Consider the following 133,082-nt stretch of genomic DNA (forward strand, 5'->3'; position numbering starts at 1 on the left):
AGGGTGCTGGACTAGATGGGCCATTCTTATGTTCTAATGAAAGACTGCCCACAAAGGGACCTGAGATACGTGTAAGATTAGCAAGCCAAACTTCCTTTGCATGAACAGATGGTTCATGGCAGAGCCATCCCAAGCCACTTTGGCAACTATGGTGAAAACAAATAATCACCACCTCACACGCTGTTTGTAATAAATAAATATCAGGCCATTTTGTGTTTTTTAATGGTGTCCAGATACTCTTCCTCATGGTCAAAGCAACCCTGGTTCAAGCCCGTAACAACCCTCAGTGCTAATAGCAGCTTGTTTTGTAAGCTGGATGCCTTCCTTAACTACAGCTTCCAGACTATAGCAGTTTTTGTCTGCTGTGCTGTTGACCTTTTGCTGTAAGAGGAAGGGATGTCTTGTGTTGGCAGGCAGGCATGAATAATTTCTAACATTAGCTGACACATTTTCTTGGATTCTCTCCTCCCCTAGAAATTAATAATTGCAGAAACATCAACATCATCTCCTCTCATGTTCCTAACAGCTTAAACAAGTAAGAGAATAATAAAAAGAATAGAGAAAATGAAAATAAGAGGTTTTTCAGCTTCAGTATTCATTATGCATTTTCCGTCCTACTTTCTGCTTAGATATCTTGGCTGGAAACCAAACTTTGAAACATTTCAATATCACATAGTAAAATTGTGATTCAGGGTCTTCTCATTAGCCTGCGCTGCTTTGTTTTGCATGTATCACTTAGCAATGGGATACATGCAAAACAATACTTTCTAATGTGTTAAGAGTCAATGCTTAATGAGAAATCGGGGGGGGGGGATAAAGAATATGCATGCCCCTAAATTGCAGTTTTAGTATTGTCTTCTAAGGCAGGGGTGAGGAACTCTCTGGCGCTCCTCCAGATGTTGCTGCACTACAACTATAATCCCTGAACAGGGCTGGCCCAATACATTTTGGCACGTGAGGCAAGCCACAAAATGCCAGGGAAGAAGGGCTGAGGGAAGATCTGCAGGAGGAACAAGGAGGGGGATAGAGATCTAGATCAGATTCTTTTGCCTTTGTGGATTCTGTCACCTGAGGCGGTCGCCTCACCTTGCCTCATGGGTGACCATTGGTCATTGGCCATCCTAGCTGTGGTTCAGTTGTAATTGCTGCTTCCATCTCTACTCCCTGGTGGATATTACTGTTTGGCAAAGGACCATGTCCATGGCTTTCACACATCATAATAGCTCTGTTTAGGTGTTCAGCCTGAAAGTGTGAAGGTTTGCATGGACCAAGGACACACATTAGGATCACCTGCTCCATTATTTCTGTATACTACACCTGTTCTACTTCTATATGCTATCTGGGACACGTGTGTGTGTGTATCTTGTATTTGTAACAGTAGGGTTTCCTACTTAATTCATGGTTTGTGTTATTCATTGTTTGCTTCATTCATTGTTTGCTCTCTGTATAGAGCTTTTTACTTGTAAATTTTACTGAGATATATTTTTTCTTTAACAGCATTTTTTAAAGAGGCTAAAATATTTCATTTGTCAAGTACATGCTAGACCTGGAGGAGAATCTATGGAAAACAATTTGGTGCTAGCCTAATTTGTTGTTGTTGTTTAGTCGTGTCCGACTCTTCGTGTCCAACCATCTCATCTTCTGTCGTCCCCTTCTCCTTGTGCCCTCAATATTTCCCAACATCAGGGTCTTTTCCAGGGAGTCTTCTCTTCTCATGAGGTGGCCAAAGTATTGGAGCCTCAGCTTCACAATTTGTCCTACCAGTGAGCACTCAGGGCTGATTTCCTTCAGAATGGATAGGTTTGATCTTCTTGCAGTCCATGGAACTCTCAAGAGTCTCCTCCAGCACCATAATTCAAATAGCCTAATAGTATGTGAAGATAGGAGCTGCTTGTGTTGGAACACATGTCAATTAAATTAGAAATAACTTGTTTGTACATTCAGCTGTTCTATGCTGTTTTAGCATACAATAATTGCAAACAACAGGAATTCACAATATTCTTTTTAAATCTTTGCCTTCTCATATCTTTGGCTAAGGAGAGACTCTTGGTAGCCCCTGTTTTTCTCTCTACAACTGTTCAAGGCTGCATTCAGGGTGTGTAATCATGAAGAATTAAGCTGAAGGACTCCTGCAGCTTCAGCTGGATGGGATTCTGTGCTTGCTAATCTCCATACGCTGCCAGGCATGTCACTCATCTGCCTTGTTCTTGGGTGAAAAGTGACCCCCTGCCTTGGTGCAAGCAGTGCCCTCCTGCCAAGTCTTTGTGTTTCCTGAAATAATATATAGTGATGATACCAAAAAAACCTTTAACAGAACCTCTCTTTAAAAAAATTCCAACCACCAGGGGATACAACACACTCGCATATTTGACTTTCACAGCCTTTGAAGTTAACATTTCACTTTGGTGAGATAATATTGAAGTCTAGGTGGGTTGAGGCATGACCTAAGACCAAGAATCAGCTCAAAAAGGATTTATTGGAGCATCAGGAACAAGAATGGCAAACAGGAGCACTTGGCCCTGTAGGCCTATATATCCCTTAAGCCAGCCCAGGCAAAACACACACACACACACCGCCTGTGATAGGTCACCTTAATACTGCAATTAGCGAATCACAATACTGTCTCAGCAGGGATTGGCTGCCTGCCAGCTACTAACAATGTCATTAGAGCGTTTTAGAACCCTCTCTGTCCTTTGTTATGCAGCTGTAGCTCCTGAGCTCCAGGAGGTCTGAAGGCCTAGGCCTGTATTGCATACATACAGCCTGGCTTCGGTCTAAAATGCCTGCATGCATAACAAATATGCCCTACGCACACATACACAGCTACTACTATAGAGGTATCCAACAGCGCTTCCTCTCCTCTCTGGGGACCAGCAGAATAGGGATGCATTCTGATAGAAGCTTTAAAGGAGACTAATATGCCTTCCCCAGCCTGGTGTGAAGCCATTCATACATAAGAAGACAAGGATATTGCATGTACTACATAGTTCAGTAAATCAGCATTGAAGTCAAGGATGGGGAACCTGAATCCTCCAAATTTTGTTGGACTCCTCCTAGCATCAGACCCAGTCTGCAGGGCAACAGGTTCCACATCCCTAATTTAAATTCTGGGGTTGGCCTGTAAGACTCCTAGCAGTGTAATCCTACCCTTGTTCTACTCAGAAATAATTCAGTGGGCCATACTTCCAGGCAGTGGCGTAGCGTGGGTTGTCAGCACCCGGGGCAAGGCAAGTAATTTGCGCCCCCTAACCTGTGGATTTTAGCAGGGGGCAGAGAGCTGCGAGCGCGAGCGCGCCCCCCAGATGTTGCGCCCGGTGCGGCCGGCCCCCCTGCACTCCCCACGCTACGCCACTGCTTCCAGGTGTATTGGATTACAGCCTAAATTTCTTTCAGTGATCGTTATACGTAGAAAACCAAGGTCACAACACATGTTTAATGCTTTCGTTTCATATGCTGACTGTGTTTTTCCCACCTCCTCCCACTTCAAGAGAATGGAGTTAATATTGATGGAGGGAAATGAGCTCATCTGGGTGGAGGGGAAAAGATACAACTGCATAATTTTACTGTACATATAATATACTGCATATGAAAAACAGCTGCTAAACATTTCAATAAACTCATAAAATGCAGTGTCCTGTTTGGGAACGGATGTATCGAATAGGGGATTAGGCATTTATATTCCTGAGTAAAACCAACAATAATCCAAACTTTTTCCCTAGCCATGTCAAACTTTCTGTCTGTCATTTGAAACTCTTTTTCCTGAAAGAGATTTTGTTTTTTTTCAGTTTTGGTTTTTTCATTTTGGGCAAAACTATTGCTGAGTTGGCATTACAAATCACTCAGAGTTCTCCCTTGCAAAATTCTCTGAAGAAATGAATGTTAAAATTTCCCATGAGGTGATGGAAAATAGGGTAAGGGCCAGAATCTTGTTTCTTTCTAAATGCCCATAAAGAAATGTGGAAACAGAAGTCAGACAACATAAGCCCTTGGAAGAATAAGAACTCAACAATGATCTGAAGTAGACAATTTCACTGTACATGATGCACAACAGACTAGTTCTTTAATTCAAATCCTCATGGGCCAATTTAACGTTAATATGACACAGGATTTTTATTTTCCCCCTGCAATGTAGTGTTGGCTGCTATGGTTACCAAAAACATAAAGCCACTGCAGCTGCCCTAAGCACTCAGATGTTTCTCAGTCTCTAAGGCTTCGAAAGAAATAAAAATGTGAAGTCCACTGTGCCTATCCAGCCCAAGCATTCCATTTGCCCCTAACAAGCTCTGGAGCTGAGCAGGCTGCAGAGCAGAAGATTATCACAGCAGGACAGGATATAAATCCACCCCCAGCTAATTTTGTGCTTGTCAACTGAGTAAAAAAGGAATGTAGAAAATAAGAGCATGCGGAAAGTATTTGGAGAATAATTCTTAATGATGAAGTGTGAAAAACTTCCTGGCAGCTAGAAGGCAATTTACTGGGCTAGTGGTGGCTACCAAGAAAATGAGTTTTCACATTTCTTCTTCCTTAAAAAAAAATGGCTGATATTTATGTAGAAATAAAAGGATTTCTTTTCTCTCTATTTTCAGTTATAACTTGGGGGCAAGTAAAGATGTGTTAGGTTTCTTAAGCCAATGTGCAAAGATCCACTAAACCAAGGCTGTCAAATAAAATCTTCCCCCCCCTCCCTATTGATCCTGGAATCAATGGGATTGCTAATGCGTGCCTATGGTTTTATGAAGTGTTCCCAGGATACATGCAATAGAAACTTCCAGGCAGCGCTTGCCATCATAGAGTAAGAGGGCTGTTCAGTCACTCACTGCTTTGCTATACTAGTTTAAGAACATGACTACAGAAAGATGTGTGCTGGCTCACTTTACATTGAGGAGATTGACAGTATAGACATGTTAGCCAGTAGCAGTTCCAGTATATATTGACTAAAAGGGATTGCTGAAATTAATTGATTATAAATTGTGAATGATCAGAACAAATAATTCTGAAATTCCAATATGAAACCTATTTCCACATCAGGGACAGCTCACTTGGTAAAGCATGTGAATCTAAATCTCAGGGTCATGGTTTGACCCTGAGATTGGACAAAAGATTCCTGCACTGCAGGGTTTGGACTAGATGATCTGCATGGTCCCTTCCAACTCTGCAGTTCTAGGATTCTATCACATGCCAGATGGATAATGATTCAAGCCATTGTGAACCTAAAGGCAAATATGCTGACGTCTTCACAATTTGCTTCAAGCAGAGAGGCCAACCTTTATCAGGTTGCTTCCTTTATTCCAGGCATCCCCAACCTCCATATGTTTTGGCCTACAACTCCCATGATCCCTAGCTAATAGGACCAGTGGTCAGGGATGATGGGAATTGTAGTCCCAAACATCTGGCGACCCGAAGGTTGGGGATGCCTGCTTTATAGAGTTGAAAGGGACCCTGAGCATCATCTAGTCCAACCCCCTGCGATGCAGGAATATACAGCTGTTGCATAAAGGGATCAAACCTATAATCTTGGTGTTAGGAGCACCATGCTCTAACCAGTTGAACTATTGGTTACTTCACTGAGAGTCAAGCTCAAAATATTGTCTGACACTGAAGTCAGCATCCTCAGAAAAGCAAGTTTCTGGCCCATATTGGCTACCTAGAGTAGACTGAAAACAGGCCAGTTCAGCCATGCCTCAAGAAAACTCAAAAGCTAGAAATGAGCCAAGTACATGGAACATCAGTGCACTAATCTCTTACGCACGACTCACAGAAGCAACATTATTTTCTGATGTAAGCAAGCGCGACACAAGTTTGTTATGTGCAAATGATCACATAATTCAGCTTTTCTTTGCACAGAATTTTGGTTAGTGGTGCTGATTTAATTTCTTTTCAGTGACAACACATATAGTTCATTATAATATGCCAGGACCGAAGGAGCAGAGAAAAGAAGCTACCAAGGTGCAGCATAATAACACCCAAAAGCAGCAACCACGGAATAAATGTGTGTAGAGTCACCAGCATGGCAAAAAGAAAACATTCCCATGCTATAGGGAAAGGCAAAAACAAATCCAGGCTCAGCAACCAGATGGGGAAAATTCCTTCCCAGCCTCAAAATGACTATCAGATAAGAAGTGTAGTAAAACTTTCCACAGTGCAAATATCTATATCCCTAGCGGCAGTCCCAGAGGGATTGTTCTTTTCTTCTAATTTCAAGCTGGGCTGGGTTGTGTTTACGCACTTCATTAGGCCGCAAGATGTACCGCAAAGCAGGTTAGCAGCTGAATTGTGTAGCTGTTGTTGTCAGCATTTCCCACCAATGGAATGGGAGCCAGCTGCCCAGCCAGCTTGGCTGCTAACAGAAAAGCAAATCAGCCTCAACCTTCTGTCACATTTCGTTGCTCAGTTTTCTGTTGGAGTTTAGGGATTATGAGCACAATGTTCAAGGAACTGATTTAAAAATAAATACATCCAGCACCTGCAAAAAGCAATGCTTGAGCAATCACAGTTGCTGTCCCTTCTGCTGTTCTCCAGTGGCTTTACAGAATGAACAACCAGTGCAGCTGTTTGAAGGGTGCTTCTTGCAGGCCCACTCCCTGCAATTGTAAAATCCAGTGGATTTAAATATCTGCTAGAGCCTGGAAGATATTTGCATGACCCCCTCAACACACACATACTTGGTTTTAGAGGGGTTTATCCCTCAGACATGCCTCCCCACCCTCATAAAACACTTGTTTTTTGGCTGTGGAAAACAGCGCTGACCAGGACTTATGAACTCTCAGGCAAATATATCTATGTCTGCTGCTGGTGCACTTCCATTTTTATTAGTGGAGGTGATATGGAAAGAACTGGAGGTTCCCATTCTGAAACACTGAGGATGCTGTGAATCCCACAGCCATGGAAAGACATGTCAAAGCCATTTATGTGGGAACAAACACTGCTCAGTGGCATGCAAAAGACCCTAAGTTCCATCCCTGGTGTTGTGAAAGAATAAAACCCTGGGGAACCACAGCCAAACAGCATTCACAAGACTGCATTCACACAGAGCAATGCATACCATGCAAGTGTCCTGGAAAAACTGGGACATCTCATATTTTATCGCCAGGTGTCATAGTCCTGTGCTGACAGCCACAGCAGAGCTCAGTGGGAACCATGCCCAAAAAACACAGCACTTCTTTGAATTTTGCAATGTTCTCCAGCCAAGTAATGTGTACAAAAATGCACCTACTGGGGCAGAAATATACATATATTAGTTCAAATTAGTGTTATTATTATTCATTTAATTTTTATTGCTGGCATCCATCTGTCTCAAGAAACAATGGAGTGCAGGGATGAACTGAAACCACAATACCACTTTATATTTTTATAGGGAAATAATTTCAAAGTGTTCCACAACACACTGAAACATCAAATAAAGCAATACAGAACAAAACATTAATGAAGAAATTCAATTGTATACATTCAAAGCAGCATAATAAACAGGAAACTAAAATACTATCTTAAAGATTTCAAAATAAAACATTACAAGCAAGGTCAGCAACAGAATGCTCATTTAACACAGCAAAGTTAACAAAATAAATAAACATTCCAAAAGAAAATATTACTAAAGGAAGTCAGATATAAAATGCACATTTAAAACAGCATAATTAACAAGAGAATAAAATATTATGAGCATAGAATGTATCTGCTGCTGTTGCTGCCAAACCTGCCAATGGTGGTTCATGGCGGACAGCGGCTGGGGAAGCTCAGGATTGATGACTTAGGTCTGCCCGGAGACGTAGCCAAATAGTATGCAAATAAGTATTATATTAGCAGAAACTGTGTATTATACCAGTGCTCCTCAAAGTAGTGGTCCACAGGCCGGTACCAGTCAGTGAGCCATCAGCTGCTGATTCCCAGGAACTCCACCACAGCCCACGTAGGGTGGGATGCTTCAGGGACCAAATGCAGTCCCAGTCCCTGGCACACTGGGAAGGGGGGCAGAACTGTCAGTCCACCACATCAGATAGCTTGAGAAGCACTGTATTTGACAAATTTCATATAAACATGCATTGATTTGGAGAAATTTGCTCTAAAATGCAGGTGAATTTGCATAAAGTAAGAATTTTCATTTTAAAAAATCAAACCAATTGGGAAATGTGGACTAATGAAGACTGAAAAAAATGAGAAACCATGAGAAACTAAAATTGGCAGTTTCTCCCAGCTCTCAGGGCAGCAGGTCCAAATGCTCTTGTCTTGGGGTGTGGGCCTTTGGCAGTCGCTCAGCCATGAAGGCATGCAACATTTCAACGGGGAAATTATTTTAGCCTCAGCCTGGCACAGTTAGCTGCACATGAGGATTAGGAAATTATGAATGCACTGTCAGAGGAGGATGTGGTCGAATGATCTCAGAGAGAGTGAAGATATTTGCAGTGGAACTATAGAGATGGAGAGCATAATTGTACAATGATTTTGTTCTATTTATGTCTCCCCAATTTCTCAAGGACAGTTTGCTGCATGGGGAGGGGGAACCACAGTGTATGTTCGAACATAAAATATGTGGCAGTATTTCTTTAACATTCACTTGACCTTCTAAACTCCTGGACGTCCTGTACTATACAAGCATAAACATTTATACAGGGTGTATATAAAACCTCTGCCTGTATGAATCTTTTTGGGCTTAGGGAGAATAAGACGTGCAAATAGTTAAAGTGAACAAATTTTCTTTTGTTGGAACCATAGTTATGATAGAGTGAACCCTCAAGAAGAACGAAATACAAAAATAATTTGTTTAAAACATAATGAAATATTCTCTCCAAGTCCAAGGAGAAAATTAGGCACTTCTTGCTTGCAAACTTTGTAGTCAGCTAGTCCAAAGATTTCTCTCATCCATCATTGTGTTGGGTGCTTCCAAGTTGCTTCGGGGTTTTGCCGCCACTTTGCGCATGCGCAGAAGCGCTCTGCACACTTTGCATGTGTGCAGAAGCGCTCTATTGTGCTGCACGTGTGCTCAGAAGTGGCAACTCTGGATACAGACTGTTCAGGGTAAGTACAAACCCCCAGGACGAATTACGTTCAGATCCAGAGGGTCCACTGTACTTCATGTGAGGGCAGGATAACTTGGGCCTCTAAATCTAGGGGGCCTCACCAGCCTGCCCGCCCCCCAGTGCCACAGTCTCCCCTCTCCCAAAATTGCAAACCCAAGACTTCATGCAAGGGCAGGGCAACTCAGGCTCAGCAACTATGAGACTGGGGCTAGCCAGTGGGGCCCAATTTGAAGCAGTGAGGCACAGCTTGGTTTTTGTTTTTATTTTGTAGGGCCCCAGTTCACAGTCAAAGTCTGCAAAATCTCATAGATATAAATAAAATCCATCTAGATTGCCCTGGTGTGGGGGCCCCCCTTAGGAGCAGCCCGCAGGGCCCAATGTGGCCCAGTTGTTCCAATTGCCTTAAGGTCAGCCCTGATGAGTCTGTGCAGAGGTTGGACTGACAAGCCCTGCACCTTCTAGGTCCCTGGTGTCACTATTCAGGGTACAGACTCAAGGACTTGTAATGGAAATAGGGGGGGGGCCACTTATTGGAAATCAGTTTTGTCACCTCCCCGCCAAACCCCGGGGACGATGAGCCCAGCCACCTTTTATTCACAGTCACATAAGCACTACACTACAGCATGGCCATAAAGCTGTACGTTCAACCGCTGAAATACACATCCAATATGTAGCAATGGAGATTTATGTGACTGCTTTATGAATGAACACTGTGTTTTATTAATGTACTCTGTATTTTTGGAATTACCTAAGAGCTACCAATAGGGAGCTCTAGAATCTGACAGCTAACCAATTGGGTACTACCAAACAGCGACCCCTATTGCTGAAAGCAGGTAACCAGCAGAAAACGCTTCAGCTCAGCCTTTGTACTGTTTATTGAACACCGCCTGCTGTGCGGATAATGGAGAAAGTTCCTAAAGTGTATCCCTTCTTTTGTCCTGGCCAACTCTATTACGCTGGTGTAAACCCTAGTGCACTAGGAACCCAGAATAATAGCAAATAAAATCTGCTCATACGTCAGCAACTGATAAGACTTGTCAACCTGTTATTCCAAAGTCTTCCTAGATTATAAAGCTCCAAAATACAGGCCAAAAGAGAGCAGGTCTGAAAAGAGCGAGCCATACAATGGGCACCACCAGTAAAAAGGCTCTGCTCCGTGTAGCTCCTGCCTTGTCATTTGATAGGGTGCCCACTTGCCCTCCTACTTGACATGAAATGTTCTCTTTTGGAGTCTCCAGGTCCAATATAAAGACCACAAGAAGGGAGAGCAAGGACCTTGAAGTTCCCAACAGCTGTTAATCAAGCAAGCACACAGGTCACCTTTGTCACAGGTGCGTCATGCCTATGTCCTGGCCAGGACTGCACCCAATCTTGTTTCTGTACACTCTTACTTGTTCTCAGTAACCAAAATCCTATTATCATCATATACAAGGAGAAAAGTTGTTTTCCTTCATTTGCAAGGAATCGTACAAAACAAAGTGGCACTAATAAAGAAAAGTTCCAGGGTGGCAACAGAAAGCAAACTAAAAATGTTTTTGCAGTTCATCAGAACTATCCAGCAATATCAAGTTATAGGAAAACTGGTGCTATTAACAGTAACCCTAGTTGGTTAATTGATTTGGTAACTTCCATGCACATGACATGTGATGCTAGTTATTTCCCCAAAGAGTTAAATGATAACTAATCAAAGGCAGCTACAGTTGCAAATGGCAACAAAATATCTGTAAAAGGAAGAGAAGCAGGTTTGCTCAAGTGTGTTGCAGGCAGAAATACTGTTTGTAATGAAGGGAGAACAGTAGTTTACTTGCTCAAATTAATAAGAAAGTTTTGAGAATTTAAAATCTAGATTAAAATTGATTACTTAATTGAGAAGGGGATTCAAGTTCTCTGAGTCTACCAATTTTTTAATTATTTATAGCATAATAGCCATTTTCAGTGATCTAAAGAAAACTCATCAGCATTGTGTTTTTGAATGCTAGGCTCAATGAGCTGTTTTTTGTATACTATAATAACAATAACAATAGTTTATATAACTATAATTATTATTTTTATTATTATTATTATTTCCCCAGCCACTCTGTTGCTTCCATTTTCCCCATGAGACATAACTATAGAGATCTGCATCTTATAAATGATTTCCCACCCATCTTTCAGTTTTTGTAACACGACAGATGCACTACATCACTGTCCACACTTCCTTTTCCCTTACCGTCTCACGATCATAACTTTGAGAACTCTTGCCAATGTGCAGATGTGTCTCTTCCCCCCCCCCTCAGTAAAAAATAACTCATAGAGTTGGAAGGGAGCCCTGAGGATCATCTGGTTCAGTCCCCTATGTAATGCAGGAATACGCAGCTGTCCCATATGGAGATCAAATTGTGGTCATCATCATCCTGGGGATGTTCATCAGACTCAAGATAAACAAAAACAAGATATGTTTTCAGGGCATTGCAGGGAGAGAATGAGCCTTAGGCGTGAAAGAAAGAGAAAAACTAGCTTGGTATTCATAGCATAGACCAGACTGGCCAAATGCCAAAAGTTCACAGTGCAAAGGATTAGAGATGTCAAGGCGAAAACACTGTCATATGGGAAAGGGCAATCAAACAAAGCATCCAAAAGAAGATCAGAAAGAAAGAAAAAAGTAGAGCTTGTGCTCATATTTGTTTATTTGATTGCTACTTGAGAACTCCAAATATTGCAGGGGGGTGGGCCGTATTTATTTCATCCAGCTGGATCATTCTACGTCATTAATCCTAGCATCTCCCACAGCCGGACCAAATGGTGAAATTAATACAATCTTGTACGAAAGAACAAGGATAGCAGAAGAAGGAAGTAAGAAGAGAAAATGTTATTTCCCAAGAGTGTTGGCCTAAGCTGTTGGACACATTCCACCCCTAGTTAACTCGAGGACATCCCAAGCGCTCCAAAAAGTTGCAGCATATTCCAAGTCCCTGAGCAAGAATGCTCTTGTCTGGAAAATGGACCTTTGCAGTAATGTTTGGGCCTTTTCCTTTCCCACCTTCCTGAAACATTTCCCCATGGTGCTATATAGTGCTAAAGGGTCCAAGCATTACTTTTCTCTAGCTCTTATCTAGTTATTTGGTAGCCATTTCATGGACAATCTAAGCTATGAGGAAACATCAGACACTCTAATATAGTTCTACTACGTATATGGAAGATGCCAAACTGCATGTTACAGGAATCGCACCCTAACAACAATAATTTCTTAGCCACAATATCTGGATAAGTCCTCCTGGTTCAGAAGCACTATATTTCTGAAAACCAGTTGCCTGGAATAAAGAGAGGGTGGCCATCACCTCTATGCCTGCTTGTGACCTTCCAGATGCATCTGGTTAGTAAAAAAAACCATAGTTGGGCTAGATAAACTATGATGTAACCAGGAAGCTGTTCGTAGTCTTGTCTTGTCTATCTGAAATGTATCCAAATTCAAATGCACTGGGGGCAGGCCATGTGGGGAACACCACTGGAGTGATCCCCACCCACTGGAGCTAAGCGGGGGCTGCGGTGTGCTGCTTACCCGGCCACACAGTGGGGAACCCTACCAGCCGACTCGGCCGACGCTGCCCTGCTTTAAGGGGTGCACTCGCGGCACCCTGTGAGCCCAGTGCTGCTTTGCGATACTTGCAAAAGTGGTGAAGAGCTGGCAGGGCACATGCCTGTTGCGTCCTTCTCACTCAGAGGGCAGCTTCAGAAGGATGCAACAGCTCACGACACCCTGCCAACCTCGAGGACTGGCAGGGCATTGTGAGGAATGTGCCTCCCAAAAAAACTGGGACCATGGTATACCTCCTGGAGTGGGAAGTCCCATTGCCTGAGCCGACCACATTCCCAGTGCACATACCCCACTTGGCACTATGTTAGATTCCAATCAAAGTTTCAATTTCTATGTTTTTATCTTGGTTATAAGTGAGCTAGAAACTGCCCTGTATGAGGTAACTAACAATGGAATCAGAATTTAGGATGTGCCACTTTTAAGCTGCCCTGAGTTCCTTTTGGAGGTAGGAGGAAGGTGGGAGTAAAAAATACAATAAACAAAAACAAAACAAAAACAAAAAAATTAAATAAACAGTAGCCACTGAATTTGCTAGGGCCTGATTTGACATACAATACAAGTAGATAAGTCCAAGGTAATAACTGGCAAAGTTCTTTGCTTTGGAATCTAAGAAGAGCTTGAACAGAGAACAGCATCATACACAAACTCGCCATTCTCTGTGTGACTTGACTCTGCAGTCTCCTTTTCCTCACAATGCTTCCCAGAGGTATTAATTACTGTGGATCATGTGAACTGGAAACCGACAAAAATCATCCACCCACCCAATCTAGCAATAGAAGTCTGAAAGATGCCTGATTGTTGCTTCGCTGCCAGTTCTCAGCAACCTCTTTCCTAGCACTCAGAAACAGCCCTTGTCTTGTCGAACTTCCTCTCTGTTCCTCATATAGGGCCAGCCTACTGATAGACATCTTACAGTGAACATTTTATTATTGTGTCCCCTTTCGTTCTTCTCACTTTGTAACATGACCTTCCATGTTTTAAGATCTTATAAGGCTGCAAATATATAGTTGGCCGGGCAAGGAACTATCAAATGCAATCTTTGCTCCACTTTCCCTAAGTTTTTTTCTTGTTCCAATATTTTTCTAAGCACTTTTCTTTTTCTAAAGATAGTGCTCTAATAGCTTTTATGTTTTGCGCTCTTGAAATAGATCTTGCTTCTTAAAAGCAGTATTAAATGAAGCTCTTAGTGTGCATGTGCTTGATGGTTGCAATATAGACTTGCCTTTCAACCCTTCCTATCTTTTTCCCCAGACACATGCTGTGATCAAGGAGACCAAGAAGAAAATGGGTATCTCATGCCACAGTTTGCAGGATCCACATGTAGAATGGCTCTGCAAATTGCTGGCAAACTGAAAGAGAATTCGAGGAACAGCGCATGTCCAGTTTCTTTCTTCTTCTTCTTCTTCTTATTGCATTTATATCCAACCTTTCCTCCAAGAGCTCAAGATGGCATACATGGTTCTCCCACTTTCCCTTTCATCCACACAACACCCCTGTGAGGTATGTTAGGCTGAGAGACAGTGAGTGGCCCAAGGTCAACCCACAAGATTTGACTCTTGGTGTCCCAGGTCCTGGAAGGGAAGAAGAGATGGGATGATATTGTGAGAGAGGTTTGGAGGAGACATGGAGAATGCAAAAGGGCATATGTGATATGCCCTGTCCTGCCTAGATATGCTAAGGCTTGAACCTGGGATCTTCTGCATGCAAATCAGGTGTTCTATCACTGGCTACACAAGTGCAACCAAACAAGGCTATAAGACCCTCCCGAATAGGCAGTTCCCAGGGACAGTGCTCTCCATTTCCACACAAGGCAAGAAGGGCTTCAGAACGTGTCACAAAACACAAGGGAGCTTATAATAGCTTTCAAAACATCAAAAGACATACCAACAATATGAAGACAACAATGTGTATGCATTGATTGAAAAACGAGTCTGTAGAAGGCAGTGAATGCACTTTATGGCATGTGTCGAGAACATGTTGCAGAAGGCACTCGCAATAAAACACCAATCTGGAGGGAAACACACACACACACTTCATGTCCAAGACATTCTACAGCCTGAAGCAGAGCTCATTGCCTTTCACATTCCACCTGTGGAAGCTAACTGGACTAGTGATTGAATTTTTGTTCAGCTATGGCAAAGAGGTAACGTATTATACTCAAGGGCAGCAGGTTAGTGTAAGGGGCACAGGGCAGGCTATGTGGTAGTCACAGCTCTAACCTCCAACTTGCTCACCAACAACCAGCATCTGCCACCTGAGGCAAGTACATCATTCTGAGGTAGAGTGGGCCAGGCCAGGACATTTTGCCTCCTGTGCCATGGGTGCAGTGCACCCTCTCCACCACACGGGGCACACCCGTGTTGATGGTGGAGTGCGCCCAAAGCAGCAAAGGCAGGGGCAGGGGCAGAGCAGCACACCTGCTCAGATATGCCACCTGAGGTGACGACCTCACCTCGCATCATGGGTGGCAGGTGGCCCTGAACTCATCAAAACCAGTTTCGTTTGAAACTGCATATCCACACAAACATTCAGAAACTGAAAATCAGAATGAAAACTCTTTTCCTTCTAATTCAGATCACAGTCTAGACTGTGTTAAGAGTAGCCACCTGACTAGTGTTTTGCCAGCCTGCCAGTTTTTCCATTGTCTGGGGTAGTTCTCAGCACAGGGTGGTGAAATGGCCAGAAAACCTGGTCAGTGTAAGCATTTCCCTTTCCCTCTTTGCCTTACAGATTAGTGGTGTGACAGCAGTGGAGAAAAAGACCACCCAGAGTCCAGGCATTCCCTCCCCCTTTTCAAGGAAATATGAATCTGCCTTATATGGAGTCAGGCCATTGGTCTATCTAGCTCACTATTGTCAGCACTGGCTGATAGCAGCTCTTCAAGGTTTCAGGTAGCCCTTCCTGGAGATCCTTACAACCCCACTCCAACCAGCCTTCAGCCTTGGAAGGGTTAGAATTGCTCTATAAACCAACATTAAAAAAAGTTCAAAGCATTAATGTCAAAATTCAAGGTAGCAGCTAACCATATGTTTATTTTATTTTTGTTGAAATTAAATATTAAGTTTTTAAAGAGCATGTAAAGCAGTAGTATCATGAACTGGCAGGACAAGGAAGAAGATGATTCCAGCAAGGGGTGTAGCTGGGACTGGGACACACTGGGGGTGGGGAAGGAGAGGTTGGTGGCGGGGGTGGTAGAAGATGCACAGGAACCAGAGCAGCAGGACCCATCACCAGAGCCAGATGAGCCCCTTTCCCCATGAACACAGTGGGCTCTGGGGCATAGGGAGCAGTCAGAGGGGTGCTCTAGGAGGCTGAGGCAGGCAGGGGCCCACAGTCCAAACCCTAGCTGGGGATGTGGGTTTTGGCCATCTCTGGGAGTAGCTTGTGATTCCTCAGCTGGAGGAGGCTTGGAACATGTGAGAGTCACATGACTCATCAAGCGCAGGTGCTGCAATCAGCATGCAGAGTATAAAAAGGTGGTGCTGTGGGTTAAACCACAGAGCCTAGGACTTGCCAGTCAGAAGGTCGGCGGTTCGAATCCCCGCGACGGGGTGAGCTCCCGTTGCTTGGTCCCTGCTCCTGCCAACCTAGCTGTTCGAAAGCACGTCAAAGTGCAAGTAGATAAATAGGTAGCGTGCCAGCAGGAAGGTAAACGGTGTTTCCGTGCGCTGCTCTGGTTCGCCAGAAGCGGCTTAGTCATGCTGGCCACATGACCCGGAATCTCCCTCGGCCAATAAAATGAGATGAGCGCCGCAACCCCAGAGTCGGCCACGACTGGACCCAATGGTCTGGGGTCCCTTTACCTTTACCTTAGAGCTAAGGAGCTGTGTCTGCTCAGCTGCTCATGTTGATGGACCTCAGCTTGGATGCTCCAGGGTCTGTGTGGGACTGTGCTTCAGTTTGGACATGTGGATTAACCCCAGACTGGGGACTTGACATATTGACTTGCCGCCAGGTAGGCCAGGAGTTCAGGACAAGTAGCCAGGTAAGACAACAATGTACTAGCCAAGATAAAAGGTGGATTAAATCATTTTCACCTGGAGATGGCATTTCACAACTGGCATAGAGAAGGTCCGATCCACATTCCCCTTTTGCCTACTCTCAGTAGATGTAAGTAAAGGACCTTGGGCAGCTTCCTATGGCAGTAGGTGATTCTCGAGTTACCCTTATTTCAAGCTGTTTTCTAGGTCAACATCAGCACTTGTCACTGAACCTGGAAATAGGGCGCCACTTAACCTGTTACAGAACTGACAAAACATATAGCTTCTGCATTTTGAATCGCCTGAAATTTTTGATAAATTTTCAAGGGCAGCCCTATGTGCAGCACACTGCAGTAGTCAAGCATGGCTGTTACTTGAGGCATGGTCACTTACAGGGTTGTTGGAAGGTTGTCTGGGCAAAATCCTATCTCTCCCCGAAACATCTTTGCATGATAGCATTATACCTATAAGCAGTATCTTTACAGTGCTGCTTGGTCAGAGAGTGGGAGAGGACACCTGATCTACAGCACTAAACTGATTAGGGGAGGGGAGAAAGGCTTTGGGGAGAATCAGAAGGGAGAAAAAGATCCAGGTAGGAACTGGAATGCTTAAAGGAAAAGGTGACAACCCTGCTTAAGAGCCTTGGAAACATTAGTCCACATGCTGATGTCAAGAGACTTTACAGGGTCCATTCCAACCAGTATAGTTGGCAGGCGTCTATACACTAAGAGCCTTGTTTCAGGGACCTCACAAAGCATCTCTTGAAGAGGAAAACAAGTTGGTCTTTGTAAATAAAAGTTCATGCATTTGCGTAATGAAGTCCCTTTCCAAAACAGTGCTGAATGATACTCTTTTTCTTTCTCTTTTTGCGAGCAGACATGATGAGGAGGAGTGGGGCTGAGGAGAATTAGGACGGCTAATTAACTGTGTTCAGCTGCACATTTCCCCGCAAAGTATGGTCTTGCGATTCTCGTGAACCTGATCCTTTGGTCAAAAGAAAAAGCGCTTCAACTCCTCCCAACATTTAGAATGCCTAGAATCTCTTCTGCCTGTTGAGAATGCAAACATGTTATTTTTTAATTCACGTTTTCTGTGACTGAAAGTGCTTTAAAACATTATGAGAGACCATCTGAATTGGGAAGCTTCTTATTAATTAAATCCTGATTGTGGGGCTTGGCAGTAGGAAAAGAGGAAGCAGTTTGACCCGTTGTGTGTGTGTGTGTGTGTGTGTGTGTGTGTGTGTATGGCAAAGTTTGAGTGGGTGGCGAGGAAGGTGGAAAAGGAGTGATGATAATAACAACTTGAAGGAAGCCAGAGCTTTGAATGCAGCCTCAGTCTGTATCCTGACAGAGTGAAGATAAGGTGGCAGCACAGCTCATGGTGCTTTCCTGGAATACAATCCGCATTTTGACACTCTCTGTTTAAGCACTGCCCATCTGTATGTTATTCAGCCGGAGCCTCTAGGGAGACAGAGGAGCTACAGGCACGGAAAGGCAGCGAGCGAAAGCAAAGGCACTCCTTTTAATAAGGATCTGCTGAAGAGCTGCCTTAGAAGTGCCACCGCTGGAAGTTAAAACAACTGAGGCGCCACTAAACCAAAGGGGGTGCGATTAAAGCAGGAGCAGAAATCAGTGCTTGGAAGCTGCAGAATCACTGCTGGATGTGAGGGGAGGAGATGGCTTTGATCTTGGCCTGGCCCCTGGTTTCTCCTCTATTCTTCTGCCTGGGATATCTCTCCCTCAGCTCTGCCTCAACGGAGGGCAACATTTTTCATGCTGACATTGAAGGCAGCTCAGCGGTCGGCAGCCAAGAAGACACCCTTATCAGAGGGCAGCAACAATCTGTATCTTTTCGAAGTTGGCCGCATTTTGCTGAGGTAGAGTAACTCTTCTGTCTGTTGACCTTTCTCCTTCTTTGTACTGTTTCCAGCACTCCCCCTCCCCTAACCCCTTTGTGTTTTTATAGTGTCTCCATTTGGCTCAAGCGAATGAAATCCACTGGGTGTTTCGAAGTAGGAATGTGGAGTTTTCAGGATTTAAGGCATTTCAAGGGAAACTCTAAAATATGCCCTCCCCCCCCCCCGTCCAAAATGTACATGTCACGCTGCCTTCTTTGAATAGGCTGTTGTATTATAAAGTCATGTTCAGTTGCTTGGATTTCATGCAAGAGCAGTAGAACAAGTCTGTCCCCCCCACCCAAAGCAGAGTTTCAGGTGGATAGATTTATCAGTGCACATTTTAAAAACCTGCTACTTTTTTTGAGATTTTAATGCCTTTGGGTATCCAGAAAGGAGGAGCTTTTATGGGGGTGGGCAGCATGTGACAGGAGGGGGGCACTCTCAAACACAGTGTGTACAGAGTTTGGGGTGTATTTCAGTGCTTTTGACTGTGCTGATGGGCATGTGTCAATCCCATTCATTTCAGTGTGAAATCATTGATCTATGTCTGTCCGGGCCCACCTATCCTGAAAGTCCCTCTCATGTCTAATCTTGTAGTGTAGGAAAGGTGTGTATTTTTTCTGGCTTCACAGCTCACTTCTCTTCAAATCAGTACTGCTTAAGAAGTCCTTGCATGATAGGAAGATGGTTGCCAACCTATCAGAAATGCTGTGGATTTTGTTGTCTTGCCAGGGGTTGGACTAAATAACCTTTTGAACCCCTTTCAATTCTATGTTTATGCGATCACCACATCCAGCGATCTCTTGGGGACATAGAAGCTCTGGTTATGCACACTTTTACTTCTACGAGTAAAAGTGTACACTGTATATGCACAAAGTGATACATGTTCACTGTTGCATGTACTCGGTGTGAATTAAGAGCCCTGAATGTATGGGAGTCCTGTACGCACAAACCAATATTTGTATTGGGGTCTATGATTTTAAATTAACATGTGACTTGTAGGAGCATCCCCATGAGATGAAAGCCTAATGAGGGAAATGGCCACAGATCCTGTTGGTTTCAGCGGGATGTGTATGCCTCTATTAGGGTGCCATACAGGATCCTATAGTTCCTGCAAGAAATCTATATGAAAAAATATGTGCAGCTAGAACTGTTTGTTGACTTGTAAGTAGCTACCACAGAATTCCATGGGGTTTCCTTCTAAGTTAGCAGCTGAGGAAACACCTGCAGAAATGAAATGAAAAGAGAAGCTTAAAACGCTTTTGACTTTGCCAGAAATAATGCCAATACTTTAGTGATATTTAAAAACGAAAAACAGAAAATGTTGAAGGTGCTCTTACTCTCGTGTTTGTGTACACACACATTTAAAGGACTATCTAATGTGTCCATGCGAACCTTCCAGAGCATCAATGTGGTTAGAGAAGTACTGTTCGTGGGCACCAGGAAGAGATATTAGGCTGGCAAACATGGGAAACAGGGCCTTGTCAGTGATGGCACTTACAGAACTCCTTCCCTCAGGAAATGGGATCAACTCTGTCCCCATTGTCATTTGTGTTTCTTTTTCAGATTGCTTTCAATTAGCAGCGCAGATTAGGTTGCTATTTGTTTCTTAGTAGCCCTATCTTTAATCTTTGTGCAGGAATGGAATGGAATTATTATGATTGTTATGATTTTACTGTTTTTTATTTGTTTTAATATTGTATATGTTTTAAACTAGTCTTTATTAGGTTTTTGTATGGGAAAGTACGTATTATACAGGGTAGCTAGCAAATCCATGCACCAACACAACATATATTGTTGGCATAATGGATTCCCATCCGCCCCCCAGGCATCCCCCACAAAAAATATATATACTCTGGAGGGTACTGGGACCTTCCAGAGCAGAATTTTGGTAGAGGTGTGCAGTGGTGTAGAGAGGGACAAGAGGTCTAGTCAGCTGCTGTTGGAAGCCACATATATCAGCTCCCCAAAGGGGTGCTATCTAGATTCTTTAGGACTCCAACTCCCATCAGCACCCGATCAGCATGGTCAATGGTCAAAGGTGATGGCATCTAGAAACACCATATAATGCTCTATATAATAAATACATCATTTGTTTTCTTGAAATCTTAGATAGTTTGAACTCATTGGTTTGGTAGCAGCTGAACAGAACTATGTTGAAAAAACAGAAATTACAAACAAGAGAGCAGCATAACATGAGGTTATGGAATGGGAGTAAGTACCTCCTGTGGCGGTGACTCAATGTAGCAGGCAAATGAAGACACATAAGGTCATGGGAAAGGAAGGAGTGTGTATCTTGGCGCCAGATCTTGAAAATGAGCAGAGATTAACACAGCAATGTGAATATCACAGTAATGACATGTTCCAGTTACGAGCACTACTACACATAACACTGCTGATAAATGAACAGCAGTCTTGGTTGAAGCTCAACATTTTTGGTACTTAATTCATATACAGCACTTTTTGCCTTTCCTCCAAGTAGCTTCAGCATGCATGGTTCTTCTGAGGTAGGCTAGGCTGTGAGATGGTGACTGGGCCAAGGTCACCCAATGAGCATCATGCCTGAGTGGGAATTTGAACCTGGCTCTCGCTGCTCCTAATCCAGCACTCTTGACCACTATGCCACACTGGCACATATAGCTGAATCAAGATTCAACTAAGGGTGAATTTATTAAAAACAAAACTGTCATTCTATTATTCCATCAGGATTTCCTTCCATTGTGTTCTGATATGTTGATCTCAATAAATATGCCTGTCAATCAAAATCACTCAACACTTACCATTTTGGGGTGGATGGTAAGATATGGTTAACTAGAAAGTAGCCCTGTTCATGTGCTGGTGTTCCCTCAGAGTTCCAGCTCATGGCAACAGCCTGTGTGCAGGCTTCCCTCTCTTCAGACCTTCTGCCAGTACTTGGACAACCTCAGGTAGGGGCCAGCATAGGGTGCAGTGCCAAGGGCAAAGTTAGCACCTATGACACTGCTATGGCTCTCCATGCAATTTGAATCATGTGGGCACTGACTTCAGGATCAGGCTATAGTTGATAAGGCTAGCCTTAGTCTTTTGTAACTTGGAGGAAGGAGTTAGGGATGTAAGGAGAGAGCGGTTTCCATCCCACTTTGTGTTTGTTGCAATCAGCACTGTTTCTTTTCCTCTGCAGTTTGGCTTCCACTAAAACATATGTAATTCATCTCACGGGCCACTATAGCAAAAACTAGCATAATTAATTATGTAAGTAATTTAAGTGCGTTTCAAAGGAAGGACAACATTTTTTAAAAACTGCAAAAATGATGTACAGTGGTACCTCGGGTTACAGATGCTTCAAGTTACAGACGCTTCAGGTTACAGACTCCGTTAACCCAGAAATAGTACCTCGGGTTCAGGATGAGAACAGAAATCGCGTGGCAGCAGCGGGAGGCTCCATTAGCTAAAGTGGTACCTCAGGTTAAGAACAGTTTCAGGTTAAGAACGGACCTCCAGAACGAATTAAGTTCTTAACGCGAGGTGCCACTGTAATTATTTACATAATCGTATCTGAAGAAGTGTGCATGCACACGAAAGCTTGTACCAAGAACTAACTTAGTTGGTCTTTAAGGTGCTACTGGAAGGATTTTTTTTTGTTTTGGCTATGGCAGACCAACACGGCTACCTATCTATTTACATAATGTTAGTGTACTAAAAAACCGAAACCTGCTCATATTCATTTTTATGATCTCTGTTCCTGACCAGACAAGCATGCAAACTGTGACAATTTCTGTTCACATTTCAGTTTCTGATGGAATTGTCTGAGATTCCCTAGGAGCGAGCATGAATACAGTCCATAATGTGGTGGGGAAATTGCCTGTTTAGAAGCTTGTTGAAATTAATAGTTAAGAAATAGGATCACCACCTGCTGCTTGGTGAATAAAGTATTTGATTTAAGATCAAAATGTACTTTGTAACCTGGGTGGGACATAAATGCTAGCTTGGAGCAGAGAGTGGTCACAACCTAACCAAAATTCAAGGGGGGAACTAAACATGTGCTTTAACCTTTTCCATAATCAGTGGATTAAGGAAGGAGTGGAAAGAGCATGAGATCACCCATCTCAGCCCACACAAAACAAATGATAGCTGAGTGCAATCTGGGATTTATAGCTCCACATTTTATATTGGGCTAGGTTTTACAAAACACATTTATTTTTTTCCTTTAAGGGACATGGTTAGAACCATGCAGACACATCTTCTGTACATTCTTTAACTAGATTGGAATTTACAGTGAGGAAACAGAGTAATTTTTCCAGCGCAGCTTAGGAAAGATCTCCTCATGCTGACCACTTGTGTACCACATGTAGGTGGCCCCATGGAATGTAGGCAAACTGCTACCAAGCAGCAGACAAGATACCTGCTAGTCATTATAGCTCAGTGGCAATTAACCATGTAGTAGGAAGGACCAATCTGAGTAGTGCAGCTATTGTCCCACCTCATGCACTGCACCATCTTGAATAGAGCACTGCATGCTTTTGCAGCTTTGGGTGGGTTACAGACTGTCTGGTGAGGCCTGTTATTGGCTGAATTCCTGAACAATGAAAGAGAGGGGACTTCTCCACCCCTGTTAAATGACTGATCCTTCTGAGAGATAGACCACAGAAAACCTCCTTTCCTTTGTATCAAGAGTTGCCATGACATCAATTGATAGATTGGGGATCTCTGTTCATATGGTGAGACACCAAGCCATTGCAACATCTATCTAGGCCATGGGCAGCCTTTGCTCATCCAGCCAACAACTGGACTCCTATGGACAGGAAGGGGTATGAGGACTTCCTGGTCACAGCTGAGCTTTCCTGGGCAACAACTGAACTTTGGTGTGTTATTGTATCCTATGATTGTTATCTAGTCATAACTTCTGGCTTGCTTCTTGCTGATACTCTGGACTCTTCCTAATGGATGCTTCCTGTGTTGGCAGCATCTCTGCAGGGTTTCAGACATGACATCCCCAACCCTACCTGAGATGCTGGAGATTGAACCCTGGACCTTCTGCATGCAAATAAGATGTTCTGCCACTGAGCTATGGACTTTTTGTCCATATTTGTCAGGCATGATGCCTTGAGGAAGCATCCATGCAGGTTTCATGAAACATTCAGGGGAAGTACCCAAATTACTAGAATAGAAGAGGTAGAAAATGAGTGTAAATAAATTAAAAGTAGAACAAAACAAAGACATCTAAACTGAAAGAAGTGCAGGTATAAAAACAAAACTATTTTTCCTTTGCACATCCCTGCACAAAAATGACTAGCTGTACTCAGCCAAGCCATTCAGGCTCAGGTTTGCCCTGTAAGTGAAAGTATATGAAACAAGTCATTTTATGAGCTTTATTTTTATATATATTTTTTCACTCAGAAATCCTTCTTGATTTATTTCTTAGTCCAAATATTGACTTGGGTTGGCCTCTCTCTCCTAAACAGACATAGTCTGTTAGTCATGCTCAGCAGTGCCAGTTTTTATAAAGGGTGGTTTCATGAGAACCACATAAGCAATTCATAGAATGTTCCGAGGTGGACTACAGTTTCTGAAAAACCACTAGGAAAATATAGCACTATATAGTGAAGAAAAGCATATTGAATACATACATAGGCAATTATGGCATGTCAGATGAATGCCACACAGAAATTTTCCTACAAATGATTTGGTCATAGACTGTCCATGCTGAAAACATATTTCCTTTGAAATATCTAGTGTGGAATTCTAAACAAAATATACACCTTTATTAGCTAGAAAGGGTTGTTCTTTGATTCTGGTGAAAATATAATATGAGCCTGTTTGAGACAAGAAAAGCTGCAGAGAAGAGAAAGATTAAGGAGAACAACCATTAATGTACGTCTGTTTCTCTTTTCCCAATGTGATAGTTATTAGTTAAAGGTAAATAATGGGGGGAAATGCAAGAGAGGCAGGGAGTGGTGGATGAGGCCTTCAAGGACATTTAAGCTGTGTCCCACTCCCACAAAGATAGCTCCCCAGCTATCTGAGAGCATAAAGGTCTCAGGAAAAGAGAGTGTCGCCTTGAGGAAGAATGAAGCATTCCCTTAGAAGGGGCCCATTCCTTGAGGGACTCCTCTTGTGCTGAGGAAACTTCCCAGGAGGCTTGGAGATTGGGTGATTCAACCATTAGGAACATAAATAGTTGGGTGTGCGGTGGGCATACGGATGGCAGGGTGAATTGCCTGACTTATGCAAAGGTTGTGGGTGTTGCCCTTTGCTTATATAACATGGAAGAGTTATCTGAGGAGGAGTCAGTGGTTTGTTTGTCACCAGTGACATGGGGAAATGTAGTTGTTGAGATGCTGGAAGCCAAATTTAGTTTGCTAGGTAGGAGACTGAGAGCTGAGACCTCCAATGTAGCTTTCCTTAAAATGCTACCACTTCCACATGGCAGGTTGGCTAGACGGACTCAGGTTTGTAGTCAATGTGGATGAGGTATTGGGAAGAGGCGTTTGCATTTGTTGGGCACTGAGAAACATTCTGGGGCAAGCTGGGCCTGTATAAAAAGAACAGGCACCACTTGAACCAGGATGGAACCAGACTGTTGGCACGTAAAATCATAAAGGTGTCAGAGCATATTTTAAACCGTTTGAAGGGGAAAGGGAGCCGACAAGAGCTGAGAAGGCTCCAGTTCAGAATGAATCTCCCCACCTGGGATGAAGATGATAAAGTAGATGAAAATTTAAATGGAGGTAGCAGGCGACTAGGTGTTGTGAGTGTAGGGGCACAGGACAGCAATTCAGAGGCGCCAAAGCACTTCAGAACAAAATGCAAGTACCAAAGACACTTAAAGAAAGAGACTGCATGCAAGCATTTATATGCTAATGCTAGAAGCTTCTTCCGAGCCCAGGTGGGTGAACTGGAATGGAAGCTTGGTCTTGGAGGATGGTATTGATATTTTGGGTATAACAGTAACCTGGTGGAATGGAGAGAACCAGTAGGACATGGTTGTCTCTGGAAATAAGCTCTATAGGAAGGTCAGAGAAGGACATCACAAAGGTGGTGTTGCTCTGTCTGTCACAGAGAGCATTAAGTAGTAAACAGCTCGATAAACATGTCAACCCAGTGAATAGCATTTTAGGGATAGTTAGAAAATGAATTGAAGATACAACGGCCAACATCAAAATGCTATTATACAACTCAGTGGTGCTGAGCTAGATGGGTCATTGGCCTGATCCAATAGGCTTGTATGTTCTTAGCTGGCTCAGATTCAGCTAACCCGGTATGCTAGAAGAAGCCAGCGCAAGGGCTTCTACCTGCCCAATGGGGTTTTCCCCAGTCTCCCCCCACCCAAGAATGCCAAGAACGGTACTCGGGGTAAGAGAGAGGAGGTTGTTCCATGTAGCAAGCAGGGATGCTTGTGCCGATCAGAAGAGCACAGCGCTGAATTCCTCCACCTGAGACCAAAGTAGTCAGGGATGGAGAGCAGGGCGGGAGGCAGGTAGCTTAAAAGTCCACAGATTGTTACAGGTCTTTAATTATATTAAATATGCCATTTATTGAAGGTACCTACTTGCCTTTTTACATTTCCTTCTTTTATTTCACATCAAAGCTGCTCAACATCTAAGAAACTTGCATGTTTAATTAAATGCAAACCACCCAAATGTCATTTTCTATCTAGTGTGCCCTGTGAACTGATGTGAAGAAAAATAACCTGCAGTGCACAACATCTGAAGCCATGAGATAAAACGACATATATTTACACCTTATATTAATTTTTTAGCAAGGAAAAGCCCCACCCCAATGCATATAAATAACAACAGAATGACAGATTACCAGCAGTGTCAAACCTTGTAGGGCACATTGCTGTGGGTGGCATTTTTTATGATAGCAAGCTTTGGAATTAAACAAATTATGAGGCCAGAAATAATTTATACCCTAGAAATCTTGCAAACAGCAAGCATGTTTTTCTCCCTTTGTAAGAAAGAATCCCTTTTAAGTTAAGGCTTTGTCTATCTCACTGTATATGGAAAATATGAGTGTGCACTTTTATAGAGAATGCCTAACTGCGAAGTGTTTATACTGGAATCAACCCCATCTCTAAATCACTCTGTTGCTGAATGGTATTTTGTTTTGCATTTGAACTAGAAGAGGAGCAGCCATGTGGAAGCTTCGGCAACAGAAGAAAACTAGATTTTACCATAGCAATAGATGATCTGATTTAAAAGCTACCCCCACCCTATATACACAGAGAGAGACTTGTGCTTTTTCCTCAACTGCTGTTCAGCTGCATTCAAGTGCTGTGACACACTTCATGATCAGGAAACAGACTTTGCTCATAGTACAAATGATAAGCTCATGCTTAATTGATTTGAACAAAGGCAACCTTTTGCCCATTCCCAAGCAGGAAAATTTCCACTTTTATAGAATCTTTGTTGTCATGACCAGGCCTGGCACCCATAGTCAGCCAAGTTGGGCATAGGTTGAAGGCCCAGGGGGGGTCAGAAGGGCTCCTCACCAACCTGACCAAGGAATGTTGACTCTCACCATCCTTCTCACTGAGCCACAGCATGGGTCTTTTGATGTTGGTAGTGCTGCTTTTGAATGGGAGCAAAATTTTGTTTTCCTCTGTGGTTGCTTAATAAAACTAAAATGTTGGACACTGCATTTGGGATAAATTAAGATTATGGTGAGCCACCACAGATGGGAACCAACTTTGGCTCACATTCAAAAGCTTTACTGCCCACCTGCCCACTGTGCTGAAATGCCATCTGGGGTGGGACAGCAGGGAGGGCAGTTTGAGTGGTGGTGTTCTTACTGCTTTGGCAGCAGCAAAGAAAGTATTATGGCTACATGCATACCCTCCAACATTTCTCCGATGAAAATGGGGACATCCCATTCCATAATGATAATTTTAGTATTTACACTCCACACATCTTACTGGGTTGCCCCAGCCACTCTGGGCAGCTTCCAACATACATAAAAACATAAGAAAACATTAACCTATTTTTTTAAAAAAAAAATTCCCTATAAATGATTGCCTTCAGACGGCTCGGGGGTCAGATAACTCCATACCCTCCAACATTTCTCCAATAAAAATAGGGACATCCGATAGAAAAGTGGGACATTCTGGTATCAAATTAGAAACCAGGATGGCTTCTCTAAATCAGAGACGTACCTGGAAAATAGGGACACTTGGAGGGTCTGTACATGTGTGGATGTTGAAGTGCGGTGGGCCCATTGGCAGCATTGTGCCTAAAGTTGGGCATCAGCTCGGCTCATGTGGATAGACTGAACATGTCAGGAAAGGAGCACAATTATGGTGGCAGACCTTGCTCCTGTCCGTAACATGTTCACTAGTTCTTCTCAACAAAGCCTATGAACATAAAAGCCCTGTGCACCATTGAGAATCCAAGTTTTCCTGGTTCCAAGATTATGCAAATGTGTTCATACAATTTTTGTATGGGTGCATTGATATGTGCAAACAATTTCTATATGGGTATAGGATATGTACAGAAACCCCAAAGAGCTACCTGTTTAGGTATTAGATGATTCATTATTAATTTTAATAATGGATATTTGTTTGACTTATGTGAGTGTTTGGTTATTTCCCTTCTTCATTGTAATTGTAATGAAGTTCATATAGAGTAGATAATAGGGGCAGCATTCTCTCAACCCCAAGGGCTACCACTTGCACAATGGGGCTTCCCTCCTCTCTTCTTCCTGAGCACCTTCACACCCCTTGGGGGATTGTGAGTACCCTCAGCACACCACACAAGGTGAAGGCTTTGTTCAGTCTCACAAGCTGATAGGCTTGCACAGCACAGATGGAATGTTCAATATAGTGTAGTGTTGATTTCCACCCTATGATTATTTGGAATGTCCTGAAGTTGTAAGATATGCCTTTTGTATTCCAGTAAAATAGGTCTGATAAACTAGATTACAGTAATAGGTTAATAACCATGAATGCCATTTCATTGGACAAGCTATGAGTTTGCCTATCCAGTGATTCAGTATTCATGGTTACTAATGAATATAATAATTAATTATGATATATACTAAACTATATGATACTATGAGGTGTGTTTTATTTATTGTTTTTGACTACTGTGGTTATATTTGTAATTATGTAATTTGTTTCATGCTGTAAGCCACTTTGAGCATGGTTTTAGCTATGGAAAGGTGACATACAAATAAAATTATGTATGTATGTATGTATGTATGCTTGTATGTATGTATGTATGTATCAGTATTCCATAGCATATATTTAAATTAAATTATGTGCATTATCATCTAACAAGTTCGCTCCTGTTAGACCATTAATACAGATTCTAAAATTACTTGCCTGGACCACTGGGTGTGTTTAATCATTCCACATAGAGCATTGCACACTGCAGCTGTGAAACAGTAGTAATTTTCATCACCATCAATATACGTATTGTGGGATTGTGTTTATTCAGAAAGTACTGGCTTATTTACATTTCACTTTTCAGAACGGAATCCAATGCAGTAAACTGGTTAGTGAGGAAAAGGGGGAAGGGTCTCTAGACAAAAGATATTAGGCACCGACTGTTCATAATAATAATAAAACACTTTCCAAAGGAAAACTTAGGGCCTCTCTGATGATGAGCCAAGTACAAACAATGTCATTGCGTCAGAAGCAATGAGGTTAGAAATGTGAAATGACATCCAAGCTCTTTTCATCAACAAGGAAAACATTCAATTTAGACAGGGCTGAAAGGTAACCTATAAATAACAAATGTGAATTGCCTGAAATAGAATGGTGAGAAAGTGAAGACTGGAGTTTAATGCTTCACCACCCTGAGCTATGGGGCCTTCCTCTACCTAACAGACCATAACAACAAACAAGCCTCATCACTGCCATGGATGGTTTGGTTACAAGGCGTTGCTTTATGGGTCAATTTTGGGTGTCTGTTCCTCTGCAGTAATTTCCCCATAACCACCTTTCTTTTGCAGTCTTTAAAGTCAATGCAAACATGATTCCTCAGAGCAGAACTTATTCATTTACTTCAGTGGTTGTGTAAAGTATCTTGGGAGAAATACCATTTAACAAACTTCCATAACCACAGCAGAAGTGAACTGGTTATTATTTAAAAGGCATGAGTGTCTTGTGCACATACCAAGAAAATTATGCTAGAAGAATACCATATAAGCAGGAATAATAACCAGTTCTCCTTCCTTGAATGGACTTGTGTATGACTAAAGTAGGCATGGCTGGAGATTATTTTTATTCCACAACTTTCAGTATTATATATTCTTGGTTATTTTTTCTTATTTTCTTTGGTTAACTGGGCTATGGCAGTGAGATAATGTAGCTTGTCTTGTAGTGCCCAAGGCAGACTACACAGGAACTGTTCAGGGAGCAACAAATAAGGCAAACCCCCATTCATAAGGGCATTGGGGCCCTGGTGGATCAGGCCAATGGCCCATCTAGTCCTGTATCCTGGTCTCACAGTGGCCAACCAGATGATTATGGGAAGCCCAGAGGCAGAACCTGAGCAAAGTAGCACTCTCCCCACCTGTGACTGGTAAAACATAGCTGTCATGAACATGTCCTGTCCCCCATTGAGCAACATATATATCAAGACAATGTTAGAGTTAGATCAGGAATGTGAAACCAGCATATAATGGGTATACAGAATGAATTATTGTTGTACATAAAAGGAAAAACTTGATAGAATCATCATTATGAAATGTAAAGTGTAATGGTTGGAGATGCTATTGTGAAAAAATGAAGGAATGCTTTGAAGATTGACGAACAGAATATAGAAGTGCTGGCAGATGTTCATCCAGATGTCTTGAGGAGGAGGAGAGCTCTGTGTCCTGGGGAAGAATGTATTTGATACAGATGGATCATCCCCCTTAGGTTCCATGTATTTATGATAAAGAATGGGTTGCTGTAAATAATATCAATGAAGAACGACCACTTTCAAAAACAAATAAGCAACAGCATGCAGAAAATAAGTAGTTAAAAGAAGTTAAGACTGTGCCTTCAGTTTGGCAGTCCCTGCCCTATAGAACTCCCTGCCAGTTAAGGTTTGGCAGAAATCATTCCTCCCTCCTTTTCGACATCTCCTAAAAACTGTGTTACTCAGATGGGCCTTTGCAATGTGAATACCAACCAGTACAAATTGTTTACTAATCTTTTTGCTAATATTTTTATTTCTCTTCTTGTTGTAATTTTTTAAGCAGTGCCTGACTAGATTGTTTTGAAAGTAACGTCTATAAATATTTTTATAAATTAATATGTGTAGAATGTATGGTTAAAAAGAAAGAAAGAATAGAGGAGCAACAGAGGTCTTGAAATTTAAGCCACAAGATGAAGAAATATCAGAACAGTTGGGAGTAGTTATTATAGCTCTTGTTGTTTTGCAAACTGTTTCCCATCAATCTCCTGAAGAACTGAGTCTTTGTGTTTGTGTTTGCAAAACTGCACTTCTGGACTCAGTGTACTGGTTGGAATTTGAGACAGCTGCTACTTTGGTCAAGATGTGATGGTATTTTGAAATGGTGCAGCATCCATGAGAATAACAAGAAAGGCACACAATACAAACAATTCATATCCTATAAGAGATGCTAAGAAGTCTCCATTTTTTCTTTTTTACAAATAGCGTTTGATGCTGTCCAGAGCATAAACTTTGTGGTTAGTTAGTCCTTTCTAACCAATAGTTTGGGGTCAATGCCACACCAAGATAACTCTGGAACTTTCATTTAATTTGGCACATTGAGGATTATATGATGACCTCACAACCACCATCTTCCCAGCGGTGGGAGAAACCCCAAAATGAAATGAGCAGGAATGATGGTATGGTGGGGTGGGGGTATGAAGCCACCCTCCCAACAGTGGCATCAGTGTTGCTTACTGAGACATTGCAGCAACGTTGAGGCTCAGTGTGCACACTGATAGATGCTCCAATCTGGTTCTTCCACTAGTGGGCACCCACATAGGCTTGTCCTCTCCCTGCTCTCCTCCCCCCCTCCCCCCCTCCACACCGTGCCAGTTGTTCTTGATAATAAGGACATTGTTCCAGTCCATTGTCTTAAATCTGGCCATGTAAGTAGACCTTCAGAGCATCCTCCATGTGGATGATCTAGAGACCAGTAGAAAAAAGATTCATTGTCTATGTGGACAATCAAGTTCAGGTCACTGAGATGTCGAAAAAACTTCAATACAGCAAATGTGTCAATGGTTATATGAAAAATCTGACTGAAGTCATCATGGGTGGTACCAAGACTGATATGTTACTGCATGTCCCTGGTGGTAAAATAATGCAGCCAGTTCCTTCCAGATCCCTAATACTACAGTTGCCTCATAAGTATGCTCTACTAGGTATTGTAGTTAGTGAGCTTATTTATTACTGAAGTGGCCTTCTTGTGCTGTTACATGCATTTCTTTTCTTGCATGTATTTTTAACTTTCAAAATGAAATTTCATGGTGAAAATTGGTGGTTACCAAAGTATGGTGTGGCAAAACTGCCCAAATCATGTATGCTGTAGTTTAAGAACTTATATGTGTCCTCCAGAAAGAAAGAAACAAGATTATCTGTATTTCCCCAGTGGAAGGTGCCAAAGCCTCAAAAGTGGTATTTCTGGAATATTGTAGCAATGAAGAACCTCAAGAAGAAACTCTATGAGAGCAAGGTATCATAAGCCTGCTTACATGTTACACTGAACACAGGTGCAAGCGTCTCCACAGATGTACATTTAAAGAGTGTACAGCTCAGCTATCATGTACTCTATACTGTGAAGAACTGTACAAGTGAACTATCTATGTACACAAATTGTGCACTCATTGAATGTGATGTGTGTATATATCTATCTCTCTATATATCACTTTAGTCATCTCGCAGTGATGTGCCAGTAACCTGTTTGATATACTTTGTGAAGCACTGCTGATGCTGTAGTTTAAAGATGAGACACCTTCTTTGTGGCTGCAAATCTCATTTCTGGGCATGGAAGTTCAAGCAGAATGAATGAATGAATGAATTTCTCAAAAGTTATTCCACAATTAAAGTCAAACAGTCCCATAAACCTTATGTTGATGGGATTAGTTGTCTAGTTTAGACCAGGTGTTGTGGTATGGAATGAAGAACAGAAAATCATGTTTGAGAAGCGAAGCCCCTTTGTATATCATGGCAAAAGCAGAAATCGAGAAACAGAACACCAGAAGCATCTTGAGGAAGAAGGTAGACAATGTATCAGGAAATGCTTTGCTCCCCACGTTTTAGAACCCTGATTTTCCATGGATACAAAGTAGCTCCCTGCTTCCACATGTTGAAAGGTAACACAAATTGAGCAGAGGGGATGCAGAGCTAGCATGCTCATCCTCACTGACTACTAACAGCAACAACTGAAGAGGCTTTAAATTGTTACATTATCTGGTTATTATTTAATTGCTGCTGGAATTGGGCTAGGGTGTGGGTGTGGGTGTAATTTAAGATTTTTAATTCCAGTATTGTTCACGGAATGGGCTTTATTCCAGCCTCCAAATCTGGATATAATTAGTACATCCCTTGTACTGCGCACTCCACTGTCTCTCAAGACAGATGGTTGCCAACAAAAATGTACTGAAGGCACAACCTTCTTACAAGTGCTGCTGTATTATTATCATTTTAAATATGATGTACTGTATCAGTAAATTGTTGCTGGCACGAGGAGCCGCACAAGGGTGCTCCTCTGCTGCTTTAACATGAAGTGGACATAATGGGTGGGGAAGGCCTGAGCTGAGAATTGAATTTAGAACTGCTTGCACTGACCTTACCATAAAGTGAGCATTTTATCACTTATTATACAATGCAATGTAAGAGAGCCGATGTTCAAAATGTTTTTCACAGAACAAAAGGGGATGGGAGGAATTTTTTTCCCCTTTGCCTTTGGGAAGGAAATGTGCTTGGCTTATGATTTGTTTGAAAGAACCAAAAGAAAAAGTATCTTAATAAGCTAGTCATGTTACCATAAAAGTAGATATGCAGAGGAAAAAGCTTTTCTTTCCATTACACAGAGTCTTCCTTTTCCAACAAAATAGAAAGCAGCTGCTATGTCTTATTCCTTTGAATCCATTTAGTCATTTAGAGTTCTGAGCTTTAATTGACTCAAAATGAAGAGAATTTCTTTCGGGGCGGAATTAGAATGTAGAAACTTTGTGGTGCATTCATATGAGGCCTTCCAATGATAGCAAAGTTTCCCTCTGTGAAGTGCTTGATCTTGCCTCACCAACTGCAAGACGTTTGTGTGCATGTGGATAAGGATTACGTGCCATTGGCTCTATGGTGGTCATGTTCATTCTTTACCAATGTGGTGCTGTCCAAGTGCTGTTAAACTACGACTCCTGTCATCCTTGGCTATTGGTCATGCTGGCTGGGACTGGTGGGATTTGGAGTTGAACAAGATCTGGACATTAGCTACCCCTGCAGTAATAATGACTTACCTGAAAATGATTATTTTGTTCCCTTCCATCGTTGTACCAAAAGGTAACTGAAGCATATACCCTGAGCCTCTTTTTCATTTTACTAACCTATTTATTACATGGGTTAAATGCTTACAAAGAGCAGAGTAGATTTCATAAGGTCTCTGGCAGTTTCCCAAACAAGATTTCATTAGTTTCAACAGTAGAACTGGATGAGATGCGTTCCAATTTTTAAAAGCAATTTCTAACAGCAATTTAAGAGCATAAGAACATAAGGAAAGCCCAGTTGGATCAGGCAAAAGTCCCATCTAGTCCAGTATAATGTTCTCACAGTGGCCAACCAGATGTTCCTAGGAAGCAGGAGCTGTTGTACAGTAGTGCTGTCCCTACTTGCAGGTCCCAGAAGCTGGTATTCAGTGGAAATTAAATTACTAGAATTAAAGAAGTTTCTATTGGGGCAACCACAGTCAGCCACCAGCATGCATCTCTCTAATATAACATGATGTACCATTTCAAGAACCCTGGCTCAGATGTATTCATCCCACAGGAAAAATACTACCAAACCATGTGCTCATGGTGGTGATCTGCTTACTCTTTGTTCAGTGATAAAACAGAAGGACAAAGAAATCTGTTCTTTCAACTTTCTACTCTGTGACCTGTCCTGAAGAGGAAGAGCATGCTGGCAGTATTTATAGGAAGGAGATGCAATTGGTTTCATATATTTCATATATGTTCCATACATTAGTTCATATATTTTGCTAGAGACTGTAGCCCAAACAGAAAATATAGTTTGTATAAAGTTAATGCAAAGCCATGCCTTGCATAACAGAAGTCCTATGGAAGCTGCTCTTCCAGGGTTCCACTCAGTGTGGCTCTAGTAGGATTAGACTGGAGGCAAACACGTTAGAGCAAGTGATGGCAAGGCTATGTCCCATGCCAGGCCATCCCACAACTTTCTGCTATAACTTCCATGGCCAACGACAAATTTAACAGCTTGAGCAATACTGCTTTTAAGCAGCGTCTTTGGGGACTCTTCACTTTAGATCAAGAGACTGAGACAGGGATTCAGATCTGACAACAGGTTTGTTTGACTTGAAGCAACACATATAATGTTTGTAGACAAACTGTATATAAGGGCTCAGTATCTCACCGTTGAACAAAATGTGCTTTTTATTGTCAGTTTGAGAATATCTATTTTAGTGGCTAGTTCTGAGCACTGTGTGATTTTATTGTGCATATCAGCTCAGAAGTAATCCCACTGAACTGAATGGAGACATTCAAGCCCAGGATAAAACACAGTACTGCCAGAGCGCTCAGCCCTTCCTCTGGATGTGTGTTGGAACTTCTGTAAGTTAGACCCACCTTTCATTTTGGGTGCAACAAGCGAAGGATAAACAAAAACAGCACCACTGCAATCAGTTGATGTTGTCAGATAGTATGGTTGGGGTAGAAGTTCAATTCAATTCACATTTAAAGGCAAACTTACCTTTCTGGTAGTATATATAATTTGCATATCTAGTTATTCTTTGGGACTTTTCTCACGATGCTTAAGTAGATCTGAACTGGAGTTTCTCAGACTACATTCTCCTGAGAAAATGTTTGAATTTTTTTCTCTTTTTTCTACTCCCCCCTCCCCCAAAAAAGGTTGCTTTGCATTTCCCCCCCCCCCCAAGTATTTTCCACCATTTTTTAAAAAAATGTGATGGCTGCCATTTTCTTCCCACGGTGCCCCAGAATGAGGCCAAATCACTTGCTGCTGCAGCAGCAAAAAAATAATAAATAAAGGCAAGAAGCCATAGGAAAGAAAGAAAGAAGCTATGCTACTGCCACTTGTAATAGGGAATCTGATAGGGCAGGGATAGTCAGTGTGGTGATGTCTAGATGCTATTGAACTTCAACTCCCATCAGCCCCAGCCCGTGTAGCCAATGATCAGAAATGATGGGCATAAGGCACTGTTAATCCTTTGTCACACTTTGCTTTTCTTTAAAAAAAGAAGAATGTTCCAGTTCACACACATCCTGTTTTAGGCTGGTTTGCTTTGTTTCTGCTTTGACCATGACACTTCCTTTCCTTTTTATATCATGTTTTGTTATCTCTACGCTGACAGCTTTACACTATGCCATTAATACTGGCTAATGCAGGATAAAGAAGCTAAAAGGGAAGAGGAAGTAATATCACTTATTGTCTGATTTAGGCATAGCAAAATGCCCAAAGGAAGACAACAATCATTGCTTTGGCATTATGGGACTGCAGATGTATTCTGTCTTAAAAAAAAAATGCAGGTGTCAAAACAACTTAAAAGATGTTTCTGGGATTAGTAAAACAACTGTTGAATAAACATGCTTTCTCATTTGTAGACTGGAAAAAGAATCCCAACACACACACACACACCCCCCGGCTTGAACCGACCTCCAGAGCCAATAAGTGTTTTAATCCTAAAGAAACAATTGAAATACAGGCTTGATATTTCAGCCCACCAACTGTTTCCAAAGTTCAGATACAGGCCAGGGAATGGAGAGGTGGGTTAATTGTTGTCCATGCAATGAAGAAAGCCAAGGGCAGTTTGCCAGACTGATTCCTTTCCAGACCTGCATACACACACCAATCAGTTCTTTTATGCACCAAGGAACATTAAGTAATGCAAATCATTCAGCCAGCCAGATGCTCTGATGATGAGCTTTTTTAGTACTAGAGGCGTAATGGAACATCACTGGTTTGTCTCAAGAAATAAAGACAAAGATAATGACTATAGCAGCCTCAGAGAAAGATAGCATTCTGGACCTGATATTCAGAACTCAATAAGCTTCAACAGAACTCTTCTGCTTTCATCCGTTGCAAGGAAAGAGCCATTCTCCTTGTGGTCAGCAGTCAACGCAACAATGTCAAGAGCAGGTCTGGGGAATCTGTGGCCCTCCATATATTGTTGGACTACTGCTCCCATCATCCATTGCCATCCTGACTGGGACTAATGGGAATTAGACTGTGTACACATTACCAGCTTAAATGGCAACAGGGTGGTTCTTTTTCTCAATTTCAATTAGAGTGGGGGTGATGATCAAAGTATAGTATTTTATAACAAATGGCAGGATAGATATGGATTGCGGTTCACGTTCTGTGTATACTGCTTCCCAAACCAGCAATCGGAGCACAATAGATGCAGAGTAAACAGGACTGTGTGCACAGCCTAAATCTACAATAACATCTGGAAGACCACATGCTCCCCATTCCTGATATACAAAGAGAGAGAAAGAGAGCTGATAATTTGTGTGTATTATCCTAAACTGCTCTATGCTTGTATTCATGGGTTTTATTGGTTATCACATAATGTCACCGCCCAACCCCTGAAGTCAGTTCTTCCCCTTCCCCTGATATTTTCCTTCACAATCTGCTAAACTATAAACATCATCTGAAAGCTATTATTAATGGATACAAATAGCCTACATTCAGATTAGCTCTTCACCCCTGGCTTGTCACTTTCCATATCTTCTCCCATTGTATCCTTATTTACATGATACTGAATCTGAAAGCCTGTTAATCTTCTCACTAAGTGGTCACGGAAGTACAAAAATGTCTATTATCTGAAGCTCTGTTATCTGAAATGTCCAGTAATAAAGGTCTACTAGAGGCCTGGCTGGTAAAATCCAGTGCAGACCCTACCTCATTTCTCTCACTTGTAAACCTCCTCACAAGTCGTCTCTTCTCTGCCCTTCCCTCAGCACCAGCTCAACCATCTGTTCCTCCACCACCCATCTCTGCAGCTTAGTGATAAGAGTATCTGCTTTGTTGTAGAAGGTCCCACGTTCAATCCAGAGCATCTCCAAGTAGGCCGGGGAGTATCTGCTCCCTGAAACCTTGGAGTGCCACTGTCAGCCAGTGTAGACAATAATAAGCTAACTGGACCAATGCTCTCACTCAATATCAAGTGGCTTCGTATGTTTTTATGTTGTTGGCCTGCCTTGCAGTTCCTATAACCAAAGGGTTACAAAAATGCAAGGTTGTTTTAGCAACAAAAACAACACACACAACACACACACACTCACTCCAAAACCCTTAATAACCTGTGTAAAACCTCAATCATGTATGCGTACTGAATGTTTTTCTTGTATTTGTGTTGCAGAGATGCCAGGAAGGGTTTTTCCGAACTTATTCAGGAGAGTGCAGCCCATGTGAGTGCAACAACAATGCATACAAGTGCCTTGATGGATCTGGTGTTTGTCTGGTAAGTAGCCTTTTCTGGTTACTTGCAGCACAATCCTAGCCATGTCTACTTAGAATTAAGACCTACTGAATGCAGTGACGCTTAGTTCCAGGTAAGTGGATGCATATTTCGTCAAAAGTAATAATGAATGGTATCTGGACTGAAAAGGCAGATCATTAACAGGCCTTCCTCAGTTCTTGATAAAACCTTGTTCTTGCTCTCTGCCTGAGGCTGAACAAATAGAGCTGGTGAAGTGACACAGGTGGGACTCTAGCCTCGTCCCTCCCCCTCTCCAATGCAGCAACCCACTGTGTTGGAATGCCAAGAGAGCAATAGAAGCTACCTCAGTGGCTGCTACTGATTGCACCTGAAGAAAGCAGGCTAGCTTAGGGAATGGCAGGCAGGCATTCTCCAATACATTGTCACCTCTGCCTACTCTCTGGTTTCTGGTGCCTGAGGCAGTTGCTTTGCTGTACTTAATGTTGGGTTGACCCTGATTCTCACAGATAATTGAGCTTTGTCACAGGAGTTTTGTCACTGTACTGCCTTTAGCAGCAATAGGTACAGGTGTCAAACAGCTATTAGTTGGAAGGCTTGAACATGACACTCAGGGAACATTTGTGGCATGGATATGTATTACAGTAGCAAACACATAAAATTCTGCCCTGCGCTTTCAAGTGACTAAAATGCAAAGTGATGTATAAAGTCTCTACAAACTGCAAATAAGTTCTTAAAAAACAAAAATACTAAAAGCTTTCACTAAAGGTAAAGGACCCCTGGATGGCTAAATTCATTCAAATGTGACTATGGGGTGTGGCGCTCATCTTGCTTTTCAGGCCAAGGGAGCCAGCATTTGTCCACAGACAGCTTTCCAGGTCATGTGGCCAGCAAGACTAAACCGCTACTGGTGCACAGAGGATCATGAGAAGTGCCAGAGCTCATGGAAACGCCATTTACCTTCCCACTGCAGCAGTACCTAATTATCTACTTGCACTGGGATGCTTTCAAACTGCTAGGTTGGCAGAAGCTGGGACAGAGCAACAGGAGCTCACCCCGTGGTACAGATTCGAACTGCAAACCTTCCAATTGGCAAGCCCAAGAGGCTCAGTTGTTTAGACCACAGCACTACCCGCATTCCCTTATCACTAAACCATGTTGCTTTGCTGAAATTAGAGTGTTTTAAAAAGATCATTTTCTTCTCTTTCATTTTCTGAAGGCTGCAACAATGTTATGCACCACTCTGTTAAGAATAATGAATATGCAAATCCTTAATAAAGTGAATAACACCAACCTTTCAATCACTGCTAACCTGCAGTTTTCACTGAGACTCCCTTTCAATCATTATTTTACAAAGAAGGACCAGACTTCTCATACCAGTATGCATCCTCTTTGAAATGTAATAATAATTGTAGGTTCACCGGAATACACATCAGTGACCAGTCTTGAATGAGGAGGTATCAATAAAAGGGATCATTTATTTTGAGTATATCCAGCCATGGACAATTCTGAATGCTAACAACTTCTTTTACTGTAGGAGATACAAAAGTTATACAGAGTGAGTCAGAACTGCCTCCAGAGATAGCCTTGCTCTTGTAGGCTGTTTTGTCAAAAAATTATCTGGCAGTCTAGCATTACTGTTCAAAAGATCTCCATTGGCACTGCACTGCCAATTCCAAGCCCTTTCAGTTTACTCAGTCGATTCCTGGAAGGTTTTTCTAAAGGGCAGAAAGTCTTCTCATTCTGCTTGCCAAAGATGTTTATTTTAATGCTATCTGCTAGGCATGAATTCGAAGTCCCTTCCTTTGCTGTTCACAATTGTCCTCCTCCTTCTTTCTATTTAATTGCAGGATTGTCAAAGAAACACAACTGGAGACCACTGTGAACAATGTCCAGATGGCTACCTGGGAGATGTCACCAGAGGAGCACCCAGCTTCTGCCAACCTTGCCCTTGTCCCTTGCCACTGGTTGCCAAGTATGCTCAATTGATTTATGTTATTGGTTCCAGCAGCTGCTCTCCCTGTTGCTAAGTCATCTTATGGCCAGATTCCATGAGACTTTCTAAGGGAAGGGAGAAATGACAAAAGAACAAGTAATTTTGACCTATTTGCTTTTATTGTCAGCTTGGGAAAATGCAATAGCTTTTCCTTTTATTATTATTATTACTTCTCCAGTCATTCCGGCAGTTCCAACAAGCACACAAAGAAGTACAATTCATTTGATTATCTCCGAATCCCCTTTTCTTTTTTAACTTTGAACTATGTGATGGCTTGTACATTGGCATTGTTGATAGATAGGGGATCAGATGCACAGCTTTGACATGTCTAATCCCTCCAGTTTGGACTTCTGTCCAAACACAACTGGCAACTGGTGGGCGCCATTTTGAGCCCTGTTGAGATATGATATCAGCTGGTTCCCCATTTACCTCTTTAGTAGAATTTAGTAGATTCAGTCCTCACCCTCTCCAGTGAAAGAGCTTGTGTAGAAGGGATAAGAAAAATCCCTGCATAAATCATTGGATTGCTGCTACCTATCAGAGTAGACAATTCTTTACCAGATGGACCAATGTTCTAGTGACCTAAAATGAAGCACCCCTGCTTATCATAGGTATATGTTACTTACAGCAAATCTCCATAATTAGAGTATGGGCAGAGCATAATGCATGCATTCACCAAAAGCAGTGGAAGATACATAAAGCTGTGTGCGTGAATGACAGAATCTATGTAGTCTATGAATGGTTAATATGCACATTTGCTGGTAATTCTGGGCAATTCTATTGCTTTAATATATTCATATCCACTTATCACTATTTTATATTATTGTGCAATATGGCTGGTTATGCAGATACTCTATAAAATTAGCCTTTCCATGCAATGGTAAAGCCTGTCCCTGACCTTCACACATTCACTACATTGTGTGTACCACCCACTGGGAGTCTTGCAAAATACAAGGTTCCACAAACAGCAACAACATTTATTACAGTGGTGAAGCTGCTTTTCAGCAATATATCAAGTCTAGCACATCAGAAGCCCTTGGTCTTTATGTGACATGCCAATGCACATAAGGCTGCCTACAGCAAGCTCTTGATAAATCCTTGTTCCTGCCTCCTGCCTGGAGCTGAAAAAACAGAGGATTTGTCAGCTCGGCACAGACAGATGAGGAATTGCATGCAAATGGATGCTGCACACACAATTCCCTTCCGCAGTGTAGCTGTTGGGGCTACACGCTACATCAGCTGACTATGGCAGAGTTCTGGATGCAGTCCTTCACAGAGGTTAAGTCTATCAGTGGGTATGGCTCGTGGTGGCTGTCTTCTACCTTCACCTAGGAAACTGGGGCAATTGGCAGGCCACCAGCTGGCCCCAGCCCACCGGCCAGTGGTGCAGCATCAGCGACCTGAGCTTCAGAAGCTAGGGCAAGCTACTCAGCAGAGTAAACGCTACGCAACAGAAGTGGCAGGAGAAGTTGTGTGAGCATATTTACAAGCAGTTTATTCAGCATACAGCAGGACAAAAGGAAAACATGTCCAATCTCATTCGTGTCCAAGCAAGACGGCATAAGCAAAAGCTATACACAAATAGAAGTTCCCAGCAAGCTGTGCTGGAGTGTAAACAGACATGTGACATACAATAATTCCACACGTCTGTTCTTAAGTTGGCTTGGAATATCCCAACAGGAGGCAGCTGCTGGGAGTGCTTAGAGTGTTGTTGTGCTCAGGTCTTTTTTCAGGCTTCCCAGTGAAAACAGGATGCTAAACAAGATAGACCACTGGCCTGATCCAGTAGGCTTGTTTTATGTCCCCCTGTAATCCCATCCCAGAAAACGGTGGGTTTTCCATTTTTTAGAAGGGACCTGTATGCTGAGCTACAACTACTCCATGTGTTCTGTTTCATCAGAGCTTAATGACTTCTCTTCAGAACAAGAACTTTCTCTGATAGTAAGAAGTTTAGCAAAACACCCATTGCTATCTGCCATTACAAGGGCTAGGATTTCAGACTTATTAAAAAGAATTATCTTGAACTTGTAATTAAAAAAGAGAGAGCCTAGTTCTCCGGTCAGTTAACTGGGTTTGTAAAGGGTTAAATGATTATAATGATTTATTTCCCTTTCTTCATCCCTTCGTTTTATATGGCGAGGGAAATGGAAGCAGAATCAGATTTCATACCTTGAACATGTGAGAGGAGATAGGGTTTGCTCTTCTGCTTGCAACAAAGGAACGAGCCCCGTGAATAACATGCCAAGGGGTTTACGAAGTCTGACAAATACTGTATCAAAAGCTCTAAGATGGCAGATTCATTATATACACAGTTGTTCTTGGGATTCATCTCTGTGGATTTTATTTCAATATTTTTGTCTGGCCAAATGATTTCCATCCATATCTGATATCCTGGGAACTTGTGGAAGAGTTCTCATTAAAAAGTTGTTTGGAACAACTGGATACCAGCTGCTCCAAACCCTTGCAAATGTGCTTAGGTTTTTTATTTGCTTGGAATTGTAAGACCACATTATTATTATTATTATTATTATTATTATTATTATTATTATTATTGCTTTTTTTGTAATGAAACCTCCTTTTAAAGGCACAGGAATACTTTTGGCCTGTTACTGTGTCCCAAAGAGCAGTTTCTTAAGAAATTAACCCATTCATGGGGAAAATATCTAAAGCTCTGTTGGGATGGTGTCATTGAAATGTTACAGAAGGAAGTGTATGAGTATTGTTTTTCACAAAAATTGCAAACTGAAAACCTCAAATCTCACTGATGCTATAAATGTCTCCAAACAAGGCAAATAAATGCACTCATTTTAACTCTGGAGAATAATTTCATAGAAAAACAGATGAAAAAACTGAATGTAAGCCAGAATCCTTGATGCTTTTTTTCATTCGTAAGGGAAACAATACACAGACCACATTCTTTCCTTGCCTTCTGATGATTGACTGATCACAACAGTTCTTTAAAAAAAAACCACGCAAAACCCACTCCAAAATATTTTAGTGGATGGTGGCATAACCCATAATCTCTGGTTTTCTTTTATGTATGCTTAGCTTTGCAGTTTCCTGTTACAGAAAAAATGGAGTGGTACGCTGTATGTGCAAAGAAAATTATGCAGGGCCAAACTGTGAAAGGTAAGTACGTTAAATGCAAATGTTAAGGATTATGAACCTTTGTGTCATTTATCTTAACAATATACATTTGGTTTTACAGATACAGATTTTATATTCTCTCCCTGCTTTAAATGGGCAAAGAAAGTCTTTCTTCTGTCAGTGACAGTGACAGACCTGCTTGGATTGGGAATGATGAAAGCTGGCTGTCATCTGAAGGTTATTCTGAGAACTTGTCAGATCTGGAAAAAGTACTTCATTTAGCAAGAAACTCCCCACAACTCATGCAGCTACCCAAATTATCCAGAAATATGAATGAATATGGGAGTACAAACTGAGAAGTCAGGAATTATCTTTCCTCCAGGGCTTAAAATTCTTCTTAGGTTTAAATTTTGAATCAAAGAACACATAAAAATATCTTGATCCAGCATTGGGTGATGCAGAATTCCTGTTGTGGAAGGGCCCAATACCTTAAGGCATACAGACTCACCCACTCTGGAGGTCCCAGTTTGTAGTCCTTTGGCTTAAAGGTTCCCATGTTGACAGGTTCAAGACACACCAGCTCAGGGCAAGGCATTATATTGGATCAGTATCTATCCCCCCCTTCACTGCCTGTACATCCACATGGTAGGCACAATCACGTGCACTAACCAGTGTTAGTTCAACTTCAGAGTGAGATTTGTGCCACTTGCGCTCTAATCTTTGTTAATCCAGCTTGCTTCATAGCCCATAACTCCCCAGAAAACCAACGAGCCCAGTGGGCTCAACAGAGGACGCACGAGGCAATTGTGTCTACTGCCCACCTTATCTTGCCATTCCACAGTAAGATGCGAGGATTGTCTGCTTTTTCCACTGGAAAAAAACCTGAGCATTCAGGAACCTATCCAGTTCCATCAGTCTCTAAGGGTGGACCATCTGGACAGGTCCAGAATCCCTGCAGGGGAGAATGGCCACCAATACAAAATTTACCAGATCATGATCAGACCATGACAATTGGGTGCACAGCACTTCCCTATCTTCAGACCGCCCCTCACCTTACATGGATTTTGTTGATTTGACCACAGAGAATGCCCCCAAGCAAAAGAGTAACAAGACATTGCCATTAATCATTGCTGAATTTGTGTTTCTTTCCAGGTGTGCTCCAGGTTACTATGGAAATCCCTTGGTGATTGGCAGTTCCTGTAAAAAATGTGACTGCAGTGGCAATTCTGATCCTAACCTGATCTTTGAGGATTGTGATGAAGTGACAGGCCAGTGTCGCAACTGCATGCGCAACACTACAGGGTTCAACTGTGAACTATGTGCTCCTGGTTATTATGGGGATGCCAGAAATGCTAAAATATGCACAGGTATTTGCTATGTTCATATTAAGCCCATTCATTGGTTTGGGGCCAGAGATATTTCTGTTATTGCCAGTCTGCTTTTTGCGTATTTATAGGAAGGAAGTTGGCTAATGCTGCTGTGACTGAACAGAAAATTATTCTCCTCAATCTCTTGGCAGCTTTCAGTACTATCAGCTATGGTATCCTTCCAGAATGGCTGTCTGAGGTTCTGTTAACAGGGGTTTCCTCAGATTGAATGGATGGAGTGCAACCTATTCTGGATGGATTTGCGCCATGTCACACCCTGAAGAAGCAGGTGCAGAGTTGGCGAGTGCTTCTGGATCCCTTACTGTCCTTGGAGGTACCTCTGGGTTGCAGAGTGCCTTCTGTCACTTGTGGATGGTAGCCGAGCTGTGACTTTTATCTGGATGTGGATAGCCTTGCTGTAGTTACACATTGTGGGGCTGCCTCTGAAGATGGCTCGGAAATTGCAGCTATTGCAGAACTCAGGAGTCCAGTCACTGACTTGAGCAGCCCAAGCGAGACAGACCATGGATTCTGGCTTAACTGTATTGGCTACCAGTTGATTTACATGTCCCATAAAGCCTTGTATTGTTTTTGACCCCAACACTTTCCCCCATATGAACCTACTTGGACTCTAAGACCATCATCAGAGGGTCTGCAGAGGGTGATAATGCAAGAGTGGCCCCATGCAGTGGCTGCCCATTGCCTGGGAATGCTCTCCCCAAGGAGGCTTGCCTGGCTCCAACATTGGTTTAATTTTAGGCCTGTTCTTAGTGTTCACCTTTTAGCTGGATGGGAAAGGATATTGGAATTGATTCTTGGTCCATGTACATTTTAGTATGGTTTTATTGCTTTTGTCCATTTTATTGTATATTTATCTTGTAAATCACTTTGAGAATTTTTTAATGGATGTATTTAATTAACACTACTGCTGTTATTACAGTCATACCTTGGAAGTTGAATGGAATCCGTTCCGGAAGTCCATTCAACTTCCAAAACATTTGGAAACCAAAGTGTAGCTTCTGATTGGCTCCTGCAGCCAATTGGAAGCCCTGGAAGCCCCTTCGGATGTTCTGCTTCCAAAAAAAGTTCAAAAAACGGAACACTCACTTCTGGGTTTTGATAATTCGGGAGCCAAAACATATGAGTACCTAGGTGTTCGACAACCAATGTACAACTGTACTACTAATAATAATAACAACTATGTCATTATTTATGCCTTTTTAAGATCCAAGCAAAGCCTGCCTATGGGTAAAGAGGGGGCAAACTAGATTGGGGTAGCCCTCCCAAACCCCACAAGTTGTTTGTATGTTTTTGTTTTTTTAATTTAAAAAAAGCACTAGGTCTAATGGGTGACATGGGTGGCGCTATGGTCTAAACCACTGGACTCTTGGACTTGCCGATCAGAAGGTCGGCGGTTCGAATCCCCGCAACGGGTTGAGCTCCCTTTGCACGGTCCCAGCTCCTGCCAACCTAGCAGTTCAAAAGCACACCAAAAAGTGCAAGGTACCACTCTGGCAGGAAGGTAAACTGTGTTTCTATGCGCTGCACTGGTTTCAGTGTTCCGTTGCGCCAAAAGTGGCTTAGTCGTGCTGGCCACATGACCCGAAAAAACTGTCTGTGACCAAACGCCAACTCCCTTGGCCTATAGAGCAATATGGGCATGAAACACCAGAGTCGTCTGCGACTGGACTTAACTGTCAGGGGTCCTTTACCTTTACCTTTAGGTCTAGTGACTTACAAGGTCTAATGACACATCTAGGCTGGCCCTAACAATGCCTTTGGAAAACTTAAAAGAATGGCACAGAGGAAAAATCTTCCTATGTTATTTACTCCCACATCTAATACTTAGAGACCTGTAGCCTTGGGTGTTTCATTTTGGTGTTGTAGCTAATAAACAGTGAAATGCCAATCACTGCTTTGTTTTTTTTTTTTAAATAATTTTTATTAAGATTTTCCAAATTAAAACAAATAACATCCAATTCATAAACTTTTTTCCAATATCCAGGACTTCCCCTCCCCACCCCCTCTTGTGTTCCAAATCTTCCAAAAAAACAATAAAATTCAACAAATTCTTATTCCCAGAATACACTCATCCTCATTAACTTAATTTATCCAAATTTCCATCCCCTAAGGTCGATCTATTCCCTTCCACGAGTTCCCCCCTTTCAAATATAATACAAATAATAATAAAATAAAAACAAATAATAGTTTTACAACCTTTGGATTCCAAATTTCCCTCCCCTCTTTCCCTGTTGCATTCCTCCTATCCCTCCACTTCTAACTTCTTCCTGAAGATCCCACATTTCAATAAATCCACATCCCTCTGGTCTTTTACCGGCCTTTTTAAATTGCAAGTGTCCAATCATAAAAGGGGTCTATCAATAAAAAGGGGGCCCATTTCTTCTATCCAGATTTTTATAACCAGGAGTAAAAACCCCAAATTTATATCCATAAGCTTGTCAAATCTGGATATCCCAAATGTTCCCACCCCAATTCTGTCCTATTCTTGTTATTTCTTTGTTCTTGCCAGTCCAATCTTAAAAGGGGTCTGTCAAAAAAGGGGCCCATTTCCTCTATCCAGACTTTTATAACCAGGAGTAATAACTCCAAATTTATATCCATAAGCTTGTCAAATCTGGATATCCCAAATGTTCCCACCCCAGTTCTGTCCCATTCTTGTTGTTTCCTTGTTCTTGTCAGTCCAGTCTTAAGAGGAGTCTATCAAAAAGGGGCCCATTTCTTCTATCCAGATTTTTGTAACCAGGAGTAAAAACTCCAAATTTGTAACCATAAGCTTGTCAAATCTGGATATCCCAAATGTTCCCACCCCAACTCTGTCCCATTCTTGTTGCTTCCTTGTTCTTGTCAATCATTTTCTTCCTTTTTACTTCCCTGTTCCCTCACAGAAATGTTCTTTTTCCAAAAGCTTCTAGTGTCTCTACAGAGGCTTGTTGTTCAAGAGCAAAACATTACGTCATGTTCCTTTCAGTTTTGAACAGATAGATCCATTGTTCCCGGTAGAGTGAAACCCTCTGTAGACAAAATAATGCTCCATTTCTGCAGTTTCCCAGGAGATTAAAAGTTCCCTTCAACTGTTCATGTTTCCCGTCGAAAACACATGCAATATCCCTCAGCTCCTCTAGATGGATTACAGTAACAATGTTCCCTTCCGGATCACGTCCACCAGTCCAAGTAACTTATAAATCCTTATTTGAAACAATTTATCTTCAATTTATAGCAAATGTAGCCGGCAAAGTCCTCATAACAAAGTCTCAGTTTTATTATTCCGTTTTGACAGCTCTTGACAGCTGTCAAAACCTCCGTTTCTCTTCTCCAGGCACTTTCACGGATCGCTCCAGGGGTTCAGGGGGGGGGTTGCTTTTTGATACAAATTCCACTTTTCTCCTCCAGCTCAATCTTATAATTTTCCCTCGCGAAGTTGCAAGTTCAGCAAGATAAAGTTCCACTCGATCTTAGTTATCCAGTCCTTTGTTTTGGCTCTTCTACAATTTAGGGGGGGGCTGACTTCCTTTTTTCCACCTCCCCCGTTCGCTCCCAATTTTTAAAAAATTTAGCTCTCTTTTTAATCCATATTCCAATTACTCACGGGTTCTTCTTTTAGGTCCAAATTTTCAATAGAAGAAGTCAGCGCTCTCCGCCGGATGGCTCGCGGCTGCGCTCGGCAGGGATAGCAGAGGACTCAAAGCACCACGCTCCTCCCCGGCACCCGATCCACAGCCTTTAAAAAGGCTCTTCACGAGTCGGGAGGGCGCTAACGGTGCCAGCCGAGTCTCCATGTCCACGGCCTCCGTGGCCGTGGTTTTTACGGGTCCCCGCATCGCCGGTGCGGTAGGACCCAGCCCCTGCCGAGCAGGCTCCCTCTGGAGCTCGGAGGGAGCCCGCCATTCGGCGATGGCGCCGACCCGGAAGTCCCCCCACTGTATTATTTGAAATGCCAATCACTGCTTTGGAGGTACTTTCAGTTGAGGCTTCTTTTCCATTTTTGCCACATTAGCTGCCCCACTTTTTGTGCCATTGCAACTAAGACAGACTAATATGCTCACATTGCTAACCATAAAAGGCTTCTGTCTGCTTTTCAGTGTTTCATTAGCCATGCAATGTATACATTACATGTCTTTAAAACAAACTACCCCTGGGAACAAAGCTAATTTTAGAAGCCATAATAAGTTGAAATGGCCAGAAGGTTTTAACGCACTCTGAAAATGCAAACTTTAGAAGAGCACAGAATTTCTAAGTGGTAGGTGACATACTGTGGTTCTTAATCTCTGCAGTAATAAATAACAATTCAAGCAGTGGGAGATTTAAAGGACTGTTATTTTACTTCAGTCATGTATAGCAGTAATATGTGCAAGTGTAACAGAAAACATACAGAGACATTCCATTTAAGATCTGCCTCCACCTTCTCTGTTGTAGGTCATTAGGACTGTGCTTTATCATTTTATCACTCAAATGTGATAAAGAAATGCTAAATGGCATTGTTATTACACGGCAAAACACCTTTGGAATTCTGGTTTTAAATTTATTCCTCATAAGTAATGTATTTAATGTTACTTAGTTACTTTGAAGAGAAATTGTTCAGCTGCTGCCTATAGCAATTTGAAATTTTTAACAGTTCAGTTTTTTATGAGCAAACAAAAGCACGTCAGTTTGGCAGAGATCAAAATATCACATGGGGGCAGTAGCTATGCATGAGAGGCTGAGAACCGGAAAGAGCTCCCAGGAAATGAGACAAAGAGGCTAAGAGGCAGGAGTCTCAGAGAAAAGATGGCTGAAGGAACCGTGTCAAGCTATGGAAATACTGATAAAGGGGACTCCATGTGAATGGTAGATGAAGACAATGTAAATTCAAGGATAGGGTCAGAAGGGGTGGGGAACCAAGAAGGGGCTAAGAAGAGAAGTTAAGTATTTGGTTGTAGGTTTCCAGTTTTAAACAATTACTATAAAATTCTCTCTCTCTCTCTCCTTTCCTAGCATGCAATTGCAGAGGAGGACCTTGTGACCGTCGAACAGGGCAATGCCTAGCAGAACCTCCAATGTCTCCTCCAGTCACAGATTGCCCAGTAATCAGTAAGAATAGCAATTATATGAAACATTGGCTGCACTGTCAAAGTCCTCCAGCTTCCCCCTTTCCAGAGCATCTTTATCTTGAAGGACATACATTGAGGGTTATGGTGTGATTATGTGATTATGCTTATTTTCCTCTGTCCCTGTCCCCCACCCTAAAGAAAAAGATTATGCTAGTGACCAGTACTGAGGCAGCCATGAAAACATATCTGAAATAATGTTCAGTAGTGGTGTGGGAGAAAGAGCCAAGACAGCAAATTACTTGGGCCTGTGGTAGATGAATTTAATACTTATCCCAGCCCATTATTTACCATGTGGCACACATTAGTCCTACCCTCCAATTATGTGGCTACTCATTTTGGGGCTGGTCATTCTGAAAAAGGCAGGAAGCTTCTCTGTCCAGAAAAAGTCCTGACAGGCCAAATACAGCCTCTTGTATCAAGGCTATCAGGAAAGGAGTCAAGAATCAAACAGGCCTTCTAAACACAATGATTTTTATTTTGCTACATATGCTTCATATAAAACTATTATTATTATTAGTAGTAGTAGTAGTATCAATAATAATAATAATAATAATAATAATAATAATAATAATAATAGCAGCATATCTGCAATAACCTTCACTTGTTAGCCACTGCACTGACTTTGAACCTCAGTGCTCCCCAGCATACAAAACACAGTTCATTGTGGTTATACTGTCTGCCCTTAACTCTAAAAACAAAGACTTGATTCAGTGATACGATGACACAGTTGCTTCTAATGGCAGTGCTGTTTAGAACGAAACATGTAATAATTGGTGGGGTGAGGGATTCCAGAGTAATTTGTAATTGGGAAACCCGGTTCATACATTATCTGGCGCCTTTGTGCGGAAGTGGAGCATTGTGTTCTCCACATGTCCTGTTGGACAGGGGATACCAAGCTCTTGGAGGGAGGCACAGATTTGGATGCAGCAGGCCTGCACTGAATTCCATGGATCAGTGGCAGAAGCTGCTGCCACAACCCCACTGTACCCCTTTGCCGTGTTTGGTATCTTCTGTTTGGTCATATCAACAAGGCTACACTACATCTTAATATCTTTGAGGCCAGTGACGTCAGAGCAAAATACTATTGCTTAGGCTACAGCAGGGAATAGACTGTCTAAGCATCACTGAGGCCAAATAAAAAAATAGGCACAGGGTTTAATTTGAGCTCTAACCCAGAACCTTTCTTTTTTTCAGTGCCAGGGTTCAGCCTTGGAACACATGTGTGCAGTAATGAAGCAGAGTTTGCATTTGTGTGTGTGCAATTCCCTTTTTAATAATGCCCACCGCTAATATATTTTGGAGTAAAGAACAGTAATTCAGGCAGAGCAATCCTATTTTTGTCAGAATGCCAACATCAGTGAAACAAAGACTGCTGGAGTTTCATACTGCATTTAGAAGGCTCCTAAGGTTGAACCCCTGAGAGAAGGAAACCCAAAACATCTTTTTTCTTCAGGCAAGCCCATACAGGGGACATAGTATGGTGCCCTTCATCAGAGTCTGTATGGCTTCTGAGCAACTCTGAACCTGGCACTTCTTTTAGAAATTAAGTCCTGAATATGTCTTTAGCTAGGGGGCGCATGGGATGCAGCTTTTTCTACATATTTTTATGGCTTTTTTTGGAAAATACATTTTTCACAAAATTACATACATATTCTGCATAACATGACATGATATAAAAAGTCTGTCTATGAAATCACTCCTTAATAGCTAAAATTGTTTCTTTTGTAGAAAACCTGCTTAGGGGTTAAGCCATTTTTCTCTTCTTGCCTGGTATAGTGGACAGTTTCTATATTATGCTAAATCTTGATATTTATTTGGATATAGTTGTGAGTACATGGCAGATTACAATGGGTACTGCCTTTGTAAATGCAAAACAATATTGCTATATGGGATTACAAGTTAGGAGATCTTCAATAATGAATTGGTTATCCTTATTTGTAGCTTTTCTCTCTTCGCACTGTCTTTCTAATTTCAATTTTATCTTCACAACTGGGAAAGCTAATAGAAACTTCCTTTTTCCAAGAGAAATCAGTGGATTTCAAGATTCCAGCAGAAATGCATTCCCCATCCAACTGCCCATATTTCATTTCATTTCATTGCCAGGTTGTGACAAATGCATTTGGGATTTGACTGATGATATTGGCTTGGCAGTTCGGTCCATTGACGAAAGCAAAGCTACCCTGCAGAGCATCTCCACTGGGGTTGCTGTTCACAGACACTTGAATGACCTCAACTCCACTACTTATGTGCTGAAGGTACCAGTTATACCTTATTTGGTTGTGTCTCTGCTTTTCCTTCAGCATTAACATGCTGCAGAAAGGTCAGAGTCAAAGTAGATGTGGTGCAGTTAAAAACAGCCATAGAGGGACGCCTCAAGACTGAGGAAGGAAGTTAATCCTTTCAATTGCTGGCATGTTCCTGTTTTAAATTGCCATTCCCTGAAGCTATGGCTGCCCTGTCTAGGGACAGGGGTGCAGGGACAGACCCTCCAAGTGTCCCTATTTGCTAGGGACAGTCTGGTTTTACAGGTGTCCCAGTTTCTGATTTGATCCCAGAATGTCCTGCTTTTCCTTAGGATGTCCCTATTTCCATCAGAAAAATGTTGGAGGGTATGGAGTTATGCCACCCCATAGCCATCTGAAGGCAGCCCTGTATAGGGAAGTTTTTTAATGTTTCATTATGTTTATATGTATGTTGGAAGCTGCTCAGAGTGGCTGGGGCAACCCAGTCAGATGGACAGGATATCAGTAGTAAAATTATTATTATGGAATAGGAAGTCCCTATTTTCACCAGAGAAATGTTGGAGGGTATGCAGGAATACAGATATAAATATGGGTAAGGGCCGTGCACCCTGATTGAAATGCATCTAAGGTCTGAGTCTTGTTCTCAGATGCATGTCCATCACTCTGTGCCTCAGGCCGAGCCCACCCATGAGGCAGGTGAAGCCATGGGTGGCAGAAGCTTCTGAGGCCGCAGTGCCATGAACACCCTACCAGTGGCAGAGAAGTGGCACTGGAAATCAGTGCTGATGCCAGTGCCGCTTGTCCACTGCTAGCAGAGGTAGTGGGTCAAAACTTCCCATTCATCACAGGTGGCAAAATGGGACGGGCTGGCCCTACCATGCCTGCAACATGATACTTTACACATGTGAACAGGCCATCCAAAATCTATCACCACTGTTTTTCCATGCAGTCAGTTCTCACATTCTGCTTTCAGCAATGAAATGTTTGAATAAGTAAGTGTTATAAACTCAGACGGTAGTCATGTGCATGAGTGAATTGTGTAGTGAGGTGTAGTCTGTGAGGTGTAGTGGTTGGAGACAGCTGAGGTATGTTAACCCCCATGATGCTCACTGGGCAAACTTTTGTCAGGTATTCTCTTTTAGCATAACCTGATTTGCTGGATTATTGTGAGGATAAAAGTAAGGGAAATACAATGTATGCCCGCTTGGAGTGCCCTCTTGGGGGAAATGTGGGATAAAATGTTACCATACAGCATGTTGTTGTTGCTCTTTAGTCGTTTAGTCGTGTCCGACTCTTCATGACCCCATGGACCAGAGCACGCCAGGCCCTCCTGTCTTCCACTGCCTCCCACAGTTTGGTCAGACTCATGCTGGTAGCTTCAAGAACACTGTCCAACCATCTCGTTCTCTGTCGTCCCCTTCTCCTTGTGCCCTCCATCTTTCCCAGCATCAGGGTCTTTTCCAGGGAGTCTTCTCTTCTCATGAGGTGACCAAAGTATTGGAGCCTCAGCTTCAGCATGTGTCCTTCCAGTGATCATAGAGCAGCATAGGCTGCTGTAGTACTCTGCGCAAAGAGAAAGAAGACAAGTTAATGAATTGGAACTAAGAATATAGGAGCCAACAGGATCAGGCCAACGGCCCATCTCGTCCAGCTTGCTTTTGTGGCAGTGGCAAAACAGTTGTCTGTGGGAAACATGCAAGCAGCACCTGGACACAACAGCACTTTCCCCACCTGTGTCTTCCAGGAACTGGTGTTTGGAAGCATTACCTGCTGCAGTGCCTTTGAGGAAAAAAGTAGAACAAGTTGGTGGGGGGAGAAACTGTAAATGAGAGAGGGGAATTACCTCCATTAGATATATAAAAGAGGTTCATAAGCAAGATGGTAGGTACATGTGGAGGTTGGCTCTTGCCACATCCTTCTCACTCTAGCACTCAGTGTTCCCTTGATTGACAGCCAGACCATGCATATCTGTGGGCCTTGACCAAGGCTGAAAGGTGTTCTTATTATCTCCTGAATGCCCTATTGCCTTTTGGTACTTTCCAGAGCCATTTTCCATCACAGCAGGAAGACAGTTGTTTTCCCTCACATCTAAGAACAGAAAAAGGGGCATTGGACCTATAGTATAAGAAGCTATACAGTTTAGTGATCAATTTTTTAAAAAATCCCAATGGTAAGAATAGCAAGTTCAAATTCATGCTTTATTTGGGGGGTTATATTCTGTTTGTGTGCTGCTCCCCACAGCAGACAAGAGCAGTGCACACACAAAAGGTAGCAACACGTTGAGCTTCAGTAACTCTGTACCCATGCTCCCATACCCCATAACAACAAAAAGCGTCAGGCCCCCTGGCTACTTTGCACTGGGATGGTATGCAGAGTGGCATGTACGGTATGGAAAGAACAAACAAGCCCAGACCAGGAATGTGAATCCTCCCTCAGACAATAGGACAAATTCCCTGGGAATCTATGCAATTGTCCTCAATGGACATTTTTAATAAAGCACTAAACAAACATCTGTCAGTGACGATTTAGAGCTAGTAACTCCAGCCTCACTGCAGTAGGTCAGCCTAGCTGCCCCATGAGGTCCTTCCAGCACTGTGATTCTATGACATTCATCAGTGTGCTATTTTGATGGTGCTCATTAAAAAAATATTGAGGAAATTGGCTTTCACCTGTACTGAATGAAGAGGCTTCGTTAAAAACAACTCAACCAACCCTTGTGTTTTGTTTTGCTTTATTAGGAAGAATTGTCAGAAAAGGATAACCATTCTCTGCTGAGGAAGAGCCAAATTGATAATGCTACAATTGAAATGACAGAGCTGCTGAAGGAAATCAACGCACTTGATGAAAAGGTTTGCTTGCCATTTTGTGGTTTCATTTCCTTTGATAAAGCTTGTTAATTCTATGGAAGTTATTGTGAACTTCATTGGGTAGTAAGGTGGATTAATGCTACATGTATAGATAGACCTGAGGGACAAGGGTTAACAAATTCCACAGGGGCATATTTATCTCTTACAGCAAAAAAGGCAGAATCCTGTGGCATCTTAAGGTCTCACAAATTTTATTATGGCATAAGCCTTCATGGAACCCATTTAATCAGATGCATTGAGTGTGATCCTCAGTAATCAGGTATTTTTAACATATATTTTTTTTAGTTTCAGACACAAAAAAATATACAATATAAAACCACACTGTATTCAGAACTCAAAAACATGAGTCTCTGCCCCAGCATCCAATGACCCTCCCTCACCTCTTCCCCAGAGAGCTTCATGTCACCAGCACATCAAAAGCATATTCCTAGTACTTGGTTAACAGCAGGAACAGACAAGTAATCAGGCATTTACATATGGATGTAAATGGGAAAACTGTTCAGGTTGTGGTTATGTGTCAACTGGATGCAGAAAATACAGTCTGTGACAATTGTGTTTTTTTACATTTATGATCAAATAGGTCACATCAGATGCAGATACAGAGTTAGTTATTTCCACTGGAGATCTCTGACCATTTCCCCGTTTTCTTGTGTAAAAGGGGAAGAAGCATTTGTGACTGAAAACTGTGAAAGGAACATTTTGGGAATGGGTAGGAAATTTCCTATTGCCTTGCTGCCGGGCCATCAAAGAGTATTTGATGATTCCCACACTGGTGCAATCTACCCTTATGAGTCCTAGGAGCTCAACGAATTACTAAAGAATTATTTAATTTTGCATAACACAAACCCCTTTTTTATTTTTTATAAAAAATGTGTGTGCATGGGGAGGCGATGAGGGAGGGGAGAAATGTTCACATGAAGAAAAAAGTTTGGCATAATAGTACGGGTTTGTCCCCAAAACATACATAAAATATATCTTAATGTGGGGCTCCATTTATGAGGGGCCATGCTTCAGTTGCAGAACATCAGATGTGGTGAACTGATGGCTCTGCAGATGTTGTTGAACTCCAAGTCCCATCAGCCCCAACCAGCATGGTCAATGATCACCTGAAGGGCCACATTACATGCATAAGCTCCCAGTTTCAACCCCTGACATGATCAGTTAAAAAGTTTTGATGGACTCCAGTTTGAACCCTGGATATTTGCTGCCCCTCAGGCTAGGACAGAGCTAGGTGAACAAGTAGCATAAGGCAAGTAGCATAAGGTGAACCTGACAGAAGGCAGCTTCCTCCACATCCTGCTTGTCTGTTATTCACTTGGTGCTCCTTTTTTCCCCTAATGGAAATATGGCATGCCTACTTCAAATTCTAATTTAAACTGATTACAGTAATCAAGATAAATGACATTCAGTTGCTTTTCTTTCTCTTTTGGATATTTCAAGCTATGGGTGCTGTGCATGGAAGTTTTTGTAGCATTTCCATTAGCACAATAATATACTTCAAAGTCTTCCCCAAGCTTGTCAATTATCAGCAGTAATCGTTTACACAGTAAGTAGCAGGCACTTAAATAAGGATCATAATTTTCTGGTAGGGATGAGCTAATCAGGCATCTTTTGTGGATCACGAAATTATATTTGTGGTGCAAAAGCCACAACAGTACAGCTCCTACCTGGAGAACCTGCTGCCCTCCAGATAGTCTTGGACTCCCATTAGCCAGCATCAGGAATGTTTTGATTTGTAGTCTAGTAACATATGAAGGGTCACAAGTTCCCCAATCCTGTTATAAACATTAGATCACATCAGAAGTTCTCAATCATATAATCTCTGTGGTGGAGCTAAAGAACCACCCCACTCAAGGTCTGCATACTCTTGGTCAAAGGCTGTACACACACAGTTCACATACACACACACACACACACACACACACCACTAACCCCCTTCACTCACATCACATTCTCACATACACACCACATATGCCACAAATTCAGTTATAAATGCACGTGGCACAGTTAGAAAGAGACACCTTATGGGTTACTTTTGGCCTATAGTCTGGAAGCTCCCCATCCCTAGACTATGGGGTAGCTGCTGAAATAAAAACAATACATGTTACATGTGATCACACACACACATACCTTTATTATTATTTTGCTGTACTGACTGTGCCTAACACACTGGAAAAGAAGCTTTTCTTTCCTGTATTTTGTATTTCTCATTATAGCAAATACTTTAGTGTATAGTGCTGCTGTTGTTTGGTGTAATTAGAGTGTGTGTGTGTGTGTGTGTGTGTGTGTGTGTGTGTGTATATATATATATATATATATATATATATATATATATATATATATATATATCCCAGCTATACTGTTCCTGTAAATTTCTTTTTTGGAACAGGTCCAGAAACAGGATACCCATTTTGATAATTCTATCAAAAGAATGGATTTTTTTTTAATTTTAAAAAAGCTCTTCTAAGTAGACTATGGCTGGAAATTCCAATGTCTAAAATAAGCCTGGGCAATCTGTGGCTCCCTACCTAATTTCATGAAGCAAATAGTCTGATTTCATCAGAGTGGCAAGGAGGGAAAAAGCAAAGGGAAATGGGATTGCAGAGAGCGAGAGAAGGGAATTGCAGAAAGAGCAAGAAAGGGGGGCTGCCCCACTCCCTCTGACTCTGAATATGTCCACTGCCAGGATATGGCCGTTGACAGACTACTTATGAGGGAATGCAGCCCTTAACATAAAAAGCCCTCTAAAAGCAGGTTCCCATAAGCACAGCACTAACAGGAAGAAATTCAGGTCTTCGATCCTACACCAACAAATGTGTTTTAACTGTACATTTCAGTATCAGGAGAGGACACAAGGGAGATTTGTTCTCATGATTTGAGGAAGTGGCTATGTGATCTTAGACTCATTTTTTTTCCAACTGGTTGAAAGCGCCACCTGGTGCTTCAGCAAGCAAAGCACTGATTTGCAAAAGAAGGTGACACACTGAGTCATGTTATATGACAAAACTAGACACTACATGCCATGAAGACATGTGTATGTTTTTTTAAAAGAAAATCAAAATTAGCATGAGAAGGGGAATGGGGAACAATTTTTCCTGTTCACCATTTTTCTAATCTACTTTTCCACACACACATACATCTCCTTTTCCAAATTGCCTCCTTCAGAAGCTGCTTATTAAAAAGATCATCAAGATAATGTTGCATATGTGGTTGCCAAATATTTTGTGCAGAAAATTTGCTCAGATATAAATCCCACTATATTCAATGAAACTTCTTTCCTAGCGAAGTTTGCATAAGGATCAGCTTCAGCTTCAGAGTTGGATCCGATAAGTGACGGTTTGAGTGCAACAAATGACACTGAAATGTGGAGCAGGTTTCCAAAGCCTGCATTGTAAATACCAAGCACCTAATGAGATGCAGCTCTTTTCTTCCAATGTTGCCAGATATCATTCATACGCTCAATAGACCTTCCTGCACTCATCAGACAGATTTTGCTTACACTAGTCAGACCTGCACATGCCTGGAGATTGAAAAGAAAATCTAATATTGCAATTGCATGGTTTATTCATAGGGAAATCAAGAATCCAGCAAAGGCCAATTGATACAGAAGGAAACCATGAAGAGCATTGACCGTGCGGCTGTTCTTGTGGAGGCACTTGGAAATATGATAGATAATATCCAAGGTAAATCTGTGTTTTGTCTTGGTTCATCTAAATGGCGAGAACAAAATGGCGAGACTGCCAATGGACAAAACTCATCACAGGAGCAATACAAGTACATTGGTGCCCCGCAAGACGAACGCCTCGCAAGACGAAAAACCCACTAGACGAAAGGGTTTTCCATTTTGGAGGCGCTTCGTAAAACGAATTCCCCTATGGGGTTGCTTCGCAAGACAAAAAAAATCTTGCATCCCCCCGCGGGTTTTTTCCGCTTTTTTCGCCCTTTTCTTAAGCCGCTAAGTCGCTTATCAGCTGTTCCGCTGATAAGCCGCTTAACAGCTGATCGCTGGAAGCTGCTTAACAGCTGTAGCGCTAATCTGCTAAGCTGTCAATGGGCTTGCTTCGCAAGACGAAAAAACCGCTATACGAAGAGCCTCACGGAACGGATTAATTTCGTCTTGCAAGGCACCACTGTACGGGAGAAGTAATCAGGCTTTCTTGTACCACCCCAATACATTTTTGTGCTGAGAGAAGGAAAATAGCTGTGCAAGCTACACATCGGTCTCACAGTTGCTCCTACCAGCTGTGCGGATGAGTGTCGGATGAAGTTTCCTGTGTGTATTGAAACAATACATTCAATTTCCTGTGTAAGAGCAGTGATAATGTGGCTACAGTGAGGGTGTAACAGGAAGTGAAAAAGGCTCCCTGTGCTGATGCCAATCAGCAGTCCACCAGAATGTTGTGGTTTGTTTCTTTCAAACATAGGGGGAAATGCCCAAGTCCTGTCTAGACAACTCTTAGCAAACTTAAGTATTTTGACTGAGATCTTTGAGATCATTATGTCTACGTAGCCATCAAAATACCAGTTGTTGGTTTCCCCCCCCCCCCCCAACATTTATTATTACTTTATCAGAATACAAAAAGGAGAACTAGCTCTGAGTTTCTGAAAGAATAGTACAATCATTTGGGGCTGAAAAAGAAACAACCTGCAAAAAGAATTTAGAGCTGTTTTCCATTTGTAACCAAATACAATAGATGTTGAATTATTAAATCTTCCTGCTGCCCTGGGACTTAGAAAACTGCTATTTATTCATACTAGCTTATTGATCAAGAGAGATAGCATAAAAGCAGCCCTCTGAAAGCATTGCAACTTTGTACAAAAGAGGCACAAGTTCCATGCCACTGGTGTATCGTGAAATGTTTGCTACCAACTACAAATTCTGCATAATCCAATGTTCTTATAAATGCAGGTTTGCAATTCTAGAAAATGAGTTGTTACCAACAAATGATTTTTGCAAGTGGCCAAAAGGCTGTTTCTACAATACAGAGAAAGAAAACCACATGGACACAAGAGTTGGGTACCCTAAAGGACATCAGGGGGAAGGGACTATAAACATATCAATAAAGATATGAAACATTCAAGGTCTTGTCAAAAACCTATAATTCAAGGGGGCTTGTGTAGTTAGTTGTTCAATCACAATTCATTATTGCTTTATCTGCCTGGGGTTTGTTCACAGAAGTCAGCAGCAAGGTGGAATACTATGGCATTGAACATGACCTGAGGCCTGAGGATATCATTCAGAAGCTCAAGGCAGCAGAAGAAATGGTGAAGGACATCAAACGTCGCAAGCCATTCACTATTCAGATACCACTTGCATACGAAGAATCTGATGCAGCACAAGAGTGTGAGTTTTCCTTCTGTCAAGACAGTGTAATGTGGCATTGGAAAAGCGCAATTGCATATTGAAATACATACTCACAGATCTTTATGAGTGTCAGCCATGATGGCACCAATTAATTCAAAATCATGTGCAATTGATATAAAAGAGTACAGTCGTACCTTGGATCCCAAACGCCGCAAACCCGGAAGTGATTGTTCCGGTTTGCAAACATTCTTTTGGAATCTGAATGTCCAATGAGGCTTCTGCGGCTTCTGATTGGTTGCAGGAGCTTCAAAGTTCACACTTTCCTGAATTTTGCAATGCAATTCTCCAGCCATGTAATGTGTACAATAATGTAAAGTGCATATAAAAGCATATATTCATCAAAATAATATTTAAAAATGCATTCTATGGGGGGGGGGTTCTGCAGAAATGTGTACATTAGGCAAAATTTTATCCAGAATATATAGAAATAGAAATACTTTATTGTCACTGTACCACTTGTTTACAGTGAGATTAAACGAGCCCCCCTCCCCCCACAATCTCTCAGTCCTTGTTACACTCTGTGTGCTGTCGTACGACCACCAACCCCGAATATAGTTTATTAGGATAAATTTGTCCTGAAATGCTAATGAATTTTTACAATTAAAAAAATAGTAATTGCAAACAGATATGGAAATGTGAAGAACTGAACTGAAATGAGAAAATGAAAGAAATTGGCAACAGTTTGTCCACCCCTAACCATGTGTGGCTAAATATGCTGCAGAAACCAAGAGTAAGGCCATTCACAATGGTTAACCAGCTTTATCTTCTCTTAGTGCTAAAAGAAGTGGAAAAGTGGAGACAGACATACAATGAAACCAGATCTCTGATACCTGTCGTTTTGGACCAGCTTGGGGATTACAACACCAAGCTTGCAGATTTGCAGAAGGCCCTGGACCAGGCTGTTGATGACATTAAGAAAGCAGAAGCTAGAAATAAAGAAAGCACCGCCACGTTCCGAAGGCAGGAGGTACCATGCAGTATATTGCACTGTGAATCTATGAAGAACATTCTCCTCCTCCTGCCCTGATTAGGACATTGGAAAGAGAGGATGATTTCAGGAGCTACCGTATTTTTCGCTCTATAGGACGCACTTTTTCCCCTTCCAAAATGAAGGGGAAATATGTGTGCATCCTATGGAGTGAAGACACCATAGCCCCGCGACCCTCTCCCGGCTGGAGAGGTGACGCGCGGCTATGGCAGGAGCCTCTCCGCTGCGCCTTTCCGCTGCTCCCTGACCTGCTCTTTGGGGCTGGTGGTGGGCTTCCCCCCGCCAGCCCCAAAGAGCAGGTCGACAGGAGCCTGAAGCCTGGAGAGCGAGAGGGGTCGGTGCGCACTAACCCCTCTAGCTCTCCAGGCTTCCAAGGTAGCCACCTGAACGCACCTTAAACGGCACCTTGTTTTAGAGCAGGAAAACAAGAGGGGGAAAATTCTCCCACTCTCTGTGCAGCGCTTCCTGCCGCTTCGCTGAAGGGGTGCTGGGCAGAGAGCGGAAGAATTTTTTTCCCTTGTTCTCCCCCCTCTAAAACAAGGTGCGTCCTATTGTCCGGTGCGTCCTATGGTGCGAAAAATACGGTACTTCCTTTCCCAGCATGATTCCAAAATCTGCTCCAGAGGTTGAAGTAAACCACAGAGCAGATTTAAGGGTCACGCAGGGGGCATGTGGACAGAGGGGAGGGAGGGGAAGTACAGCTAGAGGTCCTTGCACTGGTGGAACTGTTTAGCTGGATGCTGCCCTATGTGTTTTGTGGCTGCCATGTTTGGCTGCAGAAAAGATCATATACAAAATGGGTTTCTCTTGATATGAAATGTACAAAGCCCTGGCTATAAATGTGCACTTCTTTGCCCTGGTCTTTGAAAATTGAAGAACAGATTTTGGTGTCCTTCCTGTAAGGTGTTGCAAGGTATCGGTTTTTTTATTGTGTTTATTGTGTTTTCACATCATGTAACCTGCCCTGGGACTTTCTGGTTAAGGGCGGGTAAGTAAAACTACTATTGCTACTACTGTACTACAGTGAGGCTAGTAACAACTCAGGAAAATACACCACCTACCTTTCTTCCCAATCCACTGCTTTCTCAATCTGCTTTTTCTATATTTCAAGTCTTTTCTCAGAAATTGCCTAAGATATATTAACTGTTTCAAGTCTTGTTTCAGAAAGTCATGTGTGTCGCTCTTGGCAACGTTACTGAATGACTAAAAGCAGACTGTGCAAAAGTGACCTGCCACAATAGGGGTCAATTAAACTAGCTATTATCTTCTCTCTTTTAAAATTCCATTTTTCTTAATTCAGAACCTCCTAATAACTTCAGCTTCCAAATTTTAATTGGATGACAGAAGTTCAGCAGTGCATTTTTAGGATAGATCAAGGCAACTAACCCAAAAGAACATAATAAATGTATCCAACATTTCTGGGAGCTTATTCATTCATTCATTCATTCATCTATTTTCTCACAGAAGCAACAAGAAGTAGTGGAGGCACAGATTAACAGTGTCAACAGTACCCTGCTGCAGGCAAGAGATATTTTAGATGTACCACAGCAACTCAACTTGGAACTGACCGAGGCAATCAAGGTAACGTCCTTGTGAATGACACATTCCTCACTGACCTTAATCAGAGTTAAGGCGTTGCATCAGCGTTTCCCATGGTTAACACCAGTGCTTTTTTCTTTAAAAATGTTTAGGGGTACTATTTTTCCTACTCATATTGAAATACTGCCCCTCAAAGAGGCCAAACTTAGATTCACAAAACGTTTAGGGGTATGCGTCCCCCCAGAAAAACACACTGGTTAACACTACCCAGTTTTTCTTTTCCAGTGTTTGCTAACCAGCTTCAAATATTGACTAAGAGTAACTTCCCCCATAGCATTAATCATGGTCAACAGCAATGCCCAGAAGCAGCTCACCAGATGGGGCAGAGTCATTGCACTACCTTCCTAGTTAGTGGGATGCTGTTGCTTAAAGGGTGGGAGAGGAGGGGCAATGGGGATGCTGGTGCTGTGCAAATGTACTGGCAAAGCCCATCCAATGTTCCTTCTAGTACATTTGTACCATGCCAACCTCCCTACCGCCATACCTCTTTTCCTCCTGGCAAGTATTAACAACACACCTGCTGGGAAAATAGTATCAATTTCTAGAAATATTAACCTTGAATTACTTTTCTCCACTCTGTACTCTCATTTGAACAGAATGCATCAGGGTTCTATGCAGAAATAGATGGAGCTAAAATACATCTACAGGACAAACTGGCCAACCTCTCAAGGTTTGATGGTGATTTGGTGCAAAGGGCCATGGAATATGCACAAGAGCTTGGTGTTCTTGCAGATCAGCTAGACAGGTAAACTGCCATCAGTTAATATATATTAATATATCATATTAACTGTGCTCTATAAATCAAACAAATGAGCACAATTCAGCCAGCAACCTAGTTTGCTACCATGGCTTCATGTGACTCCACAAGTATGTAGGCTCCCAGAGAGGAGTTTGCTGCCATTTTAGTCATTTTGCTCCTGATGTGCTGTCTCCAAGACTTGTCCTAGATTTTACAAACCTTGTGGTTTGTCCATAAGTCCAGGTTCCAGCAACATACTCATGGCTTAGCTCAGCGTGGTGCAGCAGCAAAGTGACTGGGGAGAAGCAGCTATTGCCTCTTCTCCCAAATCTTGTGTATTCATGCTAAGCCATGATTGGCCTGACTGTGATGTGTAAACCAGTACAATGTGAAGTGCATTTCAGCCTTATGGAACAGAATTAAATGTGTGGTTTACTCTCCCACTGAAAACAATGGAACTTAAAACTGCTTTGCTTTGGCTGGATTGTGTCCAATGTTCATAAAAGGATTGGCTGGTTGGGAGGAAAGTAGAATATAGCAATACAGTAATTGTACTTTGCATTATAGTCTTTTCACCACTGTGCTATGTATACCAGCTCTCAACATAGGGTCCAACTAGATGATCAAATCCACCACTGTGGATTTGCCATCAGTTTTCTTTCCTTCAAAGCAGCTGTTTAGAAATAGTCATCACACAGTTTTCAGTGAATATCCATTTCACTTTCCATTTCAATGGAATATCCATTTCACTCTTGTTATAGCTGCGCTATAACAAGAGTCCTTTAATCCACTTCAACTGTGCAGATGTAAAGTTCCAGTGTGCAGATGGACCCCTTCTGCAAATTCATGACAATCTGGAGGCAGGTTTAGTATTTTTATTGCAAATAATAGGTTTCAAAAAGGTAGGTATGTCTCCAATCCCTGTTCATGGACAGATTCAGCAGCAGCTCTGCTTCTGATACTGCAGCTGACTTGTGCAATGCTGAAACTGAGCTGCTGGTGAGATCTGAACTCACCTTTTAGCATGTGCATGTGCCATTACTGAACACTAAATAAGTGCACAAAATCACTGTCTCTCAATTACTTGATTCAGCTCTGGCAAATACTCACCTGTTTTCACCTGTAAGTAATTCAGATTATTATTGTTATTGTTATTTCTCCTTTGCTGTAGGACCTTGCATGGTGTTGATACAAACGGATTAGTCCAAAAAGCATTAAATGCTTCCAATGTTCATGAAAATATCATTAATTACATTCACGAAGCTGAACAAATCTCTACCTTGGCATTAAACACTACAGAGCGGGTCGGTGATGTAAGTAAACCCTGATCTATGCTCCATGACCCTTGTATCATTGGGATGAAGCAAAATTTCCAGCGCCTGCTGAAAACTCTTTTATAGAATTTTTCACATGTAATGTCTAATGATTAGGCTGCATACAAAACACACCAGCAATCATGTGAATGTTATTTTCCTTAACTATTGCCCAGTTCACCAAATGAGAAGAAATACATTTCAGTCTCAGTCTCTGGTATAGATCTTTTTGGAGCCATTTTCTAATTTTTATTGCAACAATTCCATAATTTCTGTATACTTGCAAAACTTACAATAGGCTAGATTCAGAGCAGCCATGAGTGGAACCTGGGTTGCAGGATGCCTTTGCTGGGCAAAGTGGAGTTAGAGACTTTTTGCCAATTTCCCATCCAGCCCCTTTAAAAGTAAAGGGCCAAACCACATGTCACATTCAAGCTCCCTTATTTTTCAAAACTTTTTAAAAGCATTTTCATAACATTTTGTATATGTGTGTAGATTCCACCATGGTTATGGGCTTAATAGCAATTTGTGCTTCATAACCTTCCACTACCTGTTGCAGAAATTACGAGAGAGGGGGGGAGAGAGAATGAGGGGAGAAGGTTTTTTGGTTGTGGCTCTATGCCTGTGGAATTCTCTCCCTAGGGAGATACGTGTAATATCTCTACTGAAACGAAATCCTTTTTTTATTTCAAATTGAGTTTTATTTTAACTGCTCCTTTTTTAGTGTCATTTTTAAATGTTTGGGTTGGGTCATAGTTTTGACATAAGCTGCCTTTTGGGGAGGGGTTGCTCTGAAAAGGTGGCATAGAAATCCTGAACATCAGAAGAAATAAATGAGGTTTTATTCTGACTCTCTTTCTAAAATGAATTTGTAGGCTGTTGTTGGAATTGGCACCCAGATCACTTACCATAAAGAAGAAAGCAAAAAAGTTCTCAATCAAGCCAGCGATCAGGAGCAGACGGCACATACTAGTAAATATAATCCTGTCTCTTGATTTGGACATTTCTCTGGAAGTATAATAGCTCTGCATATGGAAAGGGAGCATCATGAAGAATGAAAAATGTTGACAGGAGAGAATTAATCATTATATCCCACTGAGAATTCTGTAATTCAAAAGCTTGTCTATTTTCAGTAGAACAGAAGCTGGGCTAATAAACACTCATTACTTTATCCATTTTGTATCTCTTGTTCTCTGGGACCTGCACTGCAACAAATGTCTGTACAATTACCAGGCCATATAGAAGATTTACAGGATGCTAGTACTTCTTTTTCTGAAACTTAAAACTATGGAAATTACTGCTTTTAATCTGTCAGAAGCAAATGCTTTTCACATTTGTAGTGCATTATTTTTCTAATGTAAATGTACTGTCACCTAGCTCAAGAGAATACCATCTGCCAAATTCTTTTTAAGAGGTCCCTGAAGACAATTCAGTATTCCATCAGGAATTGTTGCTGGGCACTGACAAGGAGACTATTGAGAAAGCCAGACTACCTAAATGTGTGTCATTAAATATCTCCTAATTAAATATTGTCATGATTAGCACCGGTTATACATACGGTGGAGTGCCTTTTTGATAAAATTAATACTAAGACTAGATGTAAACTGTTTACAATGATAAGCCACAGTGAGCCACAGTGAGCATTGAGGTTGCATGCTTCTACATCCTATTCTGGAATTGCCACAAGAAAAAGTTTAGAAACTTTGCTGCCTTTTAAGACTAACCACAGCTTGTGGTGACATCCAAATTTAGGCAAACTGTGGTTAGTCATGAACTGTGGTTAATTGGGAAAAGCTGACTTTGAACCATGGGTTATGAACCTCACTTGTTTTCACTAACCATAGTTAAAATTACCACAGGGATTGGATATAGCACTAAAACTGTGGTTAATCTAAAATAAAAGCAGAAGTGTTTGAGCTCATTGTCAAAGCTGCACTGGAAGAGGGGAGGAAGGAAACCACATGAGGTTTATTGCGGTTCATCCTGATAACATGATTTAGCACATGTGTGAACTGGGTCTTGAGTCCTCCATAGTGGTAAAACCGTTCCTTACATTTTATTTCTCCTTTACAGATTATTTAGCTGTTGCTGACGCAGGTCGCCGTGTTAATGGAACTGTTGCCAGAAAGAATAATTGGAAAAGCTATTTGCTGAAAGTCATTTCAAAAATACAGATGTCAGAACAAGGTCAGGAGATAAATACTGAAAAATTTAATCTTGTGAAACTGATTGAAGAAGAAATTTATACTAGAAATCCCCTTAGTGATTATGTCAGGAAGGATTCAATTCAAATCCTACTTTTGCTGATTCTTTTTAATAGTTGAATCACAAAATTGCCTTCAGATTTGTTGTGTTTGTTGGATCTCCTCCATAAAGGTAATTGCTAATTCTATTCACAATTAATTTTGGCAATCTCTGCAATGTTCAAAAGGGTTAAGCATGGTGCAAGGCTGCCAAGTTACCTAGACAATAAAATACATTTTAGTGCCCATGCAGAAATACCCCTGAATGCTTACATAGCAAATAGTTGCCATAGGTTATTTAGAACAAACTGAAAATCACATATAATGTAGCAAAACATCTCTGCCCATCCTGACTCACACCTCTGTTTTCAGTGTTTATGTGTGTCTGCAAGGGGGAACAAAGTTGTATCCTATGGTAGCTTTGCCGTAATAGAAAGTATAGAAAAATAGGAAGTTGCCTTTAACTGAACTTGAACTTGTTGTCAGTATTGGCTGACAGCAGCTTTGTAGGATTTCAGGCAGGGGGTCACTCCCAGCCCTTCCTGGGGGGACCTCTTGCATGCAAATCAGAACATCTAACAACACTAAAATATTTGAGGCAGCCAATTTTGGCCATTTCTCTCCTTGCTACTGCAACCCTCTCTACTATATCTTGTTGTGTTCTTGGTTTCCCCACCCCAGCCTCCACCCCAGTCCTCAGGTTCAAATTTTTAGTGATTTCTTACTATAGAGAATACCCCCCTCCCTCTGTCATTACAGTGTATCTATCCTATCTACTGGCTATTAAGAGTCGTTTTTTGCTTTTGTTCTTTTAACAGATAATGCAAGACAACGTCTGAACCAGTTGAAAGTCATTACAGATCAAGCTCTAGATACTGCTGCAGCAGTAACACAGACTACTAGTCCAATGGCTGAGAATGTAAGCAAATGGTCCCAAGACCTGAAGAACTTTAAGCCTGAAAGAGCAGCCTATGAACGTGCCACAGTCACAACAAGGGATACAGGTACGGTGATGGGAAACACTAGGATGCAAAATGGGTACCAAAATTGGTGGGGTCTTGGAGGGCTGTACCCTCCCAACCCCACCAGGTTTTTTTTGGGGGGGTAGCGAAGAGAAAAGAGAAGAGAGGTCCGGAGGGTGGCAACACAAGCACAGGCCTTCTCTGTAGTGGCTCCCCAGCTGTGGAATGCTCTTCCCAGGGAAGTTCGCCTGGCGCCTTCATTATACAACTTTAGGCGCCAGGCATTCAACACCCTTTTAGAATGTGGCTTGGGGGGGTATTGGGTTATTGCTTTTGGTTTGATTTTATATGTTGTGGTCTTCTTGTGAACCACCCTGAGACCTCTGGGTATAGGGCGGTGTATAAGTCGAATTATTGTTGTTGTTGTTGTTGTTGTTATAATAAAATAATTGAACCCTACAGTGGGAAATGCCCAGCACCCTGATGGGATGCAAATCACCCCCTCTCTGTTCATGAGATTTCATATCTGCCTCTGTGTGTGCACAATGAGAGGTTGTGGAGTGGCTTGAAGGCTCAGCCAAGGGTGAATGTTGACTCAGATGAAGAAACATAAGCAGTTTATTATAGCTTTAGCAGAAGAAGCACTACAGTAAAAATGTCCTTTAGAAAACATGTTTAGTTTTTTCTTACATTTATATCTCACTTTGCCGGTTCATGCATTTCTCACAGAAATACAAGTACATCATTATTATCCAGTCATTTCTATGGGACTGTGGCATATTTCATTTTGGATCCAAATTGCTGTAGTTTTATTGGATTTTAGAATTACTTTAAATATTGTTACTGTCTGAGAGCATGAACTTTTTTCATGCTCCTTAGGGATAAAATGGCAGCTACAAAAATAATGTATAAATTGTTATAGTGGACAAATCTTGCTTGTAACAAAGAATAAAGAGCCACTGCTATATAATATTATTCATATATAGATAGGTTACAAACACCTCAGTTTACAAACACTTCGGGTTACAGACTCCGCTAACCCAGAAGTAAGAACTTTACCTCAGGTTGAGAACAGAAATCATGTGCCAGCAGTGTGGCGGCAGTGCGAGGCCCCATTAGCTAAAGTGATACCTCAGGTTAAGAATGGTTTCAGGTTAAGAATGGACCTCCGGAACAAATTAAGTTCGTAACCAGAGGTACCACTGTATAGATATAGCGGTGCTTCTTCTTCACTCCTTGCTGCAAGTAAGATTTTCTTGTGTTTGTGAGTTCAAGGTTAGAAAATGTACACAGAAGAACCTTTCAATTTTTCTCAGAATGGAATCATTACTTTCTTCCCCACCCTCTTCTTTCCTTTTCCATGACAGTGAAGAGTCTCACAGAAGTTGTCCCCCAGCTGCTAGATAAGCTGCGGACAGTGGAACAGAAGTGGCCCGCAAACAATGTCTCCGCCAGCATTCAAAGGGTCAGGGAGCTCATTGCACAGACAAGGAGTGTAGCCAACAAGGTAAAGAGGCTGCTGGAAACTTTATGTGTTCAAATAATATAGTAGGTTATTTATTACAACATCTCCTAAATTTAAACTTAGTGTTCAGTTATATCATCTAAGCTGGATGGCCCTTGGCAATATAGCAATTGTTAACAGTCTGAATGGTAGGTAAAAGGTAAAGGTAAAAGACCCCTGAATGGTTAAGTCCAGTCAAAGGCGACTATGGGGTTGCAGCGCTCATCTTGCTTTCAGACTGAGGGAGCCAGCCTTTGTCCACAGACATGTGGCCAGCATGACTAAATCACTTCTGGTGCAACGGGACATCATGACAGAAACCAGAGCACACAGAAACGCCATTTACCTTCCTTCCACAGTGATACCTATTTATCTACTTGCAGTGGTGTGCTTTTGAACTGCTAGGTTGGCAGGAGCTGGGACAGAGCAACGGGAGCTTACCCCGTCGCAAGAATTCAAACCACCAACCTTCTGATCAGCAAACCTAAGAGGCTCAGTGGTTTAGGCTACAGCGCCACCCGCATCCCTCCTGAATGGTAGAATAGCATTGGTACTGTAGTTGGTACTATAGTATGCTAATGTTTACTGCCACAAACTCTAGGAGACCTCCAGGATGCCCAGAGCTGGAGGGCAGCTGGAGACTATTGCCCTCATGTGATTCTTATTGGTTTCCCATGTCATCTGGTTGACCACTTTGGAAAAACAGGATGCTGGACCACATCGACCTTTGATCTGGTTTAGTGGGGCCTTTCTTGTGTTCCAACTTCATGCCAAATTATTTGTGTGTGTGTGTGTGTAGGTGTAGGGTCATATTTGACTAAGTCATACTCAAAGTTAGACCCACTGAAATTAATGGACATGACTAACTATTAATTTCAATTTTACTCTGAGTATGAGTTTGCCAAATGGGTCTAAAGCTTTTCTGTTGCACCTTTATCAGAGAGGAAAGAGTGGCAATGTTGGGAAAAAATGTTTTCAAAAAGACATTTAAATCTGCAGATTGAAACCCACCACAGTGCTTTCCATCCACTTTTATTTGTTTAAGGATTTATGTCCCACATATAAATTAAGGATTTATATTCAGGATTTGTATGTGCAGCTAACAAGACAAAAAAAATGCTGCATGGTATACATTAAAATGAATTCTGATGAATAAATGAATACTTTGGGGTGGGTGTCCTCACATTCATTATAGTCTTACACTAATGCAGCTCCACTGCATATATTTTACACCTGAAGTACATGAGTGTGAGACCAAAATGCAGCCCTCTTATATTCAAAGCAAAATACTAATTTCTTTTAATAATACAAATGGCACTGGATTTTTATTTTTATTTTTCATTTTAGAAAATTTCACAGGGCTGGATATCCAGACTTCTCACGAGCAAAGTTTTGCTAATAAATACCCCGTTTCCCTTAATTTCCCTTTCTTCCTTCTGCACCCCCCAGGAAAGCTAATCCAGATGGTTGGGGGGCCTTCCAGAACAAATGGGAGATGGTGCTGGGGGCTGCAGGAAGAATAGGGAATCAATGAAAATTGCTTTCTCTCCCCCACCCCATATGCAGGCAGTCTACTGCATTGCAGTCCTATCTACAAACAGAAGACCTTTCATTCATGGAAAACCATGTCTGGATCCATCCCATAGTTTATTAATCTTCTCAAATCTTCTCTTTTTACACCTCTGACTGTGGAATAGTGCATTAAAATGAATTAATGAATGATTTACATTTTCTAGTTTATTTTAGTTGTTGATCTCTCCCCACACCCTCAAAACACGTGAGCCACCAAATCAGATGCAGTTCATTAACTATGTATGATGCTGTTATAAGGTGTAACTGTTGCCTGTGATTTTTGCAAACTGTCCATAATCTTTGTCTCTAAGGTAAGCATAAAATCTAACACATTTTCTCTTCTAGGTTCAAGTATCAATGTCATTTGACGGTCAATCCGCTGTTGAAGTCAATCCCCAAACAAACATGGAAGACTTAAAGGCTTTCACATCTTTGAGTTTATACATGATGCTTCATAAGGACAATGCAGAGCGGACAACACCTCAGGATCAGTTTATTCTGTATCTAGGAAATAAAAATGTAAGCATCATTTAATTGTTCTCATAGAAAATGCACTGTTTTATGAATTGTGTGATTTAGCATTTTTCATAAGTATGGTTCTATTTTTTAATGAGATTTTCATAACAGCATGAACAAAATTATTGATTTTTCAAACATCCTGTGAACAGATTCTCTTTCCATATTCTTCATTGTGCTCTCCAGTCTCTTCAAATAGCAAATTACATCATCTACTATGGTGTGATACTGAGCTTCCACATTTCCAATCAACTCTCCACAGACATTGAATATATTGAGGAAATGACTCCACTTTAGCTTTTAAGGTTCACATTCAATGAGCAGTAGATTGCTTGCAGTATATACATCAAGTGCTCCAGTTCAAAGATAAAGAGTGCTTATTTGCCTATTGACTGTAAGAGTTTGTGGTTTTCCTAGCAAACAGTAATGGCCTTCCTTGTGCCCCCAGAAATCTTGTAGTCACATTCAGTAGCAAAAGATGTCCTAAAAGCTGCTTTACAAATTCATAATAGACAGCTCTGAATACTATGCTGAACCAAATGTGTTGTCTGTAGCATATCTTGAAACCATTGTGACTGTCTATTTTTCATTCCTTCTCTAGACAAAAAATTACCTGGGTCTTGCAATTAAGAATGACAACTTAGTATACATTTATAATTTGGGTAGCGGTGATGTGGAGATACCGCTAGACTCCAAGCCAGTCAGCTCCTGGCCTGCTTACTTCAGCCTTGTTAAAATAGAGAGGTAATATGATCTTGACCTGTTACATGTTTAATGTGGTTGGATGGGTTGAATAGAATGGATATGAAATGGGAAACATTGTTTTAAAAAAACTTACATTGTGGAGTAATGCTTAAAGGTGTTAATTGTACCTTTTGAACAAACTGATAAGATGACAACCACCCCTTAATTATCATCAGCACTTACTGCTTCAGTACAACAGTCCCCAGGGGAGGAGAAAGAATGTAAGTCTGGAAAAGTTTCCATTCCTTTTTCTGATCACCATATATGCTAAAAAGTGGGGGGGAAACATTCATCCTGATTTGCTTGCGGCTTGTATAAGCACCTTCCCTTTAATTCATTCATTCATCCAATACTTTTCAATGCATCACCATTACCAGTCCTAGCCTGGCCTGATCTTAATATCTGTTCCAAAGAGATTGAAGTCTTGTTTGCATAAACCAGATTCAGACTTTAACTCATGTTTGTTAACATAGTTTGCTACATCCACAACCCACTATCCCAAGATTACACCCCTTGTCTATATGTACATCAATGGTGAGGGTGCTAACCACCCTGCGTCATTGAGAGATTACTTGTGTTCCTTTGTGTCCTGCGGCAACCCAGAAGTACAAGAATGGGTTACTTCCAGGTTTTGCCGCATGCGCAGAAGTGCTAAATCATGCTTTGCGCATGCACAGAAGCGCCAAATCACACCACGCAGATGCAGTGCTTCAAGTTGCAAGCTTTTCACTTTACGGACAGGCCTCCGGAACGAATCCTCTCCACTGTAGTTAAAACCACTAATCTCGCTGCAGATTGATTCTTTCTTTTTTTGTCTCATAAGCAGCTTGGAGGTTGAATTGAGTTTTCAAGTGTTATGCTTACTCATAATATCTGAGAGGAAGACCACTTCTGAATATTCTGAAATGATTTTTCTACCTATAGAATACAGCTCTTCATTTCCAAAGAAACAAAATTGAACAAGAACATGATCTAGAATCTGTAGTTTAGCTCTTCCTTTCGAAGTCTAGAATTTCAGACACCTGTTGCTTTTGCTGCTGACTTCAAAAATATTAACTTAAACTTTACTTTTTGTTTTTGATTGTTTAACAAGTCTTTTGTAATTCAGCTAGCGAATATGACCTTGGGTCCAATTTCTCACCCTACTCTTCTTCAATAGGATTGGGAAGCATGGCAAAGTGTTTCTAACAGTACCAAGTCTTAGCAGCACAGCTGAGGAAAAGTTCATCAAAAAAGGAGAAGTCCCAGGTGATGATGCGCTGTTGAATCTGGAACCTAAAAATACAGTTTTCTATGTTGGTGGAGTGCCTCCAGATTTTAAGGTAAGCAGAACAGGATGGAATAATTATTAAGTTGGCACCTTTATCTTGGAAATACCTCTGTAGACAGCTGGTTTGTAATGTATTAAACAAATAAGATTTTTATGTTGTCACCTAAGTCTACCTTACAAAAAGCCTTTTTACAGATGCAGATTGGCTCACTATCTCATTTGGCATTGACTTGAACACAATCTATTTTGCTTCCTTCTCTCTACAGCTCCCTCCAAGCTTGGCTCTGCCTGGATTCACAGGCTGTTTGGAGCTTGCAACTCTGAATGATGATGTCATCAGTTTGTACAATTTCAAAAATATCTATAAAGTCACTAAAACAGTACCCTGTGCCAGGTAAGGTGAACTGTATTCACTCTACTTCTCATGATGGAATAGATTTAGCTATATTGCATTTAGCCTAGTGGCCTGGTCACACGTGTATCTAAGGTAAAGGTACCCCTGCCCGTACGGGCCAGTCTTGCCAGACTCTGGGGTTGTGCGCCCATCTCACTTAAAAGGCCAGGGGCCAGCGCTGTCCGGAGACACTTCCGGGTCACGTGTATCTACTTGTCTTGATTGCGCATTGCAAGTTAGCAGGCATTAATGTATACCTCTCATCAGCCATTAGTTCAGTCGACTCACTTCCTGTCCAGCATTTCTGAGACACCTGTCTATATAAATAGGAACATGGGCACCCACCTTATACTGAGTCAAACCATTGGCCCATCTTGCTCAGTAACTGACTAGCAAAGGATCTCCAGGGGTTTCAGGCAGGGAACATTCCCACTACTACCGGGAGATGCTAGGGTAGAACTTGGGACTTTATGCATGCAAACTGGATGCTCTACCACTGAGCTACAGCCTTTCCTCTGATGATACCTGTACTACATTAGCCTTATTTTACAAAAATAAAAAATAAAAATCATATACAGGCCCCTCAGTTGATCATACTGATTTCTTAACTCCCTTGCCCACTTCACACGTTTGCAGATTAGTACAACAAAACGTGCAAGCAAAAATAATACAAACACTCCCAGGAAATTTTACATAAGGTAGCACTTCAAGTAAACAGTTTTACTGAATAATATTGCCTTGGCATTGACTATATTTCGTTCAGGCCAACAACCTCGTTTCCAGAGTTCCCCTTTCAGTATTGCTTCCATAATGATCTTTCTAGGTTGGAGAATGTAGGCCTTCAGGCTTCTGATTTTTCTTCGCCTCTTTTCCTGTCCACCCTAGGAATAAGCTGGCCTTTACACAGAGCCGGGCTGTGAACTATTTCTTTGATGGCTCTGGCTATGCTTTGGTGAGGAATATTGAGAGAAGAGGGAGGTTTGGTTTGGTGACGCGCTTTGATGTGGAAGTTCGGACACCAACAGATAATGGACTTCTCCTCCTGATGGTTAATGGAGTAAGTGAAATGAAAAGAAAAGAAAAATCCCTAAAAGTCTTATTTTTCATTTTACTGATGCCTAGTTTCCAATTCCTAGTTTCCAATAAAAATCATAGTGGGGTCATCCTTGGTCTTGGCATTTTTCTGGTAGACTCATAGAAAAACTAAAGGTTGAAGATATTAACATGCCTACAACCATTAGTTCCTCTGACTGAGATGTCATCTAAGCAAAGAGAAACTTGTCTAAGGACATAAATAGATGGTTGTTGTGAGTAGAAAAGCACATCCACTTGTGCAAGATTGTCTCCTTCTATTGCAGTACCTACACCCAACATTATGCTGTTCCAAAAGATGGGTGAAGTGGACAGGAGAGGGTGTTGTTGCATAAAGGGAACTACGCTCGTGCCTCACTTACAGCTATAAATTTAAAGTAATAGGCAGTTGTGCCATATATTGACAAACAATTTGTGAAACCTTATAAATACCTGAAATACAAATCCTCTCAGATAAATCTCACTGGTTTTGTGTGTCTGTTGTGCAGAGTATGTTCTTCAGCCTAGAGATGCAGAATGGGTACCTGTATCTACAGTATGACTTTGGCTTCCCCGGTGGCCCTGTGATTCTCGACGATCATTTGAAGAAAGCTCTGATTAATGATGCAAAATTCCACGAGGTATATTGTTGTTGACTTTCTGAAATTTGCTTTTATTTTATTTTTTTAATAGTTAATGTATCGTCTCAGTATTATTATCACTATAGTGATTATTATCACTATAGTTATCTCCCTTAGGTGCTTTACACAGAAAGACAAGGTGTAATAATAAGAAATAAGTAAATAACTATAGATTATTGAGCAAAATAATGCAACATATTATATTAAGTACCAAAAACCTTTATTGAGTGGGAAATAACACAGTTTCCAAGAACAGGTTGAGTGAAGTGGCAACAAACTCTCTGAAAGAGATGGTGACAATGAAACTGCAAACTGAGTATGTCTTCTTAACTACAGTTGCCAGGTAAGAACCGAGTAAGAACTCTGAGCCTTGTTTCTTTAGAAATAGGATCTTCTGAACACAAAGCATACGGTATGCTTTAACCCCTGCCCCAATGGGCCCTCTCCAGTCCACCAAAGTTACTAAGTATATCTGCAAAACAATTACAAATGAACAGTAAACAGACAATAAAGTGTCTTTCTCTCTTTTAAAAGCCCTCTTATTTTACAAACTTTTAATGCATCTTTCTAAAATGTAGTTATGTACTATATTTACTGTGGTTTTTAACTCCCTTTTTTCAAATTTCAGATATCTGTTATATACCACAATTCCAAGAAAATGATCTTGTTGGTGGATAGGAGACATATCAGAAGTGTGGAAAACGAGAAGCAAAGCATGCCCTTTACTGATATCTATATAGGAGGGGCTCCTCCTGAGATTTTAAAATCTAGGTTGGTTTATAATCCACATTCAATCACCATTAAGGCTTCAGTAATTTCTCATTTTATATGTTGCATTGAATTTACTGCACCCACATTGCTAAATTAAAACATGTAACCCTGTGGGGAAAAGTTTTTATCCAATAGGACAAATTATATATGTAAGCATATTGTTTTGCAAACATTGTATATTTCATTATTTATTTAAAATATTTATACCCTGCCTTTTGGAGCAAGCCCTCACAAAGTGGTTTACAATTTGGAAAAAAGCAAGAAAGAATAAACCTAAGATATAGCAGTGCTATTAGCAGTGCTATTTTCTAAAAAAAGAGGTGCCAGAACTCACCTTATTCTCTTAGAAAGGGCAATGGTACCCACCTGAAAGGTGCCAGAACCCACCTGAGAGATGCTGTAACTGAGTTCCAGCTGAAAAAAGCCCTGATTAAAAGCATATAAAATGGGCCAGCAATAAGACTACAAGAAAGCTTAGTAAAAAAAAAAAAATAAGAATAGTATTTGGGGTCTGTTAAAAAGCCACAAGAGGCAGGGCTCTGAAGATTTCAGGGAAAGGAATTCTGCAGGTATGGGACCACCACTGAAAATGCCCTGTCACTGATACATACCAACCTGCTTCCCCTTAGTGAGAGGCCAGGCAAGTGCTTGCTGGCACCATCATAATAGGAACAATTGCTATTTCCAAATACATCACCGCAGCATTTAAGGCATGTTGATAGAGTAGGACTAGTGATTATCTTACTGCATTTCAGCCTTCATAGACTTCCCTAAGACAATTAATGTTCTACAATGTTCCAATGAGTTTAACAAAACTGCGGGAGGCAGTGGAAGACAGGCGTGCCTGGCGTGCTCTGGTCCATGGGGTCACGAAGAGTCGGACACGACTAAACGACTAAACAACAACAGTGTTCCAATGTGGTGTATCTAACCAGCAAGATGTTCTCTGGCAGGAACTGAGATGAGAATGGAAAGGTGATTGGAGGGAGGGGAAAGTAATAAAAGTGCTCTCCCCTTTTGACCATCCTGCAAGTGGCAATGGACTACTCCCTGCATCAAACCACTGCTTACATCTCAGACAGAACCTAGTAGAATGGACATTCCTCACACAATATTTCTGTACCTATGACTGTGCATGCTGTGGTTTTGTGTAAGTAGTTAACTGGTTCCCTCTGAATAAACATTGTGTCTTCACAGTAGTATGAAATCACATCTAGCCACCGCCACAGGCTTTAGAGGCTGCATGAAAGGCTTCCAGTTCCAAAAGAAGGACTTCAACTTGTTAGAGGAACCAGGAACTCTAGGAATTGGCTATGGATGCCCAGAAGAATCACTTGTAAGTATGATACACAGATCTTCTCTTTGTGTTTTTCAACATTTATATATTCTGATATTTTCCCCTATCTCTACTGAGTTTTTCCTCAGTTTTTAAAGTGCAAAGCATTATTATTTTTCTCCCCATCTGCTTATAATACTTAGGGGGTAGGAACAGATGATGTTCTCCAAACAATACACACACAAAAAATAAATGGAATAAACAGAAATGGAAATGTAGTGCTCCTTATGTTATGGAATGTGGAAAGTAAATTTGAATTTGAAAAACCCCCAGTGTGGTAGGCCTCCAACAGTATGCACCCACTAAGAAATCTGAAAGCTTAATAAATCTTTCTAGGCTTACTTCAGAAGACATATTTTAAACTAGCTTTTAATCTTCAGATTTGTATACTTGGCATAAACAAGTAAAGTATAAAAATGTATGATGCCAAACAGCAGAATTTCAGCTGCATAATTTTGATGAAACCAGAGGAGCCCCTTATGTAAAAATGTTTTGTGGCCTCAGAAAGGGAAGACACACAAACCATAAAGCAAAATACAAAACTGAACATAAATATGAGGGCAATTTCTCTCCATCAAGTAACATTTCAGTCCCAAACAACTGACTTGTAGAATTATGAGTTGCATCTAATATTAGTCCCACACAGTGTAGACCCACTGAAATGCATGGACATGACTAACTAAGGTTCATTAATTTCAATAGGTCTAAGGCTAAGAAGTAAACCCTACACAAATCTAGAGTGGAGTCCCTAAGACGGTTGTATGCCTCCTTCCAGCAACTCCTGCAGCCAAGCTGGTGCCAAATATATTCTGCTTTCATTTGGACCACAACAGCAAGGCTGAGAGGGGGGTCTTGTCATCTGGGCATCCCAGGACCGCCCTACTCACAGCTTAGGGAAGTCATTCTAGTGCTGCTAACACAGCAGTTTGACTTCATCCCCAGCGGCACGCTCCATTGTCTCTTGAGATGGGAGGATACCAGCAACAACCCTATGGGCAGGATTCAACTAATGAGTCCCAACAGCAGGTGCCCTGTGCAAGAACTAACACAATAGCTCTTAAAGGTCCCAGCCTTCTCCAGTAGTCTCCTGGAGCCTTGGGCATTTTGCAATCAGAAAACAGCAGTGCCACATCCTGGGGGTGGGAGTGTCCTGCACTGGCAGGTTTATCTGAGAGTGCTTCTTGCGCTGGCATGTGTGGCCTTCCAGTTCTGCTTCAGAGCCCTTGCTTTCATCCCTGACAATGGGGGATCTATTTCCAGGCCATAACACAGAGGTTCCAAGAGGGGTAGAGTATCATCCAAACAGTCCCTTTCTTCCACTTGAGACACAATTCATGAAGTACTGTTGAACAGCACTTAAAAGTGAGCTGTTCCCATGTAATAAGAGTTTGCAATGACATGTGAAACACAGGGGTTGCTGGACTTTTATGAACATTAAAACTTACGCACCTGTGGCCTGCATATTCTGTTTCTTCTATTGTTTTTGTGTGTGTTTTTTTAAAAAAAATCTACAACTACCTCTGTTCTGTTTGTTTGGTGAGCAGATGTCCCGCAAAGCATATTTCAATGGAGAAAGCTACATTGCATCCAGCCAGAAAATCTCCCCCTTTAATGGATTTGAAGGTGGCTTTAATTTCCGAACTTTACAGCCTAATGGACTGCTCTTCTATTGCAGTGAAGGAGTAAGTAGAGTTTCCCCATTAAATATAATAAAAACCTGTGTTGTTTTTAAAGAAAATGTTATTTCTAAATAGTCCCCCGTCAGTAGACATATTTCAGGGCAGCCAATGGGCTGAATGGCAGTGGCAATGACTCAGAGAAACTTGGTCAAAAGAAAGTCCCATTGAGATTAGTGGAACATTATTCTTATTTCAGTGGACCTCAGTGCAACCAGCTTTTGCTAAATTGGGGCCAAAGTATTAAATTCTCCCTGAGACCTGACAGTAAGTGCAAATGTGAATGTCCTGTACATACAACCGTAGTTTAACTTTGGATGGAATTTATTTGTGGTCAGTAAATATCACCACTTTCAGACTTTTAAATGGTGGTGTTAAAAAATAAATAATCAAAGTGTGCATAGGTCTGGGCAACTGATGCTAAAAAATCAGCTGATCACCCAGAAGCCCAGTTCTATGTGTGAATTTCTTTGAGTAACTTTTCACAACTTCCTGGAAACTACCTTGCACATTCGGATTCAGTTAGAAGATTTGGCATAATAGTTGTTCAGAGGGGAAATGGCACCAGTCCAGATGAATTTGTTTATTTTAAACATTTACATCAAGCTGCCTTTCCAAGGCAACTTACATAAAACGCAATGAGCAGGTTAAACAAGACATATCAAGCCATAATAAAAAAACATGCATCAACGAATTTACAGCAGTGGGTGACAAATCAGCTGCAAAAGGCACTCTGGAATAAATAGGTATTGCATCATCTATGAAGAAGCAGAGTAGAAAGTGCAATTTCAAACCCCCTCTGAAATGTCAATCCAGAGCCCTGGGACAATTGCATTAAAGGAGCCACTCCTTGTTTTCCTACCAAAGGACCCTTTCTCTTCTGCCTAATTCTCAACATGGTACATCTGAACAGCAGTTGTGAATCTCTGAAAGACTGTTAGGGTGGGGGGAGTGTGAGCACATATGCAGAACTTTTAGGTCCTTTTGGATCCCAGCCAAGAAAATGACCTCATTTCTTTCTCCACCCCACCCTCACCATCTTTTTTAAAAATGCTATGATAGAGAAAATGCTTAAGCACTTAGAGACAAAACAGGTGTGTTTACAACATGAGGTTTTTTAACCCCACAATGCATTCACGCACATCACATCCCGTCCGTTTTGGTTCTATCTCAGTACTCTTACTTTGCTCAACTACATTACAATAATTATTACTAACCGTTCCTTGACTTGTGGGTCTAATGTTTTTCTCTGTGTTTCAGTCAGATGTATTCTCTATTTCCTTGGAGAAGGGAGCTGTTGTTTTAAATGCTAAAGGAGTCACAGTTCAGGCAGGAGAAAGATCTTATAATGATGGCAAAGCCCATTTTGTCATTACATCCGCCTCACCAGAAAGGTAAAACTATTTAAAAAACTATTTTTGTTTTGATGCACATCTTATTACACTCACAGTTCATTACTCCACTTGGATGTATTGATTATAATACAAAATGCACACTAATACATTCCACACTAATATCTTCTTTAAGAAGGTCAGCATGGAATAGATGTATCCCAAAACTAGTAGGAACACCCCAGCTCAGCAGAAGAGTATTACAATATTTTTATTTAACACAATAAAAAGCTCAGGTCCAGGGTACCGTTGGCCCTCCAGATGTTGCTGAACTATAACTCCCATGATCCCTGGACATATGCCCATGTTTGCCGAGCTGACAGGACTTGTAGTTCAGCAATATGTGGAGGCCCATAGGCACCTGAAATAGGTCAATATTCTGAATATGCAGCATAGGTTTTAAATGCCTAGTATATCTTTGCAACATTGAAACTGGCAAGATGCTGTGTGACAGTCCTGCCTTGTTAGATCTGTTTCCACAACAGCAGCCCAGTGGTCACACACAAAGTACGAAAGGAATGAGTGGGGGCGTGGCATCTGCATGCTTTTCATTCAGCCACATCAAAACAATGTCACACCAATCCCTGCCACATGAAATATTATAAAAACTCAATGACTTTTCAATTTCTGCATTTCCTTTGTCTGTGATGCTGCTGTAAGCATAGTGTTATAGTTAGGATTGCACTGTGACAATGATTTACAGTGCAATCCCACCTATCTCTACTCAGAAGTAAGTCCAACTAAATTCAGCGAGGCTTGCTCCCAGGTATTGCAGTTGAGATGTGTGTGACTTCAGTATTTCCAGGGGTTTTACGGAGCTGCCTCTCATTTCTGAGCACACTCATGGTTTGATGGTGCCACCTAGTGACTCGTTCATCAAGTTCAACATCACCGAAATGGCTACGTTGCTTGGGTAATATATATTATCGCATGCTGAATTTAGAAGACTCCGTGTAAGATGCATTATTTTGTTCTACAGACTTGAGCTTTTGGTAGATGAAGAAAAGAAAAGTGTAGATAATTCAGCATATGAAAGTGAGGAAAAGCCAGTGAGCACCAAGAAATTCTACTTTGGTGGATCTCCCATCACTACTGAGTTTGCCAACTTCACCGGGTGTATAAGCAACGCTTATTTCACAAGGCAAGTGCACTTCAACTTGTATATTTAGCTACTTGATGCAATTCTATACCACCGTTAATCCATCCTGGGGCAGTTTAAAACAAAAATAAAAGCAATTATAGCACAATAATAACAAATTAAAACACCATACCATGAACCACCAGTATTTCTCCAGCATTTGAGTATGTCAATTACAGCTGGTCTCACCTCATAGCCTAGTATATTCTAATTGCCTGGATGATTCTATCAGGCCTATGATGACACTGAAACCCCATTACAGTGGTACCTCAGGTTAAGTACTTAATTCGTTCCGGAGGTCCGTACTTAACCTGAAATTGTTCTTAACCTGAAGCACCACTTTAGCTAATGGGGCCTCCTGCTGCTGCCACACCGCCAGAGCACGATTTCTGTTCTCAACCTGAAGCAAAGTACTTAACCTGAGGTAATATTTCTGGGTTAGCGGAGTCTGTAACCTGAAGCGTATGTAACCTGAGATACCACTGTAATTAATACTCTATGTACCTCCAAGGCTAGAGAGTTGCATAAAAGAGAGCGCCACTACAAAAAACCTCCATGTCTTGCATCACAGTGAGCCAAGCTCATTGGTGGGATGATGAAAAGGGGCACCCCTATAGATAGCAGCCCGGGCAAGCTGGTATAGAGATGTTCCTTCAACTATTTGGGTCCCGAACTCCTCCTGATGGGTATATGGTTATTCTTCATGTTATCAATTTTTTATGTGTCATGAAAAACATATTTTCTGCTTTAAGTCTTTGGGAGACCTAATGGGCTGTCTTTTCCCGGGACTGCATTGGTTTTGTTTGTTTTGATACGCGTTGACTCCATGGTCGTGTGATATGTTGATATGTAGTATTTCCATATAAGGGTATGTACTGCTCTGATAACTATTGAGTACAACCCCAGGGCATCATAGCTACAGAGGTGCAAAGAGCAGTTTCTGCCACAGAAGCTAAAGTAATGTCATCTGCTAAGAAACAAGATAAGAGAACAACAGTTACCCACTTGTTGTCAAACCTGCTTCAGATTCAATTACTGCCTTAAGGCAAAGGAGCAAGGATCTAGGACCGCCCTGTATACCCCATGCAAGGAGCCAGGAGCTGTGTTGCACGGAAGAGAGAAAAATCAGATTCCCCTGTGTCAATGGCAGCTTCTGCTGCATAGGCTTTCTGAGGATGTGATCATGTCTTTTGGTAATAGAATTTGGATCTTGATACATCTTTTGAGTAATAGGATAACTAAAACAGAATAAATGAACCTGTTTTTCCTGGCAATGTTTTCAGTGTTAATGTCATTGCTGAAACCAGGCTCAAAGGACTGAGCAGTTATCCTCTTAATATTGGCCATTTTACCTAATGCTGTGTTTAAATTGTTTGGTACCCACCAAGAGCCCTCTAGGATGGGACAGGATTTTAAAATGTAATGAGTGCATTAAAAAAATATGCTACTGAGATAAGCTGCTGGAATGCTTCAATAAAGTCAATTGTTGATTGCCTGCGGTTTTAAAAGGTTAGCAAAGTCTCCGATCTACAACCACACACTCTTCTGTTTCTGCTTTTCCCTTGAGGATGAAAGGCGATCTAGATCGTATATCCCATTTATATTTCCATTTGCAGTCATTTACACACTAACAAACAAACATACAGCCACTCAGTTTGAAATATAATACAAAAATTATATGAATGGTGCAGCAAAGCTTGGTTGTAAGTGCAGCAAAAAAAGTGGCAAAGGGCTGAGTTTCCATGAATCTATTCCATGAGCATGTAGTTCTTACTGACATGGAATTTTATTTTTTAATTTCTAGCTGTTGTTTGTTTTTGGGGGAAGGAAGAAAATCCCTGCATGCACAATCATAGTGGATTGTTAGGAATAACAACTTTATCGTTTTTAAAAACCACACAGATTGGATCAAGACGTTGAGGTGGAAGACTTCCAGCGATATCCTGAGAAAATCCAAGCATCCTTATACGGATGTCCTGTTGAATCTCCTCCTGCTGCCCTTTTCCATAAGAAAAGAAAAAATTCCTCCAAACCCAAAGTAAGCCAAAAGAAAAGGGTAAGCTGCTCCAGACTTACAACTACTCATGGTGCTTTCAGACCAGGGATGGAGTGGGTGGGACCCAAGTTCCCTTCAACACTGGCTCTCAATGATGTCTTGGAAGGAACAAAGACTTTGAACACCATTGAATGTTGGACCTGCAAAATATTGGTTCATTTAGGGGAAAGTATTGGTGTCCCCAAACTGTGGCCTGCGGACCACCAGAGGTATGCATGCTTCATTCAGCTGGTCCACAGCATGTCTGTGAAGAAAGGCAAGCACAGCAGCTGTAGAACCTGGCAGTCTGGTCTATCCTGAAGGTGACCACGGCAAAACAGAAGTGAGAAGGAGAAGAGGCACTTGAAAGGGGTGGAAAGGATTAGCAACACAAAAGACAGAGCAGCAAGAAGAAAAAGGCAGCAACTTGAAAGGAGTGGAAAGGGTTCTACGGAATTCAAACTGTTATACAATTTGTAAGAAATAAAAGAAGCATTAAAATGCAATTAAAAATCATATAGCATCTAGCACAACACATTACAATTGCTACAACAGGCAGAAAAATTATCAGCAATTTTCCAATGGCCCAAAGAGAAAAAAGTTTGGTGTAGTTGATAAGTATAAAGGTTGCTCAGTTTTCCAGGGATGAGCCTGTGTATTCCTGTTCTCAGGGCCATATCTGGAGTGGGGTATGTGACCTTGACTGTTTCCCTTTAAGGAAAATAAATCAAGGAACCCATCAAATGTGATGGACTGCAGATATGTTTTGTCTGCTGCAATCATATATAAAGAAGGACTGGGATATACTGTATTTTTTGCTCTATAAGACTCACTTTTTCCATCCTAAAAAGTAAGGGGAAATGTGTGTGTGTCTTATGGAGTGAATGCAGGCTGCGCAGCTATCACAGAAGCCAGAACAGCAAGAGGGATTGCTGTTTTCCCTGCGCAGCGATCCCTCTTGCTGTTCTGGCTTCTGAGATTCAGAATATTTTTTTTTCTTCTTTTCCTCCTACAAAAACTAGGTGCATCTTGTGGACTGGTGCATCTTATAGAGCGAAAAATACGGTAATTTTAATAGCAAAGGGGAAACATGGGTGAGAGCAGCTAGAGTCTTTCCACATCCTGTAGATTCTCTCTCCAAGGGCTTTAAATAAATAGGTAGCTGTTTTTACCATGGGCCTGTGCAGTTTTGATTAGAGCTGATTTATATTAGCACTACAGTGAAGATTAGATCTGATCATCTGAAGTAAGATCTAGAAGTAGACAGAAGATTGTGCCAACTCTGTAGCAACTTTGTTTGTTTGTTTGTTTGTTTGTTTGTTTGTTTGTTTGTTTGTAGGTTGGAAAAGACAACATAGCAGCCTCACACTTTTCAGCAAACATTAAAAGAAAAGGTCAAGAAGAGATCGCTCAAGGGGACCCACATTGTCACTTCCTCAGCAGCCCAAAAGCAACTGAGCATACATATCTGTTTGGAGGAACAGCAAATAGCCGGCAAGAATTTGATTACTTACCAAAGGATTTCAATGAAAGGTACAGTCAGCTAAGCATACACTTGTAATATTACAAATAAATGCCGATAAGCATTTTTACAAAACTGAAGAAATAAAAACTAAGCTAACTAAAGTAATTTTTTGACATTTCACAACTGTTTTTTCCCTGTATGCATATTCCCATCAAGTTGTGGAAGGCAGGTTGTTCACCAATTTCCAGTCACATATTAAAGTCCCATTTTTGTTCGACAGATCTCAGTTTTCCATTAGCCTGAAGACTCACTCATCCCATGGAATGATCTTCTATGTCTCTGATCAAGAGGAGGAAAATTTCATGGCCCTTTTTATTGCCCACGGCCGTCTGGTTTTTATGTTCAACAGTGGCTACCGGAAATTAAGAATTAGAAGCCAGGAGAAGTACAATGATGACCAATGGCACAATGTAAGCGGGAAGAGAAAAGATCATGATGTGCTTTAGAAAAGTGCTATTCCAAAAAAAGCATAAAATCTGTCTGTCAAAATTGGGGGTTCATTTGGGATTTATTGCAATAAAATACCAGGCTCCCACTTATGAAGTGGATGAAGAGTTTCTAGCGTAGTGGAATAAATCAAACAGTCTCCTCTAAAATACATAGGATGCTGTACAATTCTATATTATATACTAGTCTCTGTATGCTAATGTTGACTTCACCTCTTCCTTTTTTTAGGTAATGTTTGTTCGGGAGAAAAATATTGGCCGCTTGACAATTGATGGTCTCCGGGTACTCGAAGACAGTCTTCCTTCTTTTGATAAAGCATGGCAAGTTGCTAGACCCTTTTACGTAGGGGGTGTGGCACCAGGAAAAGCTGCCAAAAATATCCAGGTAAAAGTATTTTTCTACAAAAAAAGCCTGCCTATATTAAGATCCAGTGGGACGCAGGTGGCGCTGTGGGTTAAAGCCTCAGCGCCTAGGACTTGCCGATCGAAAGGTCGGTGGTTCGAATCCCTGCGGCGGGGTGCGCTCCCGCTGCTCGGTCCCAGCGCCTGCCAACCTAGCAGTTCGAAAGCACCTCCGGGTGCAAGTAGATAAATAGGGACCGCTTACCAGCGGGAAGGTAAACGGCGTTTCCGTGTGCAGCTCTGGCTCGCCAGATGCAGCTTTGTCACGCTGGCCACATGACCCGGAAGTGTCTCCGGACAGCGCTGGCCCCTGGCCTCTTAAGTGAGATGGGCGCACAACCCCAGAGTCTGGCAAGACTGGCCCATACGGGCAGGGGTACCTTTACCTTTACCTTTATATTAAGATCCAAACCAACATTTATAACAATGTTGCTGTGGCTACCTACATGGGAACTAACTGGACAGAAATGCTTTAAAGCGCTGCATCTATTGGAGACGATTTGCAATGAATCAGAATATATCCTGCATTTGAATCTGTTAACACTAGTATATTTTGGATCCATTGGCAATGATCTCATTCCAAATTTCCTGCTTCAAATGAGATTAAACTAGAACCTCCAGTTATATGATTAGAAAATAACTTAGGCTGCTTTGACACTAACAAAAAGAACCAAGCGGACTGTGAGAATCATAGGCCATTTCATTATTCCTCCCACTATTCTTTTTGGCCTTAAATTGCTTTTTTGAAAAAGTATCCCTAAACAATTGTACACCTAAGCAAATGGAAAGGCCAAAGGCTTTCTCTTTTACTTATTTTACTATTTTGCTTAATCTGTTTTGTTTTATCAGATCAACTCTGTCTACAGTTTTAGTGGTTGCCTTGGCAGTTTACAGCTCAATGGAAGACCAGTCACTTCTCCTTCACAAACTTTTAGCGTAACTCCTTGTTTTGAAGGCCTATCAGAAGAAGGAACATATTTTTCATCAGAAGGAGGATACATTATACTTGGTAATGTATCACTAATGATTGACTATGCCATCAGACTGATGCCTGAATTGATACCAGTTGCCTAGTGAAGGGGTGGGGGGAGACATAATTAAATTGAAATGAAACTATTATTTGAAAATTATGCTGTGTGCCATGTACCGTAGTCTTATTAGCATACAGTAGAATCATTTGCTCCACACACTCCCCGCCTTGCTCCAGATAACCTGCCTCACTGGAGGAAGAGATTTCAGTCATTTCAGTGGCAGTGCTAGTGGGCACAGATCAAGTCCAGCCATTAGCCATTAGTCTTTGGCTAATGTAGCATAGGATGTCACCATCAATGCCACAGATTATAAATTCATAAATAGTGCCTAGGGGTTGCTCACCTAAAAATGGATAAGCATGGAGCCTCTCACAAAACCAGCACAAGTGGCAATGGACTGAAATTCTGCTAATATACATAATATACAGTATACCCATTGATACCCACTGAAATGAATGGTCATAACTTTAGCCATGATACTGACTTAAGTTTACTGGATACCACCGAATACAAATTCAGGCAAAATATTTAAAGCAAGGATTGAAGAGTATGGCTCTTAATCATCATTCCTTGAGGCTATCAAGGGGGAGGGCTCATATTCCCAGGATGAAAAATATTTAAGAAATATACACAATTGGAAGCCATAGTTAATCTTTCTGCCCTGCAGCAGGTGACTTTTTTTTCCAGTTAACTCTGGTGCAAAAAAAAAACCCCCACACACCACACAAAATCATTCTGTGATTTGTCACGGTTTTCTCCTACAGATGAATCCTTCAGTTTGGGGCTGAAATTTGAAGTTATTTTTGAAATCCGTCCTCGAAGCAGTTCAGGAATCCTGATGCATGCACACAGTATAAATGGAGAATTCCTGAATGTACACATGAAACAAGGACAGGTATGAAGGAGGACTAATATTTCCCTTTACATTCTTATATGCAGGCCTTTCCGAATGCTCGCTGTGTACAAACCAAAATACGCTCTTAACAGCAACAGGTTCTAATTTCTCAAAAAGGGGATCCCATTTACCCATAAAAGACACAATATACACTAGTTGTAATTCTTCTGTTTCAGGTGCATTAAGAGTCCACACATTTTTTAAAAAAAACTTCAGTTGTAACATCAGTTTTTAAAAACACTGTGAAGATGAAGGGGGAAAATGTTTTACATTTTGTGTTGCTGCCTTAAAAATTCACAATTTACAGCTGCTACCTAAGAACACAGGGACGCAGGTGGCGCTGTGGGTTAAAGCCTCAGCGCCTAGGACTTGCCGATCGAAAGGTCGGCGGTTCGAATCCCTGCGGCGGGGTGCGCTCCCGCTGCTCGGTCCCAGCGCCTGCCAACCTAGCAGTTCGAAAGCACCTCCGGGTGCAAGTAGATAAATAGGGACCGCTTACCAGCGGGAAGGTAAACGGCGTTTCCGTGTGCAGCTCTGGCTCGCCAGATGCAGCTTTGTCACGCTGGCCACGTGACCCAGAAGTGTCTCCGGACAGCGCTGGCCCCTGGCCTCTTAAGTGAGATGGGCGCACAACCCCAGAGTCTGTCAAGACTGGCCCGTACGGGCAGGGGTGCCTTTACCTTTACCTTTTTACCTAAGAACACAGGAAGAGCTCTGCTGGATCAGACCAAGGTCCTATCTAGTCCAGCATCCTGTTTTCATGGTGGCCAAGCAAATCCCTGTGGGAAACCCTCGAGCAAGATCCAAGCACACACTCTCCCCTTCTGTGGTCTCCAGTAACTGCTAAGAGATTGCAGGTTAGGAGTTGTGCAGTTAAGCTGCAGTCCTAACCCCCCTTATCTGGGTGTAAGCCCCACTGAATTCAGTGGGGCTCACTTCTGAGTAGATGTGGTTGGGACTGCAGCCCTAGTTAATTTTAGACCTCAATGGTCTTAAGAAAAGCCCTTTTAAGGTGGTAATTTGGTACACCAGCTCTGCTGTGTTGTCTGCTGAATGGCCCTGACGGCACCACTAGGCTAGCTAGGTAATTTTTCTTTAGTTTTTGATCAAGTGATAATTTCTTTATAGCATGCATCACAAATACCATTTCCTGTGAATGTGTTTGAGTGTCCTTGAATAATACAGGGAGTGACAAAAAAACCAGACCCCAAGAACTAGATAGCTATGAAAGCATTATACGGTCCTTGAGACAAGTTTACTCTGGATAGCAAAGCCTCAGCCTAGAGGATAGTACCAGCATCGCTTAGCTTCAGCGAATGAAGTCCGTCTGAGCAGTCCATCCTCAAAGCTCTGTAACTGCCACCATAGAAACGGAATCGTTTTTATCACAGCAACTGATATTGGTAGAAGCTAAAAGGTTTTGCTATAATGTAAAATTTCTGTTTTGTTAGTCACTATATTTTATTTTGGGCACAAGCTTAGGAAATATCACATTTTTCCAATGAATTATACAGTGTAATGTAGCAGTGCTAAGTGGTTCTGAGAACCAATTACTTTATGTTATTTATTTATTTATTAACTTCCTTTTGTGTTTTAAATGCTGGAAATATTTCATCTGAAGGCTATGGTAGTGCTGGTATGGTGTAAATCCTGAAAGTGATGTCCTAGTTCAAATTATGCCATGATAAAAAAAAACTCACTAGGTGCCCATTGGCAAGCCACTATTTCTCAGCCTCACCTCGTGTAGACATTGGAGGTGGTACGGTAATCAACCATCCAGGATTTTTGCAAGAATTAGACTGCAATCCTATAGACATACCTGAAATAAGCCCTGAGAAACTCAAATTTACAGCTGAATATACATGTATGGGATTTCATTGTGTGAAGAAATATAGACCTTATGCCTGTGGTATAAATTCATGCTGACACATTTGGAGAACAGTTTGTTTAAAAGTCTTTACACTGCTTTATGCTTTTTAAGATAATTAAATCTTTCCAGTCAAAACTAAGGTTTTAAATGTGAATCAAATGGTTCTCCCAGGTGATTGTGAAGCTGAACAATGGCATCAAAGACTTCTCAACCTCAGTTACACCAAAACAGAATCTCTGTGATGGCCGATGGCACAGAATTGCAGGTGAGTGAACACCTAAAGTCCTGTTCAGTGTTGATTCCTGATCTTCCCTCTCATCAGTACTCTAAATCAGGGGTGGTTGATGGGGTGCTCCCTCCAGATGTTGTTGGGGCACATCTCCCAGCATCCTTGAACATTATCAATACTGGCTAGGGCTCTGAATCCTGTCATGTATGTAAATGACTTAGAATTATAAGGCCATGCATGTGTGGAAATCAGGTAGTGCTTGGTCTGAAAAAGGGTGACAATGTATCCAAAATTCTGTGGTTAAGAGTTTGGCTGCTACTGAAAATGGAAAACATCCAATTAATCTCCTATCATCTTTTGCAATATCTGTCACATTATCTATTTCCCTGCTTCTAGGCACATCATTTGCTACTTGCATAACAGGGTGTGGGGAACAATGTCACGTTATATTAGGGTGTATGTATTTTGTCCTAAGCATGGGAGGGAGGTTAAATGTCATTTCCATTTTCAGCATTTCAGCTTGTCAGACAGCAAACCACCATCCCCCTCCTCAAATGTGTTGTTCTTGAGGTTCTCGCAAGTCCCCTCCCAGCTAATTTCAGAGGCAGAAGGGGGAAAGCCCCATGGTGCAATTTGAAGCCCTTGCACACCTTCCACTTATGGGATTTGTTAGGTGAATCCTGCCCATGGCTTTGGAGTCATAAGATCCACGTTGGGACCTACTGAGCTATACAGATATGAGAGCATATCCAGGCCATGGGTAAATAGTCTAATTCTTCAGGATTTTTGTATGTTTATGAGTATGCTTGTATGCAAGAAAAATCAGAAAGAGTGGTGATCCATATTATTCTTTTTTGCTTCATGTGACAGTTATAAGAGATGCTAATGTGGTACAGCTGGATGTAGATTCAGAAGTGAATCATGTAGTAGGACCATTAAATCCAAGAGCAACTGACCACAGGGAGCCTGTGTTTGTTGGAGGAGTGCCAGGTAAGATTTATTCTCATTTTAATATTATTTTCAAAGATTAATCGTGTGTGTGTGTTAAAAAAAGTATTCTTTAAAGTAATGGTCACATGCCTTGTGCTGTTCATTAGCAAAGACCTATAATTTGGGGGAGGGGGTTTTAGATTTTAAATTATTGTACCCCTCCCTCCTTATGCTGGTCTACAACTGTAATAAATATTTGTTGTTGGAGGTGGGATGAAATAGCTCTCTATACATCTTTGTGCTATATTTTAGAAGGAATAATTTCAATACAAGTGATTGACAATATAACAGAATACAAATATAAGACTAAAACAATTTAGTTTGCTGAAAACCTTTATTTGACTATTTATAAATTACACACACACATACACACATATATACTTATATATACATACATATATACATATCAAAGTAAATAGCAGTAACATGGGCAATACCATTCAAACAAACCACATTCCAAGTTTTACACAGCTGTCTCTTAGTTAAACTAGTCCTAGCATGATCTTATATTGATACTGGAGTTCTTGAATGACTTATGTATTATTATTTTTTTACCTCTCTACAGAGTCTCTCCTGACATTCAGCCTTACCACCCACAGTTCCTTTACTGGATGCATCCGTAACTTTATGATTGATGAAAGACCAGTAAGTTTCAGTAAGGCAGCTTTGGTCAGTGGTGCTGTAAGCATCAACCTATGTCCTGCCACTTGATGAACTGCTAACTGCAGGGGCCTGTACAGCCCCAAAGGAGAAAAACAACTGTGCTACCTTCAATTCTTAGTACCAAGGAAATGAAAATATATCACTCACTATATGTACACGATAAAGCATTATTCTTTTTTCATTTGGAATTTGCTTCCAAAAAAAATTATAAGTATGTTGCAATGTGCCAAATTACTGAGGGACATAACGGCAGCTGGGGAATGAGTATTATGAGTCTAATTCTAAGCAGATACAGTGGTACCTCGGGTTAAGTACTTAATTCGTTCTGGAGATCTGTACTTAACCTGAAACTGTTCTTAACCTGAAGCACCACTTTAGCTAATGGGGCCTCCTGCTGCTGCCATGCCACCGGAGCACGATTTCTGTTCTCATCCTGAAGCAAAGTTCTTAACCCGAGGTAATATTTTTGGGTTAGCGGAGTCTGTAACCTGAAGCGTATGTAACCTGAAGCATATGTAACCCGAGGTACCACTGTATAGGTTCACCAAGCCCACTGAAATAATGGATTTAGGCATGCCCAATTCTGCACAAAATTATAGCTGTTGTGTGAATCAGCAAGGAGCCCAAGCAGAAACCCACCCATCTGTATCAAGAGGCTCCAGACAGAGAACTTCATTTCTTCTATTGTGACACTGCAAATGCCTTGCTCATCATTGCCCAGAAACTGCACTTCAAATATGGATTTCTGCTTCCCCCACACTTAAAATCATTTTGTCAATTCTGCCCCAACTGAGTCTGGGTAGCAAGCCTTTCTAGGTGTATTAAGAGCACTGAAATGTTCATTGGCTATGAACAAGTAAATTAAAATCTTTTAAAAGGTTTAGCTTAGCAGAACCAAAGGTTTAATTTCAGTTCATATGCTGCAGATTTGCTAAAACCTTTGGTCACTACAGTCAACTCGCAATTTATGCACGTTAACTTGTGTGAATTCAGCTTTATGTGCTTGGCCAGGATTTTTTTTTTAAGAGTGCAAGCTCCCAGCAGAAAAAACACTGGCAATCCCACTTGCCATTGCACTTGCCTTGGGAGAGAGTTTGGAGATGTAAGTCACATGAATTTTGACTATACAAGATTTTGGCTTTATACACTATATCTGGAACATAACTCCTGAGTCAACTGTATTCACTATGGATCTACAACAAATGCATGGAGAATCCTCATCCCGTCCTATGTCTCTGCCCAGTGCAGTACTCATGAAGCCTCAATAACTTGCAAGGCACACTACAAGAGGAGTGTTGCCACATGTGCATGTAATTAGATGCACCCAATGGTGGGAAAGCGGGGAAACAGATCTCTTCTGAACTGTATTGGGATCCTTCATGCCCAGGTGCTCTGCCTGTGCTGTGAGTGGATCTGTGCTTGTAGTTTGTACTGCTACATGTACATTACAAAATAAACTATGTCATGGACATGCTTCACAAGCAATTGTCTTTTGAATCGTTTTGTTTGGTCTCTTTATTCTTCATTCAATTAGACTGGGGAAAACAATTGTCACAGGAAAACTGATATTTTATTCAATTTTCATTTGAATGCATTGAACTTACTATAATTCATTTCCATAACTGACAAATGTAATTAATATCTTAATTTTTTTGCTCATATTAGTTTTATAGATAAATTTCAGCTACATGATTTTACTCTTAGCATTCTTATTAGGAAATCAGATTTTCAGTTAAGGACAAAATGACATTCTAAGTTGCAGGCAGAGTTATACATTTATCCCTGAAATTAGGGGGGAAAACCGGAACAATCATTTTCCACTTGAAAAATTCAAATTTTTCAGCCTAGTCTACCTTAAAACAAGCTGTACCCAGCACACTGAATGAATGTTCATTTAAAAATTATTTCAAATGTTTTAAATCCCAAATGTAATTCTTGTTTCAAATAAAAGAACTGCATGCCTCAAATGCTTGTGCCTTTATTTCTGTACAGTATAATGAAAGCAAAAACAATGGCAGTTGATTGACCTTAGCAGAATAATCTCTATGGAAATGTAAACAGGAGGAAAATGAGAAAGAATAAAGAAATAAAGCTTTAAATTATATATCTGCTATATATACATTATATATATATAATGTATATATATATATATAATTATTTCCTTATAAAGCATTAGCAGCAATACATTTTGCATCAAATATGGAGATCTTAAGTTATTAAATCTCTAGAAACTAGTACCTTATAAAGATGACTGGTACCTCAGGACAGTGCAACCATTTGCCCTACTTTATTCATTTACCAACCATCTTCCCTAGTGCAACATATTATTTATCCTGTTTGGTCCACCAGCAGGTAATCTGAACTAAGAATGAGCTTCCCAGGGGTTAGGTAGGAGTACACCTAATGGAATCTTCTCCAAAACAATCTCTAGTCTGAACAGATGGACAGGTCATGCAGAGCAAAGAAGCTTCACCCTTTTATTTGAAGTTTAGAGACTCTTGACTGTTATGGAGGAAAACATAGCAACATCCATTCTCGTGCTTCTGTACAAGATACAGAGCCTGTATACAGGTAGAACAGAGTTAATGCATTTCTTCGGGGGGATTATTTAGGGGAATATGATGAAAGGTCAAGGCTGTCTCTTCCAATCAACTTGTGTATGCAATCAAGCTTTGCTTCTGCTTCATTTCACCCTCTGCACTGGGGTAAGGGTGAAGGTCAGCAATATACTTCCTATCCGCAGGTCTGAAAACAAGTAGAAAGAAAAAATGGAACAGGTGATTGTCTGTTCTAGTACTTGAAGGTAATATACCTACAAAATCACGAAGCAAAATCTTTTGTAAACTTCATATTCTATTTTGAATTAAAAGACTAGCTTTTATTATTTTCACAGGCATTACGAAACTGTATTGACTATTTTAGATACTTTTTGCTAAAATGTTTCTTGATTAGAGCGCTCTAAGTTATTGTGGCTGTATTATTACAGCTCACTTCTCAGTGCAAGACTATGATCTTTATAGAACAATGCACTCCTGTCACAGGAGTGTGATAACCTACCAGACCCTTGTGACTGAGAATTTGTGTGCCTTTGCACGATTGGGTCAAACAATGAAGCAATTTGCTGCAGTTCCCTATTTAGTCCCCAAGCTTGTCTTTTACAACATACCAAGGAGGAGCCCACCAAGTATAGCGCATGGTCCAGGTGGGAGCGTAGGAGAAGGGTCACCTAATGTCTGCCTTTTCAGCGTTTTATAATTTGGTTTTAATATTATGAAATGGAAGGGATGCGCTGTTCGAACAGAACCGTGCATTTTGAACAGATTATTTTGCAATGCATGCACAGGATCAAAACATGCGTTTTGATTCCAACTTTTTTTTTTAATTAAATGTTACTCTTTTGTATTCATACGCGACATGCTTAACGGCTAGATCCGTTCCCTTCGCGTTTTCTACTCTCTTCCAGACGGTCATTTCCAGATGGTGGCCAGATAAGAAGGGAGAGCGATGGGACTCCCGGACCTTTTAGCAGCCGCATGGAAATAAGTTGTCCTGCAGGGGGCGACAGAGACTAGCGGGACCGAGGCGCTGAAATCCCCGCTCTGACATGAGCCTCGCCCTCCTTTGCATCGAGTACGACCGTGAGGTCGGAACAAAGCGAGCCAAAGTGGGCGTGGCCCGCGGTCTACAAACGGATAACTGTTAATAGTGAGGGAACCGGAGGGCAGGAAAGCACCGTTCGCGGCGCGTCTCGACAGCGGAACGTGCGGCCGGAACTCCCCTCTGCGACACAACGCGGGGAACTTTCCTCACACTCACGTCCGTAGTGGGCGGGGCTACACCTCTCGCCGGCCTTAGAAACCAGATCCGCGCCAACGGAAGACATGACGCAGTCCGTGGTGGTTCAGGGTGAGCGCGCGCGTGCTCTCTCCCGCCCCCTTCTCCCTCCCCCCCCCCTCTGGCCCCTTTTCACACCACTCTGCTCTGTTCGGCAGCTTGACCTCAGTTTGCTTTTTCACCTCACAGTGGGTCAGTGTGGCAACCAGATAGGATGCCGCTTCTGGGATCTGGCACTGCGGGAACACGCCGCCGTGAACAAGGTAACCGTCTGACGACTGAGAGGAGAATTAAAACGCCAGTCAGTTCGCGCATGCTCAGTAAAATGCAAACGGTTCGGTACGTTTTACGCGCATGCCTGCTTGACTGCTCCCTCTGAGGGAGCCGCTGAAAGGTGTGTCCGTTAAACCGCCGCGCTTTGGAATTTGTGGGCGTGGCCCTGGCGCGTGCGCTGGCGCGATTTTTAACGCACTCAGCTAATACTTGTCCCTGAGCTCCGCAGTGGACGAGTTAAAATGGCTGCTTGTTTAAAAGAGCAAATCCTATTCTTACTCAAGTCGTTTTTAGAAATAGCTGCCGTTTCCTTTGTTCTGGCATTCCCGTGTCATCGTTCGCCTGCTCTAGGCGAGGGACTAAATATACCAGGGAATGCTGTTCGGGGAAACGTGGGAAGATTAATGGGCATTGGAAGGACGAAGGGAATGGCTGGAATGTGGAACACAAGATCTCCACACAGGAGACCATTCTTTTAACGCTTGTGTGGCCAAAGTAGCACCATTAATATAGATCAGGGATGTGCACAAGAGAACCTCAAGGTTTGTAGCAGGACAGAGAACACTTTATTAAAAAGCTGAAGGGAACAACAACAAAAAGGTCCAGTGAGGACTGAGCATGCTTAGTGGAATGCAGCATCCTGGAAGAAAGGATGGCTAACTAGTCAGAACATTAAATAAGGAGCCATCTATAGGTCCAGGAAAATCAATAGGGGCATGTTCTCCCCTCTCTCTCCAAGAACTGATCATCCATCAGGATGACCAAGGCAATTTCCATTGGGCCTGAAACCCGATTGAAATGGGTGTTTAAAATCTGTTTCATCCAAAAGACTCTAGAGATGCATAGCCACCATTTCAAGGCCACTGTTACAAGGAACCCAACCACTTCCTGGACCCCACTAGTCAACTCTTCGTTGGCTGTTATTGGCTAAGAAGGGCGAGCGTGATCATTCAAATGGGTCACCTGCCTGGGTCACCAGACTACTGATGAAAAAGCTGTCATTTTCTTGCAGAGGAAAAGAGTCTAGGATGAGTTGATCCCAGCCACTTGCTCTGCTTGCAGAATATAAGAGCCTACTGGATCAGACCAGTGGCCCACCTTATCCAGAGTCCTGTTTTCACAGGGGCCAACCAGATGCCTGAGGGGTTGCCAGGGCAGGCTGGACAACCTCACTCCAAATTTTACTAATAAATATTGAGAGCCTTTAAGTCCAGATGTGCATTAAAGCATGAATTCATCCTGAAGAAAATCCAAAATTATTGCTTTACAGTACTGTGATGTTCTCTCTATATAGAGTCATACTCTTCCACTATAGATATGAAATAATTTGTGGATTCCATGTTTTTGAGCGCTACTTGCACTTTAGTGGCATACATGAGGCTTTATGTTAGGAGCATGTATAATCTCAGAAGAGTTAAATAGTTTTAAGAATGCATACTTTCAGTTTTAGCACAAGTGTCACACTTTAAGTTTTACTTACTGGATGATTCTTTTTTAGAAAGGAATTTACGATGAAGCATTAAGCAGTTTCTTTAGAAATGTGAATACCAGGTAAGTTTTCTTTTTATGAACAGTCTTAAATGATTAAAGATGCCCTTAAAATAAATAACAACACAATATTTGGGATCCATAGAGAAATGTTGCTTCATCATACCTTGCACTACTGCAGGCAAGTTAGTTAGCATCTTGTGCTGCCTCACAAAAATAAAATTGCAGGGATCCAGCATTTACTTTATGGATTTCTTGCTCAGTTTATGCCCCACTTATTATTTTTATTTCTCTCCTTCCCGTTGGGTTTTGTAGATACCGTGGGTATCAGTGGGTAGGATCTTGTGTCCAGTCATGTCAGCATACATTACAATCAGTTACTTGTGTCTGACCTGTACTGAATGGGCTTTGCTGCTTGGTGTTCACTGTGTTGGAGTAATTCACATTTTGCAGTATCAACTTGCCTCAATAAGTTTGAGGTCAGTGTTGTCCTCACATCCTGAGCCCTTCAGTCTCCAGTTTGAGTTACTAATGTGCCTTTTAATACCATTGTTTGTCATGCTTCACTATAGGAAAAGTGCTTTATACTTAACCTGAATCTGCTTTTTGCCTTCATGAAACTGTTAACCCCTAGTTTTTTGCAGTTTGCTCTAACCAAGATATAAAATATATAACTGCTTACAATTGGTAGGCGTGCCAGGTTTTATTTAGTTCTCCTTTGTCTACACAACTGCAGAAATTAAGCAGGTGATGTTTTTTCCATCCCTAGGCTAGGAAAAGCCCAATTGACTTCTGCATGGCAGGCTTCCATAAAATGAGCAAGAGCAATGAAATTCATAAAGTGTACAGTCTTTATATTAGTTCTTGTTATTCTGCTTTTCAGTTTAATTTAATTTCAGTGAAAGGGGAAAATTGTAATACTCTGATAGCTTAGGTGTAGTCCTCTTCCATGATTTTTATTAATGTTGCTTCTGTTTTTTCTAGGACAGATGATGATAGCGCTAACTGCAGAGGAAAAATCTATTCCTTAAAAGCACGCGTAAGGGGGAAACATCTTTGATTGAAACATATATTTTAACAAATGAGAAACCAAGTAAAAGAAACAAATTGCAAGCACAAGGAATATAGGAATGTTGCAGGTTCCTTAGTGACTGACACTGGTCCAGCTATGAGACACACAAACCTTCTGAACTGCAGATGCACAGTTTCCCCCCTTCAATCCAACTGTCATTTCCACACTTAAAGAGCCCGGTTAGAAAAATAAGTAAAAACTCATCGGAATGAGCAAGTTTGTAAGCTAGATTTAATAATTTTCTCTTTATCAGATAGCTAACGGCACAATTGCTGCTTCTCCAAACACGGTAAACATCAAAGTACCGTTAGCAGTGCCTATTTATGTTACGTACATTTAGCTAGTGGTAAATTACTGCTGGCTTCAATGTGTTTAAATTGAAAATAACGGTGGTGACCATTTTGCACGTGTCCAATTGACACATGTTCTTTTGAAGAAGGCAGGGCGGGCTTACGAGCTCTGTGGATGCACACAGGAGTCAGGAACGGAACCCCAATAATACAATAGTGTCTCGGTTTCTGCTGTAGTGCGCTCAGGTTGCAGAATGTCATCCCCTTGCCGCTTAGCATCAAGTTAAAAACATGGGTATTTAAGTTGCCATTTTGGTTGTGCTAATTATAGTAGGGTCTATCTAGTAGTTACTTTTATTGTTGGTTGTGATTTTAAGATGTTTTATTCTGCTACCTGTTTTTTGGAATATGCCCCAAGAGCATTTGATACAGGGGAGAAAAGATTGGTACATAACTTTTAATCTTTTCTTATTATTTATTTCATTCTGAAAAGGAAATTAGCTGAGACATAATAGCAATCATTCTAATTTGTTTATTTTTTAGCAAAAGCATGTTTCCTTATGTGTTGCATATGTGCACTTTAATTCTTGAGTTGTGCTAAATCAGGGTTGCCAAAATTATCCTTTATTAAATTTCACCCTGAGGCAAATAAATTAGAGATATTCTTCTGAAGTCTGCTTTTTTATTCCAAGGGTGTACTGAAATTAAAGAAAGCATTTTTATCTTTATCTTTTTCATTTATTTTGCGTAATGTTTTTAAAGACAGACGTTCTCAGTCCAAATTCTTTTTGTTCTGCTCCCTAAGGCTCTCCTGATTGACATGGAAGAGGGTGTAGTGAATGAAATTCTGCAGGGGCCATTGAGAGATGTCTTTGATAGCAAGCAGCTGATAACAGATGTTTCTGGCTCAGGGAACAACTGGTGAGGATAGAATTTTTTCCTCTCAAATCTTCATACAAAAATTTCTTACACAGATTAGATGGAAATTGAAAGCAGAACTCCTACATTTCTGTCTTTTTACTTCCTGCAGTCTCTTGAATAAATGGCCATGTTAATATTTTATTTAATATTTAATTGTTACCTTTAGGAAAACCTGAAAACATAACTAACAACTATTCTGCCAGTATGTCATATCTACATAGCTATTCTTTTTTTAAAAAAACAATTTTGTGAATTTCCATGAACAGATGTATCATATTCTTCTACTCCTAGTGTTGTTCATTCAGGTCAAATGGTAATCTAATTACAGATATGAACAGCTGACTAAAGAGAAGAAGGGAAACAGATGGAAATTTAAGTCAAAGAAATCTAAACCTTATAAAAAAATGCTTTTGAAAAGGGAGATTCTGAACAGAAGATCAAACTTGATGACTTGATGATCACAAAGAAATACTAAAAACTTCTAATAAGTCCTTCAGTCATTAGGGGGAAAAGTGTGAACAGATAAATTAATTCTATAATAATACATCTAATAGTAAAAATACTAAAAAAGATATACATCAGATTAAAAACAAGTTAAGACAAGGATTAGTCCACTAAACCTCAGCTTGATGGGTCAAATTCCACTTAGAATAAAAATGTCTTAACCAGACGCCAGAAGGCCAAGAGAAAAATGACAAGACAGTTCTTTAGAATTCTATCCTGGTCACACTGAACACTGTATGGTTTGGTTATACCTTTTATTTTCTTGATCTTTTTGTTTTTGGTAATATATTATTTTGTTTCATGCTGTTTCACTGATCTCCCCCTGTCCCGTCCCATCCCCCGGCTCTTTTAACATGAATCCATTATCTTTTTATTTAGGGAGGCAAAGAGTGTCCATGGACACACAGCTGCTGAGTCAGCCCTGTACATGCCAGAAGGCCTTTCCCCTGGTTGACTTTAATGGGGCTCAGCCTGCTATTTCCAGCATAATTAAAGCTGCTTTCAAATTCTCCTCAGTTTCATTTCATTTCATTTTAAAGTTGTAAACCTTTCTACATTGTTGCTCTGTTAAGACTAAAAAACTCAGTGGGGAGAACTCTGTATAGGCATAAAAATACTTGAAGAATTTAAAACATTTTAAATAAACTAGAATTCTCAGAGTTGAATTAGAATGGTAGCATATTAAATGTTTCCTCTTTACAGGGCTGTGGGTCACAAAGTGTATGGATGTCAATACCGAGAAGATATTGTTGAAAAGCTAAGAAAGACTGCAGAGCATTGTGACTGTCTGCAGTGCTTTTTTGTCATTCATTCCATGGGAGGGGGTAAGTATGGTAATAGGTGAAACAAAAGCTTAAGAGTTCATGACCTTAAGGACCGCCTCTAGTGCTCCAGACCCAGCACATGATCAAAGATGGGACCATCACCTCTCCCCTATCCTCTGGGCATACTAGAATACTTGGAGGAGGATTTGTCTGTCTCCAACCCAGCACAAACAAGAGTTCCCTTAGACCTCTTGTGTTTGCTGTGTTGTGCAGTGAGCTTGGGGCATGCAAGTAGACGTTTCCTGAATCAAAGCTATAACCAATAGAAATCTGGTGATTGAATTGTGGACCTCCTTATCAGAAAATATTTATATAATGCATCTTAAAAGCTTTGCTGCATAATGACATGTTATGCACCAAAACTCTTTTGTCAGCATCTTTGTAATTTACATGAGAAGAGCATGGTTCTTGTGCAGCCAGACTCCCAGTTGCAAATCTTACTTGGGTCATAAACTCGTTAGGTGACCTTAGGCAAGTGATTATCCTTGAAATCTATGATCTGTGAATAATAGTACCCTATGCTAGAAGATTCTTTTGAGGACAACATTGTAATGTACAGAATACATTGACAGTTTCTAAATGAGCAATATAATGATGTTTTCATTGTAATCTGACAAAAAAAATGTACTTCTGCAATAAGTATATTTCTATCACAAGCACAGAACATAACATAAATGTTTTTGCTCAGTAAAATACTGTAAATTGGATAGTTCTTATGATGTTGAATGTTTTTGCTTAAAATAATCAGCTAGTCGTGATTAGAAAGTCTCAAGGATACCATTTGAGATTGCAGTCCATACTGCAATCTCATTATCAAAAGAAATGATATTGGTGAATTGCTACCTTAAGCGCTCATAATTTTTCCAGTAGAAGACAATCTTTGCATCTCCAAATCTGAACTTTCAATTGGTAAACTTTAAAATAAAAATAAAAACCTTTCTCACTTGTTAAGAAAATCCAAAGGAAGTTGAATACCACACAAGACTTTTTCATGTACTCTTGTTGTTCTAACTATCTGAATTCTTGCTTCTAGGGACAGGATCTGGTCTTGGTACATTTGTACTAAAGCTTCTTGAGGATGAATTTCCAGAAGTATATAGATTTGTTACTTCTGTTTATCCTTCCCGGGAGGATGATGTCATTACATCTCCTTATAACAGTGTATTGGCTATGAAAGAACTCAGTGACCATGCAGACTGTGTATTGCCAATTGAAAATGAAGTAAGAATTTATAATACCATATTAATGTATTAAAGCCTTTCTAGATTACAGTTTTAAGTGCAATGTAGTTATTCTTTGTTTAGTCTTCATTTTAAAATTTACCTGAAACAACTGAGTAAAATATTAAAGCTTTCCCTTACCTTGAAGTAAGCTCTGTTGAATCCTGCAGACTTTCTGAGTAGTTATGCCTAGGAGTCTGCTGTAAGTTGGATAGCTTTGCGTTCAAAAAAATTTACCAGCTTTTTCACCTATGCTTTTTCCAGTCTTTATTTGACATTGTTAGCAAAATTAATCAGATGACCAACTGTGGAAAGTTAGGATCAACCATAAAGCCAGCCAGCTTAGTAACTTCAAGTGCAGGTGGAATAAAGTGTTCTCGGGAGAAACCATTTGATGCTATGAACAATATTGTGGCCAACTTACTGTTGAACTTGACAAGGTGAGCTTCTGAAAATTTTAATTAGATAAGAAGTGGTTGCTAAAACTGAAATCAATGGATGTCACCTTTAGCTTGTGTGGTAAAATGTCTATGCTCCCCTTTCATTTCTTCTGTTTGGCAGACCCAGCTTCTCTCACGTCTAGTCTACCTGCACCCATTATTGTACCATACTAAGAGACGTTCCTTTTCCATCCCATAATTGAATAGAAGCTTGTAGTGCAACTGTTACAGTATGATGTGGGAGGGAAGCACAGCAGAGATGAATAGCCCTGCTTCACTAGTACAAAGAGGAAAAGCTCTTGTAGCAGCAGCTGAACACAGCAAGCAATACTCTTGTAGCCCCTAGGGTGTTGTTTCTTTCTATATTGCTAAGGGATTTTGCCCTACTTGAGGCTGGAAAATTAGTGAAAATTTTACAATGAAATGATTGCAACACATTTCGCAGTGTAAGCTTACAAGTGTGATTTTGTATGCTGCAATATATGTGTCCAAACTTTTTTTCTATAACTCTTGCATTATCTGTATACAGCTCTGCTAGGTTTGAAGGATCTCTTAATATGGATCTTAATGAAATCAGCATGAATTTGGTTCCCTTTCCTCGACTTCATTATCTTGTTTCCAGCTTGACACCTCTGTATACGTTGGCTGATGTTAATGTGCCCTCTCGAAGGTGGGTAACCTTGTTTGACATGTGAGTGATAGTTGCTCACTACATGAAGATAAAATGGAATGTGTTTAGTAACACCTGATAAAGTAACAGGAATCTTGTACTCTTGTTATTTTTAAATCTTCAACATACTTTTCAATTGAAATAGTGTTCTATTTTTATTTGATGCATACCTAGAATTAGTCTGCTGACAAATTACGATTGTGTTGACATTTGCTAAGTTTTCTCAGCTGCATATTCTCAGATACTCTTTTTTTTCTCTTAGGTTGGACCAAATGTTTTCAGATGCTTTTAGCAAAGATCACCAACTGTTACGAGCTGACCCAAAGCACAGTTTGTACCTTGCCTGTGCCCTGTTAGTCAGAGGAAATGTGCAGATTTCAGACCTTCGTAGAAACATTGAAAGGTTTGCACACATCATACATTAGAAGAGAAACTGCTAACTGCTCATACAGCAAATCTTCACAGTTGGTGTTTGTTTGTAGGATCAAATTCCAGTAAGCTTATTAAGGTTATGTTGATCCACTCCTGCAGGCACAGCTGCATCCAGAGGGAGAGGGGAAAGACTATATTCTCAATAACCTACAGAGACTGAAAAATTAGTCACATATATTTATGTACATATGTATATAATTTTTCAAATAAATGCTGTTAAATGCTAAGGTAGCATAACATATTTGCCTGAAAATAGGTATTAACACTATCACATACTATTTAACTGAGCATTTAATTAACTTGGGGCTGGATATGGTAATCCAACTTACCCTGATGTGGCAGAAACCAGTCTGGAGTCTGACCCATTTTGACTGGATCTGGAAATTCAAATATTTGGTACTCCCATTCATGTGTATTTGGAAAACCAAACAACCACAGCATTTTGTGTTTTGTGACATAGTTACATGAAATTTGGAGGCATAGCAGCCCCTCCTTGCTACACATTGGACAGGTAAATAAATGAGGGGGATTTTGTGCTAGCAACCTTTTAATGTTTGCTTTTTCTAAATACGCTCACACATAGAGAGATGTTCGTGTTTGTGTATGGAAGACTGTACAGTCAGTTGAGTGCCAGTCCTGCCAATTCTCATGCTCTTTGGCCTGTTCAGCTGCATTTCAGTATAGTAATTCGGCTCACTGCCGGTCTGGCACTAGTTTCTATGAAGTAGCAGGGCAGGGTGACTGCTCAAAGCTTTTGCTATGATAGATTTGTGTCACAAGACCTACTGACACAATCCCACGACAGCCTGTTTATAAAGACAGACAGAAAACAAAATACATTGGATGAGATTCTAATCCTGGATTGGAAGTTTGAGGTCTTAATGAGCAAAGTCTAGCTCCCTCACACCTCTGTATAGGCGCGCACACCCCATTTATGCACCTTCAATATGTGCGCAACTGCATGTGTACATCATGATCCAAAAACGTCACAGAAAGGGACAGGGCATGGGCAGAACAGGGTGTTTACAGGCTTTTTCAGTGGTTTCAAATATATGCTATTTCAATGATGCACGCGGTGCCTCGGAACGTAGCCACTGCGTAAATGGGGGGTTACCTGTATTTAATTGCAACACTGGTTTTTTAGAGCCTGTTTTTAGTTCAGATGGATTCAGATCAACCCAACCCACTCTGTAGTGATTTGTAGCTGCCTTTAGCCAATCTGGATTTGGTAGAAATTAGTCCGATTATGTTTAGGATTCAGCCAGATCGGTTGCACAGCAGTAGCTGAAAGCCCATGAAAGTGCCACTTGGGGGGTGGAGTCAAATGTGCATTTAGGGTTCATGTTTTGTGTAGTTTATTTTACTGTTGCCTTCATGTCAGTCTCCTAATTTCATATTGCAGGTTGAAACCTTCACTTCAGTTTGTCTCCTGGAATCAAGAAGGATGGAAAACTGGCCTCTGTTCAGTACCACCTGTGGGTCATTCCCACTCATTGTTGGCGCTAGCAAATAACACTTGTGTGAAATCTACTTTTGTAGAGCTCAAGGAGAGATTCACAAGGCTGTACAAGAAAAAGGTATGCCACATAATGAGAAGGAATATTGTCATTATAAGTAGTTCAGTTGTACTTATATTACAAGTGGTATGTGGAAATATACTGCACTAATGGTAGCCTCTCCACATGCTTCACTTGGACTTACAAGGGGTTATAATACAGTTTGGAGTTAAATAAATGGTTGGGTGACTGTGGTGCAAATGCACATGGACATGAAATGGAGGAAAAGAGAGCGAAAGTAGGAAGTCAGATCCCTCACATACCCAACTACAGTACACACATGCTGGATAGATTGTGCGTGATATTCTTGCTATTGTTGTTGTTAACCCTTAATCCAAAAATTATCACAACAGATCTTTACATTAAAGTTATAACCAGTTTTGCACATGGGATTGGAAGAAGACTTGAATTCATTTTGTTCAATGTTCCTGTAAATCATGTGACTAATGTAACATCTATTCTTGCAGGCTCACCTTCACCATTACCTACATATTGATGGGATGGATCAGTCCTATTTCCCTGAAGCGCTTTCATCTTTGTCTGATTTAATAGAAGACTATAATCAGCTAGATGCTGCTAACTGTGGACCTGCTATAGATCCACCAAGACTGAAGATAGCAATGTAGCACTTGTTACAGGAGCGGGGGGTGTGTGTCAAAGTTTAGATCAGCAAATTATTCTCATGCAATCCAGTTAAAAATAACCTGGGACAAACTTACTTTGGCTGGGGTTAGTAAATTTCATTGTCAAAAGGTAGTGGAAGTGTTCAGTTTAAGTGACAGTTTCACATATTTGTCATATTGCACAGATGTTGGATTACGTATCTCAAAAAAGCAGAAGGAATTATAATACCTTCTTATGGTCTACCTCTCTTGATGTAATTTTAACTTAAGCACTATTTTGAAGATATTTTTATATGTAGATTATGAAAACAAACACTTTTAATATAATTTGACCATATCGGATTTTGTCATAAATGAATTTTATTTACAAGATATTTACATAATAAAATGTATAATTTCATAAAATTTGATCTCGTCCTTGTGAATCCTTGTCTACTACAATCCCCAAACTGTTATACATCAACTAGTCTAGAGCACCAACTGCAGTTTAACAACATAACATTACTAGCTCTAAACAGCAATACAAGACCCGATATATCTACTACTGTAAACTCAGTACATACTTCTGAACCTTATGTTGTAGAAAAAATTATGTTATAGAGATTTTCCATGCAAGCACGTTAACTTTAAATAACGCAGTTATCCGTGAAACGGCATACAAGAAGGTTCTATCCTCCAGTTCACAAGGTGAGCATTTACATTCTTACTGATTTGCAGGCTCTGATACAATATTTTTAAGAGGCGTACAGAAATGCTGCTAAATTGCTTGGCTGCTTTGTTTTGTTTTTGTGGAAAGAGAAAAGGAAAATACTAACCTGGGAGATCAATATCAAAGACTGTTCCATATAAAATTGCCTGTCTAGAAAACTATGATTTGGTTCCAGTAAACATAAAGGTGTTTCACTATGCTATCGATCATCAAGAAATATGTAATTTGATACATACAATCATGCTTTATAGATCTCATAAATAATCATAAATAAATGCCCAAATCCTTGTTTTGTGTTGACTCCCTCAGTCACCCTGATCTATCTGAGGAGATGCATGTGTTGAAGTTTATGTACCCATCACTAGCTGGTTTGGGTGACAAATTGCACCCCACCACATTTTCACAAAGGTGCAGTACAATCCTATATGTTTCTATTCAGATGTAAACTCCACTGAGGAGTTCTTAATCACAAGTTAACACTATGCACATGCATGCAAACTATTTGGATAAATGATTTTATGGGTTTCGAATTCTTATTTTTACACGCAGTCTGATACTGTTCACTTTACAGCTTTGAAATATTGCTTATGCGCAAATTTAGAGAAAAGTGAAGGGGTGTGCACACAATGCCCATGCACTGCCCACTCATTCAATCCCTAATCATACCTGCATTGAACAGGGAAGAGATGATCAGGGACTGAGCACTTGGATGTTGGGGTGCAGCTTGTGTACGTGCATCTTTGGGCAAACATCCATATGAATCAGTTGTGTATAGGTAACTAATTTGATTCGATTTTTATGCATGAAAACCTATTTTTCTATGGGATTGGTATACCCCTTCCACATAAATTATCTAAGTATTGCATTTTAAAATATTTAAGAAAATGCTTTGTAGCTACAGTATTTAAATATGAATTTAAATAGCCACACTTTCTGCTTTTCAAAATAAAACACATTAGGGGCAAGCTCTGTCTTGGATGAAAGGATTGCTGTGTGAATTCATTTAAAACCTATAATTTCAAACACAGCTACCTGTCAGTGGTGATGCATGAGCAACTTTTCATGGGAACATTTGACCATTTTCTTTCCTGGGTTGCCACTTACATTGCCACTTACAAGAGTTTGAGTTCAGAAAATATGTTTCCTGGATCATTGCATGTCTTCTGACAAACACAAGATGTAATCCACATCAACTTCCACTTAAAGGAGCCTTCCTTTGGACAGTCAAACTGCACTGTAATCATTACAGATTTGTTGGGTATGCAACATCTCTTGTCCAGGCAGATTCCACAAAAGGTTGGTCTATATCTTTGTGTACTTGTGCATCCAGAAAATACTAGTTTCTCTGCCTTGGCAAGCTGGAATGTAGGTTGGCATGTTTTTCCTTTAGGTATCTTGAAATATAAATAAAAGTAAAATCTTGCTATTATGTTCAAAGTGAAGTTTATTACATGCATATTGAAGCAGCAGTGTTGAGGCCATGTTTTTAGCCACTTACAGTGCATGCAAATTTAAAATATAAGTTTAGCATTGCTTGGTTTTTTTGTGCAGTGCTGATAACTTAGTTCTACACAGTTAACTCCTGCAGGTTCGCTATCCTGGCACCTTCAAGACCACTAACTAAGTGGGAAATTTAATCAGTGACCTGTGAGAGTCATCCCAGCACTTTACCACCTGACTTTCTGGACACCTGATTTGGGCTAATATAAATGTGACAACTGGGGGAAGCAGTCAGTAAGCACCAGTGCTAATAGACATGGATTATACACTGCACTACAGTATATATTTAAAGCAGCATGATTCCACTTTAAATAGCCATGGCTTTCCCCCAAAGAAATCCTGGGTTCTGTAGTTTGTTCAGGGTTCTAAGAGCTCCTAGGGACCTCTAGTCCCCCTCAATAGCTGCAATTCACAGTGTTTGCTGGGAAAAGATTGACTGTTAAATCACTCTTGGAATTGTAGCGCTGTGGGGAATAGTGAGTCTATTAACCACTCCCAGTACCCTGAATATACCACAGTTCCCAGGATTCATTGGAGGAAAGCAATTAATATTTTAAGTGGTATAATTATTCTGCTTTAAATGAATAGGGTAGATGAAAGAATCTCCTTTGAACACCAGTAGTGTAAAGAAGGGCCCAATAATTCTCTATTGGTAGTTATGTGCCATATGAGCAATGTAGAAAACATTCCACAAGTTTCTATGAAATGATCTGTTATTCCTGTCTCCCTAATTTTCAAATCCACAATTGAACAGCAAGACCATAACTTCTCTCCCCACCAGCCCCATGGTTATTTAAAAAATCATACATCTAGCAGTTAATACTTTCAGCCTAAAGAGGAAATTGTGTTCTGAAATGTGCTTTACCTTTATGCTCTTTGGAAATTTTGCTTGGCATGGTTGAATGTAGCACAGTCTCTTTTCCTTCCTTATTTCACATTTACTGTTTTCATTGGTCACTCTGTCAGATATTCCCATGCCACAGGTTCGGGAACAAGGTGTCCAAGGAGTTGCTTGAACCAGGCATTTCTTCTTTAAAACAAGCGGCACACTTCTGAAAGCTAGAAGACAGAATTATATTACATCTTGAGCCAAATATTTTTAAGCCATTTAATTCAGATCAGTTCTGCTAAGGCAACCCAAAAATAGAATGGAACATGAGAAGTAAGCATGCCAGGTTACCAGGATCACCTTTTGGATTTTACTTGCTTAAATTACAGAAATTGGGTTTAGATTTTAAGAAATAGCTGCCACAAGTTCAATTAACTTTTATAGGAATTTAGCACCTCAGTCTCCAAAGATTTGATTTTATATCCTGGTAATGCTGCTTGTTTGTTTCTTAATGCAATGACTCTCAAGTCTGCCCTAGAAAGCAAGACATTTTCCTGAAAGAGTTCTTACAAAATAGGCTGGCTATGTGTAATACCTGTGTTAAAGTGGATATGGGGCGCCTAGGCCAGGCTTTATCAACATACATATGCTGAAAGTTCTGTATCAAATTAGTTTTCTTTAAGAGGATTGGGGTTGAGGGCTTTTATCCCCACATTCCAAAGAGTCGGAGCATTAATAGCTATAGATCTTAAACCTGCTTTTTACAATCTCTACATAGCAAATCCTGATGATGGGAGTTCTACAGGATGACTGACCAGATTTGAAATGTGCACAGTTCAAGAGGACAGAGCAGATATATGAGGGTACCTGGGAAGTAAGCAGCAGCAGCTTAAAAATCACAGCGCAGGAAGCAAATTTAAAAGCCTGGCACAGATCTGAAATAAATAAAGCAAGGTTACAAAGCTGTGGGTTTATATATATATATTTGTTGTACATAAAATAATTTCATTGCTTTTACAACAGGGATTTGTTAACTAGGGCAGTGCATGCAGAAAGAAGGAAAGATAGTAAAATATTAAAATTAAGCTTGTTCGGCAAGATACGGAAGGAAAAAACCCTTAGTTTTCAAAATTAATTGTAAGAGCATGCAAGCCATGCATTAATAGTGTATAAATCATAAGCTGCTTGGATTGTTTTGGAGGTTCTCAGCATTTTCATAGAAGTAAGATTGCAACTGTTTGTTTTGTCTAATCTGCCTTTTTCAACTTTTCTCGAGTTGCTGGCTAGTCTTGCCCTAATATCTTGCAAGCAACATTACAGGGCATGTTCTACATCCAATGCGTGTTGATGTGTTCTGAAAAGCTTTTCTATGTTACAGGAGTCATATTGTTTTGGACCCCTAGGTTGGCTGCTGTACTTCTGACTATATTGATAATGTAGCTGAAAAATCTGGAAGGCCATCCATTCTGGGTCCTGCATGTGGCCCTCGGTGTAACTTTATGCGGTTGGGGTGATAGAGGGAAGAATGGAGAAAGCTCAAACAAATGGAGTCATGGAAGGAGGGGGGGGGACAGTCCTCCCAAAGCAAGTTGTTCCCATTCTTTCTGGCAGCTTATGGGGTGGAGAGGGGAGAGAGACAAAGGGGCATAAAGAGAGAAAAAGGAGTGGCAGCACTAAAGTTGTGGCTCTGGCATAGAGCCCCCAAAAGATGACCTCTGAGGCTCTTGACACAAAGGTTTCCCAATCCTCCCCGGAACCTAACAGTGACCTACAAGAAGAGACAAGCACCTACTTTACCCCAATCTAACTATTATAAATTCAATTATAAAGCTGCCATACAAGTACCAGAAGTTTCTGTTACCTATTTAAAAAAGGGAAATGCAAATAACTTTATCTGCCTCAAATAATAAGGAAACACCTCTTTAAAAAAATAAATCTATCATGAAGAAGATATCAGTCTAGCCTTGCCTACCTGACATTAATCTGTAACTGGTTGACTGCTGCTCCTGCTGTCCTGAAACACATTTGGATTGTCCAGATTTCTTTCTGCTCTTTGGTGCTGCACATTCATTAGGTGCTGGCTTTGAGATGAAGACAGGTGTACATCCAATTGCACCATTCACACACAGACATTTGTAAAGAGGAGTGGGCTGGAAGTCGTGGCCATTGACATAGTGCACCCCATTGAGCTCACAACCTACTGCTATCATATCTGGGAATAGTGAAGGAAAAAAACCAAGTAAACCTATGTGGATCCCTGCAAGAGGTCTGTCCTAGACAAATGGCAAGTAAGATTTCCTAGGCGACATTTGTTAATAACAGTAGAGTTTAGCTTTTATGGGTCCTTTGGAGTATTCAAATATATTTATTTTGCATATATAAATTTAGTGACTATTAAAAATCCACAATTCAGACTGCTTAAGATTTTGCACCTACTGTAGTACTGTATAACAATTGACTATGACAGCAGGATATAATATCACAGTTGCTACAACCATTATTTTATTTGCTGTTTCCCAAAAATCTTCTATAAAAGGGCAACGCCACAAGATTCCTTTCCAAAGCTCTCTGTGGGTGCCTGAGTTCCTAACGGTTAGCAGAGTCCAATTTAGAGATATAATTTCCAAATTGTTAAACACCAGCAATAATAGATTTATTAAAAATTTAAGGCCCATTGACATCAAGAAAATACATTTTTTAATTATCATTTAGGGTCACATCTCCTTTGAAAGAAAATGGATGTGAAACTGAAGAACGCAATGGAAGTCATGGTGTTACATTTTATTCTCTATTCCCATACTATACACGTGATAGAAAATAGAAAAAAACGAGGGACTTACATGCACATACTCCATTTTCATACCTAGGCTTATCTGCAGAGTAGTCGCAGTATAGCCCCTTGTGGGGGTCACAGACCTCAGCTTCGTTACATGTTTCCCCTGATTGCTTGGCACACATCTTGCAGCATCCGCAGCCATCCTTCACCAGGCTCACCCCGGGACTGCAGGTTGGTACCACTGGGCATCTGCAGGGCCAGTGGCATAGCTCTCTGCGTTGATGAACCTCTGCAGATTTTTCTCCAGGCTTTCCTTGCTTCTGCCTGTTGGTTTGCACCCTGCAAGAAAGCTTTCATATAGGTGGACTTACCTGAGAGCTGGAAAACGTCCAACAAAAATTGCAAATGTGTGTGTGTATACACACAAACACACTGCTGTTATTCATATTTATTTCCCCTTTGCGCAAGAGATTGTGGCAAGCTACAATTATGTACAATACAACAACAAAATATTTTCCCTTGTAAAGAAAATCTTGTTTAACACTGTCCTATAATGCAGTGCTTTTTTCTGGGGGGACCCTTAAACATTTTGTGAATCTTTGTATTTTTGGCCATTTACTGTATTTATTTTTCCCAATCTGAACTATAAAATGGTGATTTTCTTGAGTCAAAATGAGAGTACCCCTAAACATTTTAAAAGAAAATTCTATAATGCATTTGTCGAGCATGTATTCAGTCTGGTCAGGTATGACTGCCTCCCTTTGTACAGCAGTCTACATTCTAGCTAGGCAAAAGTCATAGGTATCTACAGACACATGCACACACACATCTCCATTGAGCCAAGTAAATGGCACTGTACCCAGATGGTACAGTGACACAGAAACTATACAACTATAAATATCCTCAGGGCTATGATGCAATCTTAGTATCCTTACAACAACAGCTTTCGATGTGGGGCTTGGCTAACGGTGTTTAGCCAGCTTCCTGCTTCAATTGCCAGGTGTAGTTTAGGACCAACTAAACCTGAAACTGTTCACACAGTTAGCAATTGTAGATCACATCTTAAAAGTGAACAACAAGCATTGGAAGGCCCTGATTTGCATCAGGACCCTGGCATGAAGGTAGAGGGCTTTCACCCTTTCTTTGTGTGTCCCCACTGTGGTCCTAATCTAAGGTTACCAAATGTCCCCGTTTCCCGGGGACAGTCCCCGGATTTACAAATCAGTTCCCTCACAAAATCCATCTGTTTAGTAGGAAGTTGAAAAGTATCCCCGGATTCATTGAAAAAAAATCTGGTAACCTTATTCTAATCCAGCCCAGGGGCCCTGAGCTTCCTCTTAGCATTGGGGAGAGGAGGCTGGAAATGGTGTTCATAACCTTTCTTTCCTTTCCTGTGCAAATGTTCACAGGTGCAGCACCGTGCCACTAACCGATGACTTTACGTTCGTGTACTTTACGTTACTCAGGAGCTTGAGCAACTTACTCGGGATATGCTATTCTGGAGGCGCAAGGGAGCATCTGTAAATTCTTGCGTCCAATGGCAGTGCATACAGCACACAAGTCAAATATTTGAGAACTGGGCAGTGGGAACATAGCTGGAAGAGCCTCAATAATATCCAGTGAAAGGAAAGAAAATTAAGGCCTGCCAGCAAAGGATTTCTTTTAAAAACAGCACATGCGTACATGCATATTCAGCAGATTGGCACTCCTACAAAACAAGCTGCAGGAATCTTTCAGGGGACCATGCTCCATACACAGAAATATTAGTTTTCCCCACTCTACTCCCCAAAGTGCAAACTTCTGTAATCTTTAGAAAAACTAGTTCTGCTCTACTCTAAAATTATCTGTTAACCATCCTGGAAAAAGTGTATAGCTAATATTGAACAGTTCTGCTATCCTCATTTCACTGATTACTTATAACCTGCCTTTCCTTCCCAAGAGAATCCCAAAGCAGCTAACATAAACATAAAAGCAATTAATGCAAAACATCAGAATGATAATCAACATTATAAAACAGAGTATATCAAAATACAAGGCAAGTTTTTTTAAAAAAAATCCCCTTTTTCAGTATCAAGTTGATTTCCACAGTTTTATCTTTCTTTCTATCCATAAAGCCTTTTAGGACCGATTAACCATTTCCCACCAAGTAAAAACAGTGGAGTGCAGAACTGAAAATTGTGTAGCAATCTCTTGCAGTAAATGTACTATTGAACAAAATACTTGTGATAGGAATCAATAGTAACCTTGCGATGTTATTTTTTTAACTAGGTGGAAAGGAGATATCAGTCCTAAAAGACTTTATGGCTAGGAAGAAAGATAAAACTATGGAAAATAACTAGATACAGAAATGGGGACTGGGAAGAAACTGCTTGTGTACTCTAGAAATCCCATTTCCATGTAATTTGGGTCATTTGTATTGGTCGATGAAAAATGACTAGATTTAGTTAATAAAATTAAAGCAGTTTTCTAAAAGCAAATTTATTTGTAACTCAAGCAGACTGTACCATGAAAGACAACAGGGACCTAAACAGGGGGGATATGCTTGCTTTAAACAGAAAATAATTTATAAAAATTTCTAGAGACTCCAAAAAAAACGCTTTAACAATTTTATAAAAGCATAATTTCATAATAACCTAATCAAGTGGCTTGTGTTAGAATTGCAAATTATGTAGAAAGAAAAAAGAATCACCCACAAGTAGGAACAACACAATATTATGCACAAACAATTTATTCCCTTAAGTTAATTTCACTTGCTTAAGAAGCAAAACAAAAGTTTCAGTCTTTGTTCTGGCGAGGATTTTTTTCTAGAAAACTTACCTGTTGAGCATAAGTGATTATAAGGATGGTGGGGATGAGGAGCCACTGCATGTTCCTGTGAAGGCAGAAATGAAAAACAGAGAGCGTGAACAGGCTGAGCTGTGTCAGAGCCAACACCACGCACAAAGTCTCCTCTGTCTCTCCTCTGCAAACCTTCTCTCCTCAGCACACTCACAAAGACACACATATTCATGTTTGGAATCCTTCACAAAAAACTAGCTTCATCCTGAATCTTTCAAATAACTCTTTTTCCTGAGGCTTATTCTCCAAATTAGGCTAGTTGTGCCTGCTCATTACTTTTAGGAATATATTTTAAAATATTTCCCCTTATTTCAGAGCATTATTTTTTAATGCAAAGCATGAGATTGTTCCCTGGCTTCTTCTTTTTTTTTCAAATTTTAATCTAGCAAATCATGAGGCACTGCTCAGGGGTAGGTTGTGTCTGTCTGAAGATGTAAGAGATGTGGGGGTGTCCATACTGGGTATGGCAGCTTTGAGATCAGGATTAAAGCTAGGGAACAAGTAGACTGGTAGGATGAGGATTGTCTACAAACCATAGAATCACAGAATTGTAGGGCTGGAAGGGACCCCATGGATTGTCTAGTCTAGTCCAACTCCCTGCAATACAGGAATCTCAGCTAGATCATACATGGCAGATAGCCATTCAACCTTTGCTTAAAAATCTCCAAGGAAAGAGAATCCACACCTCTTGTGGGAGTCTGTCGAACAGCTCTTACTGTCTGACAATTCTTCCTGAAGTTTAGCTGGAATCTCATTTCTTGTAACTTGAAGCCACTGTAGGAGAAAACAAGATGGAATTGGAACATTTGGTTGAAATGGCTGTCACTGATATGAAAATACCAAAGAAGAGCTTTTGAGAGGTGTGGAGATGTATGGGAAGTTATTAATTTAGGGGGCAGGGCGATAGAGGTTGGAAGGAGAGTGAAGAGGAGCTCAAACCATAAACAGTTATTTGCATTGATAAGTTGTGGAATGTTTTGATCAAGAACCCCTGTGACTGGACTGAACGAGGCCTAAAACAGCTCTCTTTGCTAATTTTAGCTCTGTTACAGACTTCAGGAAAGCAGCTGCTTAAGGAAGGCTTGTGAAAGATGATTCAGACACCCCTATTTAAAGGTGTCAGTGCAGCAAAATGTTTGTCAACAAATGTCAGAAAAAACAAAGCACTTTCATAGATTCCTCCCTCCTCTCTCCTTGCAGTGTACCCCCCAGAGAGTCATTTCTGCTCTTCAAAACATAGCCGAGAGTTTCCTCAGGCTAATCTCTTTCCCAAGAGCTTAAAGCTGAACTGAACCATAAAGTGCCCTGCAGGCTTCTGCTTCCAGTGTTCTCCGCAGCAGCTACATTGGCTCATTGCTCTCTAGCTGAAGCAAGCTGCTGATTGCTACATTTAAGATGCCCTAAATTAGCTGGAGCTGGCTGCCTCAAGATGGAGGAGTTCCAGTTGACAACAGAGTGGTAGCTGACTGTTTAGGGGCACAAAATTCTCATCACTGCAATATTATTAAGGGCTCATTGACAAGGGAGTTCAATATGGATTTGAAGCTGCTTATGCCTCTCTTTGTGTCACCCACATAGTATCATCCTCACCTACCTGGCAGCCTGCACTTTCCCTCCATTAAATATGGATTTTCCTGATCCAGGGATAATCCAGCAAGGAAGTATATCCAATGTAAAATTACATTAGCCACGTGTGGATGCTCTTAAATACTGTTATTGTGTGGGTGTGTTGACATTTTTGGGGTGCTATCACCACACACTATACTCCCATTTTATTCCATCTGTCCAACGGAAACAATGCTGTGAAAAAATATAAACAGATTTATTTATTTTTTGCAGAATTGTTTTAGCACAAAACAGCTGCATTAAGAGCCACACAGGCATAGAGTATGCTTGAATGGGAGGGAGAGAGACATCTTCCTGGCAATGATTATTTAGTTTAAAGAGATGTGACCAATTTTCAGTTACTCAGATCTGCAAATTGCCAAAACAAAGCAGGGCCACAAACAATTTAAAAATTAAAAGTGTGCACAGATAGATAAGCAGGCTTCATGTGAACTCAGAGAGTCAGGAAGTACTGAGCAGCAAGGAAAACACACAGTGCAAGAAGCACCCACTAATGCGAACAGGAAGCAATGAGATAGACTTCAGATGCATAAAACTGAAGGTGCTCACGTATAGACGGTGCAGCATAAACGTACATGTGTACACAGTGCATGGATACAACATAGGAGAGCTGAGACAGATCTAATTTGTTCAAGAGCATTACTGCAACCAACCTACCTCCAAACAAAGCTGTCCCTTCTTGATGACATCATCTGAAGCCATTGAGGTTTAACTCTTTCTACTATAACAGCCACAACAAAAAGATATCAAAACCATATAATTATTTTCTTTAGAAGGTGACAAGAGGTTTGTCTTTGCTCCTCTGAGAAAGCAATGAAAATACAAAACCTCAACAGGAGAATAGTTACAGGAGAAACCCAGTCAGATGGGTGGGATATAAATTATATATTATTATTATTGGAATAATATCTAGTAATAAACAACCTGTGCCCATCACACTTAACAAGAGCAGCAAATTCCAATAGCTGAAACAAGTAGCCTGGTATTGGACAGTATCATCAGGACTACATCAGACAACTTGTAATTATCAAAGACAAACTTTGCTGTCCCTGGTTACAAACTCTACCTGCTGCTGGCATAAGGCAGTGGAGATTCTAGCCCCCAGAGCTTTAGCACCTCATCAATTGCTATATTGTGATGTGCACACAAAGACAATATCTTCAATAAAAAGACATTTAAAAAATATATAAAATGACCACATCCTTCGTTTTTAACCAAACTGGTGTCAAGGACTTGAATACAGCTCTTACATTAGGTGTGTGCTCTGTGAAAGTCTACAAAAAAAGAGAAATAGGCTTGAATCTCTTTTTGCTTCAGTTTTCCAAAGATGTACATCCGTTTACTACTATGATAGGAATGCTATTCATTTTTTAACTCATCTGAGTGAATGGATAATCAAGTTCTCTGTTTCCATGGAAATGCCAGCTGGAAGCTGAGAATAAAAGCATTCCTTTAGTTTCATCTGTTGAAATGGGAGGGGCTGTGGGGGGGGGGTAGGCTTAACCATTCAGATTGGACATAGGGTTACTGCCTGTGGGTTATCCTTTGAAATATTCCCTGGATGTAGAAAGCTGTTGAAGTTATGAGACAAAACCCCAAATCTGCCGCAACTCTTGCCCAAGACGAATTGGCTAATGAGATTATGGAGGCATTTGGGGATGTAAGGGGTATTTTTGCCTGGCCTTTAGATTTTAAAAGTCCTCAAGACGGCTTACAAAGCAAACGTCACATAAAATTTTGATCTGTGCTTTCTCCTTCTACTACCAACGCAAAGAAGGATGCAAATGGCAGTTTGTCCCAGGAAGGTCAGCGGAGTGGGGGTCTTGTTTAGGGTTACCAGATGTCCCTGGTTCCCGGGGACAGTCCTCGGATTCACCATTCTGTCCCACGGACAAAATTTGTCCCCAGAATGTCCCCGGATTTTAATGTCCCCAGATTCATACCTGGCGACTTCCGGGGAGGCAACATGGTGGACACCATGGCAGCAAGCAGCACCGGAGGTCCCAGCCATGTCAAAGTTCTAGCCAGCCAGTCCACCACTGGGGCGTGGGGTTTGAAACATTCTCGGGAGACGGAGCCTCCCTCCCTCCCTCCGCGCCTCCTCCGGCACCAGCAGCCTCTCTTGTGAGGAGGGCTGTGTGCGAGTCTGCTGTTTGTCCACCTCTGGTAACGAGACACCACCACGCCAGTTAAATCTCCATAGAGAGTGCACTCACCCTCCAGCAGTCTCCCGGTTATGGGAAGCATGTGTGTTTTAATGTATGTTTTCCCAAGACCAGCGAGTGCCTTTAACTCAATCTCTCCCCCGCCCCACCCACCAACCTCTTTGTTTGGTGTTTGTGTGTTGTAGATGGGCTTCTCCGCCTGCCTTGTGTCAAGGTGCACGACTGACAACTTTGGAGTCCCCCCCTAAAAAAAGGTCAAGAACTCTGAACAACCCTTTCCCTAAAATAAAGCATGAAATCCCCCCCCCCTCAAAAAAGTGTCCCCGGATTCCTTGAAAAAAATCTGGTAACCACAGTCTTGCTGCCTTGCTTCTTCCTCTGATGCCGGTGTTGGAGGCCTTGCTGCTGATTCTCTCTGTGGTCCATGGAAGGGGGGAGCCAAAGAGCAGTTGACCCCTCCCAACCATGCCAATGAAGGCAGTCCTGCTGCTGCCTTTCGTCTCCCTCCAGTCATTCCCTCTGGGATTTCAACAAGGCTTCCATCTTGCATCTTCTTTCTGAGCAACAAGTTTCAATAGCCAAAAGCTTCCGCTTTGGTTTTCCGGCATCCATCTTCCTTGTGGGAAGATGTTCCACCAGGAGAAGGTCAGTATAGCACTTACCTGTGCATAACCTGAAAACAATTGCATGGAATATCATATGACTTACTAGTTATAAAAATGGGGCCACTTTTCATCTGCTTCACAAGAGAGGGAATGGCAGCATTTTATACATTACATAGGCCCCATCTGGACAACTAAAGCAATCATGCAACTTTAAATTTTAGTATCTGGAATTTAGTAATCTGAATTACTTTCCCTCATATCAAAGAACCATAGAGTTGGAAGGGACAATGAGGTTTGGCCCAACATGGGGCTGGAACCCATGATGCTGAAATCAAGAGGCTCATGCTCTACTGACTGAGCCAACTCTATCACCACATGGGACAAGCTGGAACCCGGAGGCACCTTACAATACAATTACAATTTCTTCACCACCGTCATTTTGACAGAGTAAGTCTAATTCTTACCTGTGTTTTGTTGTGCCTCCAAGCAAGTATTCCTCTACTCATACTCCAAGAATCAGCCCAAATGTGCTGAGCTCCTTGGAATATTTTTCCTGCTGTTCTTGGGATTTTCCAGCTGGCAAATGGGTATGTGTCACTTACAGCACTGGTGACTCTTACATTTGAAATCTATCAGTGATAAAACATAAAATATCAGGGGGGGAATTGCTTAAATTCCCACCACATTAAGTTACATTAACCTTTTGTAGCGGTTGGTCACCATAGTTAAATACTATCTCAAGTCGTTATAGGTTGGAACTAAAACTGCATCCTTCAGCTTGTTCTTGTGGTTACTTTCATTTTATCTATGTTGTACTGTAATGTGATAGCCTGTTCATAAAAACACAGCCTCTTGTTCTGGCCTACAAAGGGAGTACCCTTGCTTTAAATACAGTGGTACCTCGGGTTACATACGCTTCAGGTTACATATGCTTCAGGTTACACACTCTGCTAACCCAGAAATAGTGCTTCAGGTTAAGAACAGAAATCAGGCTCCGGTGGCGCAGCAGCAGCAGGAGGCCCCATTAGCTAAAGTGGTGCTTCAGGTTAAGAACAGTTTCAGGTTATGTACGGACCTCCAGAACGAATTAAGTACTTAACCTGAGGTACCACTGTATAGAAAAACTTTTCCTACTTTTTTCCTCAAAATTCAGATTCATCATGATAAACAGCATGAATAAGATTATTAAATAAGAGCAAATATAGGCAAGGGAGGAAAATAAATTGTGGGGAAGCTGTGAGCCTGGAGATTTTTTAAAAAATTCAGCATAAACAATCATCATGTCCCTGTCACTGTCTGTGTCATATACCAAGGCAAGAATTGTCCAGTGAAAAGTAATAATATGCAAGCAAGTCATTTTACGTTAGTGTTACCCTGTCAGAGGGCCTCAGTAATAACACTGCATTTATTTTGGAAACACAATAATTCAAGGCAAATAAACAACAGAAAAAGTTTTGAGCGTAGACAGTGAAAAATCAGAAAGTCTGCAATCAAACACATTTTCTATATCTTAAGATATAGAATAGCTTCCAATATAATATAGGGCCAGCAGATTTCCACAGGTGCTCTGCAAAGTTCTTATATATTTGTTATGGACAGAGTAAAAAGTAAATGGATACAATGACTGCAAAAAGGTGTAATGAGGGGTGGAAAGGAATGCAAGAATGTAGACCTACTTTGGACCAATGACAATGGACATAGGTTAGCAGGGCACATGTAATTGTGGCCAGCTATCTCTATACAAGTATTGTCACAGTTGGGTTATTAAAAGACATTTTCAGTCACAGAGACTGCTTGAGCCTCTAATGACAATGTCGGATCAATAAGCAACTCACCTGGCAATCTTTATTCTTTAGGGATGGGTGCAACTCCTTACAGAATGGGTTGAGCACCACTCATCCAAGTAAATGAATCACCTACCAACAGCACAGCTGTCTTGTCTGGATTGAATCTCTGTTCACCTCATCCAGTCCATTAGCTCTTTTTGTCTTACCTTTTGTCTCTCTGCATCAATTTTTGAACTGTAAACAATGCTCTCAGTTGCAGGGTTTCTAAAATTTCAATATTGTTGCTCTTTTGTATATTTAAGAAAACAAAAGAGACAATGCTCAATAAAAGAATCATTAAAAAAAAAGAATTTTAAGGTTTTGCAGTGTTGTGGCTTTTCTTAAATGAAGCCATACAACACTTTTGCTTCTGAAAGACAACTTGGGGGTAAATTGGCTGAATAGCAGTTTCAAAGCTTTTCTGGCTACAACTAAACTGCTGTTTTGGGGCTGGGATAAAATTTGCATCATAATGTCAGAACGAAATTATGCAAAAGGGTGGCAGTGTGACTGCCAAAACCATAATAATATATTATTAAGTGGGATGGGAAATCTATAAAAGAGAGTTTCAAGTGAAAGATAGCTGACATGCAAAATCACATTCAGGGTAATTTAAAAGGCATCATGGTTGGTCTTGGAGTTCATATCAGAGATTCTGTTATTAATTGAGAACCAAAAAGGCTAACAGCAAAATGTTTCAATAGACATTTCTGGTTCAAAAAGGCCTCATTCCTAGCATATCTATTCCCATGAGTTTTGCAGTAAGGGAGGCCATATCCTGTGAATAAATGCATGACATCATGATGTATCCATGGTGACAAATCATTGGCATAAACATGAAGTTTTATGATTTCACAGTTGGACTAAAGGAGAAAAAAAGAAAATTAGTGTAGAGCACAAGGAAGGCTTTTACTTCAACACCACTTAAGGGAATACAGAACACAGCAAAGAGAGAAAATTGCTTTCCATTTAAATGTTCTTTTCTAGTTTGCCCTACAGTGAAAGACCCTTTCTAAGACATATAATTTGGGTAATGATGCCTATCCATTTTGAATATGCAGAATAATAATGATGAAGCTAATCTAGTGTTGGGGGGAAAATTACGCCATTAATACTAGATGCTTTCTAGCAAGACGTTGTCGGCATTTGAAAATAGATTAACATTTCTGGTGTCCTAAAAGTGTAAAATCCAGATTTTTTGGGGGGTGGGGTGGAGATTTGCTAGGTGTACTTTGTTCTGGGTTTTGTTTGGGGTGTAATTTGTTTTCTTCATCCCTGTAAAAACTAAGAATGCACAGTTAAGCTGCACTCAAGACCTTCAGCTTTTGCATGAAACAAAATTCTCCATCATTTTAGAATGCCATAGCATACACACTGCAAACTATACACTAGAGGTCACTATTATGATAAAATAAAAATCTAGATGTTAAAATAAGCTAGGAGCCATTCATCATCTCAAAACGGTAATAGAAAATGAAACACCTGAACAAAAGTTAATTACAAATAAAATTATTTTGATTCATCCACTCAATAAAATTTAGCAATGGCATATTGGGTTATTGCATCTATAATTTTAAATGCTTCTTTTTACTATACAGAAAAAACACAGTCCAAGAAAATAGCCTTTCTTCTCTAGCATTTTCAAAAGTTTCTCTGGTTTAGCATGGATTAAGCCAACTTGGATTGCATTCTGGTATGCTAAACACTAGGGAACTGTTCAACAGTGGCCTACAGAAAATTGATTTAGTCATAGAAGTGCCAAGTGGCACAGAATTATTTGTGTATCAGCTGTATCATCTTATATGTGGCTTAACTGCATATGTATAAAAGCACCTTGATAAACATGGAGAAGGACCTTAGCTCAGTGGCAGATGAGCTTTTCATGAAGGAAGTCCCACGTTTATTCCCTGGTATCTGAAAGTGGAAGGGTTGGGAAAGCCGTCTGCAATCCTGGAGAGCCACTGCCTGTCAGTGTAGATTGCACTGAGCTAGCTAGACCGAAGATCTGACTTGGTACAAGGCAGCTTCCTATAATAATAATATAGTAATAATAAATTATTATTTATTCCGCATTCATCTGGCTAGGTTTCCCCAGCCACTCTGGGCGGCTCCCAACAGAATATCAAAAATCTGATAAAACATCAAACATTGAAAACTTCCCTAAACAGGGCTGCTTTCAGATGTCTTCTAAAAGTCAGATAGTTGTTTATTTCCTTGACATCTGTTGGGAGGGCGTTCCACAGGGTGGGCGCCACTACCAAGAAGGCCCTCTGCCGGGTTCCCTGTAACCTCACTTATCGCAGGGAAGGAACCGCCAGAAGGCCCTTGGAGCTGGACCTCCATGTCCAGGCTGAACGATGGGGTGGAGATGCTCCTGTAGGTATACTGGGCCGAGGCTGTTTAGGGCTTTAAAGATCAGCACCAACACTTTGAATTGTGCTCAGAAATGTACTGGGAGCCAAAGTAGGTCTTTCATGACCGGTGTTATATGGTCTTGATGGCCACTCCCAGTCACCAGTCTAGCTGCCGCATTCTGGATTATTGTAGTTTCCAGGTCACCTTCAAAGGTAGCCCTATGTAGAGTGCATTGCAGTAGTCCAAGCTGAAATGGTTTCCTTTAAATATATGCTTCCATAACTCACAAAACTGAATTCCTGTGCAAGAACGCCTGTGACAATTTTTTGAGGTTGTCTGTGTAGGAGAACATAAGGAACTGGTGGCTTGCCCATTTTTAATTTATGTTAGTTCTAGCGGGGGAGTGCTTCACACTGCCCAGGTATTTTTAAAAACCAAAAGACATTGTGATTTTTAAATGGATAGTACAATTTGTGAATTTGAACCTGTCATGCCAAAAATCAAGTGAAGTCAATCCAAAGTGACCTTTTGGCCCACCATCTTGATTCAAAATTGTGCCTGGCATCCAAACATCAAGGAAGACTTTTGCTGCCACCTCGGGAACCCCTGTACCAAGTTTAGCAACAATATATTGAGAGACAGCTAAACCTATGCAAAACAAAAAAAAAAATTGGCAACATCATGTCAAGGTCATATTCTGGTCTGCCATCTTGATTCAAAATGGCTCCCAGCATCCAAATGGTGACAAAGTCCACCACTCACCTCTCAGGAACTTTCATGCCAACTTTGGTGACAATATATCAAGACACAACTGAACCTATGTAAAAAATCAGGTGAAGCCATGACAAAGTCATGTTTTGGTTTGCTAACTGGATTCAAAGTGGCAGCTGGCATCCCAACGGTGACAAAGTCTGTCACCTACACCTCAGAAACCCTCTTTTCATGTTTGGTGAAAATATATTGGGAAGCAGCCAAACCTATGCAAAAAAAAACCTCAGTGCAATCATTCCAAAGTCACATTTCAGTTGGCCATTTTGATTAAAAATGGCAGCTGGCATCCAAACAAAGAGCACCGCCCAACCTCAGAAACCCTTGTGCCAAGTTTGGTGACAATATCTTGAGAGGGGCCACATACCACTGGTGGGCAGAGCGACAAATAGAGCTCTAACCTGTGTATGGCAAGCTAGTTCCTGCACACGCTCCTCTCCCACTTCCACCCGAACAATAGGCATTATCTAATTTCTAGCCAAGCAAAACCACTCAGGGAGGGTAGGATATAGGGCTGATGAGGGGTGTGGCCTGAGGAGAGGGCTATGATTCAGAAGGATGTGTGACCTTGGGCCAGATAGTCCCAAGGGCCAGATAGAGTCCTGGAGCGCTGCATTTGGCCACTGGGCCTGAGGTTCCCCAGCCCTGCTGGATATGAGTCTTAAAAGGCAAGTGATTTCAAAGTGTAGCTCTGAGGCTGTGCATAGAAGGCTTTGATGTTCTTTGAGCCAAAGGCTCCCAAGCCCAGATTATTCCCCTTTGCAACAGAAAGAGCCATGGTATATTCACAGAGTGTATGAAAAGCCCTGTCTATGTCAGTTACACTCTGCTCCCACAGCCTTCCCTTCTCTCACTTATTTGGTGATGAAGCGTGGAAAGGCAAGAGTGTCAGCATGAATTTCCCATGGTCCATCTTTGGCAGGATTTTGTCACAATGATAATGTTCACATTTAACGTTCCACCCTGAACAGATCGCTCCTTTCTTTCCTGACTCAGCAGGGTAACCTGTCTAGGGCCTGCTCTCTGATTATTCGGGACATGCTTCCTGTTTTGTTTCCTCTAAAGCTCTGTGGTTCCTGATGTTTTTGCACATCTTCATGTGGCACATCCTGCTCAGGGATTTCTTATCAGCGGTGTTGACAATGTGTTTTGTCAGCTGCGCCTCCTTGCTCTATCTCCAGCTAAAGAGAACGGCTTCTTTGCATTATTGTTATGTGGAATCACTTGATTCTGCTCTGTGAAATAGACTTTGTCATTCAGTTTGGTCTTCTGCCATGTTAAGTGACTGAGTGAAACTGCAGGTGGAAAGTGTGATTCCCTACACAGCTAACACGGGGGTGGGGCTATCTGAGCTACGAGATGGCCACATGATTCCTCTGCTCTGCATTCCTCCAGAGTGTTTCATAGAACAATCACAGCTCTCTTACATTACCTTTCTTTCATGCTAAAGCTCACAGGGGATGTTACCTGGCATCTAAGAAACAAGCAAGGTCTTTTTACCAAATACTTTAAGCCTTTAGATGCGACCAGCCTAAGCCTTGCAAAATGACCCCAAATCAGCAAAATGGTGCCCAGATTGAAGAAGATAGCTAACACAAGAGCATACATATTAGAAAGCTAGGTTGCTTCCTCAAGTGAACAACTGTACACAATGATCATTCTCCCAAAGATCACTTACTCTGTTGATCGTTCTGAGCACCCGAACAGCTAGGCCATAAATTAAACTGGGGGGTGGCAAATATGGTGTCCGTCAGAGGTTTTGGACTACCACTCCCATAATTCCTGGCTCTTGTCCATGTTGGCTGGGTCTGGTGGGAGTTGCAGTCCAAAGCATCAGGGGAGCATCATGTGGCTACATTGCACTCACCAGGCCTTTGTCGAGCATGACTCAAATGTTCGGTCTTCATGACATAACATCTAACATAGGGGTGGGAAACCTGTAGCCCTCCAGATGTGGTTGGGCTACAGTTCCCATCATCCCTGACTGTTGGCCATGATGGAAGTTGGAATCCAGTAAGGTCCTGCCTCCCTAATCTAAGAGAACTAACCAGAATGCCCCTCTCTCACTGTAGCAAATGGCATGGAGCCAGACTGGGGGAACTCACAACATGACGAGTGCTCCAGGGTGATATGGCAGGAAAAAGAGGATTCAGAATGAGAGATTACAAAATATTATATATAGCTATATTCTTAATTGCCTGCATTAGCTTGGAAAGTTATATAGAAAAGTTTTCAGAAGACATTTAAAGACTAAAAAAAGACATTTAAATGAGTGTTTCTTTCAGTCTTTAAAAATTGCATATTATAGCATAGGGTTGCAGAAGCTTCGCTTTTTATTTAAAATTGGTTGTGACATATACTGAATATTTAAAATGGAAAACATGAAAAACAGATTTTAATTTTTTTTTAATGACTAGCCACGATGCAGAACAAATACACTGTTACTGCAGTTCCTGATGAACGCTGACGATAGCCTTGGGAGCCAGCAAGCTGCCCTATAATAGGCTACATTTTTTACATTGTTTACATTGTTTAAAAGCTGAAGCACAAAAGGAGAATCAATAAGAGATGAATGCAAGTTCCTTCACCCACACGGCTAATTGAAATACAGTTTTATGAGAAATGATGAATACAGGACATTATAGTGTATTGTGGTTTAAAAAAAAATACTGTCTTCACACAGTCTTAAATATGCATGCAGATGAAATATTTCCATAATTCTGTTATATATAGTGATGCAGCTTAGTATTTTTAGCCACTAGGGCTTAAATCTTGTGTAAAGGCTGCTTTACACTCCGATTAATTTCATCCTAACTGGGCAAGATTGCTGCTTTATTTCTTATTGCCAGAAGTTAAGGATTACCCTATGTCTGACAGTGCCTAGAATCAGTCGTGACTAATGTAGGTCTTTCTAAACATTATTTAATAAACATTCTAGCTTTTTTGTGGAATTTATTCATGTCATTTGGCAGTCCTTTTAAATTTCATGGCAATACTAATGCATACCCTTCAAAATGAAACTAGGGATATTTCTATATATTTGCAACCTCTTTGGCCTTACCTCAAAGAACAAGGTATTTTTGCAGGGCTACAGAAATATTTAAAAAGAAGATGTGCACAGATCCATGCCAAAGCAGGTAAAAGTTCCATCTAATCCATTATACTATTTCTAAGCACTTAGGCAGATGCTTCCAGAAAGTTTACAAGCAGGGCATGGGAGCAATCATCCCCTCATATTGTTTACCCCTCAGCAATTGGTATTCAGGGGTGCAGTGCTTCTGAACATGAATATACCTCATAGCCAATTAGATTCATAGAACAGCAGAGTTGGAAGGGACCCTGAGGAATCCTGCCCACAACTGTCCCTGGGTGGGCTCAAAACAACAACTTTATGGTTAACAGCCATACATACACACTGACCCATTGCACCAGTGGAGGACAATGACTTCTGATAGTGTGTGAAGCCATTGTTGACAGGACTGCAGCAGCCGAGAAGCAGGCTGAAATTCATGCTGTTCTTCACACGCCATGAAAATTAGAGAGAGAGAGAGAGAGAGAGAGAGAGAGAGAGAGAGAGAGAGAGAGAGAGAGACAAACAGTAAGTAACTTGGGCCTGGGTGATTGTTCAACACCTTTTGCAGTGAAGGAGATAGAATTCTAGGCATAGAATTCCGTTAGCTTGTTTGTCATTTCAGTCCGTGATTCATGGGAACCTTTTCTCTTCTTTGTCCTATAACACAGGGGTGGGGAATTTTTCTCACTCTGACAGCAACAGCCACATTCCCTTGTGGACAAGGGGGGGTCACATGCCACTAGTGAGGATCACATGCCACTAGTGGGTGGGGCAAGAGCCAAATATTTTCAGTAATAGGCTCATCAGATTATTATTTTCTTGCTTGCCTTATTGCCAGCTTACTTTTGCTCCTTGCCTCCTCATAATTTGAACAAGACCAACACTTTCTAAAGGAAGTCTTCTTGGTCATTATGACTTCCTTGCCTCTCTTCATTAATCATGTAGGCATCCTCTTAAACTAGTTTGTGATTCTCTCTGAGCTTATAGTATCCTGGTTTTAAATAATTCCCAAGCGCTGGTTTGAGTTTCCTAATTCTTCTGGTTTCAATTTCCCATCATTTTTTTCAAATAAATTTAATCTTCTTTAAAACACAACCACTTTTGTCAGGATGCTGTCAGCGGCTCCCAGCTGCTTGCCCAGGAAAGTGTAAAGACAAGGAAAAGTTTATTATACTCCTTTTTTATTTCAAACTTTACCGAGAGAGGCTGTAAAGAGAGCCTCTTGGATAATGGCGTTGTCCTGAGTGAATCTCCACCCTGCTCATCTCTCCCACTTCCTCATTTGTCATCACCATCACCTCCTCTATGGGTGTGCTAAGTGCCCTCTGTCTTCGAACTCTTTGCTCTCCTACTTTTAAGGCTTGCCAGGTTCTAGGAGATGGTGGGTCTGGAACGCTTTCTAATGACAACATGTAAGCCAGATGCTGCTCCAGCTCTGCCTGCTTCTCCTCTCCCATGATTTCCCAACTTTCCTGCTCATCTGCCTCTAAGGTGTGACCACCCACACACCACTGTTGTAAATCTATACTGTCTTCCTCTTCCTCCTCCCTGGAAGGATCAAGATGGGGAGGTGGTCTCCACCATTCGTCCTCCTCTGCCTAGTGCCTGACATCTTTAGACTTTCAGGGCAATCTAAAAAATATGTCAGATTTGATGACACTGTGATGCAATTTAACAACACATTCCCAAGTGGTTCAACAACACATACCTCATTCTAGATTCAGAGCCCCAGATCATGGGATACTTTCATTTGATTTGAATATCTAATGAGGATCTGTGGTCTTCTAGATGTACATGGATTCCAACATCCATCAGTCCCAGCCAGTCTGTCCAATAGTCAGGGATGATCAGAGTTGGAGTGCAACCATTCCAACTGAAGGACCACAGGTTCCCCATCCCTTGTCTAAGTCCCAGTTATGTGGCAGCTGCACAGCTCTAATCATTCTGTTGCATCAAGCTATCCAAATTCTAAAGGCATCTACTGCCACCTGTGAATATGTACGGCCTTTCTTCTGGAATTAGGCTTAAAGCATGTTAGAATTGCTGAGACGCAAATTCACAAAGACACCACCCTTCCTAAGCAACATCTGTCTTCTCCAAGTAGGTCAGTGTGACAGGTTGTTGCATAAATATATATTGCAGACATGTGATTGGGCATTGGAAGTGCAAGTGCAGACAGTTGCAAGTCCCACTCTGCCTCCTCAGCTGTCAAGTTCACCTCTTCCATATTTTCCTGATTCCCCCAAACATTGGGCTACACAATTTAGAAAATCCGACTTAAGCAAATAAAACCAAACAGATTTTTATTCATGAAATAAATGCAAAGGAAAATATTATGTTTTTGTATTCATTTTTGCATTTGTTTATAGATAGATACAAGATAGGATGAAAGCCAATTTAACCACATCTTTAAGTTTTAATTTTTAAAATGTGAGGTTCTGGAAGCTTGTATTTCTCATCATCCAGATCAACTGTAAGGTTTAGAAAGAGGGTCCCTGCAACTAGTTATGAGGACTAATGTTCCGATAATGTAAACACCATCATTGACCAATCATGTATAATTTGTGGTTGCAATGAGGAAACTTGTTATTGCTCCTTTTTTAGAATCACATCTTCCTAAAAATCCTGTTGAAAACATTATTTGTAAAACATCCTCATAAGGTAAAGGTAAAGGTACCCCTGCCCGTACGGGCCAGTCGTGTCCGACTCTTGGGTTGTGCGCCCATCTCACTTAAGAGGCCGGGGGCCAGCGCTGTCCAGAGACACTTCCGGGTCACGTGGCCAGCGTGATGAAGTTGCAGCTGGCGAGCCAGCACCAGCACAGCACACGGAAACGCCGTTTACCTTCCCGCTATAAAGCGGTACCTATTTATCTACTTGCACTTAGGGGTGCTTTCGAACTGCTAGGTGGGCAGGAGCTGGGACCGAAAGACGGGAGCTCACCCCGCCGCGGGGATTTGAACTGCCAACCATACGATCGGCAAGTCCTAGGCACTGAGGTTTTACCCACAGCGCCACCCGCGTCCCGACAACATCCTCATATTACATATTAAAAACATTCTCATATATGCAGCTATATTTAAAGAGGGATTTTGTGTTAACTGAGAACACACTGCAAAGCAAGTAACAAATTACAAATGCTTTTGAGTGCAAACACCCAGCTGGTTTTAAAATGTAGCTGAATAGCATTTAAATTTTCATTGTTTTGCAGATTTTCAGTATAGAATCTGTCTTGAGCTAGCCCTATATATGTAATTGATGTATTATTATACCACTTTTCCTCTCAAGAGGCAATACACAATGCAACAAAAATATGACCATATATATTGTGCAATAGTGTTTCTAGAATTAGCAGAACAAGAATTCCTGCTTTTGCCTGCAGTGCTGCTATAGTTTAGTATATTAAACAATGCCTCCTATCACATAGACAAATACTGCAGAGAAAATCTTGGATACATTAATTAGTTAAGTTTATTAAATTTATATTATTGCATCATACACTCAAAGGGAGTCCTGAAGCAGTTTACAAAACAATAAAACTCAAAGCTATCATATACAATACAGTATAAAGTTAATTAAAACAGCACATATGTAGAAATACTAAGCGTTCAAAGAAATCATCCTACAACATAAATTATCCACCCACATCCAACAGACCAAAACACCAAACAAAACCCCAACCATTAGTGTTGTCCAAATGCCTAGGAGAATAAAAAGATTTCCACTGAGCACCGAGAAGACAAAGTCAACGTCAGGCAAACATCCTTGCAAAGTGGATTCCTTAATAGGCTGCTGCCACAGAGAAAGCCAGTTCTCTCATTATCACTCTCAGAGGGGGCAGAAAGAAAATGGTCTTGAGAGATAGACCTCAGGGTTCAGGTAGGTTCGTATAGGGAAAGGCAGTCCTGGATGAATGGAGGTCCTCAGCCATGTAAGGTATTATAGCTCTCAAAACAACACTTTGAACTTGGCTCAGTAACAAATTAGCAGCCCATGTGGGTGTACCAGAAATGGACTTACATCTTCAGCAGTTTTTACAATGTAGTATGAGAAAAAAAGAGCCAGTCACTTTAAGTAAAATATTTGTATTTTAGTGCGTAGGCGGACCAGAAGTGGACTTACAGCCTCAGCATACAATGTAGTATGAGGAAAAAAGAGCCAGTCACTCAACTGAACATCATATATTTTAGTGTGTATTAAGCTGAGCTGTAAATTGTTTGCTCTGTCTCTGCTATGGAAAGTTATATTTGTTATTTTTTATTGAGTTTTGCTGCATTAATTATTGTATTTTAAAAGACTGTATTATGTTTGCTTTTGTTTTGTGAGCTGCCTAGAGAGTTTCACTGATGGTTGGCAATATAAGTTGAACAAACAAATAAAACAGTAAAATATGTATGTTGGCACTTTAATTTTACCTGCAGCTTTCATGCACCTGTCATCCTTGGTCAAATTATTTTCCACATCATGATAGCATCCCATCAGGGCAGAGCATATCTAAAGGAGAAGGAACAGAATGCTGCTTTTCACATTGCAAGTTTTTTTTCAAGGGAGTAGGACTGCAAAACATTTCCATTGCCAAAAAGCAAAACACCACACAAAAAACACACTTAAATGTGGGAAGGATATACAGTGGTACCTCGGGTTACATACGCTTCAGGTTACATACGCTTCAGGTTACAGACTCTGCTAACCCATAAATAGTACCTCGGGTTAAGAACTTTGCTTCAGGATGAGAACAGAAATCGTGCTCCGGTGGCACGGCAGCAGCAGGAGGCCCCATTAGCTAAAGTGGTGCTTCAGGTTAAGAACAGTTTCAGGTTAAGAATGGACCTCTGGAACGAATTAAGTACTTAACCCGAGGTACCACTGTATATTTTTTTACCTTAGAATCCTGGTGAGTTCCCCAGCATACCTGTTCCTGACTTAAAATTGGAGATGGGTTTTCCATTATGTTTCCACATTAAGTTTTCCATTAAGGATATAGTTCTACAATGACTGTGAGATGCATCATGGATGGCACTGGTCCAATCCAGTGTTTACCAGCCTAGAGGGATCGTGATGGGGAGTTACCAGACTTTCCTCCTTGGTCACCCACAGTTTCATGCTCCTGTCTTAACTGGGTACATTATTTAGTTGTTTTGCCTGCTCTTCTTCCCCACCCACTCATCTCCTTTGCTCCACAAGCTTTCCCTCTCTAAAGTCCTGCCAAAAGTGAGGCGGAGCAGCTTGAGGGGAATATGACCTTTTAATATGACAGGCTTTAGCAAGGATTTGTTTTGTGTAATCTGATGTGGCACTTCACTTGTAAAAATTATCATAGTAATCATTTGGGTTTTTATTTTCACAGACAATAGAAGATTGGACAGCAAAGCTTGGAGGTTGTACTAGATTTGCATAGTTGGCTCTGAATTTTTATCTCCTTTCAAAATATTTATATTTTCAAAGTGAAGGCAGACCTATGAAACCTAATCAAATACATGTTTATTCAGAAGGAAGCCCTGCTGAGTTCAATGAGATTTTAGTTTCCCACAATCTTAAGTCCCGTACTTCACATTTCTACATCAATTTACACACTCTCTCTCTCTCACTCTCTCTCTCTCTCTGTGTGTGTGTGTGTGTGTGTATTCATGCAAAAGTCATTAGCCTTTTAGCATGAATTTCCCCTAATTTTGATATCAAGGCCAGAGCCATGTGGGTGCAGCAACATGGCCAATCCCTCACTCCCGTTGGGGCAGTTGCTTAGCCACAACCTCACCATCACTCTGCCCCACCCAGGTAAGCAGAAATAATGGAAGTAGCACCACTCTCAGGAGGACAGGGGCATGGCACTCCCTCATT

General features: G+C 41.1%; 3 protein-coding genes and 1 long non-coding RNA gene across 10 annotated transcripts; 2 read left to right on the top strand and 2 right to left on the bottom strand.

The window, feature by feature from the left end:
- The first annotated feature begins 17,812 nt into the window (after positions 1 to 17,812).
- LAMA4 (laminin subunit alpha 4) lies at positions 17,813 to 93,819 on the top strand. Its single transcript, XM_081905722.1, has 38 exons — positions 17,813 to 18,441; positions 37,963 to 38,064; positions 39,891 to 40,015; positions 43,085 to 43,165; positions 44,276 to 44,490; positions 49,483 to 49,578; positions 51,702 to 51,853; positions 54,580 to 54,690; positions 58,280 to 58,391; positions 59,885 to 60,052; positions 60,847 to 61,040; positions 62,526 to 62,642; positions 63,257 to 63,405; positions 64,571 to 64,712; positions 65,588 to 65,684; positions 66,786 to 66,899; positions 67,774 to 67,959; positions 69,285 to 69,424; positions 71,339 to 71,512; positions 72,111 to 72,253; positions 73,413 to 73,575; positions 73,790 to 73,917; positions 74,803 to 74,974; positions 75,498 to 75,629; positions 76,258 to 76,400; positions 77,598 to 77,736; positions 79,281 to 79,418; positions 80,673 to 80,806; positions 81,783 to 81,944; positions 83,844 to 83,997; positions 85,316 to 85,509; positions 85,722 to 85,911; positions 86,177 to 86,332; positions 87,199 to 87,358; positions 88,145 to 88,275; positions 90,317 to 90,410; positions 91,245 to 91,364; positions 91,930 to 93,819. The coding sequence occupies exons 1-38, from the start codon at positions 18,241 to 18,243 to the stop codon at positions 92,073 to 92,075; spliced, it is 5,475 nt and encodes a 1,824-aa protein (XP_081761848.1). The 5' UTR covers positions 17,813 to 18,240; the 3' UTR covers positions 92,076 to 93,819.
- A 662-nt stretch (positions 93,820 to 94,481) lies between these two features.
- Positions 94,482 to 96,170, bottom strand: LOC309366865. Its single transcript, XR_014166896.1, has 2 exons — positions 96,044 to 96,170; positions 94,482 to 94,772 (listed from the first exon to the last, which is right to left on the bottom strand). It is a non-coding gene; the product is annotated as an uncharacterized lncRNA (long non-coding RNA).
- Positions 95,767 to 107,171, top strand: TUBE1 (tubulin epsilon 1). Of its 7 annotated transcripts, XM_081905737.1 has the most exons (12): positions 95,767 to 95,933; positions 96,051 to 96,124; positions 97,633 to 97,685; positions 98,607 to 98,661; positions 99,790 to 99,905; positions 101,112 to 101,233; positions 102,267 to 102,454; positions 102,718 to 102,893; positions 103,423 to 103,563; positions 103,826 to 103,966; positions 105,398 to 105,572; positions 106,019 to 107,171. In XM_081905737.1, the coding sequence occupies exons 1-12, from the start codon at positions 95,909 to 95,911 to the stop codon at positions 106,175 to 106,177; spliced, it is 1,425 nt and encodes a 474-aa protein (XP_081761863.1). In that variant the 5' UTR covers positions 95,767 to 95,908; the 3' UTR covers positions 106,178 to 107,171. The 7 variants fall into 7 exon arrangements, with proteins under 7 accessions (XP_081761863.1, XP_081761864.1, XP_081761869.1 ...); XM_081905738.1 differs by lacking the exons at positions 95,767 to 95,933; positions 96,051 to 96,124 and adding an exon at positions 96,160 to 96,255; XM_081905743.1 differs by lacking the exons at positions 95,767 to 95,933; positions 96,051 to 96,124 and adding an exon at positions 96,238 to 96,255 and having other exon boundaries at positions 98,612 to 98,661.
- A 384-nt stretch (positions 107,172 to 107,555) lies between these two features.
- On the bottom strand, positions 107,556 to 121,330 carry CCN6 (cellular communication network factor 6). Its single transcript, XM_081905753.1, has 8 exons — positions 121,216 to 121,330; positions 117,110 to 117,173; positions 115,512 to 115,600; positions 114,806 to 114,860; positions 112,053 to 112,338; positions 111,185 to 111,424; positions 109,249 to 109,442; positions 107,556 to 108,277 (listed from the first exon to the last, which is right to left on the bottom strand). The coding sequence occupies exons 2-8, from the start codon at positions 117,152 to 117,154 to the stop codon at positions 107,996 to 107,998; spliced, it is 1,191 nt and encodes a 396-aa protein (XP_081761879.1). The 5' UTR covers positions 117,155 to 117,173; positions 121,216 to 121,330; the 3' UTR covers positions 107,556 to 107,995.
- Between the last annotated feature and the right edge of the window lie 11,752 nt (positions 121,331 to 133,082).

This window comes from Podarcis melisellensis (assembly GCF_964234715.1).
Source record: "Podarcis melisellensis genome assembly, chromosome: 3".
Taxonomy (NCBI): Eukaryota; Metazoa; Chordata; class Lepidosauria; order Squamata; family Lacertidae; genus Podarcis; species Podarcis melisellensis.

Bases quoted from the DNA above. Each gene is read 5' to 3' on its own strand.
- CCN6 (XM_081905753.1), bottom strand. From the start codon at position 117,154: ATGGCTTCAGATGATGTCATCAAGAAGGGACAGCTTTGTTTGGAG. The intron at 112,339-114,805 runs GTAAGTTTTCTA...CCTATATGAAAG, and splicing joins TAATCACTTATGCTCAACAG to CTTTCTTGCAGGGTGCAAAC. The intron at 111,425-112,052 runs GTAAGTCCCTCG...CACTATTCCCAG, and splicing joins TGAAAATGGAGTATGTGCAT to ATATGATAGCAGTAGGTTGT.
- TUBE1 (XM_081905737.1), top strand. From the start codon at position 95,909: ATGACGCAGTCCGTGGTGGTTCAGG. The intron at 99,906-101,111 runs GTGAGGATAGAA...TCCTCTTTACAG, and splicing joins TCTGGCTCAGGGAACAACTG to GGCTGTGGGTCACAAAGTGT. The intron at 103,967-105,397 runs GTTTGCACACAT...TTCATATTGCAG, and splicing joins CTTCGTAGAAACATTGAAAG to GTTGAAACCTTCACTTCAGT.
- LAMA4 (XM_081905722.1), top strand. From the start codon at position 18,241: ATGGCTTTGATCTTGGCCTGGCCCCTGGTTTCTCCTCTATTCTTCTGC. The intron at 76,401-77,597 runs GTTGGTTTATAA...GTGTCTTCACAG, and splicing joins CCTGAGATTTTAAAATCTAG to TAGTATGAAATCACATCTAG. The intron at 85,510-85,721 runs GTACAGTCAGCT...TTTGTTCGACAG, and splicing joins CCAAAGGATTTCAATGAAAG to ATCTCAGTTTTCCATTAGCC.